The sequence below is a fragment of the Sciurus vulgaris genome, assembly GCF_902686455.1.
Source record: "Sciurus vulgaris genome assembly, chromosome: 6".
Classification (NCBI taxonomy): Eukaryota; Metazoa; Chordata; class Mammalia; order Rodentia; family Sciuridae; genus Sciurus; species Sciurus vulgaris.
In genome coordinates, this window is record NC_136466.1 from 125,976,251 (window position 1) to 126,120,429 (window position 144,179).

General features: G+C 37.7%; 1 protein-coding gene across 3 annotated transcripts; it reads right to left on the reverse strand.

The window, feature by feature from the left end:
• Positions 1-36,647: 36,647 nt before the first annotated feature.
• Positions 36,648-98,629, reverse strand: GPBP1 (GC-rich promoter binding protein 1). 3 transcript variants are annotated; one of them, XM_079145281.1, is made up of 14 exons: positions 98,471-98,629; positions 96,285-97,235; positions 94,057-94,133; positions 77,175-77,294; positions 60,276-60,399; positions 59,931-60,154; positions 56,423-56,489; positions 55,326-55,385; positions 48,074-48,258; positions 47,357-47,497; positions 45,588-45,755; positions 44,705-44,892; positions 42,154-42,256; positions 36,648-37,235 (listed from the first exon to the last, which is right to left on the reverse strand). In XM_079145281.1, exons 4-14 carry the CDS (start codon positions 77,235-77,237, stop codon positions 37,077-37,079), a joined length of 1,482 nt encoding a protein of 493 aa, XP_079001407.1. In that variant the 5' UTR covers positions 77,238-77,294; positions 94,057-94,133; positions 96,285-97,235; positions 98,471-98,629; the 3' UTR covers positions 36,648-37,076. The 3 variants fall into 3 exon arrangements, with proteins under 3 accessions (XP_079001407.1, XP_079001406.1, XP_079001408.1); XM_079145280.1 differs by lacking the exon at positions 94,057-94,133; XM_079145282.1 differs by lacking the exons at positions 55,326-55,385; positions 94,057-94,133 and having other exon boundaries at positions 98,471-98,628.
• Between the last annotated feature and the right edge of the window lie 45,550 nt (positions 98,630-144,179).

Sequence of the window (144,179 nt, forward strand, 5' to 3'; positions counted from 1 at the left end):
TAAACAAAACTTAAAAGAATTTACAAATAGAAAGCCTGCACTACAGAATGTTCTCAACAAAATATTCCATGAGGAGGAAATGAAAAACAACAAGGGAGGTCAGCAAAGGGAGGAACTACCTTAGAGAAAAACCACTCAAAGGAGAAACCAAGCCAACTTAAAAACCAAAAATAAGCCAAATGACTGGGAATACAAATCATTTCTCAATAATAACCCTGAACGTTAATGGCCTAAACTCATCAATCAAAAGACATACACTGGCAGAATGGATTAAAAAGAAAGACCCAACAATATGCTGCCTGCAAGAGACTCATCTCATAGAAAAAGACATCCACAGACTAAAGGTGAAAGGATGGGAAAAAACCTACCACGCACATGGACCCAGTAAAAAAGCGGGGGTTTCCATCCTTATATCAGATAAAGTGGACTTCAAGCCAAAGTTAGTCAGAAGGGATACAGAAGGACATTTCATACTGCTTAAGGGAACCATAAATCAGGAAGACATAACGATAGTAAATATTTATGCCCCAAACAATGGTGCATCCCTGTACATCAAACAAATCCTTCTCAATTTCAAGAATCACATAGACCACAACACAATAATTCTGGGCGACTTTAACGCACCGCTGTCACCACTACATAGATGCTCCAAACAGAATCCAACCAAAGAAACCATAGAACTCAATAACACAATCAATAACCTAGACTTAATGGACATATATAGAATATTCTGTCCATCAACGAGCGGATACACTTTCTTCTCAGCAACACATGGAACCGTCTCGAAAATAGACCATATGTTATGCCACAAAGCAGCCCTTAGGAAATGCAAAAAAATAGAGATACTGCCTTGTGTTCTATCAGATCATAATGGACTGAGAGTAGAAATCAATGACAAAGTAAAAAAAGGAAATCACTCCAACACTTGGAGACTAAATAATATGCTAGTGAATGAAACATGGATAACAAAAAACAACAGGGAGGAGATTAAAAAATTCTTAGAGGTCAATGAGAATGATGATACAACATATCAAAATCTCTGGGACACTCTGAAAGCGGTACTAAGAGGAAAATTCATTGCATGGAGCGCATTCCAGAAAAGAATGAAAAGTCAACAATTAAATGACCTAACATTACAGCTCAAAGCTCTAGAAAAAGAAGAACAGAATAATAGCAAAAGTAGTAGAAGACAGGAAATAATTAAAATCAGAGCTAAAATCAATGAAATTGAAACAAAAGAAACTATTCAAAAAATTGACATAACAAAAAGTTGGTTCTTTGAGAAAGTAAACAAAATAGATAAACCCTTAGCCACACTAACAAAGAGAAGGAGAGAGAAGACTCAAATTACTAAAATACATGATGCAAAAGGAAATTTCACAACAGACACCACGGAGATACAGAACATAATGAGAAGCTACTTTGAAAATCTGTATTCCAACAAAATAGAAAGTACCAAAGACATTGACAAATTTCTAGAGACATATGCTCCTCCAAAATTGAACCAGGAGGACATACATGATTTAAACAGATCAATATCAAGTAATGAAATAATAAATAATGAAGAAGCCATTAAAAATCTACCATCCAAGAAAAGCCCAGGACCAGACAGATTGTCAGCCGAGTTCTACAAGACCTTCAAAGAAGAACTCATTCCAATACTTCTCAAAGTATTCCAGGAAATAGAAAAGCAGGGTACCCTACCGAACTCATTCTATGAAGCTAATATCACCCTCATACCCAAACCAGGAAAAGACACATCAAGGAAAGAAAATTTTAGACCAATATCCTTGATGAATATAGATGCTAAGATCCTTAACAAAATATTGGCAAACCGTATCCAAAAACATATTAAGAAAATTGTGCACCACGATCAAGTGGGGTTCATTCCTGGAATGCAAGGATGGTTTAACATCCGTAAATCAATCAACGTAATCCATCATGTCAATAGACTTAAGGATAAGAATCATATGGTTATTTCAATTGATGCAGAAAAAGCATTTGACAATATACAACACCCCTTCATGCTGAAAACACTAGAAAAAATAGGGATAGTAGGAACATACCTCAACATTGTAAAGGCTATTTAAGCTAAGCCCATGGCCAACATCATTCTTAATGCAGAAAAACTGAAACCAATCCCTTTAAAAACAGGAACAAGTCAGGAATGTCCTCTTTCACCACTTCTATTCAACATTGTCCTCGAAACTCTAGCCAGAGCAATTAGGCAGACTAAAGAAATTAAAGGGATACGAATAGGAAAAGAGGAACTTAAGCTGTCACTATTTGCAGATGACATGATTCTATATTTAAAGGATCCAAAACCTCCTCCAGAAAACTTCTAGACCTCATCAATGAATTCAGCAAAATAGCAGGCTATAAAATCAACATGCATAAATCTAAAGCATTTTTATATGCAAGCAATGAAACAGCTGAAAGGGAAATGAGGAAAACAACTCCATTTGCAATAGCCTCAAAAAAAATGAAATACTTGGGTATCAATCTAACCAAAGAGGTAAAAGATCTCTACAATGAGAACTACAAAACAATGAAGAAAGAAATTAAGGAAGACCTTAGAAGATGGAAAGATCTCCCATGTTCTTGGATAGGCAGAATTAATATTGTCAAAATGGCCATACTACCAAAAGTGCTATACAGATTCAATGCAATTCCAATTAAAATCCCAATGACATACCTCACAGAAATAGAGCAAGCAATCATGAAATTCATCTGGAAGAATAAGAAACCCAGAATAGCTAAAGCAATCCTTAGCAGGAAGAATGAAACAGGGGGTATCGCAATACCAGAACTTCAACTATACTACAAAGCAATAGTAACAAAAACAGTATGGTATTGGCACCAAAATAGACAGGTAGATCAATGGTACAGAATAGAGGACACGGACACAAACCCTAATAAATACAATTTTCTAATACTAGACAAAGGTGCCAAAAATATGCAATGGAGAAAAGATAGCCTCTTCAACAAATGGTGCTGGCAAAACTGGAAATCCATATGCAACAGAATGAAACTAAACCCCTATCTCTCACCCTGCACAAAACTCAACTCACAATGGATCAAGGACCTTGAAATCAGACCAGAGACCCTGCATCTTATAGAAGAAGAAGTAGGTCCAAATCTTCACCTTGTTGGCTTAGGATCAGACTTCCTTAACAGGACTCCCATAGCACAAGAAATAAAAGCAAGAATCAATAACTGGGATAGATTCAAACTAAATAGCTTTCTCTCAGCAAAGGAAACTATCAGCAATGCGAAGAGAGAGCCTACAGAGTGGGAGAATATTTTTGCCACTCATACTTCAGATAGAGCACTAATTTCCAGAATCTACAAAGAACTCAAAAAACTCTATGCCAAGAATACAAATAACCCAATCAACAAATGGGCTAAGGAAATGAACAGACACTTCACAGAAGAAGATGTACAAGCAATCAACAGACATATGAAAAAATGTTCAACATCTTTAGTAATTAGAGAAATGCAAATCAAAACTACAGTAAGATTCCACCTCACCCCAATTAGAATGGCGATTATCAAGAACACAAGCAACAATAGGTGTTGGAGAGGATGTGGGGAAAAAGGTACACTCATACATTGCTGGTGGGACTGCAAATTAGTGCAGCCACTCTGGAAAGCAGTGTGGAGATTCCTTAGAAAACTTGGAATGGACCTACCATTTGACCCAGCTATCCCACTCCTCGGCCTATACCCAAAGGACTTAAAATCGGCACACTGCAGAGATACAACCACATCAGTGTTCATAGCGGCTCAATTCACAATAGCCAGACTATAGAACCAATCTAGATGCCCTTCAATTGATGAATGGATAAAGAAACTGTGGTGTATATATACAATGGAATATTACTCAGCTATAAAGAATAATAAAATTATGGCATTTGCAGGCAAATGGATGAAATTGGAGAATATCATGTTAAGTGAGATAAGTCAATCTCAAAAATCCAAAAGAGGAATGATCTCACTGATAAGCGGATGATGACTCTTAATGGGGGGTGGGAGTGGGACAAGAATGGAGGAAGGAAGCACTGTATAGAGGGAAAAGAGAGGTGGGAGGGGTGGGGGGAGGAAAAAAATAATGGAATGAATCAAACATCATTACTCTATGTAAATTTATGAATGTGCAAATGGTATGCTGTTACTCCATGTAGAAACAGAAACAACATGTATCCCATTTGTTTACAATAAAAATAAATTTTAAAAAAAAAGAGCTGGGGAGGGGCTGGGGTTGTGGCTCAGTGGTGGAGCACTTGCCAGGCATGTGTAGGGCACTGGGTTCCATCCTCATTACCAAATGAAAATAAATAAATAGATAAAATAATAAAAGATAATTGTGTCCATCTACAACTAAAAATATTTTTTAAGCAAAAAAGGGGGAAGCTGGGGGTGTGGCTCAGTGGTTAAGCATCCCTGGGTTCAATCCCTGGGGGCAGGGGGTGGGGAGAAGAAGCTGGAGAAAGATGTGAGGATGGAGAATGTAGGAGTCAAGCCCTCACTACCATAATATGAATATAAACCACCATCTATCACTCTATTTGTAACATAGATCATCTACCATAATAGGAAGCCAGTAGCTAAGGTCTCAGGTTGATGAGTAGACAACTATGACTTTAATATGTTTCCTCTGAGGAAAAGAAGTGGGAGGACTACCTGAATTCCCAATGGAAGCTCTTTGGATTTTGAACCATGCAAATGTATTGCTTTTTTTTAGAATTATTATATTTGCTAAAAAACTCATCACATGGAATCTCTCTGGCAGGATATTCAAACTGCCTACAGTGATTGACACTAGTGAAGGGAAATGGTAACCTGAAGAACCAAGTGGGAGAGAAATATCTTTTTCACCAAGCTCCTTTCTGTACTTTTTAAATCTGTACTTTGTTATTGTGTTATTTAAAAGATACATGTTCCCCCCCCCCCAAGGCAAAAAGAAGTAGGAGTTTTAAATAGCTGCTTCTAGGGAGTAGGATTAAAGAGAATGAAGGGGTAGAGAGGGAAAGGATCTTATGCATCATTTTGTTTTTTTATATATGCAAAATGCTGGGGTTTTTTGTTTTTGTTTTTGTTTTTGTTTTTTGGTACCAGGGATTGAACCCAGGGCCCCTTAACCAGTGAACCAAATCCCCAACCCTTTATATTTTTTATTTTGAGACAGAGACTCCCTAAGTTGCTTAGGCCTCAGTAAGTGGCTGAGGCTGGCCTTGAACTTGCAATCCTCCTGCTTCCACCTCCCAAATCTCTGGGAGTTTGTATTCATTTTTGGTATTAACAATGTGCACGTATCATTCTATATATAAATCAATTTTACTTCTTTAATAAAAACTATGTCATTTCTTCTTGGATGCCAAGTTTAAACATCATTACATGTGCTGCACCATCAGACAGGCTAAGCAATGCTGACCCTCTCTCCTAAGGTACACCTGGAGCCCTTAAGGTACACCCAAATCATGGGAGCTCTCTGGCCCCCTCTGCTGGTTAGTGGTACACTTGCAAAATATTAGAGTACTCATGTCTTCAGCTAACACACTCAGGCGAACAAATTCATCAACTGAGTAATTTTGTTTCTGTAAGAAAATCCCATTGAACTCTCCAGGTATGTTCTACATACGCCCGTCATGTCAGGGAAGATGGCACTTCCATTTTTGTGATTTCCAAAAGCCATGTTTTTCCCTCAACCAGTATAATTCACACAGTTCAGAGATGTTCTCTCCCTCTAGTATTGTAAGTAGAACCCCATATAACAAACTTATGACCTTTTCTTGCTTGTCAAGTAAGTTCCAGAGGCTGTGTGCACAAAAGCCAGCTTGCTGAAGACTCACCCATCTTTGCTGTCTGAGGCTGCTCCCCACCTCCTGCAGGCTTGGGGGGACTTCCTGCAGGAGCCAGGACACGTGAAAAAACCCACCTCGCATCTCCCACATATCTGGAGTGCCTCAGGAAATTCGTTTTATTTTATGGATTTTCCATAAAGCGGCATTTGACTACTTAAGTAATGCGCAGTTGCTTTAAAAACCGAAAGGTATTTTTTTTTAAATCTCCTTTGAATTATGAAATGTAAATTGGCCCAGCTCTTTTTAAAGACAGTTCTACAGAATCTATTTTAACATAATTTTTTTTTTAAAGTTCCACACCCCATGACCCTGCAATTTCACTACTGGTAAATTCCCTAGAGAAAGAGGAACAAATATTCAAGGAGGTGCATACAAGAGTGGCAAGGGTGGCACTTTTTGCAATGACTAAGACAAGAAAAAAATCTAACTGCCAAGGATTAGTTAAATAGATGGCATCCTATGCAGTAATGAAAAGTAAGGTAAATGTACGTGAACGAACATGGATATCCTCCACACCCCCCAACTGCTGAATGGGTTATGGCCTGATAAATCCATCGTCAGTTGAGATGCACTGAATCCACCTAACCTACTGACCAGGGCAGCATGGTTGTTTCCTCTTGATCACAGGGCTAACCGAGAGCTGCAAATCGCTTCGGCTATCGTATCACATATGGCCTGCCCAGGGAAAGAGCAAAACACCTAATTAAGTATGGTTCCTACAAAACGTGTATTGCTTTAGCATGATTTTAAGAGTCAAAGTCACAAGTCAAACAAACCATCATAACTCGGGAAACATCTGTATATCAAAAAAAAAAAAAATACTTTGGAGGGGAAAAATATGTTAAAGAAAGATCCATACAATATGGCATTAGGTATTTTTAAAAAATACTATAAATTCTTTCCATGTACTTGTATACATGTCAATGCACAGAAAATATAAGACCACAAATTAAATGGATAGCAAGGGAAGGAGTTGGAAAGACAGACTGGAGTGATATTAAAAGGGGCCAGCTTTGGAGCTAAAGTTTTAATTGTTTACTAACATAATGGACTTGTTAATTACTTGGGTAATTAAAACTTAATCTAAAGCCGGGTACGGTGGCGCACACCTGTAATCCCAGCAGCTCAGGAGACTGAGGCGTAAGGATTGCAAGTTCAAAGCCAGCCTCAGCAACTTAGCAAGACACTGTCTCTAAATAAAATATATAAAAGGGCTGGGGATGTGGCTCAGTGGTTAAGAGCCCCTGGGTTCAATCCCCGGTACCAAAAACAAAAAAAAAATGAACGCAAAGATAATTATCACTCCACCCTCATCCAGTCGCACCTCCCCAGAAGTATTCACCCTTCAGAGGCCTTTCATAACTTTCTCTGTGCTCAAAGACACACAAACACACACGCACATATACTTTTTTCTCTTGTTCTTTAAAATTTTCTAAGACAGAACCAGACTGTACATAGTATTTTACAGCTTTCTTTCTTTTAAGATTTCAAAGGTATCTCATCAGGTAATATGTAGATATATTTCAATCTTTTTAAAAGTTTTATAATAATCCATAATGTGAATGTGTCATAATTTATTCAAAATTTCCTTATTTTTTTAACATTTCAACTGTTTCTGGTGCTGTTTTGCTATTACAATATATATATATATATATAATATATATATTTGTCATTCATATATGGTGAAAAATACAGGTACATATACAGAAATATATACTTCTATGGAATATTTTTAAAACTATAACTATTTATCTTTACATCCTACCACTTTTTTCCTTGGAGTTCTGGGACAAAGAGCATACATATTTATGACATTAATAGATAATAAAAGCTAAATTCCCAAAAGATCCGCATTCCCACATTCCCACTTCCCACTGCCTGAAGGTCCCCTTTTCCCCACACATTCATGAGGTTTGAATGCTCTTCATCTATTAGCTGATACAGCTTTGGAAGGAAGTCTAAGCGAGATCACCCACTACAACCTCCTTGTTTTAGAGCCAGGGATGCTAAGACCCAAACAGATGAAGTTACTCACCCAAATCACAGAGCTACCTGAATAAGTTAGCTGAAAACAAGAACCCAAGTCCACTTGCCTGGCATCTACTTCACCTAACAACAGCTCCCTGTTGGAGGGGTGAGGAGGTGGCAGACAGAATAATACCTTCTCACAAAGTTGTCTCCATCCTAATTTCCAGAATCCATGAATATGTTATCTTTCCTAGCAAGAGAGTCTTTTCAGATGTGATTAAAATAAGCATCTTGAGAAAAGGAAATCATCTAATGTTGATCAATAATCAACATCGAGACTGTGAAGTATAAAAGAGTTTGATTTGGAGGTCCCAAAAATTGCAATTCGGGAGACACAGATGGTGTAAAATGAAAGGTGTGTTCCGAAGCTGGAACACAGGACCGGGCTTAAGAAGGAAGAGCCTGAGCTGGGGAGATAGCTCAGTTGGTAGAGTGCTTGCCTCGCAAGCACAAGGCCCTGGGTTCAATCCCTGGCATGAAGGCAGAACCTACAACGGTAGGCCCTGCTGAGTGTGGAGTCCCCGACTCCTAAGCTGTCAACAGCAGCTTCCAGGTGCAGGTCCCAGGCCAGTCCAGCAACTTGTGATTACAGGTACAGGCAGCTCCAGGAAACAACCCGGGGAAAAGTTAATTTTCCCTCCAGCCTGGCTCTGCCTTTCAGCCAGCACAGAGGCTCCATTTTGGAATGCTCTCTCTCTCTCTCTCTCTCTCTCTCTCTCTCTTTCTCTGACCAAAGTGATTCCATCCTGAAGGCAGGAGGCCTCTAGAAGCTGCAAATGGCAGGAAAACAGATTCTCCCCTAGAGCCTCCCCAAGGAACGCAGCCCTGCCCACACTTTGATTTTTGCCCACTGGATGCGGATTTCTGACCTCTGGGCTATTAAGATTCATAAATCTGTGTTGTTTTAAGTAATCTGATATATGCTGAATTGTTATAGCAGCAAGGAGAAGCCAACATGAAGGAAAAGCATCGCCTCCTACTACTCTCTACATAGTTTGGATGGGGCATATGGAAACAGTCTGGGGCATATGACTCAGCTGGGGTGATTAGACTCATTCATCCCCCAGGCCTGTGTGATTGGCAGACCTCTGATATTGGCCTGCAAAGTCAGACCCAAACTTGTATTAAAACTGAAAGACAGAATGTCTATTTTTCACTGTAGTTTACTTGCAAGGATGTAAGGTTGGAGCCACCTAAAGCCACCATGAGAGGGAAGCCTGCCTGCGGACAGAGTCGAGGACAGGCAGAAAATGAATGTGATCCATCTGAGTCTGAAGACAACTTCAGCTTGCTTTTCATCATTTGAAGCATAAAATATTTTTAATTCACCAAATTCCCAGTCATATGCTTTTGTCATTATAGTATTTTGTGAAGATCATTTTGTTATTTTCAAAGATAGTTGATAGACTAGAAAACTATAGAAACCACAGAATTATCTGAAAGTATAAGAGAAATAACTATAGTAGTTTCTCTTATTTGCAGTTTAACTTACCAGGGTCTAATGGGATCAAATTAGTCTATAAATATTACATGGAAGATTCCAGAAATTAACAATTTGTAAGTTTTAAATTGAACACCAGTCAAATTAGTGTGATGAAATCTGATGCAGCCTGCTCATCATTCCAGTGTATCCACACTGTATACGTTACCCATCCATTAGCCATTTCGTAGTCGTCTCAATTTTCAAATTGATTATGTAGGTATTGAAGTGCTATGTTCAGTTAGCCCTTACACACTAACCTAAAGTTACATCACAGTGACTATTTCATTCACTTCACTTTATTTTGTTATGTAGGGGTTGTATCATCTCACATTACCACAAGAAGAGGAGTGTGGACAGTAGAGTAAGATGTTTTGAGAGATAGAACACATTCACATAACTTTCATCATTTTATATTGCTATAATTGTTCTATATTCATTTTAGTTATTATTATTCACCTCTTACTACACCTAATTTATAAGTTAAACTTTGTCACAGATATTATTTAAAAAAACATAGCATAGATAAGCTTCAGTACTATCTGCAGTTTCAGGCATCCACTGAGGTTCTGAGAATGTATCCCTTGTGGAGAATACTGTATTTGACAAAGCAGTAGCCAAGTTCCAAGTCTAGCAGTTTCCTTTCTTTTAGTGTAATAAAGGAATCATGTTTCAGCTAAAAACAGAATGAATTTAACAAAAAAAAAAAAACTTAAATTGCAAGGTTGTAAGATGTAAATTCTAACAGTAAAGTGTTCTCTAGAAACCTTTTTAAGGGCACATGGGCCACTTGAGGACCAATACTATACTATAAAGCTGCTCCCCTGCCCTTTAGCTGCAGTCATTTCCCTGCCTCCCAACTTACAGCCTAGCTTGTCAGTGTGTGAACATCCTAGCTAGCTATTGGTTTATCAGTCAGCTTGCAAGTATCCTTCTCCATTATTGGTCCCCTGTTAGCCCACTGAATTCGAAGGATCCGCCATTTTTCTCTCTCCTCGCTTTCATGCTCTCTCCTCCTGGCTTTTCACTCTCTCTTGCACTCACTCTCTCTCTCTCTTTTCCTCTCATTTTCTCTCTTACCCTGTAAGGAGACACTCTGCCTGTTTGCTTAATAAACTATCTTATGTGAATTCCTGCATCCGGAGTGGTTTCTGTGTTCTTACAAATACCAGGATGGATAGTACCTCTGGCTTTATGCTCTGACCCCTGAGAAGAAAGTTCATGTTCTCCACAGCCAGTTGGTTGCAGTTTTGAGCTTGCTGAACTATAGCACGGGGTAGGGATGGGTACTTGCTTTGGTAAATAAAGTTTTATTGAAATATATTCATACCCACTTGTGTAGTGTGGTCTATGGCTGCCTTCCCAAAACAAAGGTAGAGTTGATTTGCTGTAAGAGAAATCGAAGACCCACATAACCAAAAATATTTACTATTTGGCCCTTTACAGAAAATGTTTGCCAGGCTTGCTCTAGATGGTTTGCCACTGGAAGTATGGTTAGACCATGCTAAGGGCCATACAGAGAACATTGCATCAAACCACATACTCCATGATGCTTGTATGGGGTAGATTTCCCTAATATGTAAACAGGGCTTGAGTTCCTTACTATACACAGGTACTTTGCTGGGATATAAAGATGAAGAGCATCTAAACCCTAACCAGTGTCTACCAGGAAAGACAGACATAAGCAAACAGCACAGCATAAGAAGGGATCAAAGAGTTGCACATTTAAATGAGACAATAAATAAGAACGTTGGGCACCGTGCCTAACACGAGGTAGCAACCAATAAATTGTAGCTCTTAGCTATTTTTATATAATCCTCCAAATGCCTTGAGAGCCACCTAACCCAAGCTGAAGAAGTCAGAGTCTTCACAAAGCTTGGTACAGAAGTAAGCTTAAATAATAACTGTCCAAGCAAGAAGGAACAGGATGCTCTGGCTTGGGGGTTTCGGGATGCAGCTAGGGGACACACACACACACACACACACACACACACACACACAAACACACACACACACATATACAAGGTCAGGAAGCAGTGACTAATTTGGGGGGTCTCAGGCTTAGCAATCACAGAGGAGAAGACTCTCCTAAAGCATCTGAGACCCAATTGTGAAAAATTCTTCATGTTGCTGACATACAAAGAGCAAAGGAAGAAGAGGAAGAGGGTTTAAGGAAGAGTTTGTTTCTTTCGGGATTAAAAAAAAAAAAATTTTGAACAGAATGGAGAAAGGAGAAAGGCACAGTAAATATGAGATGTATGAAGCTGCTGCCAGAGTAACGTGGCATGCTGTTTTACAGTTTAACTTGTGCTTTATAATTAGGAGGACACTAAAATAAGAGTAAAAAGTATAGTATAGTAAACAATGGAAGCCAGTAACATACACTTTTTATCATCATTGTTATGGTTTAGATATGAGGTGTCCTCCAAAATCTCCTGTGAGACAAGGCAAGGCGGTTTAGAGGTGAAATGATTGGGTTATGAGAGCGTTAACCCACTCAGGGAGTTAGTCCCCCATGGGGATTAGCTGGGAGATGACTGTAGGCTAGTAAGGGTATGGCTGGAGGAGGTGGGTCATTGGGGGTGCGCCTTTGGGGATATATATTTTGTGAGCTAAGTTTAGTGTCTCTCTCTCTCTCTCTCTCTCTCTCTCTCTCTCTCTCTCTCTCTCCATTCTGGTGCCATGTCCTGAGCCACTTTTCTCCTCCACACTCTTCTGCCATGATGTTCTGCCTTACCTCAAACCCCAAGGAATGGAGTGAGCTGTCTATGGACTAAGACCTCTGAAATCATGAACCCCCAAATAAATTTTTCCTACTGTACAATTGTTCAGCAGGTTTTTTGATCATAGCAACAAAAAAGCTGACTAAAACAATCATTATCAAGTATTATCATTGTACATGACTGTATTGTCATACTCATATATATGACTGCTTCAGTCAGCTATTTTGCTGCTGTGACTAAATGATCCAATCAGCACAACAGTGGAGGAGGAAAGGTTTATTGAGGGCTCACGGTTTCAGAGGTCTTAGTCCACAGAAGGCCGGCTCCATTCCTCAGGGCTCGAGGTGAGGCTGAACATCATGGCAGAAGACAGTGGCAGAGGGAAGCGTTTCACATCATGGTGATCAGGAAGCAGAGAGAGAGAGAGAGAGAGAGAGAGAGAGAGAGAGAGAGACTCCAGTCTCTACATTCAAAATATATACCACAAAGCCATGCCACATCCTACCACTTCAATTAATCCCATCAGGGATTAATTCCCTGACTGGGTTAAGACTTACAACCTAATCATTTCTCACATGTGAGCTTTTGGGGAACACCTCACAACCAAACCATAACAATGACTCAGGAGCAAAGTTTAAACAAACTGCCATCTACTACAAACTCATGATGTATTGTGCTGTGATGTTACAATGCTCTGACATCCCTTGGTGACAGGAAGTTTTCAGCTTTGTTATACTCATATAAGGCCACCATCATATATTCTAACTGTCCTTGATTGAAATGTTACTATGCATGTGGCAGTGTTTGTTTTTTAACCTCATAACCAAGCTGCAAAATAATTTTTTTCATTTAGAAAATTAAGGAGAAGAGTGAAGTACCTTGTCCCAGGTCACCCACTAGTGCTTAAACCCACGAGTCTGTCCAATGGATATAGGCAGAATTTATACCTAAAATTTGGAACTTGACCTCTGTGAGTCTCCTCCTTCTTGAATTCCCATCTCCCAACTTTTCCAAAACTATCATTACCTCACTATTCCCCTATTTCACGCCTCATGGCCTGATTCTTCAAGTCAGAAAAACTGCGGGTTTTCTACTGGATTTTTTGTTTATTTGTTACCTTGTTTTTGCAGTTCTGGAAATGGAACCCAGGTCATCTCACAGCAAGCACTCTGCACTGAGCTACACCCCAGCCTTCAGTTGAGGTTTTAGCTGTCCCTGAGTAAGGTCTGACTGGTTAGAACCCATGAAACAGGAAACTCAACCAGTGCCTTTTTTAAATTTTTTTTTATTTTTATTTATTTATTTATTTTTGGTACTGGGGATTGAACCCAGGGGTACTTTACCACTGAGCTCCATCCCCAGCCCTTTTTTTATTCTTATTTTTATTTTGAGAAAGGATCTCACTAAGTGGCTAGGCTGTCCTTGAACTTGAGATCCTCCTTCCTCAAACTTGTGATCTTCCTGCCTCAGCTTTCCCAGACACTGGAGTTCCAGGGATGCACCACGACCCCCAGCTAGTGCCATCCATTTCTTCCAATGTCTACTACCCTCCCGATTTTGCTGGCTGGTCTCTCTCCGATGCCCCTCTTCTGATTTCCAGATCTGCATGACCAACTGCCTTCCAGACATTGCCATTCAGAAATCTCAAATTCAACATCTAAAACTGAACTACACACTCTTTTTCTGAATTTCTTACCATGGTGGACAGCACAACCATCGAAGCCACACACGGGACATTTATCCTTGACCTCTTCACTTCCTTACCAAGCTGATCCTGTTGATTTGTCCCCTTAATACCTCCATTTAATCGCCCTTGTGATTGCCTTAGTTCACTCCTTTTTCATTCCTTGCAGTCTTGCTGCAACATGCTTCACTGTTCCCCTATTTCACAGACCCCCCCACCGAGTCTTTTCTCTACACGTTCGTCAAAGTGGTGTTCCACGTGCGTGTGTACGCTCACATCACTGCCACTGCACATCCTTCACTGGTTCCTCCCGGCCTCCAGAAAAGCATCACAGACGTTCAGAGTGTCAAGATCTCTGCCTGCCCTTCTTGCTTTTCACTATTTCTACATGCATATTCCTTCGGTGCCATTCACACACCAGCCCCTTTGTTGTGCCACCTTTTCCTCCACCCTCCAGGTGAAATTCCTCAGAGCAAGACTCCGATTTTTAACTCGGCAGAGAATACTCTACTGGCCTTCATGCATGTCATGGCCTCAACGATGCTGCCCTGACAACTGCCCCATCTCCTCACTGGATGAAGGACAGATGGGCCTCCCTTTTCATCACCTGTGTTCCCAGCCCCTAGGGAACCTCTACCTCAGACATTCCTAGTCAAAGAATGCGAGTTCTTCCAACCTTCCCTTTCAATCACTTTGGTGAACCTCCAGAAAATACATACATGTCTCCACGTTCTTCACTTTGCCCTGCACCTGAGCCTGATATCCCTAAAGTAATGACCTCATTCGGCTCCTTTCCACTGTGTAGCCATCCCGTTGTGTCCATGAAGCGTCAATTCCGGGCCCTTACAGATACCCAAATCCAAGGATGCTCAAGTCCTTGTATAGTGACATAATGTTTGCATATAACCAATGCACATCCCAAACACTTTAAGTCATCTCTATGTTACTCCTGATACCTTAAATAATGTAATGCCACATGGTTTTAATAGTGTTTAAAGAACAGCAAGAAAAGTTTTTACCTTGTTACGGCTTAGATATTAGGGTGTCACCCTCAAGTTCATGTGTGAGACAATGCAAGAAAGTTCGGAGGTGAACTGGTTGGGTTATGAGCATATTAACCTAAACAGTGAATTAATTCCCTGATAGGAATTAACTAGGTGGCCACTCTAAGCAAGCAGGGTATGGCTGGAGGCATGGGGCATGTCTTTGGGATATGTATTTTGTCCATGCTGATGGGTTCGCTCTCTCTCCTTCCTGGTGTGATGTCTTGAGCTGCTTTCCTCCACCACACTCTTTCGTCATGAAATTCTGCCTCATCTTGGGGCCCAGAGCAATGCAGTAGGCTGTCTATGGACTGAGACCTCTGAAACTGTGAGGCCTAAATAAATTTTCCTCCTCTAAAATTATTCCAAATCTTTTGATCACAGCAGCAAAAGGGCTAATTAAAACATACATGCTCTGTGCAGACACAAATTTTTTTTAATATTTTCAATTCACAGTTGGTTGAATCTGTGGATTTGGAACTTGCAGAAATGGAGAGCTGACATTACTGGTCCATAGGGCAACTGAGTGATAAATCTTTAACAGTTTGGGAAATAAAAGGAACTCAGTATACTACAGCATATCATCAGATTTGCTAAATTCCTAGTAATAACTGGGACAAACACCATATATTCTCCCCATATTTAAGAGTTACTGTGAATATAGTCACCCTCACTCTTGTTTTAGAAATAAATAAACCTACAAATTCACAAAGTAAAATATTCATCTCTTTTTGAAGAATAACAAGAAAAAAAAGTTAAAATAAATGAAAGTAAAAATACAAAAAAAGCTTGACATTCCAATTATGAAATAAATATATACTCTCAAAAGAAATGCAGATCCATGCAGAGGTAAAGTAAAATAAGACTAGAATAAAAGACCAGAGGCAGCTAAAGAACACCGCCAAGTATACAACACATTCCTCTTCTTACAAAACTGTGACAGTGAAAACCACCCAACTTTTTTTGTAATGAAAGAGTAAAAAATAAGAGTTATGGTAGATTGGTCAGCTTGGGAAATTACTTCCAGTGAGAAATTACTTTATAATGAACATCATCATTTCAATATGTATCAAAATGAAATAGAAAATGGGTATTAAAATCATATAATTTGATGTGCAAAAATATTTTGGAGTGGAAGGAAAGTCCCATTAAAACTTAGAAGACGCACCAAAATCCTAATAGGGTTTGAGATTAAAATATTTTCTAAATTGCTTTGCAATATTATGCCACCTGAGGGCGCCAAAGCTTTAAAAATCTTTTCACTCTATGTTCTGAAAAGATTTTCAAATTCTTCAATGAATATTTATTGATCATTGTTATGTTTTGTGGACAGGAGCTATATTAAGGATAAAAAGGTAAATTAAACATGATCACAGTCCTTGGTCAGTGAACTCTACATCAGGCAGGCAGCAGGCAGGGATAGGAATGGGGGAATTGGAACTGCATAGAATGTCTCAGGTCATTTTTGGTTTTTTGTTTCTTGGGGTGCTTGGGGTTGAACCCAGGGTCTTACGCCTGCTAAGCAAGCATTGGATCACTAAGTTACACCCCAGCCCAAATATCATATTGAATTAATTCTTGGCATTAGATCTGAGTACATCCAATCTAAATTCAATCTCTTCTTGACAGTGGTTCCCTGAATTCAGACTCCTAGGAGTTGCTGAGACGCTTTCAGGTTGGTTAAGGTCAAAACTACTTTCACGAAAATACTAACATGTTTTTGCTTTTTGACTTTTTTTTTTTTAAACTTACTTTCATTTTCTTATGCATGTATTATTTTCCCTAAAAACTATATAACACAAGACAATAGTCTTGCTTTGCTAAGTAATGAAATCTGTGCTTGTACAGTGTGTGTGTGTGTGTGTGTGTGTTTAATTTCTATGACAGTAGGTTTAGGTGATAAATTTGTACATTTTAAGAAACTTGAAACTGGATCCAAGATGGCGGTCTAGAGGGAGGCTGCGTTTCTTGTCGCTCTGCAACGCCAGATTCAAGCAGAGGATATCTGTTTCTCTCTGCCAACACACTGACCCCAGACCGCCAGTGGAGAACCAGCTGCCTGCTGCTGCCTGGATGTTCACTGTTACAGTACCTGCAGGTTTGATTACTCGTGGCTGCCACCATTTTGAGAAAACAGCCGGGCCCTGTAGGACCCCTGGCCGGACTGACCGAGTCTGGTCTCCAGGATCCCTCAGCCCAACCAATCACTCCCTGCCTCTGGGGCCCTCACATCAACTGACTGCTCCCTGCTGCCAGGACCCCCAGACCAACTAACTGTGCCCTATCATCGGGAACCCAGACCAACTGATTGCACCCGGCCTCCTGGATCCCACAACCACACCAAACACACTGGACCTCCAGGACCACTGCCGGACCAACTGCATCCTGTCTCCAGGACCTCCAGCTGACCACGTCCACCCCTGAGCTGCAGCTCCCCATTTGCCAACACATTTGGAAGCCAGAGCAGCCATCTTGGATAATCCTGGAAGCCCTAGCTCCAATCTTCGGGTGGGGCAAATCCCATCCTGAGACGCCTGCTGGAGGCTTGAAGCTCATTGTCAGGTACCTCTCATACATCAGGCTACTGAACACTGGGAGGTTTCATTAGTATATGACTATTATACAGTAGATTTTCTTTTATCTCCTTTTAAAAAAAAATATTTAAGTTTTTATTTCTTTACGTTTCTTGCTTTCTTTTCCTTCTGTTTACCTGTTCCCTCAGAGTCGCTTTCTCCCTTATTTACATGATGTTATTGTCCCCATAGGGGCTATTTGGTCTACGATTGCATAGTGTCTGGTTTGGGCACTGCTAATATTGATCTCCCCTTAAAGAAAGTGTTTTGGAAACCTATAGGGCCACTATAAGCCTATAGGGGGAAATCTGCAATACCCCAGATCTGCACTGCTAGAGGGGAAGATACATGAACAACATGAAAAAACAAGGGAAGAAAATGATCCAAAGAAATCTAGACTCTATAGTAATAGAATCCAATGACAGTACGGTAGAAGAAATGTCAGAAAAGGACTTCAGATTATACATGATTAAGATGATTCATGAAGCAAAGGATGAGATGAGAGAACAAATGCAGGCAATGAATGATAATACCAATAAGCTGAAAGAGCACCTGCAGGAAGCAAAAGATCATTTCAACAAAGAGATGGAGATTCTCAAAAAAAAAAAAAAAAAAACGGAAATCCTTGAAATGAAGGAGACAATAAACCAAATAAAAAACTCAATGGAAAGCATCACCAACAGACTAGACCACTTGGAAGACAGAACCTCAGACAATGAAGACAAAATATTTAGTCTTGAAAATAAAGTCACCCAAACAGAGAAGATGGTAAGAAATCATGAACAGAATCTCCAAGAACTATGGGACATCATGAAAAGACCAAATTTAAGAATTATTGGGATTCAGGAAGGCACAGAGATACAAACCAAAGGAATGAACTACCTATTCAATGAAATAATATCAGAAAATTTCCCAAACCTAAAGAATGAAAGGGAAAATCAAATACAAGAGGCTTACAGAACACCAAATGCACAGAATCACAACAGATCCACACCAAGGCACATTATAATGAAAATGCCTAACATTCAAAATAAAGATAGGATTTTGAAGGCTGCGAGAGAAAAGCACCAGATTACATATAGGGGGAGACCAATACGGATAGCAGCAGACTTCTCAACCCAGACACTAAAAGCTAGAAGGGCCTGGAACAACATATTTCAAGCTCTGAAAGAACATGGTTGCCAACCAAGAAGCCTATATCCAGCAAAACTAAGCTTCAGATTTGAAGATGAAATAAAATCCTTCCATGATAAACAAAACTTAAAAGAATTTACAAATAGAAAGCCTGCACTACAGAATGTTCTCAACAAAATATTCCATGAGGAGGAAATGAAAAACAACAAGGGAGGTCAGCAAAGGGAGGAACTACCTTAGAGAAAAACCACTCAAAGGAGAAACCAAGCCAACTTAAAAACCAAAAATAAGCCAAATGACTGGGAATACAAATCATTTCTCAATAATAACCCTGAACGTTAATGGCCTAAACTCATCAATCAAAAGACATACACTGGCAGAATGGATTAAAAAGAAAGACCCAACAATATGCTGCCTGCAAGAGACTCATCTCATAGAAAAAGACATCCACAGACTAAAGGTGAAAGGATGGGAAAAAACCTACCACGCACAAGGACCCAGTAAAAAAGCAGGGGTTTCCATCCTTATATCAGATAAAGTGGACTTCAAGCCAAAGTTAGTCAGAAGGGATACAGAAGGACATTTCATACTGCTTAAGGGAACCATAAATCAGGAAGACATAACGATAGTAAATATTTATGCCCCAAAAAATGGTGCATCCCTGTACATCAAACAAATCCTTCTCAATTTCAAGAATCACATAGACCACAACACAATAATTCTGGGCAACTTTAACGCACCGCTGTCACCACTACATAGATGCTCCAAACAAAATCCAACCAAAGAAACCATAGAACTCAATAACACAATCAATAACCTAGACTTAATAGACTTATATAGAATATTCCATCCATCAATGAGCAGATAGACTTTCTTCTCAGCAGCACATGGAACCTTCTCAAAAATAGACCATATGTTATGCCACAAAGCAGCCCTTAGGAAATGCAAAAAAATAGAGATACTGCCTTGTGTTCTATCAGATCATAATGGACTGAGAGTAGAAATCAATGACAAAGTAAAAAAAAGAAATCACTCCAACACTTGGAGACTAAATAATATGCTATTGAATGAAACATGGATAACAAAAAACATCAGGGAGGAGATTAAAAAATTCTTAGAGGTCAATGAGAATGATGATACAACATATCAAAATCTCTGGGACACTATGAAACCGGTACTAAGAGGAAAACTCATTGCATGGAGCGCATTCCAGAAAAGAATGAAAAGTCAACAATTAATGACCTAACATTACAGCTCAAAGCCCTAGAAAAAGAAGAACAGAATAACAGCAAAAGTAGTAGAAGACAGGAAATAATTAAAATCAGAGCTGAAATCAATGAAATTGAAACAAAAGAAACTATTCAAAAAATTGACATAACAAAAAGTTGGTTCTTTGAGAAAGTAAACAAAACAGATAAACCCTTAGCCACACTAACAAAGAGGAGAGAGAAGACTCAAATTACTAAAATACATAATGCAAAAGTAAATTTCACAACAGACACCACTGAGATACAGAACATAATGAGAAGCTACTTTGAAAATCTGTATTCCAACAAAATAGAAAGTACCAAAGACATTGACAAATTTCTAGAGACATATGCTCCTCCAAAATTGAACCAGGAGGACATACACGATTTAAACAGATCAATATCAAGCAATGAAATAGAAGAAGCCATTAAAAATCTACCATCCAAGAAAAGCCCAGCACCAGACGGATTCTCAGCCGAGTTCTACAAGACCTTCAAAGAAGAACTCATTCCAATACTTCTCAAAGTATTCCAGGAAATAGAAAAGCAGGGTACCCTACCGAACTCATTCTATGAAGCTAATATCACCCTCATACCCAAACCAGGAAAAGACACATCAAGGAAAGAAAATTTTAGACCAATACCCTTGATGAATATAGATACTAAGATCCTTAACAAAATATTGGCAAATCGTATCCAAAAACATATTAAGAAAATTGTGCACCACAATCAAGTGGGGTTCATTCCTGGAATGCAAGGATGGTTTAACATCCGTAAATCAATCAACGTAATCCATCATGTCAATAGACTTAAGGATAAGAATCATATGGTTATTTCAATTGATGCAGAAAAAGCATTTGACAATATACAACACCCCTTCATGCTGAAAACACTAGAAAAAATAGGGATAGTAGGAACATACCTCAACATTGTAAAGGCTATTTAAGCTAAGCCCATGGCCAACATCATTCTTAATGCAGAAAAACTGAAACCATTCCCTTTAAAAACAGGAACAAGTCAGGAATGTCCTCTTTCACCACTTCTATTCAACATTGTCCTCGAAACTCTAGCCAGAGCAATTAGGCAGACTAAAGAAATTAAAGGGATACGAATAGGAAAAGAGGAACTTAAGCTGTCACTATTTGCGGATGACATGATTCTATATTTAGAGGATCCAAAAACCTCCTCCAGAAAACTTCTAGACCTCATCAATGAATTCAGCAAAATAGCAGGCTATAAAATCAACACGCATAAATCTACAGCATTTTTATATGCAAGCAATGAAACAGCTGAAAGGGAAATGAGGAAAACAACTCCATTTGCAATAGCCTCAAAAAAAATGAAATACTTGGGTATCAATCTAACCAAAGAGGTAAAAGATCTCTACAATGAGAACTACAAAACAATGAAGAAAGAAATTAAGGAAGACCTTAGAAGATGGAAAGATCTCCCATGTTCTTGGATAGGCAGAATTAATATTGTCAAAATGGCCATACTACCAAAAGTGCTATACAGATTCAATGCAATTCCAATTAAAATCCCAATGACATACCTCACAGAAATAGAGCAAGCAATCATGAAATTCATCTGGAAGAATAAGAAACCCAGAATAGCTAAAGCAATCCTTAGCAGGAAGAATGAAACAGGGGGTATCACAATACCAGAACTTCAACTATACTACAAAGCAATAGTAACAAAAACAGCATGGTATTGGCACCAAAATAGACAGGTAGATCAATGGTACAGAATAGAGGACACAGACACAACCCCAAAAAATACAATTTTCTAATATTAGACAAAGGTGCCAAAAATATGCAATGGAGAAAAGATAACCTCTTCAACAAATGGTGCTGGCAAAACTGGAAATCCATATGCAACAGAATGAAACTAAACCCCTATCTCTCACCCTGCACAAAAATTAACTCACAATGGATCAAGGACCTTGAAATCAGACCAGAGACCCTGCATCTTATAGAAGTAGGTCCAAATCTTCACCTTGTTGGCTTAGGATCAGACTTCCTTAACAGGACTCCCATAGCACAAGAAATAAAAGCAAGAATCAATAACTGGGATAGATTCAAACTAAATAGCTTTCTCTCAGCAAAGGAAACTATCAGCAATGCGAAGAGAGAGCCTACAGAATGGGAGAATATCTTTGCCACTCATACTTCAGATAGAGCACTAATTTCCAGAATCTATAAAGAACTCAAAAAACTCTACACCAAGAATACAAATAACCCAATCAACAAATGGGCTAAGGAAATGAACAGACACTTCACAGAAGAAGATGTACAAGCAATCAACAGACATATGAAAAAATGTTCAACATCTTTAGTAATAAGAGAAATGCAAATCAAAACTACACTAAGATTCCATCTCACCCCAATTAGAATGGCGATTATCAAGAACACAAGCAACAATAGGTGTTGGAGAGGATGTGGGGAAAAAGGTACACTCATACATTGCTGGTGGGACTGCAAATTAGTGCAGCCACTCTGGAAAGCAGTGTGGAGATTCCTTAGAAAACTTGGAATGGACCTACCATTTGACCCAGCTATCCCACTCCTCAGCCTATACCCAAAGGACTTAAAATCAGCACACTACAGAGATACAGCCACATCAGTGTTCATAGTAGCTCAATTCACAATAGCCAGACTATGGAACCAACCTAGATGCCCTTCAATTGATGAATGGATAAAGAAACTGTGGTATATATATATATACAATGGAATATTACTCAGCTATAAAGAATAATAAAATTATGGCATTTGCAGGCAAATGGATGAAATTGGAGAATATCAAGTTAAGTGAGATAAGCCAATCTCAAAAATCCAAAAGAGGAATGATCTCACTGATAAGCGGATGATGACTCTTAATGGGGGGTGGGAGTGGGACAAGAATGGAGGAAGGAGGGACTGTATAGAGGGAAAAGAGAGGTGGGAGGGGTGGGGGGAAGGAAAAAAAATAATGGAATGAATCAAACATCATTACTCTATGTAAATTTATGAATATGCAAATGGTATGCTGTTACTCCATGTAGAAACAGAAACAACATGTATCCCATTTGTTTACAATAAAAATAAATTAAAAAAAAAAAACTTAGTTTGTTGTCTGTACTGTCAAGGGTCTCTTGCAAGCTGTCTTTAATTATACCTACTATGATCTCTATAATCTCATTATGCAAGGGATTAGTATTTTAAAACTCAGATATTTTTCTTGTATCTCTGTAGAAACAGTAATAATACATATTTTAACATATTATTATAATATTATTTTTATTTATTTTGTAATATTTTAAAATTCTCAGGAACTTTTCCAAATTTTAATTTTTTTTTTTTTTTAATTTAAAGTACGGAGAGCTGACAAAGCATCACCTCTGGGAGTGTATGAGGGGTTTCTAGAAGAGACTGGTATTCAAATCAGTGGTCAGGAAGAAAGATTCCCCCCTCACCCAATGTGGTAGGGTACCACACAGTCAGCTGAGGGCCTGGAAAGAACAAAAAGGTAGAGAAAAGATGAATCCTCTCTTCTGGAACTGGAATACCTGTCTTCTCCTACCTTTGAGCACCAGAGTTCCAAGTTCTCTCAGCACCCCCTCCACCCACCCAGTTTATTAGGCCTTCAGCCTCAGACTGAGAGTTAAGCCCCATCAGTTTCCCTGTTCACAGGTCTCTGGAACCTACACTGAGCCATACTACCAGCTTCCCTGGTTCCCAAGCTTGTAGGCAACCTACTGTGGGTCTTCTCTGCTTCCTTTGATTTCTTAACTGAATGTTCAGGCATTCGGCAGTGACAATTGAATCAGGGCTTTAAATATAAAATCTTAGCTAAAGTATGGGCTTCTGTAGTCTGTGCAATGTAATAACGTATAAGATGTTTTGGTGGTTATTTCATTTCTAATTTGGAGAAAATGCAACAAATTTTTCTTGGTGTTTAAAGATCTCATCACTTCTGTTTAAATTTTTGTGCTAATTTCCAAAAGCTCATTTAGATTTGTCCACTGTGATCACCTGCAGTCTGGCAGTATATCAACTACTTTTTGAGTGCAGATTGCTCACTGATGGTGCCTATCATCTGTCATTTGCCTGTCTCTTACCTACCCATCACCCACAGCCGAAGGTTCACCTGTCAATCATTCACCGAGAGCCAGCAGACCAACCACAGACCACCAGTGGATGGCCAACTGCCCACTGTTGCCTGGAAGTCCACTATCACAGTACCTGCAGGATCCCCAGACCAACTGACCATGGCCCGCCTCCAGGACCCCTCAACCAGACCAACCACACCCCACCTCCAGGGCCCCCAGCCAACCACGCCCACACACTGAGCTGCAGCTCCCCATTTGCCAACACATTTGGAAGCCAGAGCAGCCATCTTGGATTATCCTGGAAGCGGTAGATGAGAATCTTAAGGTGGGGCAAATCCCATCCTGAGACAACTGCTGGAAACTGGAAGCTCATGGTCAGGTACATCTCATGCATCAGACTACTGAAGACTGGGAGGTTTGAATACTATATGACTGTTACAGTGTAGATTTTCTTTTCTTTTCTCCTTTTTGAAAATTTTTTAAGTTTTTATTTCTTTACTTTTCTTGCTCTACTTTCCTTTTGTTTACCTGCTTCCTCAGAATCTTTCTCCCTTTTCTCATGCTAACAACCAACTTCTTTTGATTACTTTCATTCTTTCTATGATCTAGAACTTCTATGTACTTTTTTTTTATTCCATTAACAGTTACATCCTACACCCCCCCATCCTCATTGTCCTCCATTAGAAACTGCCAAACTTATTGCAAATTTATTTGTTATACTGTAGATAAAAACTGAACTCATTTTGTTTATTATGACTATATTGTTAATGTTTTCATAGGGGCTATTTGGTTTAGGGTTGCATATTGTCTGTACTGGGCACTGCTAATATTGATCTTCCCCTTAAAGAAGAGGTTTTGGAAACCTATAGGGTCACTATAAGCCTACAGGGGGAAAACTGCAATACCCCAGATCTGCACTGCTAGAGGGGAAAATATATGAACAACATGAAAAAACAAGGGAAGAAAATGATCCAAATGAACCTAGATTCTATATTAATAGAATCCAGTGAGAGTATGGTAGAAGAAATGTCAGAAAAGGAGTTCAGAATATACATAATTAAAATGATTCGTGAAGCAAAGGATGAGATAAAAGTGAAAATGCAGGCAATGAATGATCACTCCAATAAGCATTTGAAAGAACAACTGCAGGAAGCAAAAGATCATTTCAACAAAGAGATTGAGATTCTCAAAAACAAAAAAAGAAAAGAAACCAAACAGAAATCCTTGAAATGAAGGAAACAATAAATCAAATTAAAAACTCAATGGAAAGCATCACTAACAGAATAGATCACTTGGAAGACAGAACCTCAGACAATAAAGACAAAAGATTTAATCTTGAAAATAAAGTTGCCCAAACAGAGAAGATGGTAAGAAATCATGAACAGAACCTCCAAGAACTATGGGACATCATGAAAAGACCAAATTTAAGAATTATCGGGATTGAGGAAGGCACACAGATACAAACCAAAGGAATGAACTACCTATTCAATGAAATAATATCTGAAAAATTCCCAAACCTGATGAAATGGAAAATCAAATACAAGAGGCTTACAGAACACCAAATGCACAAATGCACAGATCACCAAATGTGATCTGTTGTGGATCACAACAGATCCACACCAAGGCACATTATAATGAAAATGTCTAACATACAAAATAAAGATAGGATTTTGAAGGCTGCGAGAGAAAAGTATCAGATTACATATAGGGGGAATTCAATACAGAGATCCGCAGATTTCTCAGACCAGGCTCTAAAAGCTAGAAGGGCCTGGAACAACATATTTCAAGCTCTGAAACAACATGAATGCCAACCAAGAATCCTATACCCATCAAAACTAACCTTCAGATTTGAAGATGAAATAAAATCCTTCCATGATCAACAAAAGTTAAAAGAATTTACAAATAGGAAGCCTATGCTACAGAACATTCTCAGCAAAATATTCCATGAGAAGGAAATGAAAAACAACAATGTAGGTCAGCAAAGGGAGGAACTACCTTAAAGGAAAAACCAACCAAAGGAAAAATAAGTCAAGTTAAAAACCAAAAATAAGCCCAAATGACTGGGAATACAAATCATATCTCAATAATAACCCTGAATATTAATGGCCTAAACTCATCAATCAAAAGACATAGACTGACACAATGGATTAAAAAGAAGGACCCAAGAATATGCTGCCTTCAAGAGACTCATTTCATAGAAAAGGACATCCACAGACTAAAGGTGAAAAAATGGGAAAACACCTACCATGCACACATACTCAATAAAAAAGCCGGGGGTTTCCATCCTTATATCAGATAAAGTGGACTTCAAGCCAAAGTTAGTCAGAAGGGATAAAGAAGGACACTTCATACTGCTTAAGGGAAACATAAATCAGGAAGACAAAACAATCATAAATATTTATGCCCCAAACAATGGTGTATCCATGTACATCAAACAAATCCTTCTCAATTCCAGGAATCAAATAGACCACAACACAATAATTCTGGGTGATTTTAACACACCACTGTCACCACTGGATAGATCTTCCAAACAAAAACTAAACAAAGAAACCATAAAACTCAATAACACAATCAATAACTTAGACTTAACAGACATATATAGAATATTCCATCCATCAACAAGCAAATTCACTTTCTTCTCAGCAGTACATGGAACCTTCTTGAAAATAGACCATATGTTATGCCATAAAGAAGCCCTTAGTAAATGCAAAAAATAGACTACCTTGTGTTCTATCAGATCATAATGGAATGAAATTAGAAAGCAATGACAAAATAAGACAGAAATTACTCTAACACCTGGAGACTAAATGATATACTATTGAATGAAACATGGATAACAGAAAACATCAAGGAGGAGATAAAAAAAAATGCTTAGAGGTAAATGAGAATGATGATACAACATATCAAAAGCTCATTTAACCAAGTGCCACACACTGTATAGTACTTGGTCACATAAGCCAATTCCCCTCATAAATTAATCATAAATTAATCATTCCCATCAATCCATCATACTGGTTCTGTCTCCCTGGAGAACCCTAATACAGATATCTTCCCCTTGGCTTTAATTACTTATTTTATTGTGTCTTATGTGGCAGAACATTTTCAAATAGTTATAGTGCTAGTAAACTGCTGCATTATTTTTAGACCACAGTAAAGAGTATCCTCCCAAAATTCACATCCCCCTGGAACCTCAAAATGTAACCTTATGTAAGGTTGAGCCCTACCCCAATGACTGGCATCGTTATAAGAGAAAACAGAGTCACACAGGGAAAGCATTCATGTGAAAATGGAGGGAGAGACTCGGAACACTACCGCCACAAGCCAAGGGAATGCCAAGGATTGCAGGCAGTCAGCAGATACTAGAAAGAGGCAATAATCCTCTCCTAGCATCCTTCCAACAGTTGATCTACTTCCTATTCCAGAATGAATCAACAAACTTCTAGTATTTAAAGTCACCCAATGCGTGGGTCTTTGCCCTAGGAAACTAATAGCAAATATTTTAAACATAAATGGAATGCACTCTTTAAAAGACGAGATATACAGACAGAAGCATCTTCTAGGTTTTTGCTCTGCACTGACTTAGAGAAACATTAGCTTAGAGGTTATATTTAAAGACATTCGATTGACACTGCTGAATGCCTGAAAATTCAGCAGAAATCACACATGTGCTGCTTCTCAATGACACAGCAACTCATAAAATTAAAAACTTAGTTGCAAATACGAAGACTGAATCGATAGATCATCTGCAAAATTGTACTTGCCTTACAAATGGACAAATCTAGAGATGTGGTTGGATGTGCTGTCTTGCTCAACTTCATTTTGTATCAGTACCAACTAATTATGGAATAATACCTTCTTTTATGTGAACACTTGCCAGTAGCCTCAAGTGATGCTGAAATAGTCAAAGCATTGAGTACCTTTTTTGAATCACGAGGTTTTTACTGGAACAAATGTTTTGAATACTTGCAATGATGGTGCAAAAGAAATGGATAAATTGATGGTGCTTTAGCCCAAATCAAGCTAGTGGTATCAAAGAGTACAGTATTAGTAATCATTGCATTCTTCACTCTGAGATACTTAATAGTAAAGGGGTGAAATGCCAGCCTCTTATTAACTCTTACTACATTTCAAACCTTGAGTATACATCTTTTAAATTGTCTGTTTGATGCAATAGGACATGCACTGAATGCTAAATGTTCCAGGTTACTTATTCAGATTTTGCTGTTTGGAAAGCAAGAGGCAAATAAATTATACCAGTATATCTAAAGAAGTAGCTTGTGATTTTTGATGAGTCACAATGAAAACTAACAATTTTTAAAGTATGAGTTAAATTTTTTATCTATAGAATTTTTTCAGTAAAATCACCTTATAAAACAAAGATATGTAATTTCATTTTTTAATACACCGACACTGAACCATCCAAGTGACTATTGCTATCTTCAGAGTAGTCCTGTTGCACACTTCTGCACTTTGACACTCGACAGAACATCAGTCACAGAGAAAGTGTTTTAGTGTGTAAATGATTCTGGTGATATTCCTTAGAACATTTTTGGAAATTTGAGGCAGAGGGGGGTTCCCTGAAGTCAGGACATATTTTAAATATTTTGATAGCGGCACTTTTTAGCCTCGGAGGACCCTGTTTAGCAAGCTGTAGGATTCTTTCTTCCTCTCATTGTGAAACAAACCACAGAATAGTACACAAATAACATATGCACTTTGGATGTCTGAACTAATTTGTTATATTTTTAGAAATGCCAAACACACCTATTCAAAGTATTGGAGGTCTTACAGAAACAAGCACATTTTCAAATATTGAAAATGTACTTAGCTACACTGAGGATCCAAGATACATATTCCCTGGATTTAATGATATCTAAAGGTATAGATTTTTATATCTCATCTCCTCATTCATTAGAACATTTTCTTTACAGTAATTGCTCAATAATTATTAATTACTTGATTTTAATGAGTCACTTTGGAAAGAAAAAATGGAATTATTAAGAGAAAAAATGCTCTTCTGGCCCTGTAATGCTTAATAAAAACAGAGGTGATGGAATGAGAAGAGTAACTCTGCTGCATAGAGGCAGGTCTGAGGCAAATCTCTAGGAGTGTCCATGCCAGAGCTTGACAGAAACTGCAGTGGTCCGGGCTCTTTCCAGTGACCTGTTCCTGCCCCTGCTCTGCACCAGAGGCTGATGGCAATGTAGTATTGAGTGACTCCACTAAAGGCAATGTAACCTTACAGGATGAGGCCATGTACTTCATCTGGGAAGATGGAGTCTCCTTGGTGAGGCTGACATCTGTATCAGTTTGATGCTGGAGCACTTTGCACTTATGTCTTTGCTGGGTTGTTGTTGGCCAGAGAATACTGAGGACGTGACTTCAGAGTAGGGTGTGTCTATGAGAAGAATATCACAAAATCTGGACTCTAAAGCCAGATCCATCAACCCAGAAGGCTCATTTCTGTGAGATGTGTGTCCTCATAAAGATATTTCGTACCTGACTGAGTGCCAAAGAAATTGTGCAGAAGTGGGGCATGTGGGAAACAATTGTTTCAGTACAAATTTTCACTAATACCAGAAAAGAGCAGTGGAGAGAAACCCCACAGCAAGGACATGGGCCAGGCCTCCTCTGTGAAAAGCTTCAGCATTTGTGCATGAGGGAAGCCCTTCACCTGTGGGAAGACTGGGAATGACTTCCTGGTCAATGTGGGACTTCTTCAGTACCAGATTGTTCACAAGGCATGAAGCTACATGGTGTGACCAAGTTTGAGGAGGTCTTCCAGCATGGAAAAAGTCACAAATGTGGTGAATGCAGGAAGGCCTTCTATTACAAACACATTTGTTCAGCACCAGAGAATCCACACTGGATAAGGACTGAGTTCAGTGGATACATTCAGCTACAAGGACCATTGTTGTCTCTAGGTTAGTCAGCTTTTCATCACTGTGACCAAAATACTTAACACAAACAACTTTAAGAAGGAGAAGCTTATTTTGGCTCACAGTTTCAGAGGTTTAGTTCATGGTTGGTTGGGTCCATTACTTTAGACCCGAGGTGAGGCAGAACATCATGGCAGAAGTGCATGGCAGACAGGAAGCAGAGAGGGAGACCACAGGAGAATGCAAAGATGAGGTAGTGTCTCCAAGGGAACACCCACAGTGACCTACTTCCAGATACCCCACCTGGTTACCATCCAGTAGTCCTTTCAAAATTATTAGTGGTGGATTGGTGCATTAATGGTGCAATAACTAGTGGTAGATTAATGCACCAATGAGGCTAGAGCCTTCACGATCCAGTCATTTCCTAGAAGTCCCACCTCTGAACATTGCTGCATTGCCTTTAACACATGAGCTTTAGGAGGACATTCCAGATGCAAGTCTTAAGTCACAGGCCTGGCAACCGTCTGCCTCACATTGTTAAGGTATAGGCAATAATAAAACCTGTTGTTTAAAAGAGGCAAAAATTATTACAACAAATATGACCTCATATCTGTGAGGTTATTTTAGGATAGGTATTACTGATTAGACTGCAATAGGCAACTTCAAACAAGATTTCTATTCAACCTCTCCATCCCAATGTGCCAGGAACAGTTTGCTTTTCATTGCCAACATGTACCCCTGTGTGCCTTTCCCCAGTCACACCTGAAAGAGGCATTCATGTTTTCCTTCCTGCCTCACCCTGCAGTTACTTTTCGGTCTTTGTTTTTGCAGTGCTGGGGATTGAACCTAGGACATTCTACCACTGAACTACACACCCAACCCTTTTTCATGCAGGGTCTCACTAAGTTGCTGAGGCTGGCCTTTAAATTATCAACCTCCTCCCTCAGCCTGCCAAGTAGCTAGAATTACAGGTGTGCACCACCATACCCAGCTTCATCCTGAAGTTTTAAGCAATCATAATATGGACCTTAATCTTATTTAAGGACATTAAACAGAAGAACATTAAGCCTGACATTCCATTTTTAGTTATCTTTGATGGCTCCCACTGCATGAAAGGTAAGTCCAGTTAAAACAGTAAAAATTCTTCATGATTTGGTCCTGCTGCCTCACCAGGCTCATTTCCCTCTAATCTATACTGAGATTCTAAGCTTCCTGAACTCAAAAAGATGTAACATGCCTTTTGTACATGTCAGTTCCTTTGCCTAAAATCCTTCTGCCCTATTGTTGCTTATTCCTTAAAACCAAGTGATACCCTCTGGAAGCCTGCCTGAGCTGTTATCCTATGCTAACTCTGAACATTATGCACCTGAAAACTTATTTGCATGGGTCTATTCAACAAGTCTGGAATCAGTTTCGACAGTTATTATCTTTGTACTCAACACAAGATCTGGCCTAGACAGCTTTAGTTTTACTGACTTAAGTTGTTTTAAATGGGGAAGTTGCAGTTACAAGAAATATTCACTACCAAAGTAGTTCACTGGTCATAACAAAAAACTAGGGAAGAATTTCACTCTGCACTTTCCATTCCTCTCAGGTCAGATCCTTTTTTGTGTAGGTTAGGCAGAGTAGATTGAACCTGGGCACCAGCTGGACTGATTACACCTGACTCTAGCTAAGTCTGGTAGGGTTCTGTCCTTGCAACTTACTTTTCCATGGATTTAGACCCCATGGGTTACCTCTAGAATGGCTTCATTGTTGCAGAAGATGCTCCCATTCTCTAACTCTTGGGTTTTGGGTCCAATACATAGATTTCACTTGCTTCCATCACAGATTTTCCTATTCATCTCTACCCCAGGAAGAATTTTTCAGTACTGCCCTCTTCATTGTGCCTAGTTTTGTTTGCCAGTAGACCATGTAAAATATTAGTTTAATCATGAACATCTGCCAGTCCTCACAGAAACCAAAATCCTAGAAACCAATACCTAGTAAATCAATGCCAAACACTGAACCCTCATTCGTTTCAAAACTGTCCTATTTATATGCTTTTGCTGGTAGAGATATTTCTGGTTCTCATCATATTCATAATAAAGCAAACACATTCTCCTCACCAAAAACCTCCCAAATGAGGACAAAAATAAGCTGTAATTTCCAAATATAAAGGTTTTCTTTTAAAATAAATGGTCCAGGTCATTACTGGCATTATCCAGTTGGGACAGTTTTATCTTAAATACTCAAAAATAGAGAATGCTGGAAAGCCAAGAAAAAAAAAAAAAAAAAATCACCTCGCTTTTGGTTATCCATCCTTTGAAAACTGCCTCTATGGGGCTGGAGTTGTGGCTCAGTGGTAAAGCACTTAACTGGCACGTGTGAGGTACTGGGTTCAATACTCAGCACCACATTAAAATAAAGGTATTGTGTCCATCTGCAACTAAAAAATATTTTTTTTAAACTGCCTCTGTTTCATCAAGTTTTTCCATTTTCTCAGAAAATTTGCATTACATTGATAAATTTACCTTTCATTGTGATTTGGGACACACATAGACTTTATCTTCTGTGGACACATTACAATCAGGCTTTACAAATGGGGTGGAACTGGGCATGATGGAACATACCTGTAATCCCAGCAACTTGGAAGGCTAAGGCAGGAGGATTAAAAATTTAAAGCCAGCCTCAGCATCTTAGCGATACCCTGTCTTAAAAAGGGCTGGGGGATGTAGTCCAGGGGTTAAGTGTCTTTGGGTTCAATTTCTGGTATCCAAATACATGCAAACATGCGTTTTCAAAAGCCTAGGCATTAAGATTTAGAACAGAGAACAGCCAATTACTGTCCCTAGCCAGTCAGTTTTTATTGGAACACAAATGCAAGAGAGATCACTGTCTATGCTGGCCCTTAAAACAAGAAGTCTGCCAACACCCAATTGAGAAAATAATTTTCAAAATTGAAACTGCAGACATCTTAATAGACAGAATAAGGTCTCACCATCTAGAAATAGAGGAGTTTCCTACACTCACTTCTCATTAACCAGGTTTCATCTATCCTGCCAAAGACTTTACTACTAAATCGATCAAAATTATTTCTTAAAAACTAAACACTGCCAGAATATTAAGTTCAGACTTAAGGAGAAAAATACTAACCCCAAATAAAATTAACACCCTGTGACCTCACCAAATCAAATTCTTATAATGACTACAATCAATATCATTCTTTAAACTAATTAAAGGTAAATTTCATTGGGTTAATCAAATTGTTTTCCCTTCTCTCTGGTCATTAAGGAAACCATATTAAAATGACACTAAAGATATAATCAAAGTATATGCACTAAAATACTGAGTATCAAAAAAAGACATTACAGAATAAACCTATCACATGAGCTAATACCTATAATTTTTCCAAGATAACAATTTCACTACTTAGCTTATTTTCAAATACCATGTCCACTAAAAGTGAGTAAATGAAATGATAGAAGTATTATCTTCATCTTGTCAAAATTCTCCAGTTCATTATCTTTGTTCACTGATAGCATTTCTGAAAACAGGACCTTAGGAGTAAGAGCAGAGGTAGCAAGTCAAAACCATTTTACCTTTTTTGGAGTGCTTATTTCCACAAAAAGCATGAAATGATGACTGTTTTTAAAGACTTGAAACCTTAGAAGTCCATCCCTGTAATTACTCACACAAATATGACTTATGATGGGTACATTTCAGAAAACTGATCTTATTTTAAGGGATGAATAAAATCAGATTATCATGCTTAGTTCATAACTGAGCATAATGCTAAATGAAGGAAGGAAAGATCACACAGCTCAGTTTTAATTTACTGAAAACTCAGAGAGTCCAAACTATTTACAACCATTTAGAGTAATACCTAGTTAAAATTAATTTCAAAAATAGGTAGAGGGAATGGGGTTTTAGCTCAATGGTAGAGTGCTTGCCTCACACATGTGAGACACTGGGTTCAATCCTCAGCACCACATAAAAATAAAAGGTATTGGGTCCATCTACAATTAAAACATTTTTTTGAAATATAGGTAGGTACTACATGATACATATTCCTAGTGAATAACATGGTGTCAACAGTGAAATAAGATTTATGAAATATCTTTTACGGGTCAGGATTTACACAAGGTGCTTTCAATAACGCCTTTCATCTTCATAATAACCCAGAGGAATAGATGCCTGGAGAGGTTAAGCATCTGAATTAAGGTCACAGCTAATAAGGAACAAAGTCAAACCAGGTGCCACTATTTCTACCATACTGCATGTCAATTAATTTAAGATAACTGTATATGGCCATATTCAATACATTACAATCACCAGAATTTTAAAAATAGTCTGCAGCTCAGGTCACTCAAGTATGCACATTATAGCCATGTAGCATGACCTCACAGCCTTGTCTAGAGAAATGTAGTATTAAAAGCAGAAAAATAATAATCCCAACTTCTCTGCAGCACTGGAGGCTTTTAGGGATTTTGCTATTGCTTGAAATGCCCTCTGCCCATGCCTTCCACAACAGCCAAGTAACCATTAACTTCAGGAAACTAAACTGTCCAAAAGAAAACATCGCAACACCCTGCTCTCAACTAGTGATATTTAAAAATTTCAAAGCCGTAGTGATATATCCCCTCCCTATCACATACCAAAATTAAAAATTTTTTCAAAAAAATTTTTTAAATCTCCCCCCCCAAAGGGACCTAAATTCTTAAAACAACTTTTATAAAGTTTCTAAGAGATTATCAAGCACAGTAGTAGAATCTGATGTTATGTTAGGGTAATTTTTAGGTGAAAAAGTCATTTAACATATCCCTAAATTTCTTATGACTATTTTATAGACCATATTCTAACAAAAGGAATTATAAGCACTAGCAAAAAAGACTAAAAATGTTTAAAACCAGATCCTTCACCATACTTATAAATCAATTGTTATCATTGTTCACTTCAATTTAATTAAAAATAAGGAAATCGGTTATTCTGATCCTTATTGTAAAATTAAATGAAAAATGTACAATTCTTGAAATACTAATTTAAATAACATGATTTTTGCTAATTAAAATTTTTATAAAAAAATGTGATGAGGGGATTAGTGTTAAGAGGAAATTTACAAAGGAAGCACCAAGAAATTGGGGAAGTGATGTTTACAACCTTGGCTGTGGTAACTTTATAGGTCAAAACATGAAATTTTATGCTTTACATATTTATGCTAACCCATAAAGGGGGAGGGGAAGAAACTCACTGAGTTTAAAGTGGTCAAAAAAAAAAAATTTTTTTTTTTTTTTTTTGCCTAATCACTATGGCCCAATTTTAAGTTCAACAAGTCCACACCAGGTTTATAATTTAACTAGTTTCTGTACTTCTGGGTTCCCTTTCCAACAATAGAGTCTAAACAGCTGTCCATTATTTGCACATAAAATTAAAACCATGTTAACGTAAGTCACTCTCAAATTATATGTATGGTTTTGTCCCCTTAGTAACCTTAAACTTGTTAATATCATCCCTTACTAGACAGAACTATGCCAGTGCATTTAACAATATTTACAGAAAGTAAACTCTCAAACACAGTCCATATCACAATTTGTGAAAGCACAATAAACAATAGTTAATTGTTTGTAGATGGGAATTATAGAAGAACTGTCTAAAGAAAATGCCAGAAAACTAAAATTACCAAAAAGTTTTTAAAAACATAAACCATATGTCTCCATATACTTGTTTTAGCAAACATTAGTTTACATCTAACAGATTTCATTATCCTATTAAATAGTGCAATCGAGAGTCCCAAGTGGAAAGCTTTAGTGGATTAGATTTAATTGTGACAAACTGCAAGACAAAAGCCTGTAAAAAGGCACGAAGGGTGGGGATGGATTTTAAAAGTTGATATATTTACTACCTTCTGTTACCATTAACTCATCCTCAAAATTTTTACTCGGGTGCAACTGTGTGTCTATTTTAATTTCCTCATAACTATCAATCTCAGGGGAACAACAAAAATAAGAACATACAAGGGAGAAAAAAAAAAACAGCTTCTGGTACAAGTTGGGAAGCCTGGAGAACCATGTGGAAACAGAACATTTGCATCCTTCTTAAAATGTTTAAAAAAAAAAAAAAAAAAAAAAAAACAATCCTATGAGATCAATGTGACATCAAAACCTCACATTTTCACTCTAAGGTAACACTCTTAACAATTGGAATAGATTTATACATGGGATGGGATGGAGGAAGATTAAAATCAAGTATAAGGATAAACAAAGAAAAATCAAAATACAATTATACAGAACTAAAATACTCTTTCAATCAGTCATAAAACAAATTGATTCCAAAATCGATGTGCAAATGGAAAGTCAACATTCAATAAGCCTATGCATACAATATTGCAAGACTTACTTTGATTTTCTGACCTCAAAAAATAACCACCATCTTTAAAAAAGAAAGTATAACTGTGAGACGTGAACAAAGCACATTGTGTATATAGACCAATACCTTGAACACTACAGAGAACAATATTCTGAAAATCCAGTTTATTTTCCATGTTTTGGACAGATCCAGTCAGTATGATCAGTTTTTCTGCATGTGTAATAATTTATCAAAATAAGTTTTCCCACAAGACTCTTTTCATCAACTCTGAAAATCCTGATCTGACAATATAACCCAAATAACACTCTTGAAAAACATCTCTTAAAATTTGGAAGAAAATGTGGCAAGTCTCTCCTGTAACATTTACTGCACTACAAATGACTAAAGAGCAATTTGTTTTTAAAGATGACTAGTACAACAGCTCTGAAAGTTAAATGTTTTAGTGCACTTTGCTCCAGTTTTAGCCAACATGCTACATTTTCCTTTTTGCTTTTTTGTTTTGTTTTGTTTGGGGGCAGGGTAGGCAGTGGAGTGGGGAGGCGCACAAAGTGGACTTGAAGATTTCCACTGTATGAAAAAGATATGCTCTGCAAGCAAAACAGTGTAAGCTGCCCTTTTTTTCCCCCTTAAAACCTGGACATTTTAAGACAGAAGCTTTGCAAAACATTACACAATTTTTTATTATTAAATGAGAAAATCTCATTTGTTACATCGTCACATTGCTAGTCAGAGAAATGCTGCAGTGATGAAGAAAGTCAATGTTGGATCAACCAAAGTCCTCATTTCTACAACATTCATTTACAAAGAAATAATGTTCAACATAGCCCAACACAACATTCTTGGTTTTCTTCATATTGAAGTCCCCCAAAAAAATCATCTTCTAATGGGGTATTTCACTACATAAATTATAGTTCTTCATTTTTACAATTCACCCCAAACTGCATGAGAGATGTATCACACTAAAAATTCTAAAGCTGTTAGGAAATCCTTCACACATCATCATCATCTGATGTGTCACTGCTACTTGTCTCTGTGTCATCATTCTCAATTGTGGGTTTGAAAGTGCTGTTTTTCCAGGGTCCAAACTTGAAGTCACAGATCAGGCCATTTTTCAAAATACCATTTTTTCTCAGACCATTCTTCTGCAACTAAAATGTGAAAAATAAATTAATTAATTAATTTCCCCAAAATATTACTTATATAAAAGTATAACCACAAATACAATTTTTAAAAAATTTAACCTCTATTCCATCCTGAGCATTCCACAGGCAATGACATGTCCAGAAAATATGCTATTTAAATAGATAACAGGTAAATGATCCAACTGATGTAACAAAATATTCCCTACTAGAAACAATCTATTTCTTTTGAAGAACCACCAATACATACCTTCTACCACACTAATAACCAAAAAAAAAAAAAAAGTATGTATTATAGTATAAAGAGCACAGATTTTTTTAATCCATACAGGGTAGATGAGAACCAGTGTCATACTTTATATACCTGAAGTTATTATGACCTAAATTAACATAATTCACAATCTGCTTTATTCCTACTTTGTAGAGTAAGTAGAATGAAGTACACAAAGTAACAAAATCAAAAACAGTCCTTTGCTTAGCCACAAAAGTTAAGATACTAGAAAAATAATAGTTTTCTATTTCTGAAAATGAGAAATTGGAACTAAAGTCTTTGGCAATAAATAAGAAATGAGTCAGAAGATCGTTTATCAGAGGATAATCAGTTCAACTTAGAAATAAAAAAAAGATATGTTATATATATGAACATAAATAAAAGCAGGCCTTTTGACTTTCACTAAAAAATGTAAGACAGGTAGTTTTCAAGTAATATCTAAATGCAATTTTCTGTAAGACCAAATTTACCCAAATAAGTTAATATTTGGAAATGTCTAATATTTTATATACCAAAGAGAATTCTATAATCACGAGGTTTACAAATGATATGGAGAAAGTTCAATTCCAATGCCACTTCCACCATGGCTAATACTGTCATAATCAACTCACCAATGCTACCTGTCCTTTCAAACTGAATAAATGACTTCATCTTTAAAGGGAAAAATAAAAAGCCACCACACAGGTACCGCCAATGTTCTCATTGGAGATGCTTAAAAACACATCTGGACCCTCTTAAAGGTATCTCTTTCAAAGTTTCATCCTCGCCTCACATGATTTATCAGTCGATGCCAGCTGATCTTGCATAGCTTGCAATCAACTGAAGAGAACTTTAATGAAAACCAAATCTATGGTCTATTTCTCAATTTTCTAAATGCTTGAATTAACTACTTCAAAGATCTAACATCTTTTAAAGCCTCCTAAAACTACTCCTTCTCCTGCATATCACCTGTTCAGACCTGAATTTCAAAATTCTGCTGGTTCTACTTCAGATCTATTCTGTTCATCAAGAACATTTTTACTATCATTTCCCTAGTTTAGGTCCTCCATTTATTCCTCCTCTGATTTCTGCAATACATTCACAACTGATCACCCTGACTCTACTCTTACAAATTACACTTCCAAAATATACTTCACACTACAACTGCACCTTCCTCATATATTAAAAAATATACAAATATTATTTCATATTTAAAAAAAAAAACCCACACCTCAAAGATGAACCTATACACACACTGTTATGGCTTGAATGTTAAATGCCCTCCAAAAGCTCACGAGTTAAAAACATGATCCCCAATGTAGCAATCCTGAGTAAAATGATTAGACTGTGAGTGATATAGCCCAATACATGGATCTATTTGATGGGTAAACAATCTGAATGGATTATTAGGTAGTGACTAAGCAGGTGGGGTGGGGATGAAGAAAGATCATCACTGAGAATGTGATCTTGAGCTGTATCTTGTCCCTGGCTCCTCAATCTCTCTTCTGCTGCCTGACTGCCATAAATTGAGTGGTTTCCCTCTGCCATGCATTCCCCCATGAACTTCTGCCATACCTCTGGTTCAGAGAAATGGAATCAGTCAACCATGGATAGAGCCTTTGAACCATGAGACCAAAATAAGTCTTTCTTCCTCTAATTTATTCTCATCAGGTGTCTCTGTCACAGGGATGAAATACTGACTAGCACAGGCATGCTGCATACCCCTAATCTAACATTTAAAGTCCTTTATAATCTGACCCCAACAAATGATTCTTCTTCAATACAATATTTTATCATGGCCTAGCCTCAAATTAAGAAATCAGCCCAGTTTGGGTTCAAATTCCAGCTCTACTACTTAACTGTATAAGCCTCCTAATTCCAGAACTTTTCACAAAGCTATAGTAATCAAAATAGTGTAGTCATAACAGACACAGACCAATGAAATGGAAAGCCAAGAAATAAACGCTTGTATACACAGTCAAGGTATCTGGCAGCCATGTCAAAACATAACGGAGAAAGGACAATTTCTTCAACAAATGGTATTGGAGAGAGAAAATCCACACACAAAAGAATGATGCTGAATCTTTGCTGTATACTATTACAAATCGAAGGCAGAAGATATAAACATAAGGGCTAAAAACTATAAGACCTTTCAAAAACATAAGGGAAAAACATGACACTAAATACAGCAATGATTTCTTGGATATGACACCTAAAGTTTAAAAAAAAAAAAAATTAGATTGTATCAAAATTAAATACTTTTGTGTATCAAAAGATAATTGCGGGGGGTGGGTGGCGCCTGGGGATATAGCTCAGTTGGTAGAGTGACTGCCTCCCATGCACAGGCCATGGGTTCAATCCCCAGCAGCACATGAAAATAAATAAAGCAAAGGCATTGTGTCCATCTACAACAACAACAACAACAACAACAACAAAGATAATTAGGGTGGGCATAGTAGTCCATGCCAGTACTTTCAGCAACCCAGGCGTTTGTAGTCAGTCTGGATAACTAGCCATACCCTGCCTCAAAAAAAGACTAGGTACATAGCTCAGTGGTAGAACACAACTACGTCCAACACCTAGAACTCTCAAAAAAAGGTGGGGGTGAGAGGAGATAATGACAACAGAAGTGAAGAAGCAATCCACAAAATCACTGATAGTGTAATATCAAATTTTGGTGATAGTGTAATACCAAAAAATAAATCAACTTTACAACAATTTGATTACAACATGGGAAAATATGTGCTAGTGCTATGGGTATAAGCTCAGTGGCAGAGCACTTTGCCTAGCATGTGTGTTTGTTTTGATCTCTAGTACCAATAACGAGAGGGAGCACAAAGGAGCTGAATGAACATTTCTCCAAAGTAATGTACTAATTAATGTTCAACACCATCAATCATTAGGAAAATGCAAATCCAAACCACATTAAGTTATCAACTAGGATGATTTTTATTTTCAAAACACAGAAAATGAGCATTAGCAAGGATGCAGAGAACGTAGAACTCTTGTACACTGTTCAGTCGTACAATGATCTCCTGTACATCACTGTAAAACAGTGCAGCCACTATGGAAAGGAAGAAAGGCAGTTTCTTTACAAAAAAAAAAAAAAAAATTTTCAGTTACCATTAAATCCAACAATTCTGCTGGATACACACCCAAAATACTTGAAAGTAAGGAGCTGTACTCTTATTTTCATGGAAAAATTTTATTCAATAGCAAAAAATTTATAAGTAACCCAAGTGGCTATTATAGATGAATGGATAAACAAAATGTAATATATATATACACGATACTATTCAGCCTTAAAAAAAGGAAGATCATTCTAACATATGCTACATATGTGAACCCTGAGAATTTAATGCTAATTGAAATAAGATCATCACAAAAAGACAAATACTCTAATTCTACTTATATGAGGTATGGAACACTTAAATTTCATAGAGACAGAAAGTTGAAGAATAGCAGTTTCTGGGACAAAAGGAACAGGGAATGGAGAGTTCTTGTTTAAAGGGTATGGGACTTCTGGAAAAGATGATAAACATTCTGGAGGTAGGTGATAGATGCGAAACAAGGTAGATGTACTTAAGGTCATTGAACTGTGGAAGCAAAAAATTATTAAAACTGTAAATTTTATGTTTTTAAACACAATTTTCAAAAGTACAATGGGGGGCAACATATTAAATTTACTCTTTAAAAAAAAAAAAAAAAGGTAAAACTGCCAGATTCAGTGATGCATGCTTACAATCCCAAGTACTTGGAAAGCTAAGGCAGGAGGAATCCCAAGTTCAAAGATAACATGAGTAACTTAGCAAGAACTGTCTCAAAATAAAATTTAAGAAGAGCTAAGGGTATAGATCAGTGGTAGAACACTTTCTAGTATTGTATGAAGCCCTGGGTTTAACCTCTATAGAGAAAGGAATGGAGATCAAGTCTCTTGTATTATTAAATTAGAATGTCTAATTTACTCAAAAACTCCATTTGAAGTGGCTCCGAAAATATTATCTCCATATAGAAAAGTAGCTCTGCAGGACCCCCACCACCCCCAGGGGGTGGGGGGGGGGGCCTCTTTAATGGATTTAGAACAACATCTTAATTTTTTCATACTCCAAACCAACCAAACATTTCCTAATACTCTTTTTCAAAAAGGAAAACTATTCAAACATATAAGATCGTTTTTAGAGTTTGAAATATTCTTGGGCAAGGAAAAGGATCAAAGGTGAAGTTACTTAGGAAGCCACAAAGACTTAACCACCCTGAAACAAACCAAATCCACCACCAAATTAAAAAGCCTGGAATATGATGAATCATAGATAATATCGTTTCTATTCATTTCTAACTATTTGAAGATTGGTTTAAAGCAAAGATAATTCTGACCTAAATGTGGTATCTTAATCAATTTATAAACAAAACTGTTATCCAGCACCCCAATGCTTACTCAAAAATTATGCAATCCTAATTTTAAAAAGGCCATTTTAAAAGTGAACTTAAAAGCCAGACATGGTAGGTGTAATCCCAGAGGCTGAGGTAACACCCTGGTCTCTAAATAAAAATGTTAAAAGGTCCAGTCCCACCCAGCACTAGGGGGTTTGTCTCAACAGTAAAGTACCCCTGGGCTCAATCCCTAGTACCAAAAACAAAACAAAAAACCAACAACTTGAATGATTTGGTTTTTCTTACCTGTTCACTAATAACTTGGAATTCTCTCATTTCATCCTCAGTTAAGGGAGCACACGTTTCATCATTTTCACTGTCTTCCTGCCAGCCCATCTCTTTTAACAACCTAAAAGGAAGGAAGATAATTAAGTTTCTAGATCTATAATAGGTACAAATACACATGATCCATTATCCATTATATAAAACACCCAAGATTCCCTGAAAGAGCATTTGTGTTTCACTTTGAGTATCTTTCTGAAAATTAAGAAATAGATCAGATAAACTATTTATAAACTATCTTGGACAGTAAAATAAGAACGAACTCTTTGTTTAACCTTTGGTGTCAAAGGTTCTGTAGGCTAGAAACTTGCAAAAGGGGAGACCTGAAGAAAATTTTCCTAATTACACCACTAAAAATAAAGATAGTCTTCCCCCTTTTTCCAATTCCACCATAATCGAATGTCTTGTGGCCTACTCATTAGTTTTTCTACTTTGAAAACAAAGTGTGAAACAGTTTGACCTGTCTTGGATTTTATGATTTATACTTCTATTGATATCACCTCTTAGGTGTATGCCAATCATTCCCCAACACACAAAGAGTCATTAAGTCCTACAATAATGTAAGTTCTAAACCAGGATCTAAATAAGTTAAAAAAAAAAAGAAAGACCATAAGGTTATACTCTTTTCTACTTTTTAAAGAAAATACTTCCACCTTAGGCAAATGGAGCTAAGAAAACAATGACAGGAAACACCATTTTTCTCTAGCTGGACAAACGTAAACAACAAGTTTCTCCTTCATACAAGGTCACTGGTCTTATACTGGTCTGATGATTTGTTTTTTAAATTGTATTCCTTATGTATTTCTGTTAATATCATTTATACTTACTCATCTTTCAACTTGCACCTGTCATGTGTTAGCTGCTTATGGACTTTCGTACCTTTTTCCCCCCACTTCAAACATAAAAAGGGCTAGGGATGTAGCTCAGTTGTAGAGTTTGATTCCAAGTGCCAAAAAATGAGGTGAGAGGAAGAACTGAAGAAGAACTGAGCAGAGTTCCACAAATCCTTCATGTTTTAATGCTGAACCATGTGGTTGTTGTTTCATTAAAATAGTAAAGGTACAATGCCTCTGTAAAATATTTGCTCTTAATTATATAAAATTATGAAGGGGGGATGAAAATTCTTTTTTGAATACCCTTCAATTCTAACAATAAACCATTTTAAGCAGTTACTATTTTAAAATGTTAAAATGATAAAAATGGAAACAAAGCACCTAGGAGTTGGCAATAAAAAGTAAATCACCTATTGGGGCAAATGGATATCCACATGGAAAATAAATCTGGCCTTCACCTGCCTTGACCACACCAACATTTGCATAAAAGATACAAGAAAAATGCATAAACTGAACTTTAATCAAACCTCAAAAAAGGCACCATTAATAAAGTGAAAAGACAACTCAGAATGGGAGAAGATACTGTCAAGTCATATATGTAAGAGGCTCATGCACATAACACATAAAGAGCTCTCAAAACTTAGTAAAAGAACACAATTTAAAACAGGCAAGGGCTGTGAGATAGCTCAGTTGGTAGAGTGCTCGCCTCACAAGCCCAAGGCCCTGGGTTCAATCCCCAGCACCGCAAAAAGAAAAAAAGAAAGAAAAAAAAGATAAGAAAAAAAAACAGGCAAGGTATTTGAATAAGTGTTTCACACAAAGACAACACGTAAGAAGCAAACACATCAAAAGTTGCTCAATACTGTTACTGTGCATCAAGAAAATGCACAGTAAAAATCACAAAAAGATAACCACTTCAAACCCACTAGAACTTTTATAAATGAAGACGATGGTATCAATTGTTGGAGAAACTGGAACTTCGTGTATTGTCGATGAGGATACAAAATGACACAGTTACCTTATGTCAAGAACGCAACTCCTAAGTATATACTCAAAAGAAATAAAGGAATATTCACACAAAAACTTGTACATGAATGTTCAGAGCAACACTATCCATGACAGTCAAAGCAGACACTGATATCCATTAACTGATGGACAAAAACTGGTACATTCACAGTGTACTACTCAACAATAAGAAGGTAACATGCTGAAATACAAATGAACCTTGAAAACAATATGCTTAGTCCGAGAAGTCAGATGCAGCAGACCACATATTTTGAGTCCACTTATACAAAATATTCATGAAAGGAATATACTGTTAGAAAAAAATTACTGATTATGAAGGACAGAGTATAAAAACGAGGAATAAATACAAATGGGCATGGCTTTCAGGGATAATGGAAATGTTCTAAGATTGGATCATATTAGCGGTCGCACAGCTCCAAACAGACCAAATTTATCTGTACAATTAGAAGGGGAAATTTACCATATATAAATCACATATAATAAACATGTTAAAAAATAAATTAGGGACTGGAGTTTGGCTCAGTGATAAAGTGCCCAGTATGTACAACAACCAGTGTTCAATCGTTAGCATCACAAAAAATCAATTACACAAAAGTTCTGTATATCAAAACCTTATATTAAAAATGCCAGAGAAAAAAGTAAAAATAAAAACTAACCTGTGTTCTGCCTCAAGTGAACTGGAAAGAACATCAGTTTGTGGAAAGGTTGAAGACCGAATGATCTGTTGGGAAATCACTGAGGCATTGCCATTCTCTTGTGGAATTTCATTTTCATCAAAATTTCTGTTTATATCCCTTTCTTGGTGAGTACTATTGCTGTTATGCAAATTAAATGAGTCTTCATCCTAATTTGGGAGGATCAAAAAAATAATTCTAAAGAATATAGTTACTAAGAACTTTTTAACAGATCCTGGGTCGATTCCCATTTAGAATACATAAATGTGGTACTTAGAATCATTAAATTTAGAAGACATCCTCGTATGATTGGAAAACTAAAATGAAAGGATACTAAAACTTTCTGGCCCTAAGTATTCATATTTATTCAACAAAAGCAAAACCAAAAGAATGAGGGAGAGAGCAGAGAAGAAGAAAAATACCTAAACAGGAATTAAAATTTTTTTGCTTAGAAAATGAAAAATACACAATGAGAAAAACCTACTTTAGAAGCCATTTCTTGTGCAAATGGTTAGGTAGGCCTTCATTTTCTAAGTTGAAAATCTATTAGAATTTATTCCAAGTTCCTAAATATTGGCCCACATATTTTAACATTTTTTTAAGCATACTAAGCAGGTTTTATTTAAAGGTAATAATACAGACTTCTCCTGGCAGGAAGAAGGGGGCCATGGCTGATGTTCTAAAAGTCCCAAGAAGTGAGCACACCCTACATCTTTTATAGGTTAAATTCTCTTTTGTTCTCCAGTTCTCTCCCCCCTTATCTCTCCTTCCTGCCTACGTGACTAGGCCTGGTTTTGCATTAAGTGAGAAGCCATGGGCAGGGTTAACATGTTAACATAAAATCGAGTTTTGCAAATTCAAGTACCTTCTCTGAGCCAGCATGGCTTTCATCTTCATGTTCTTCTTCTACTCTGTCCCTTTTCAATGCTTTCAAAAATTCACTCTTCTTATCAGTGCGCATTCGTGTCAGTTTGGTTAGACGAGGCTGCTGATTAAGTTTGTCAACAGGTGAAGAGGAATTTGAACGATTACACTAAGAGGAAATTCAGAAACACTGATAAATATATAACCAGAGAACTAATGCCAATATAAAATTCACAAATATCATAGTGTTTTTACCTTTATTCACAATGCAGAACTGGTTTAACATCTTTCAACATCTACTTTTCTTAGTCCCTACAGAATTTTTCTTTCCCATTTGGTAAGTCAACAAAAGAATTTTCTTACCCAAAGATAATGAAGGCCTGGAATATGCACAACTATGATACTAAATAAGGAGTTTAAATATTATTTTATAAATGTATCCTGGAATTGTTTAAATATTTCTATAATACACAGAAGAGTAGTTTTTTAAGCTATGTTCCAGAATTCTAAGGTTTGAATAACAGCTTCAAAAGGACCTACTTAATGATCACACACAAAATTTATCAGGTTAGATTTAACAAACTTTTGTGAGAGAACAGGGAGGAAAAATGAAAAATGGATATTAACTTGAGTCCTTCTGTTTCTGGTTTTTTGGTTTTCATAGAATACAACAGAGAAAGTAAAATATTAGAACTGCAAGTGACAGACTTTTTTTAGCCATGAAAATAGACCATAAAATGCTAACTGTTGGCATTCTTGTATATATATCATAATTAATCTAAGTACAATAAGCTAGTTAGGCATGCTAGTCCTTACAGCTCAAAAATTCTATGAGAACACAAAAAAGAAACGATATGTGGGATCTATGACTTTCCAATATGGCACCCAAAGCAATTTCAGGTATAACAATGTATGTCAAGTATCCTTGGGTTCTTGAGGGAACTCCCTGGTCTAGAAGTTTCAAAAACCTAGTCAAATGGAAGCTGGGGGTGGGGGAGATATACTTGAGCTACCAGATACTCAATTTCAGTGCAAGAAAAATTACCACCTTTACCTCTTTCTTTCTCCCTGCCTTGGTGTTAATACAAATAAAATGTCTATCATTCCTAAACAGGATGATGGCACAAATTCTCATTATCAATCAAGGTTAAACCCTATAACTATTACAAACACCAAATAAATTTACAATCTTCATTATTATTTTCTTTAAAAAAGCTTTTTCTAGCAAATGGATATACAGAGACTTCACTATATTATTTTCTCAACTGCCAAGGATGTTTGGAATTTTTCATTTAACTTTTTTCTTCTTTTTGGTACTGGGATTGAATTTGGGGTACTTAACCACTGAGCAACATTCCCAGCCCTTGTTTGTATTTTATTTACAGACAGGGTCTCACTGAGTTGCTTAGGGCCTCACAATGTGCTGAAGTTGGCTGTGAACTCGAGATTCTCCTGCTTCAGCCTCCCGAACCACTGGTATTACAGGAATGTGCTGACACATCCAGTGGGTTTATTATATTCCTACCTTTTCAGACTACAAAGTAGTTAGCAAGAAGAGGAAGTATCTGAATAATCTGTGCATTTTACTCAGTATTATTATAATAATTGAGCAGCTGGGCATGATAGCAAATGCCTGTAGTCTGAGAGGCTGAAACATAAGGATCACCTTAGCCCAGGAGTTTCAGACCAGACTTGGCAACACAAGGAAAACGCATCTCAACAACAAAAAAAGAAATTTACATTCCTCGTAATGATTTTTAATGACATTACCTCTTTCACTGAATTTGTCGATGGACTAAAATTCTTGGCAGTTGATTTAAAAGCATTAAAGTTGCCAACACCATATGTAGATTCATGAGGAAAAGAAGTTCCAACCTTATTTTCTTTAGTTTGGCTTTTCCATTGTGTAGGCTATAAAACAACAAACATTAATGGTTATCAAAAACAGGATACAGAAAATAAAGGAAAATAGAATGAACACAATAAAGATAATTACATTTGGCTCTTAGAAATTTTTTTGTGTATTACTTTATCATTCCTACATAGTTCTCTGTTCCTTTTTCTACAACTAAATTCAAATTGATATTTAGATTAAAAACATCTAATTAATTCACTTTTTCAAAGTTTAATCCAAAAACAGAGAATTTTTCAAATCATGAGGTTCAAAAACCTAAAACTGAGAAACCAAGTAAATATATACATACACGCACAAACTTACATATATATTATAAGCAAATATATCAAAAGTACCACAAGCATAACAAAACTCATAAATGTCCTTCACTACTAAAAATAACAAAAACACAAGGAGACACACACACAAGACATTAAAATTTATAGTAAACAGTGGGCCAATCCTTTCCATGCAGAAGTCTGTTAGCAGCCTATGAACACCCCACACTGTAATATAATGCTTCTAATATTTCCCCCAAAATAATTAAACTGATAACAACTCAAAATTTGCATGTGTAACAATTTTGAACTTACTTTTGTAGGTGGAGCAGCAGGTTTAGGGACTAAGCCTTTATAAACACTTGGACCAGTTCCATTCTTAACTGGCTGTGACTGAAGATTTCCTACTACAGGGAATCCAGATAGCTGTAAGTCTTTTGAATTACCTTTCTTAATGACCAGCATCCTTGGAGCTCTAGACTTAGGATTCGGAGGATACTCTGCATAAATAAAGCACAAACAAGAGTTACACACAGTTTCAAATTTAGATTAAAATAAATCCACCTAAGAATAGTATATTCCAAGGCTTGATTATATTTTTAAAACAATACTAACAGCAGATGCTTCCTGGGTAAAATTATTATGCTAAATAAATATATACCAGTTTAAGAAATAAGCTAAAACAATCCCACAGAATACAGCAAGAATTGATCAATGTCAAATAATACAGATGAATTAAGCTACACAGAACTGGAAAACAAGATGAAATTCTAACATTTTTATTAACTTATTAAAAATGCAAATTTCATCCTAATGACTGTTAACATGTAGAATATAAAATACATTTTTCCCCTTATTCATTTTGAAGAGATTGAAATTTAATTCCTTTTTCATTCATTTCACTTATAAAATTATCAGTAAGCAAGGACTAACACGCCCTGTACTTCTAAATATTGGATTAAATTAGTTAAAATAAGTATTAAAAAAAATAATTCTATTTTCATAATACTAATTCGTTCAAATATTTACTAACCATCTAACTAAACACAAGGCACCATGTGACTTCAAGGGCAATCAACTCAACCATGTTTTCTGAAGATACTAAAAGGAGTAACTGCTAACTGTAGGCTCTTTTCAAGACTTCCACTGGTTTAGAAGCATGAAACACTATTCCTAGAGTTCATGAAACACTATTCCTAGAGTTTAATCAATTTGTATGTGTAGTCAAACAGGTGTTACATATATACATGTTCACATTTATTGTGTAAAGTATGTCTTTCTTCCCTCAGAAAATTCTGAAAGTCATCAGTTTCATAGTTGGAAAATTTAGAAGAATCAACTTAGATGGAAATCACAGAAAATCTAAATTAAAAGTAGCTCCACATATTAAATAAGGATATCGTATGAACTGTTGAGCTAGGTAGACACCTGTGGTACTAATGTCCCCTAAAACTATACCAAACATCCTACTAGATCATCTCACCATAACTATACAAGAACACCTTGAGGGAATCTCATTTTCATGTGATGTTTCCAGCTCTCTAAAAGAAAAGGTTAGTATCATTCTTCACCTATTGCCATTCTGAAGAGAATAAGAGCTTAGAATAAACTGACGAAAGGTTCGTTTTTCCAAAAACTTAGTTCTTGCTGATATACTAGGGCAATCAGTCTAACTCCTTGGCTACCTACTAAAGAGTTTAAAAAAAAAAAAACTCTTCAAGCACACAAAGACTCAGAAAAGTATTACCACCAATGTGTATAACTTTTCTGAAGATTTACACAATGAAGTAATAAAACAAAAACAAACAAAAAAAGGTATCAAACAGAACAATGAACACTAGTAACATACGAAATCTAAATTTTCCAATGATCAACTTATGGTAAATTCATGATGACAGCATGAATAGAGTATTTTTTAAAAGGCTCTTGGCTCGGCACAGTGGCACACACTTGGTAAAACTGCCATTTGGGAGACTAAGGCAAGAGGATCATAAGTTCGAGGCCCACCTGAACAACTTAGCAAGACCTTGACTCAAAACTTAAAATAATAAATAAAAAGGAGTGGGGAGCAATCAATGGTAATTCACCCCTGGGTTCAATCCTGAGTACAACCCTTCAAAAAAAAAAAAAAAAAAAAAAAACTGTCTTGAAATTAATTAACAATAAAATACGAAAAAAAAATCTTAGAACATAAAATCTCAATTAGATAAAGCCCAAGAATCTGAGGAACAACTGATGCTTAGAAAACACCACAAGTAATGTGTTTGCAAGGTCCCATCTCAGAGGAATCCAGGTGCTGAAACACAGGCTATTCTTTTCATACACTACAATTAAATAAATTTAAACATTATAGATTTCTATTTCAATGTGGCAAAGCACACAAGTATATCTTCCTTCCCTTATAAAGGGGAAGGAAGTCAAATAGAACAGTATAGAATAGGACTGGGATCATTTCTAGAAGGAGATATAAAGGGAAAGCTTCAGCCTAGAATGCGCACAAAGGAATTAACAGATAAGCAATTCATTCTTCCCTGCAGATTCTCAATGATTGACTGTTTGATATGCCAAATATGGTAGAGAGCAGAAAAGAAATTTTCAGATAAATAAAATCAAATAATGCACCAAGAGAAGATCCTATTCCAAAGAATGTTTTACACAGAAAGAAAATGATCCCAAGTGGAAGGTTAAAGATAGAAGAAATAAAAAATCTTATCTTTATACATATGCAATCAATGATTTAAACTAGGGAGACAGAAGAGATGGAAGGTAGATAAGCAAACAAATATTACTGTCAAGCCTCAAATCATTTCTGACTAGAGACTTCACCTTTCCTAAAATTGGATTCCTTGGAGCAAGAAATAGTCTTACTGTTTCTTCATTGAAGTCCTCAGTGCAAAGAATGATGGAATGTCCTATAAAGAAGAAAGGTGAAGCCTAAGAAATCACTCACAGAAGAGTAGGTGGCAAAGTAAGAGATGAAAGAGGTACCTGAAGGAAGATAGTGATTGAGAGGTAAGAGAAGCAAACACTAAACTGTTGAGCTTATTAAGCATTCATATTTAAACATCATAGCTCAGGTTATTATGCTTTTTGCAAATGATTCATCCAAATTTGAATACTATAGTTCCAACCTTATTAGCTGAACAACTTTGCATGTTACTTAATCATTCATCTATAAAATGGTAATAATAGTTCAAGAGTCACTGCATAATGTTTAATATTTAAATAATTACAAAGAAATAGAAGCCATATACTTTTTTCAATATAGTTACAATTCAAATTTTTTTTTCCCAAAAGTTTTAGGCTAACATTTAAGAGTAAAGAAAAATGAAAGGGGGGGGGGGGGATCAATCTATGTTGTAAATTAACTACTGTGAATAACCTAACACCTCACATAAAAATAAGTGTTCTTAATAGTAATAATTGCCTATAACTAATGGAAGGGAGAAAATATTTTTTAATTTGCATTTTATGATTTATTATTTTCTATCTATTCAGAGATTATCTCCATAAGCTGTTTTTGGAACAGAATTTCAAGGTGTTAAAGGTTTATTTTATTTTTATTTTTGTTAATATTGGGTATTGAACTCAAGGGCTCTCTACTACTGAGCTACATATCTAGCCTTCTGTTTAAATTTTATTTTGAGACAAGATCTGGATAGGTGCTCAAGGCTGGCCTTGAACTTCGTTTCTCCTGCCATGCCTCCCAAGCAGTTAAGAATTACAGATGTGTGCCATTCACACCCAGCAGGACTTAACCTTTTCAATTCAAATATTATCCAAAGTCTGCTTTGTCAAATGATAAACATAAGAGGACTTAAAGTGCTTTAGTCTTTTATTATTGAAAAGACCTTAACACTTACACAAAAAATTAGAAAATAAATGACCTTGTAAGCAAGTATTGAGTATTGTCATACTCAATTTTAAGTTAAAAAAAAACTTGAAGGTGGTGGGGGAGAAGGGGAAAAAATAACAAAATGAGTCAAAAACTATTACCCTACGTAAATGTATGATTACACAAATGGTATGCCTCTACTTCATTACAGAGGAACAAGATGTATCCCATTTGTTTTTAATAAAAATAAAAAAAATTTGAAGGTAAATTTAAGTGTTGGATTTTCAAATCATTATTTTCCTCTAGCCTCAAAAATAACTTTTATCTGATAATGAGTGACTTTTTGTCTTCTTATTCATGCTCTCCCCATATCTACAAATAGAAGCATTAATTTTATTCCTTAAAGGACATCAAAGGGAAGAAAAGTGATCCCATTCTTCAGAAAACAATTAGAATACTGCTACATATAATAAAAAGCAAATTGGTCACAGATAATTGAAAGCTGATTTCTCAATTCTTCAACTTCTTTTCTTTCTTTATACTCTCTGCAAGCTACCTACTATGTACACAAAGATTCTGATTCAATCACTACATTAAGTACTTCTTTCTTTGGCTGAAAATCCAAAAATTTCATTTTTGCCTTTTAATAATCCCATTTAGAATCTCCTTCCATTTACTGCACTTGAACAAAATAATTAGCTGACATTTACTAAACACTTGTAACCTGAAAACGGTATTAAATAGTAGACAAATTAATTTTAACAATATTTTTTCTCATTACTGTAATCATCATCTCACAGAAATTTAATTATATATCCAAAATCTAAATAACCAATAAGTAAAACATCTAACATTAGAACTTTATCTACCTGATTCCAAACCAGTGTTCTTAACCACTACATTACTGGTGAAAATGCAAACTAAGACATTACCATGCCACATATTTAACGATGTTTACCATTCTCAACCAAAAATACTATACTGAATAGTCTGGATAAGAGACTTCTAAGTGTGCACTACCAAGTAAAGTCAGGGTCACCACTATCACATTGAAGACAGTTATTATTTTAGACTTCTCTCTTAACACAAGAGGTAAATTTAATCTGTAAACAAATGCACACAAGCAAGTGAAAGGTAAATAATTATTCTGAATTAGTAATATTTCAAATTAATTTGAAGAAAACGGTTGTATAAGACAATCTCCATCTATCAGATTCAGAGGATCTGTACCAAGCAATTAAACTCCTAATGTGAATACAAATTTTAGTATAGAAAAATTACGTGCTTAACAATCTTTTTCCCGGGTGGGGGATGGGGGGTGCAGGTGCAGTACTGGGAATTGAACCGAATGGTACTATGTCACAGAGCTACTTTCCCTGCCATTTTCATTTTGTTATGAGACAGGTTCTCATGCTGGTCTCCAGAGTAGCCACAATGCCCAGGTATAAGATTATTTGGTTTTTGTTTGCTTATAGTTGTAGATGGACACAATGCCTTTATTTTATTTTTATGAGGTGCTAAGGATCAAACCCAGCGCCTCACACATGTGCTAGGCAAGCACATTACCACTGAGTCACAACCCCAGCCAAGATTATTTTAAAAGATACTTAAAAATACTGAAGCTCCTAGTTCTTTTAATTAATTAATCTGTTTTGGTTCACAGGACTATGAAAGTTTTAATCAAAGAAATTTCACTAATTGTGTCAATAGCAACCAACACAGTAACTTTTCCTTTAAAAAAGGTTCCCAACAGTACTCAAAGAACAGGCTTAGGAAAATATGCCATGAAAATGTAAACAAGATAAACAAGTGATATTTCTAACTTGAGCAAGTAAAACGTATGTGAATTGTCTACTTTCACCCTATTCTTTTCTTTCTCAACCTCTGAACATGTACTGTATTACCTTTTCCTTCTTCCAATGTTATAATTTTAACTGTTTGCATGAGAAAGACATGGAAAATGGGATCATTTCAATATATAAACAAAATGATCCATCAGCACAATACCTTCAAAGAGTATTCCTTTTTTTTTTTTTTTTTTTTTCCTTTTCTTTTTTCTTTTTGCAGTGCTGAGGATTGTACCCAGGGCCTTGTGCTTGCAAGGCAAGCGCTCTACCAACTAAGCTATCTCCCCAGCCACACCCCCCTTGTTTAGCTCTATTATTGAACTTCTTAAAAACAACCTCACTGTTTTTCATGACTATCTACCTTGTTTAATGCAAGGTACTCACTCTACTTGAGTGAGTCTGGCTAGTATTATTTACAATTTGGGGGATGGGGGGGACAACCACCAATCCATCTTTATGAACTGGTCAACAATTTGCTTTGAATAGAAGCAACAACAACAAAATAGGGAACTTTTATGCTCCTAAGTAGTATGTCAAATAAAAGCAACATTCAAGCAAGTTTATCAAATTATCAAGGAATACACATTATGAACTGAATCAAGACTATGTTCATTACTAAGTTAATTACTAGTGACTGAAATTTTTCATTACTTTAATATCTTAAGCAAATATCTTAAAATTCTGCCAAAGATATATTGCTGAATACTGGGTCACTCTGACATAAAAACAGCCAATAAAATTAGGAAAATTTACAAGTCAAAAGTCACTAATTGCATTTCAAATTGCATACAAATAATTAAACACACATCACACTTTCTCTTTCTCACTCCCCAAATAAGTGAACAACACAATCATTTTTAAATTCTGAGGAACACACTAAGGAATCCTGAATTCCTGTTTTAGTCTTAAATTATTAAAATCATGGAGACAGATTATTTTTAATAACTATTATTCTATGTACCAAACAGTTGTGGTCCTGGTTTTAAGACAAAACACTACAAAGTCACAAGTATAAGCTGCATGAAGATATTTCCAATAAAACCAACTGAGTTCTAAATATAATTAAAATTAATGTTAATTTTATTTTAAGTGACTTACTTTCCCTCGAGGTTTTTTGTTTGTTTTTAAATTGTGATACTATGTTCAGAATCTACCAATTTTTGCTATATATAAATCATAGTTTCAGGAATAAATCATTTTTTCTTTTTATATAGATTACATTTTCATTAGTAAATTTTTACTTACCTGGAAGGAAGTGGCACTAGAATAGTTCTATTGAAGTCTTTCCTAAAATTCTCTCGTCTTCCTCAGGAACATAGCTATTCTAAATGTTGCAATGAGGAAAACAATACTTGGGAACCCAGGGGGAAAGTGAGAGAGGAATAGTGAAGTGTGATACAATGAAAAGTTTCATTGTATTCTTATGGGAATTACTGGGAATTTAACAATTAACCATGCCATAATTAACCATTTTTCTTTTTCTTTTTATAAATGCAGACACATTTTTTAGTTTACCTAAACACATATAAAGTACACCTTCCATTTAAACATCTTTTCAACTAGTACTTAAAATTCTTAGATCAACCCTGAAACAGAACCAAAATCCTTATATTAATACAGTTTAGTTTCGTTATTTTCCAAAGATTTCTTTGCCTTTAAATCATTTCTAAAATTAAGTCAATCAAGGATCAGAACCAATAGTATCTACAGGTAGTTTTATATGACAAATGCTCTCTGACATTCTTGACTTTTTAATTTACTTTCAGTCTAATAAAATCCAAATTATTCCTAATTTCTTAGAGATTCTATTTAACACCTTTCAGGTGGTTCTATATTCTTAAGCAATCATCTGTTCCCAGAAAAACTGAATAATAAGGAAACATACCTAAGAGAGGAGCTTGGGAGATTTTTTTGGTTGGGTATGTGTGTGTCTGGGCGTGTAGGCCTGGGGAGAGTGGTAGAAATACTAATTTGCAATACAGAAAAAACAATGCCATTCACATGGTTCTAACAAAAGTGGCTGACCACCCCCACCCCCACCCTCAAAAAGCCCTTAAGTAAAGAGGGAGATAAAAGAAAACAAAATAATTCCTCAGAATTTCACCCCATAAATACAATTAAGAACAGCACAGGAAGTGGCAAAGTTTAAAATAATGCCTTTATTGTTAGGAGGAGTATGCTATCATAAGCCACAATCCTTTTGTTTTAATAAGTTATTAATATTCAATAGAAAAATACAAAGAACATGTGCACAAGTTCCAAAGTGGACACAGCACTTGGAATTTGTATCAAATAATTAAATTTATTTTTCAGATGTCAAATCTGATAAAAATTTTTATTATAAAATTTTCCATTATTTTAAACTTCACTTGAATTTTTTAAAAGCTGTCTAATTTGTACTATGAGTGCAGTTTACTCTTCTGTAAGATGCTATCAAATTAAACTCTGTAGTTTTAAAGAAAAGGGAATTACTACCAGAAACTCTCATTAAACTTTGAAAATCAAAAAGGCAAATAATTTCAAAGAGAAAAGTTACACAAATTTAGATTTTTTAATACTATGTATAAACCATTTTCATAAAGATTAATTTCATGACAAACTATAATCACAAGTACTTATCTTTCCAGTTAACTAAGTTTTCAACTATGATAAACTAAAAGCTTAAACTAACTTTTTTTGTTTATCATTATTACACTGTGCTCAAAATTAGATTAACTCAACAATTATATCCAAAACCTTAATCGAACTGAGTATACTTACTGGTGCTAAGTGCAAATCAACTATTTCAAATCAAACTTTTCTTCTACCCAAAATCTCTTTTTAAAAGTGTTGCCTTTTTGTAGTTAGCCCATCAAAAACAAGTATTTAAAACAAAGTTTTATTCTAATCTGTTAATTTTTTTAAAAAAGGAAAGAAAAGAAAGGGAAACCCAAAAATACCAACATTCTGTACCCCTCAAAAGATAGATCAAAAGGCACTTACCCCATACACCTGCAGCTAAAGATTTATTCTGATTTGGTTCTCTCTCGTATTCAGGATTTAAAGATGGCTAGAAGAAAATTTAAATTAAAAAAAAAATTTTAAGTAATCAAACATCTCCCATTTAAAAAAGAAATCCTTCTCAAAAGCAATTTCATAACTCTTAACCATTAATGGCTAATAACTGGTAAGTCTTACTTTGAAATTACCATTAACAAAAGAATATGGTCACTGCAATCTCAGATTTAATTACTACTCAACATAAAATTGAGATCACATAAGAGAAAAATCAGATTATTTCCCAATTCCATTTTTATCACGGGATTGTTTTAGTGAATACAGTCATCCTCAAAAGAAGATGTAAATTTTTATTTCAACAAGTGGTGCTCTGGATCCTTAACAAGAAAAGAGATGAGCACTGAATGGGTACTCTAAAGCTAATCTTTTATTTATTTACTTACTTACTTATTTATTTGGTACTGGGGACTGAACTCAGGGGCACTTTACCACTGAGTTCCATCCCCAGTCCTTTTTCTATTTTTAGAAAGGATCTCAATAAGGTGCTGATAGTCTTGTTAAACTGCTAAGGTTGGCCTCAAACTTTAGATTCTCCTGCCTCAGCCTCCTCAGCCACTAGGATTACAGGTGTACTCCACTGAGCCCAGTTTTAACACTAATCTTAGACATCTAGAATTTAAAACTTTCAGTATTGTGATCTTCATATTACCTAGCAACACAGCCTACCTTATTTAAAGAAAACACTTAATACATAAGTAAGATTAATCCAACTATAATCACTGTAATCACCCAAATTAAATAATTAGCACTGAACTAACATTACTGTGAAGCCTCAAGAGAATATATCAAATAAATAAATAAGAGAATATATCACAGCAGTAAGATTCATTCCTCCATAGATACAAACAATACAGTTAAGACTTTATTGGTGGATCGATGTGTTTGTCTTAAGTATACTATTAAATACATAATTAGAAATTACACTATCTATATTAAAAGTCTAGGATTATAATAACAAATAACCACCTTGGGGGTGAAAGTGGAGGGGTAATAACAATAGCAACAACTAGTTTTTATCAAGTGTTTACTATGTGTTGTTCTCTTTGATTCATCTACTCACTCATTTAACCCTCACAAAACTAACAGAGTACCACTTGCCAGTTTGTCTATAAAAATTCAGTTTTATGGTGATTATCGGAAAAAATAACTACTCAAATGGAGAGACATGGATTTCATATTAAAAGTGATCTTTCAGTCTTCTTTTCCCTTATCACTCCCCTGCCCTAGATCCAATCTACCAAATTCCTTCCTTGTTTAAAGCCCTCTGTCTAAACTACTTCCAATGACAACCCTCAAATCATTTGCATTCATTTATCTCAGCTGGCTAGCTGAAGTCTTCATTTTTTAAACTCTCTCTTTTATTTATTTATTTATTTATTTTTGGGGGGTGGGGGTGCTGGGGATCAAACCCAGGGCCTTGTGCTTACAAGGCAAGCACTCTACCAACTGAGGTATCTCCCCAGCCCCTAACCTCTTTTTAGTCTTCCTTCTACCACTAAAATCCATTCAAGATCTAATAACTGGAATCGTTTTTTTGTTTTTTTTTTTACAAACTAAAATCCTTTGTTCTAGCTCTTCCCTTATTCCCTCAGTCTCTATTTATTTATTATTGGGGTTGGGGTACGCTTGTGTTTAAACCGAGAGTCTCATACGTTCCATCACTGAGCTACAACCCCCCTTCTCCTACTTACAAAGTTTATTCCTTTCCCCATCAAGTTCCAGATTAAAATACAAATTCCTTAAAGAAGACCCTCTCAACTTCCCAAAGTACTCACATACTTATTTCCTCTCTAAAATATGAATTACTTTTACTTTTTATGTTGAAAGTGGGGACTCTGCTTGTCTTATTATATATTTTTTGTATCAAGACAAGCAACTCAAAAGACTGGTGGGAGGAAGGAAAAAATAACAATGAATCAAACAATATTACCCTATGTAAATTTATGATTACACAAATGGTACGCCTTTACTCCATGTACAGAGAAACAACATGTATCCCACTTGTTTACAATAAAAAAAAAAAAGACCAGCAACTGCCTCATAGAGTCAAATATATAATGAATAAGAATTAACAACAAATATATAAAAAATATAAAGGGCATGTCTCTACTAATAGAAAATATTTAAATTATTAGGAATGAATTATAAGAACAAGATAAGCAGAACTGCACACTAGATCATTCTTTTCTGTAACCTGAGGACACTGGAGGTGCCAAGTGGTTAGATTTAGGAATGGGGGGGGGAGACTATGATGGAGTCAACATTCTCATTCTTTTTTTTTTTTTTTTGTGGTACTGGGGATCAAACTCAGGGCCTTGTGCTTGCGAGGCAAGCACTCTACCAGCAGAGCTATCTCCCCAGCCCCGGAGTCAACATTCTTAATCACATCTGACCTAGAAAAACAATGTCTTCCCTCCCTTACCACAAACAAACAAAAAAAAAAAAAAACAAAAAAAACCTTGAACTCAGGAAGAAATAGCTCCAAAACATGAAAGCTCTCCTGGGATTAGCTTAAGAGTTGTATTTAAATAATCAAGTGTTTAAAAGCCAAACCCTAGGGCTGGAGATGTAGCTCAATGGTAGATTGCTTGCCTGATAAGGGGAAGGTTCTAGGTTTGAGCCCCAACACTGCAAAGAAACTTTCAAAAATATTTGTTAAAAATAAATAGATAAGCCAGGTGTGGTGGTTCCTGCTTGTAATCCAGTGACTCCGGGCTGAGGCAAGAGGATTGCAAATTTAAAGCTAGCCTCAGCAATTTGGCCAGGTCTTGAGCAACTTGTGAGACCTGTCCCAAAATAAAAAATAAAAGCTGGGAATGTGGTTTAGTGGTTAAGCAAGAGGCTCTGGGTTCAATGCCCGGCATCAAAAACAAACAAACAAAGCAATAAAAATCAAAAGCAAAAATCTAAATAAATGTACTGCAGTCAGTCACAGTAGCTCTTTTAGGCCCAGCCACTCAAGAGGCTGAGGCAGAAGGATCACTCGAGCCCACTTACTGGAGACCAGACTGATATGGGTAGCAAGTCCTAGTTCTCAGTCAATAAATAAAAAGTACTGGTTACATTTGGTTTCCAAAAGTTTGATAAGCTTCTTAAATATAATGTTACATTGCACTTGCAAGAAATTCATTAAGCTCAGCTACTATTCTAAGGGAAATTGTTCAACCTTCTACAAGGAATAAAAGCTGACATAAATACACCAAATGCTTTTAAAAGCCACATGAAAGGGCTGGGGAGAACAGTAATTGTTTGGGAATGGGGGGTTAACAAAAAACCCATTGCAAAATGTTATGGCTTACAAAGTAATTGGACAAATGCTTGTCAAGTGTGATCCCTACAGAAAATGACTTATACTACTAAAACATAAGCGTGTCTTGATGCTAAAAAGACACTTGCAGAAACTTCCTTTATATTAAAATAACAAGAAACTTACAAAATCCTCAGCCTCAAACTGTTTGCGTTCTCTTTTATCTTCCTTCCTTCCGGTTTCATTGTCAGGTATGTTGTTTTCATGTAGTCCTTGGCTTTTTCCAGAATGGAAAATACTGCTACGAGAACGGGAATTTCCACCATGGTATCCTCCTCGATGATTTATGTTTTCAGTACCATTTCTGCCATGCGTACGCCATCCATTTTTTTCTTTCCTTCCAAAATTACCTTCATTTGGTAACAGTAAAGTAATATAAATTCAAACATAGTTATGCTTAAAAGAATAGCAATCAAAGCATCCTTTAAAAACTATGAAAATTATCCTTATTTTTTTCTCAGCAAATTTTACCTCCATTAGAACGTCCAATACCAGAATCAAAGCCATCCGAAGAGTTGTGTCTTCGACGATTCACATCATAACGATTTTCCGTCCATGAAAAATTTTCAGAATGTTTCTCAAAATTCAATGATGACTAAAAGAAATTACAAACATGAAGATAAAAATGCTTATAAGAGTTAAGTGTAATTCGAGAACGTTGTAATACTCCAACTTAACATTTCCAAAAACTTTAAATGTTTAACTCAAGGTTTCCTACTGCATCAGAGAAGAACTAAGGTGAAATTTCAATTGTAAGTTCCCTAGATTTATTTCTGGGCTCTTCACACAAAACAAAAATGTTTTTTAAAAAAAGGACTAAAAGGAAAAAATGTGCAATAACTATTACAAAAAATTGGCAACACATAGATGACCCAGTTATTTAAAATGGTTGTTATTTAGTACCAATATCCCAATTATCTACTAATCTGATAATCACAATCAAAACACCCAATAATTTATTAAATTTTGACCCTCACGTAGGAAAAATTTGTAAGAATTGCCCCCAAAATGAGGCAAGGTGGCACTTGTCTGTAATCCCAAAAGCTCTCAAAGCTGAGGCAGGAGAATCACAGGTTCAAAGCCATCCTCAGCACAACTTAGGCCCCCTAAACAACTTAGGGAGACCCTATCTCAAAATTTAAAAAATATATATAGGGGCTGGGGAGATAACTCAGTCGGTAGAGTGCTTGCCTTGCATGCACAAGGCCCTGGGTTCGATCATCAGCACCGAAAAAAAAAAAAAAAAAAAATATATATATATATATATATATATATATAAAAAAAAAAGGAGTGGGATAAGGCTCAACAGTTAAGCACCCTTGGATTCAATCCTCAGTATGGATTGGCAGGGGGAGGGTTCCCCAAAAAATTTTTTGAAGAAAAAAAAGGTGCATGAGGTGATGGACAATTTGCCAGATAAAATATATTGCTAGGGGATGCAGCTCAATGGTAGAGCACTCATCTAACATCACAAAAAAAAAAAAAAAAAAAAAAAAAAATTTAAAATGAAATCAAAAGAAATAATATGTACTACTTGTAGGAATATATAACCAGAAATTTACTTATTGTGATAACAATAGCATTTTAAATCGATGGGGGGAAATGAGATCATATACCAGAAAGAAGAAAAGTAAAACTGGAACTCTCTTTCATATATGTCCATTAAAGTAAATTCTATGAAATAAAGAACATCAGGAGGAGGGTACAAAAGTAGCTCAGTAGTGAATATGTGCTGAGAACTCACAAGACCTGGAGTTCAACCCCAGCGTTTAAAAAAAAAAGTCTGAAACAACACTGTTATAGCAAGGAAAATACAGAATATTTTCATAGTCCTGAGGAAGGTCTTCTTAAACAAGATCTAAAATGCAGAAACTATTAAAAACGCGACTTGAAAAACCTTGATAAGATATAAAAATAAAGCTGATGTACATTATTTTGAGAAAAATATTCTCAACACAAAATTTTGAAACAAAATAAACATACATGAGCTGTATAAGTCAAACAAATAAGGACAACCAAAGAGGAAAAAAAAATGAATAATACAAAAAGCAATTCTCAAATAACATAAAAATCAAATGAAAACATACCTAGTTTCTTTAGTAATAAAGAAAATGCAGATTGGAAAAAAAGTGAAAAAATTAGAAAAAAGAAAATGCAAATTAGAACAAGTAGTATTTCCTGTCCATCAAACAAGCAAAAATGAAAAAGACACAATCTAATGATATAATCTTTGTCTATTGCTATTAGGAGCATAAACAGATAAGTTTTATCTATAAAACCATAAGGAACCACCCACTTGCCCAAACTCCTTAAGTGAAGTAGTCAAATAACCATCTCTGCAACTCAACTTTTGTCAATTCAGACAACAGATTACCTATAAATCTAATTTTAAAGTACTCATAAAGGTAGAGAGTAGAGGAGCTAACTGCTTGGCCAATCAAATTTACTTGACTATCAATCAGGTAATGCCAAGGATGTTGGGGAATAACAAGCGTTTTGAAACTGTTCTTCTCCGTTCTCTTCTTTTCCTAAACCTACTTCTGAATTAATTCCATAAAGAATCTGGGCTGAGTACCTGAAGTTTTAAATGACAAAAAGATTTCTGTTAATATATTAGTTACAGACAATGCTATGAAGGCCTACTCTTAACTTGAAAATCTGAATTTGGAAATATTTAGGTATACAAGCTAAGCCTTTCTCTTACTGAATAATAAATTCCACTTCTTTTTTCTTTTTCTTTCTTTCTGAGACAAGTTATGAAATTGCCCAGGTTAACCTAGTACTAAACAATGCTGTAAGTCCCAAGCAAGCTAGTTTAGAAAATCTACATGGCCACAATCCTACAGTCTTCCAATACCATCATCATCTAATTTCAACTTAGCAGGTCACCAATAAATATTAACATTCCTCCAAACTGGAATAACCATGTATTTACACAGAAATATTCAAAATAAAAAAGTTAAAAGTTAAAAATAAACTTCTACCTCCTTTCTCATTGATAGAAGAAAATAAAAGGAATAAAGAAGAAATAATTCATGCTATCTGTATCTCTGGATCCTACAAAATATAAATATCCCAATGTTTTGTATGACTTCACTCAGATTCTAAAACAAATTGGTATGACAGGATAATTTTTTCATGTTCATACATCTTTGAACAAAATATAATGGGTTGGGTTAGTATGACTACTAATAATACTTCAATAAAAAAATAAAAATTCCAGGTCTTAGTCATTACTTCACATAATTCAACCTTGCTGATTCTCAGTCTTAGATATACTAGTAAGTAGCCAGTGAATTTCAGCTATTATAAAGTTAAGATGATGCAAACAATAATCCTTGTTTTTGTGTGCAAGAACAATAATCAACAAGAGTCCTCCAACTGCTAGAACCTTCAGGCCCAACATGAGTTATATACTCAAATTTCTGCCTATATTTGCACAGTTATTTTAAGATTACCATCACCCTCTTAGTTATCCAGCTCTAACCCAGGATCAACCACCGTACAACTTGTTCTCTTTATTCTGTCGCTTCATTTACTGCTCAGTTGGCCCAAGAGAATGGTATAAAATCTCTTTTATCTTAGTTAAGCCATCTTGCATAACATTTACATCTCTTAAAACTGTGACCAAATACTACTCTTTCTAACCCTTTCCACCACAAACTAGATTAAATAAAGGAAGCCCTAATATTACTCTGAACAGCTTATTACTTCATACATATCCTCCCAATTCCATTCCCCATACTTTCATAGCCATTAACTAGCTGAAATCTGTTCTATAGTATAAAATTTTAACTTCCCATCAGCTTCCTCTGCTCAGGTTGAAAACTTTGAAAGGACTGAGCCACTCTTGTATTCTCTCCCCATGCCAAATTATGATCTGAATCAGTTAAGCATTATTATAAAATGAGACAAATCCTTTCCATCTATGGACAACATGCTTTGAACATTGGGGGAGGGGGGACACTAAACAAACAAAAAAGAGGCAACACTACACTGTCCACCAATAACAAAATTTAAATAGATCCTCGAGACGGACAGTTAAATTAATTTCCCATCAGGACTACACTTAATCCACCAGAAAACTGATCCAATAATTCAACTTTTCTACTATTTATTTGTATTAAGCTTTATAGGTTAAGGTCCTAAATCCTGAAGTTGACATAAATTTAAAACTATAAAGACTATCACTACTTAAGATAAGAGAAAATGGGTTGTTTGCATTGAGAGGAAAATTCACATCAAATATTTTAAACCACAAATTATTACTCTCCAAAATAATGGCTTAGCAGTTATTTTACCCCAACAATATTATCAACAGGAAGAAGCGAAGGTATACCTTACTTGTCTTCTAGGGAGGCCAGGGGTAGAAAGACATTATTATACCTTCCATTTCTATTACCTTACTTCTCCCATTACATTTCCAACAGTCTCTCATTTACACTCTTCAACACCCCACAACTGCACTTTGAAAACTGTGTGCCTCCCCAATCAAATCAACAATGCAGTCTTTCTCATCTTTTACACTAAATCATGGACTTTTTGTGTGTGGGGGTACTGGGGACTGAAACAAGGGGCATGGTACCACTGAGTCACACCCCCAGCCCTATTTTGTGGTACTGGGGATTGAACCCATGGCCTCATGCATACTAGGTAAACACTCTACCACTAAGCCACATCCACAACCCAGTCCTTTTTGAGACAGGGTTGCTAGCTAAACTGCTGATGCTGTTCTATTTGCAATCTTCCTGCCTCAACCTCCTGAGTGGCTGGGATTATAGGTATGTGCCACCATACCTGGCTTTGTGGTCCTCTTTTAGTCTTTAACCCATCTGTCCTTTCTGTAACATTAAATGCTGAACCAAGGGTCTTTCCTTTTTAAAATGCTTTTTTCCTTATATTTTTGGACATCTGGTTTTTCTGTTATCCAAAAAGGAGTGAAAAGCATCTCTTTTTGTGACCTGTTCTTGTACTCTTTCATTGTATAATCTCACTGGATGCATTTATCTACTCCCAACATTTAAAGTACATCTTGAATAATCCAAATTCTCTCTCCAGTCCAGATCTTTCTCCTGAAATCTAAGAGGTCTGCTGATTTCAGATGTCTCCTGAACATCTCAAATTTAAACATGTTCAAAACTCCATCAACTTCATATGTTTCTATGTCTTAGTAAAAAATTACCATCGCCTGGGTCACCTGAGCCTATATTCTGGAAAACAATTTCATCAGAAATACAGGTAAAGATATTTCCAGGTAAACAAAAACCAAGATAACTAGTAACTAGCAGACCTACCTTATAATATGCTGAAAGTCTTTTTGGCTACAAGAAAATGACACAAAAATAAAACTTAAATACATAATAACAGGAAAAGTATTATGGGAGTAAGACGTGTGTGTGTGTGTGTGTGTGTGTGTGTGTGTGTGTAATCTCTCACATTCCTTCTCATTCCTTCTCTCCCTTTCTGGCTTTTAAAAAGTTCTCTCCCAATTTCTTTAAAATATAATACCCACTAGTGGTAAGATGGGACAAAACTGGAGCCCTCATACATTACTAACAGGAATATAAAATGATATAGCTACTTTACGTATCAGTTTGGCAACTCAAAGAAGCAAAACGTAAATTCATTACTGTTTTTTAATGAAAAACAGTAGGGATTGAACTTAGGCTTTTATGCATGATAGACAAACATTCTACCACTGAGTTACCTCCCCAGTACTTATAAAGAGAATGGGGGCTAAATTTCCCAGGCTGTCTTTGAATTTGTAATCCTACTGACTCAACCTCTCAAATAGCCTGGATTAAGAGTAGACTACCATGCTCAAGTAGACTACCATGCTCGGCATATATTTGTTCACTATTCTAACCAGTCATTCAACATCCAGATAAACTACACAGACTCATACTAGTAGTCTCAACAGCATTATTCATAACAGTGAAAAACAGAAATTTCAATGCCACTCAATTGGTAAATGGGTAAAGTCACTGTGGTAAAACCATATGATAAAAATAAGTACTAAATGTAAATGAATTTTTTAAATCATGTTATGTGAACCTTTTTATTATTTTTTATTTTGAGACTGGGTCTTGCTAAGTTGCTTACTTAGGGCCTCACTAAGTTCTAACTCTGGCTTTGATCTATCTTGGGATCTTCCTGCCCCAGCTTCCCAGGAGGCTGAGATTTTAGGTGTGCCACCACACCCAGCTCTATGATTAAATTCTGTGAAATTTTCAGAAACGACAAATCAGTAGAAAGATTTATTTTCGCCTGGGTCTGAAGAAATGAGTAGAAATTGACTGCAAAGAGATATTGCAACAGAAAATTTAAATAAACCCTCTAGCTTTAAATTGACTTTAGAAATCCAAATCACTAATTTTGGAGGTCACAAAGCTGAGCAATTTGTCTCCCACTATTTTGCTGTGGTTACTCCACCTCCACTTTGTGAATTATAATGGTAAGGTGGCCTACATTATTTTTCAAGGACTTGGCCACTTTTGCTGAAAACAATGACTCTTCACTTGAGCCTATAGATGTCCAATGGGTAATTAAAACAGGGTAAAAAATGTTTAGCATCTATGCCTTCATATCCTATCAGTCTCCTTTACTACCCCTTAAACTCTTAGTCAGATTTCTGCTCAACTCTGCAGGCAAACATGTTCTTAGTCATTTAAGGAATGTTTTTCCAGTACCTGAAGTGCAAACTGATGCACTGAAACTCTCCTAATTTCCTTTTTCCTCCTCCTCAGAAAGATGACAAGACAAAGGTAACAAATATTTTCCAATATTCACACATTCCAGGACTCCATATGCACATGCAATCCAGCTGCCAGTTTTCACAACACCCTCTCTTTCAGACTGCCAGAGTGATACCTCAAAGTCTCCAATCATCAATCCATTCTCCACCTTAGCCCTTCTTAAGTCCTCTTTATCAAAGGATAAGAAGGTACTTCATACTAATGCTGAATTAAGATGGTCTTTATCAATAACAGCTTGCCATCTTTATGATTATGGGCTTTCCAAATCATTTTCCTTGTCCCAACAATTTGTCTCCGAGTCAAGGGCCCTCTGGAGCAGCAATAAATGAACTTGGGGTTGATAACACAGAGGAACTCTGGGTGGTGGGTACATGTTTTAAAAACTAGATTATGGCCAGGAGTGGTGGTGCACACCTGTAATCCCAGGGGCTCAGAGGCTGAGGCCTCAAAGTCAGCCTCTGCAAAAGTGAGGTGCTAAGCAACGCAGCAAAATTCTGTCTCTAAGTAAAATACAAAATAGGGGTGGGGATGTGGCTCAGTGGTCCAGCGCCTTGAGTTCAATCCCTGGTGCCCCCAAACAAAACAAAAAGTAAAAATAAAAAAAAGATTTTTAAAAGGCTGGGGATGTGACTCAGTGGGTAGGCCCCTCTGGGTTCAATCCCTGGTGGGGGGGGGGGGGGGGGGGACCACCCTAGATTATGGGGCTTGGGATGTAGCAGAGGCTTCAGCACACAAAAGGCCCTGAGTTCAATCAATTCCAAGCACCACACACACACAAAAATAAGATTGTGATTATGGTTGCACTGTGGTATATATTTATAAAAAATAAAACTCGATGCAGTAATTAATTACATCTTAATAGATGTAAAAAATAGTGCAAAGTCAAGGTTTTAGGGCTGCTTCAAAAACAAGAGTAAAATGGAAGCTGAATTTCATAATGAAAAACAAATAACACCAAGGAGCAGGAGACCAGGGATGTACAGAAATAGAATTTAAAAAACAAAGAACCACTTCAGAATTCTGGCAAAGAATATCATGAAAAATGTGAATCTTCCCACTAACCAGAAAGCCTGACATCACAGATACTAATTCCTCCCTAAATTTGATTACAAAATCAATGTCATCCTAACTAACACACTAATAAGTTACCATCCTCTGAAGAGCCAAATAAATTAAAGTTTATCTATAAATGCAAACATGGAAAGAATCATAGAAAAAAATAATGCAAAATAAGAATTCACATCATACTAAATATTAAAATGAATCACATGAATACACCATAATTAAGGCTTAGTTCTGACATAGGAACAAACCATTCAACAATAGTATTTCTAACAATGGATCCAAATAAAGCTAGGAGAAAGAGTATCTGTTGATTCGTCACCTAAAACTCCTAAGAATTTCACAGATCTTAGAAATGTAATATGATTAAATACCCCATAATCAAATATGTACCTCTTGACAGTAAACATGAATAGTCACACCAAATAGAATTTCATAAAGGGGAGTGGACAATGTGAAGCCTCACATTTTAAAGAAAAAAAAATTATGAAAAGTTTTCTTTTTCCCAGATCTAGATTTTGGAACTATAGATAATGGTAGAGAAAAACTTAGGACTAAATAGTGCTGACATTCTGAAGAATTTATAATAGAGAAAAGGTTCTATAATGAATGCTGTGTTCAAAATCTTGAAAATACCACGAACTATCTAGTTTTCCAAACTAAATTTCTCAAATGTTTGGTTTCTTCTGTTTACATAAATCAAAATACCTTCCTTCTCTTATGAAGTGCTGAAGTATTTAATGAGACAATGATGAATCAAAACAGGGCATTGCCTGACATAAAGAAGTACGTCAATACATGTTTCCATTTGTTACCACCACCACCATTATTATTATTATTGTTGTTGTTGTTGTTATTTGTTGTTGTTACTAGGATTGAACCCAAAGGTACTTACCACTGAGCTATGTACCCAGCCACCTTTTTTTATTTTGAGACAGAGTTTAAAGCTGGATAATAAATGTTATAAACTGAAACTTTATGTTACAAAGCCTAAAAATTAATAAACGTGGGCAGACAAATGGACATGTAGTATTCACAAGGCCTTGGGGACAGGAGGGCAGGGAAGGTTAAGATTATATTATATACCATGTCCTCTGAGATAAAGAAGGAAGACAACAGTTCTAGTCCAAGGGTGATATGGCTTTGGATGTTAAATCAAGAGATCTCCAAAGTTTCAAATAAACAGAGTGGGCCGTGAGGACAGTTCTGGAAAGACAAAGATCATCAGAAGTAAATTTGTTAAGACACAGGCAATGATACATGCCTGTAATCCCAGTGGCTCCAGAGACTAAAACGAAAAGATTTCAAGTTCAAGGCCATGCTCAACAACTTAACGAGGTCCTAAGCAACCCAGTGAGAACCTGTCCCAAAATAAAAAATAGAGAAGTGGGTACAGCTCAATGGTAAATTGTCCATGGGTTAGACCAATATCACCTCCCCACAAAGAAGCAAATTTGTGAAGCCTGAGCTCTGCTCTGGCCTGCTGGAAACTGCAGAGCCTTGATTCCTACCATAGAGCATTCTATCTCTATGTAGTTATCATAGAAAAATTTTGATTCTGTCTTGAGGTTCCTTGGGACAAAGTTCCTAAAACCCTTGGAATTTCCCAAATGTTCCAATGAGGGTATGGGAACTGTTCAACACCTGGACTAGGCTTGGGACTTTCTATCCCACTCCTAATAACCTGTGAGAGGAGTTGGAAAGTTAATCACCAAAAGCCAATGATCTGACCAATACTGCTTTAAAAGGAAACTTCCCTAAAAACTCCCAACTGGGTTCAAATAGTTTCCAGACTACTGAACACACTCACATGCCAGGAACATTGTATAACCCCAACTCCACAGGACTGTACTAGACTTCACCCTATGAACTTCTTCATTTGGATGTTCATTTGCACCATTATAATAAACTGGTAAACAGGTTTCACTAAGTTTTGTGAGCTGTTCTAGAAAAACTAGCAAATCTATAGAAGTAGTTGTGGAAACCACTGACTTTGTAGCAAAATCAGATAGAAATATGGGTATTGTAAAGAGCCAACACTGGTTTCTCAAGTAAGGGTAATTCTGCAAGACTAACCCCTTAAATTGATGGGGTTTAATGATACTCTGAAGAGCATCAAAATTGAATTTGATAGTTTTTAAGACACCCAAATGGTGTCAGAATTAGTGGCTGCCCAGAGGACACCAACCTTAGCCCATCTGCTTTGATAAGTAAGATTTGTAAGAGAACTTAAAAGAAAAGGGAAAGACTTAAACTTTCACAGCTCTGTTGGGCATAAGTACCTAACTCACTCTCCTACAAACTTCCATAGGAGACAGGGCTAAGCACAGGAATAAATGAAAATACTGATTAACGTAGGCAAAAGCCATGGCAGTACGGGAAATTAGCAGAGGCCTAAATCTAGGCTGTTAGCTGAAGCCAGAGAAGAAAAGGTAACCATAATCTTAGAATGAGGAGTCAGAAACGGAACAAAAAAATTCCAAGCCATCCATCTAATCCCCTAGTGGCTAGTCTACATGAAATGAACAAATACCTTGCATAACCAATATTAAACATATCCAATGAACATTCTATAGTCCCTACCATCCAATGGCATCCAGTATTGTCAAGCACTGGAACAACCTTCTCAAAATTCAACTCGAAGTTAAAACTCTTCCTTCACCTCTTCACATAACTTATCTAGTTTAAACAGTGAATGCAGTATAACCAAGGGATTTTATCTTCATAACCATTTCCTAAGTACAATCAGCATAAAAGGAAAAGGGAATCATAAGATTACATAGACATTAATTTTGTCCTGATCACCTACAGACATAATGGTTTCTTTCCTCCCCCTAAAAGTAATCTGAATTCAGCTCATTCCTATGTGTGATACCTTGGTCGAGTAAATCTAAGGAATTCAAATTTATTCTGGTTTGGTCACAAGATTCTCTTGAACTGACATCGTTCTAAATCATGAAGACACTCACCATCTGATTAAGTATATTGGACACCAAATTCCCCTGTAACCGTGTCTAATGTGAATTAAGGGAGAAGACATAACGAATACCTGTGCATTATGTAAAAATACCCTCCGTGCCACTCATTACAGATAGAGTGTAGGTGTGAGAGGGGACGATTTTTTCTAAAGCAAAGTCATAGCTATTAGAGTGGAATATAAAAATTTCACAGCTGTACAAGGACAGCAACCGCCCCAGTACCCAGAAAGAGAATGGCTTACCCCGAAAAGTGCGGAGAGGAAAGTGAACAATTAATGTTCTCTCCATCCCCTAGAAGTAACAGACAATCTGAGTCACAGAACAGCTGGGGATGACACTGACACAATGATGGATTCATCACCCCTACCCACATGCTTTCAATTCAGAAAAATTCATGTAGGCATAGCTAGTGTTTAACTATCCTGTTAGGTCTGATGACATCAACAATCTACATTTAAACACTAGAACAGCATAAACCTGTTTCATTCCAGCTGATAAAATGTCACATGCTTCTCCCAACACCTGAACAATGTTAGGCTATGGTATATGGCAAGCAGGGCTGCAAATGCTTTGTGACACTGTTGATTCTTAACCAAACTCATGTTAATATTAATCTAAATTAAGTTTAACAATAAATCCCTAACTGGAGTGACCTAGGCTGTGTCCCTTTGAATGCTAAGTTTGTCTGTGGGGGAAAATGAGCTAATGTCTGTCTCTGAAAAATATGGGTTATTCTGTGACCCAACTTAGCTCTGTAACTGTACATAACAACATCAAAAACCAAGTCAATTTAAACTCTCTTGAAGAGGTTCTAATGGCTAATACAGTGACCAGACCCTATCCTGGCTGTCTGAAAAATAAATCTACTGGTCTCTACCCATAAAAACTTTTTCACAGTTGGCTAAATCCTGGCCTCCCCTTGTTTGGGCTTATTGACAGTAACCTTAATTAAATTCTGTGCAATCAAATCATACAGATTTGGTTCTAATATCTGTCAATTCATCAGTGTCTGATAAGAGTGGAACATCATGTGAAAAATTCAAATTAGGCCAAGAACATGTATAGCTGATAAAGAGATGCTGGGACAGTCTATCTATCATAAGATCTGAACATCCCTGTACATTCTTCTTCATATACCAAAAATGCAAACTTTGACCACTCGTGTTAGCCATTTCTTAAGGCTGTTTGCAGAAAGCAACACTGAAGTATAGATAACAGACTATTACAAAATATGACTCAATCAAGGTTGCTAGGTATCAGACTAACATGAGATACATTCTATCTACAATAAAATCTTAAGAAAACATTTAAAATAGCAACAATAGTGGACAAGGTGGCACACACATGCCTATAATCCTTAGGACTTGGGGAGCCTGAAGCAGGAGGATGACAAGTTCAAGGACAGCCTCAGCATTTAGCAAGACCCTAAGCAACTCATTGAGATACCATATCAAAATAAAAAAGTTTAAAAAAGGGTTGGGGATGTGGCTCAGTGACTAAGCATCCCTGGGTTCAAACCCCACTAAAAACTAAAATAGTATAAGTCCTAGAAAGTCATAAATTCTATTCAAATACATACAAAACTGAAAAAAATATTCTAATTTTAAAGACATTAAAGATTATATGTACCTAAGTATATATAAATCTGTGTGTCCCTAAACAGTAGTAAAAGAAAAGTAACCCAAAAGAAAAAATACAAAGGATATGAACAGGCAATCACAGAAATTTCATAACAGAAATTAGCAAATGTTAATTCTGATAATCTGACAAAGTTTCAGCAAGAGTATAAAGAGAACAGTTACACACAGACGTATAAATCATCACATGGGAAAACAATCTGGCAATGTCTAATAAAGTCCCGGCAATTTCACTTCTATTACTAGGAACTTTGGTACTCAAAATGTGGTCTACACAGGCAGAAATTAGGATCACTTTGATAGTACATTAGAATCTAGGGTTCCACCACCATTTGACCCAGCTATCCCACTCCTTGGCCAATACCCAAACGACTTAAAATCAGCATACTACAGAGATACAGCCACATCAATGTTCATAGCTGCTCAATTCACCATAGCCAGATTATGGAACCAACCTAGATGCCCTTCAGTTGATGAATGGATAAAGAAACTGTGGCATATATATACAATGGAATATTATTCTGCCATGAAGAATGATAAAATGATGGCATTTGCAGGCAAATGGATGAAATTGGAGAATATCAGGCTAAGTGAGATAAGACAAACTCAAAAACTAAAGGACGAATGATCTTGCTGATAAGCAGATGAGGACATATAATGGGGGGTAGGAGGGGTTAGCGTTAGGGTTAGGGTTAGGCATAAGGAGGGTGGTAAGAATGGAGGAAGGAAGGACTGTAAAGAGGGAAAAAGGGGTGGGAGGGGTGGGGGGAAGGGAAAAAAATAACAGAATGAATCAAACAACATTGCCCTATGTAAATTTATGATTTTTAATTAAAAAAAAGGCACAAGACTATCTCATAACCTGTATCTTAATTTGTAAAATGAGAAAAAAGTATTCATTTTATTATATCTTAAACTGAACACTGACATTAAGTACATCTATAGGTAGCTATATCTATTGTTTAAAAAAAATCAGGAAGAAAAATAAAAAGGTGTAGAATGTAAACATAAAGGTGACAAATATTCTGGAGTCAGCTGGTTAAAACTCCAAGATTGGTACAGTCTGCCTCAACATTACCATCTCTGTTGAGGGACTATGGTCATTTAGAAAGGGCACTGATTCTAGTCTTTCCTTTAACAAAAGCATGAGGTTCTATGACATGAACCTGAACATCACTTTTAGCTACCACTAATTAAGATAGCAAAAAGTCATTTATCTATTCAACTACAAAACATGCACTTGGAAACAGTTCAGATTGGAGACGCTGATCTCTAAAACCCTTGACACAAATTTGCCATTCAGAGGCAATTTCAACCTCACATTAAAAAATGACTTGAGGTAACACACAACAGAGTTTTGGCCATGGTCAGAAATTCTCCTCACCAATATCCTACTGATTAAAATAGGAAGACACAGAATGGGGGAGAAAAAAGTTTGTTTCTGTGAAACTATTCAGTTAATGAAAAAAATAATACATTTGAGCACATATTCAAATTTCTCTAAGTTGAGCAATTATAAGATTTAATAATTAAAATAATAAAGTTTAAAGTCTGTCTTCTCATAATTCTAATACCACTACTCTGTGGAATTCTTTCATATATTAAACCATAAAAAAAAAAACAATCTAGGGTTCCAGAGATCTAATTAATCAAAATTTGCATTTTAACAAAATCTCCAGGTAATTTTCTTGTTCACTGAAGTTTTTTGTGTTTTGCTTTTGTTTTTTTTTTTTTTTTTTTTTTTCCCACATCCATTAAAGGTTGGGAAGCAGTGGAATAAGAAAATTGTATGCATATATTTGCAAGAATATTCAATGCAGTATTATCTACAGTAGCCAAAAGTTATAAACAATTTAAACCTGAATTAAGAAATAAAAGTGGCATACAGACAGAAAATAGAATACTACACAAAGTTCAAAATGATTAACAGTAAATCTTCAGATATTAACCTGGTAAAAAGATCAAAGATATAACAATTAAAAAACAAAATGAAAACACATAATCATTTATACAAATTTCTAAAATATAAACTATAAACAATATTATTTATATTGATATTCAACACATAATAAGATCATGCACTGATAATATATCTGGGGAAAACAATAAAAATGGAAAAAGGACTATGAAGAAGTAAACACTACATTTTGACTCTATATGTTTTACTTCCAGTAGAGATACAAAGCAAATATGGGAAAATGTTTAGGATATGACTATGCAAATAGTTAATAAGTGTGTAATTAGTCTCTATACTTCCTTGTTTTTCAAAATTTTTTTTGGTATCAGGGATTGAATTCAGGGATACCTACCCACTGAGCCACATTCCCAGCCTTTTTTTGTATTTTATCTAGAGACAAGGTCTCCTCAAATTGCTTAGGGCCTTGCTAAGGCTGGCTTTGAACTCGAAGTCCTCCTGCATCAGCCTCTGCAGCCACTGGGATTACAGACATGCACCACCACCCAGTTATATTTAAATTTTTCATTAAAACTTTCTACATAGCCAGGCATGATGGTGCACACCTCTAATCCTAGAAAACTGAGAGACTGGGGTAAGAGGATCACAAGCTCAAGGCCAGCCTCAGCAATTTAGCAAAACACCATCTCAAAATAAAAAATTAAAAAGAACTGGGCTGGAGTTAGAGTTCAGTGGTGAGTGTGCTCACCCTTCATGCATGAGGCTGAGTTGAATTCTCAACACAGCATATAAATAAATAAATAAAGATCCATAGACAACTAAAAAAAATTTTTTTAAAGGACTGGAGATGCTGCTCAGTGATAAGGCACACTTGGTTCAATCCCTCCCCACCCCCCAGCCATGGGGGGGGTGCACGGTCCACATACGCATGCGCGCGCACACGCTGGAGCTATAGAAAAGTATTTGCAATATAAATGGCAAACAAGTCACTTAATATAAAAAGTTATTAAAAATCACCAAGAAACAGTTCCACACATATGAATATTTGACCATAATTAAACAAAACAGATCAAAACAAAGTAGTACCATTTTTCATACTCTTTGGGTGGGGGGGAACCAGTAAAAAATATAATCAATTGTATGCATAAAAACATCCTGGCACTTCACTTTTGAAAATGAGTCTACTTCCTAATAAGAAAGTTATTAAACTGATGAATTTTGGGACTCAGGGGTGTGGCTTACTGGGTAGAATGATTCCTAGCAGGTATCAGGCCGTGGGCACAGATGGGCAACTATTCCAGCTCTAATACTTTCAAGCAAGTTATTTGGCCACTCTCAACCTCAATTCCCTTGTTTGTAAATGGGGTGGATAAACAACTGCCTACCATTATATGACTTTTGTTATTTTCATATGTAGTATTTTTCACAGTGACTGGCATGTAGTAATATTTAAAGGAACATTACTCTAAGGAACAAGGCAGAGATCATCTTCACCCATTCATTCTCTTACTCTATCATATTCTGGATTTTTTTTTTAATATTTTTTTTTAACCAATTTTCTTTGATGACCAGAATACCTAAACAATTAAAAAAAAAAAAAAAAGAAAGAAAGAAAAGAAAAACCTACATAGCATAGTACACTTTTCCTACCTAAAGGTTTCAATGAACTCAACTACCAGGCTGATTGAATTTTCTAATTTTCTTAAGTCTAAAAATAAAAATAGAACACATTTTCAGTGCATGCTGCCATTGCTTACATTGTTAAAAGTGTTAGTACAGTATTATTGATCATTACTTTATAAACGCTGTTATAAATCAATAAAATGCTACTGCTACTCTGTCTAGACACAGAAATAACTACAGAATATTAAAATACAAATATGAAAATGAAGTCACTATAGGAATATCCTAATATGTTTATTTTGTGTTTAAAAAGAAGAAAACTTTCCCTACTTTGTTTTTACTTCTTACCATCGTTTATTGTTTTTACTTCTTACCATCGTGTATTTAATACAAACAACACTTCTGGTATCTTCTTTCTTCATATAATAACTATTATGAAAAGGTTAATCAGCCTGTTTGCACAAGGTTTATTTTAGCATCTCTCCTAAGGTAAGCTGATGGGAATGAGAACCATCTAAAACAAGGGAATTTCCAGTTATCTAAATGTTTCAGTATCTATAATTACCAATAGTAAAAATGTTACTTTTCAAACTGCAGGCCAAGAAGATTAAATCAATTTAATGGAAGATTAAATCAACTGTAGGAATAGAGTCACAATATTTCAAAAGCCACTACCCTGAGTCACAGATAAAATCAGTCACATGCAGTTTAACATTTCACCACATGATGGGGCTAAAATTTCACACATCTCAGAAAACTATACAAGTGTAGCTCTGAAAACATTTTTACTCTTACTTCAAGTCTTTACATCTCCATTTCAAACAAAAAAAATCAGACTACCAATACACTAAAACAGAGAATGCAATAGTAATTACTATCTGTTCCATTTACTCAGGACAAGATTAAAAGGGGAGAAATGATACAGGCAAGTAAAAGTCTCCAGCAGAGGGCAAGTAGGTAATTACAAATGGAAATCCATGACTAGCGATTTTGAAAGATCAAAGGAGAGAGCTGGGAGAAGACATAATAAAAGAAGTATCAGAGGCTGGGGGATGTAGGTTGGTGGTAAAGCTCTTGCCTAACGTGCATGAGGCCCTGGGTTCAACCCTCAACACCGCCAGGAAAAAAAAAAAGGCTTGTTTGTCAGAACCACATTGGTAAGGAGAAAAAAAAAAATCTCAAATACTCAAAATTAAGAGTTGAGATTAATAACCAGGAGATAATATGCAATTAGGAGAATTCAAGAGTTTAAAAGTCACTTTTAAATTCTCAGAATCAAAATCATCAGCATGAAAGCCTATACAAACGTCACACCCCCAGCCCATGCCTTCACATTCTGAATATATTTGAGTACGACATGAGCAAAAGAGAAGCAGACAGAGAGAAGCAGGAAAGAGTACCTTTGTTGATGATGGTGGAGTAGGAAAATTAAGCCAGGCTGGAGCAAAGTCATGCTGCGCCATTTAGGTCCAGTCTCTCCAACTCAGTGAAACAAGGCTTCAACACCTCATGGCAAGTCCCTGTCATATAAAAATGGAAGGAATTAGAACTTAGCTCCTGGCCAAAATCATCTCCTAATACTATACCTCCTTTAAATTACAGTGATCCTATTATAAGATTCCACCTAATTGTTGAATAGTGATTATAAGAAGCCACTGTTTTGGACTAAGCTCCTGCCCTAACAGACCAAAAGAGGAATCAAAAGGGAGTCATTCATAAAAAAATAAAAATAAAAATCAGTCATTCATACTTAAAACTTTCACATCACCAAACTAAAACTATTATTATCAAGACTTCCAAATAACCAGGAAAGAGAGGTAATAGACAAATCCCCCCCCCCCCAAAAAAAGTTTCAAATTGGCAGGATATTGATGTTCTACTTTAAAAACCTGAAGTAACCTATTTTGTCCCCTGCCCCCACCTTACAATATCAACTTTGAAATAACCTTTTCTCCTTCAACCCTTTTCTGTCTATAAAACCTACACTCAGCCCCTCAGAACATTTATTCTGTTTTATAGAAATGTTGCCCAATTCTAGAATAGCAAATAAAGTCAATTAAGATTTTAAATTTTATAAATTTGTCTTTTCACATAAAAATGTAGAAGAGGTAAAAGTACAGTGATAAAAATTAGATCAGCTGCAGAGGGTAAAGAGAATCACTGTAAAAGGCAAAAAAAAGAATTTTGGGGGCAACAGGGCAATACCATGATTGTGGTAATGGGTATGCAACTGTACACATTTGTCAAACTTGATCAACTGTACACTTAAAACAGGATAATTTTTTTGTAAAATACATGTCAATAAAGCTCATTTTTAAAGATCAAATAGACATCTAGAATCAAGTGCCTCCTGATGTCACACATTATGAAGTACACAGTATCACCTATGATGTATTCTTGCTCACACTCCAATTGGAACTTGAATATGTTCTTAACTTCAATTACAGGAAATTCAAGGAAAAAAAAAAAAAAAGGACACAGGGACAGGGGGAGTAACCCAACATATCCAGACAACAGATATTCTAAAGTTCATAAAATTGAAGGAAAAAACTAAATAAACCCTCTTGATTTGCTTTGATGGTCAATTTTAGCTGGGAGTGATTTTGCATGCCTGTAGTCCCAAAACCTCAGGATAATGAGGTTCTAAGAAACTTACCAAGACCCTATCTCAAAATTTTAAAAAATAACAAGGGCTGGGGATGTGACTCAGTGGTGAAGTACCCAGGCTTCAATTCCCAGTACCCTCCCCTCTCCCTGCACAAAAAAAAAAAAAAAAAAGTCAGAAAGTCACCAAAAGAACCTCTCTTTGAGTTCTATTTTATGAATTTATAAAATTTGTGCTGTAATATATCCACATATTAATTTTAAAAGTAATGAGCCCCACACAGTGATACACACCTGTAATCCCACTGGTTCCAGAAGCTGAGGCAGGAGGATCATGAGTACAAAGCTAACCTCAGCAATGTAACTCTAGGCAATTTATTTTGTCTCAAACACACACACACAAAAAAAAAAAAATTAAAAGGGGGGGGCTGGGGCTGAAGCTCAGGGGCAGAACGCTTGCCTAGCATGTGTGAGGCACTGGGTTCGATCCTTAGCACCACATTAAAAAAAAAAAAAAAAAAAAAAAGAGGACATTCTGTTCATCTACAACTACAAGAATGTTTTTCAAAAAATAAAATACAATAAAAGGGCTGGGAATGTGACTTAGTGTAAGTGCCCCTGGGTTCGATCCCTGGTACCAAAAAAAATTTAAAAACACTATTAACTACAGTAATACAACATAAAGTAAGAGGTGCATGGTTTATTCTATGGGTTTCTTCCACCGTGGGAAAGCACTACTAGACCATGTAAATCCCATAAATGGCTTAATTCAACTGGATCATCAACAAGTACAAAAACAACTATAAGTCTATATGGCTATGGTATGACCAAAAAGAACTGATGACTAACATGTAGATTCTAACTTTTTAAAAAACAAGGTTGGAGAGGTGGGGGGAAGGGGAAAAATAACAATGAATCAAACAACATTACTCTATGTAAATTTATGATTACACAAATGGTATGCCTTTACGCCATGTACAAACATACAACATGTATTCCATTTGTTTACAATAAAAAAATACATTAAAAAAATAAAAAATAAAAAACAAGGTTTATACACTAGATTCAATAATTAGCATTGAGCTTCTAATGAACCATCTTTTAAGATAAAAAGAGGGGTGCTCATTGTTACTTAGAATATTCTAGCTTTTTAACTCAAAACTATATTTTGTTTTAATCAAGCAGAAAATAAAATACAGAAAGGCAATGGAATTAACCAATGTTCCTCTCTGACAGAGGGAGGGATGAAAAGAGAGGAAAGCAAGCAAGCAAACTTTTTTAAGAACTTAAAGCAGGCATGGTTGCAATGTCTATAAACTCAAGGACTCAAGAGGCTGAGGCAGGAGGATCACAAATTCAAAGCCTGTGATTTAGTGAGACCCTGTCTCATAAATAAATAAATAAATAAATAAATAGGCTGGGGATGTGTAGTTCAATGGTTAAGAGAGCTTGATTCAATCCCCAGTTATCAGCCACCCACAAAAAAGTAATTTAAAAAGCCGGGCACAGTGGGGCATGCCTATAATCCCAGCAAATTGGAAAGATGAGGGAGGAAGATCCCATGTTAGAGGCCATCCTCAGCAACTTAGCAAGACACTGTCCAAAAATAAAATTTAAAAAAGGAATGGAGGGGCTGGGGATATAGCTCAGTTAGTAGAGTGCTTGCCTAGCATGCACAAGGCCCTGGGTTCAATCCCCAGCACCACGACCCAAAAAAAAAAAAAAAGGAATGGAGATGTAGCTCAGAGGTAGAGCACTTGCCTAGCATGTGCATGGCTCTGGGTTCAAAACTCAGTACTGCCAAAATTATAGGAAACTATGGTAATTATCATAATAAAAATACAAAAACTCAGATATTAGACTTTAGTCTCTTCATTAGTATCATTCACAAATACATTTGGAGTTTCATGACGACATCCAGTTCCATTAAAAATGAAAGGAGAGCCTGTCATGGTGGTGAATGCCTGTAACCATAGTGACTATAGAGAGGCTGAAGCAGTAGAGTGGCAAGTTCAAGGCCTACATTGGCAACTTAGTGAGATCATCTTAAAAAATAAACAGAGATGGGGTTGTAGAGCTCAGTGGTGGAGCACCCCTGGGTTCAATATGCAATGCCCCAAAAAATAAAAAGAAAAAAACAGCTGGGGTGCAGCTCAGGGGTAACATGCTTACCCATGTTACTCATGTTCAAGGCCCTGGGTTCAATCCCTACAACCAAAAGGTGAAAAGTAAAAAAGAATAAAGAAATTCAATCATTATAAAGATTAATAAAACTGTGATAATGAAAAGGAGGCCATTAGTCACTTCATAAAATGGAAGCACAATAACTGATGAAATAATACAATGGACCCTTAGCCTAAATACATGTGTGGAAGGCAAAATACATATAGAAAGTTGATCTGCTCTGTAGAAAACAGATATTTAGGACTGAGAAACTCTAGGTATAGCTGATAAAAGGAAGCAGAGTGGGACAAACTGAAAAGAAATTACATGTACAAGCTCAACATATAATAGTGTAAATGAATATGAGCAAACAGAGAAGCATAGCAACCACACAAAAAAAGAAAAGTAGATTCTCTCTTAATGTAAATAACAAGCTAACACAGGCACTGGCACCACAAAGAGCTGTGGCTTTTCAGGGTGCTACAACCTAGCAGCCATTCAGTAAGCTAACATACACACAACTCCCAGATTTTTATCACCTTGTTCTTCCACAGGCATGATCATCTAAAGTCTTAAGGAAAGCAGCAACATGGAAGATATCATTAAAAACCAGTAACACACCAGGCAGTGTGGCACATGCCTGTAATCCCAGCAGCTTGGGAGGAGCCTGAGGCAGGAGTATAGTTAAGTTCAAAGCCAGCCTCAGCAATTTAGTGAGGCCCTAAGCAACTGGGTGTGGCACTGTCTTTAAATAAAATACAAAAAAGGGTTGGGAATGTGGCTCAGTAGTTAAAATGCCCCCCAAGTTCAATCCCTACTACCAAAGTAAATAAAGTAACACAAACTAGTCATGGTGGCATACACCTGTAATTTCAGTTAACTCTGGAGGCTGAGGAAGGAGGATCAGAAGTTCAGGGCCAGTCTCAGCAATACTTTTTTTACCTTTTATTTTGAACAACTGTATTCAAAATAAAGAAGACTCAGTGGTAGAGTACCTCTGGTTCAATCCCCAGTATCACAATAAATACAAATATAATTGGAACAAAACAAATAAAGAAATACCTAGCAAGATACATAAATTTTGCAAAATTCCAAAGATAACGAATAATTTCTAAAAAAGGAGAGTATTCTCCTAAAAAGGAGGGAAAAAGAAGATGTCAAGCAAAAAAATAAAATGTTTTACAAAGCAAAAATAATGAAATGCCAAGCAAAAAAATTCTTTCAGGGCTGTGGTTGTAACTCAGTGGTACAGTGTTTGCCTAACACATGTGAGGCACTGGATTCGATCCTCAGCACCACACAAAAAAATACAGATATAAAAAAAATACGATAACATTATTTAAAAAAAATTATTCTCTTAATTTCTCCTCACTGGGAGATCTAGACACCTTCAAGAAACAAGATACTCACTGGGTGCAGTGGGACACACCTGTAAATCCCCACAGCTGGGGAGGCTGAGGCAAGAGAATCACGCGAGACCACATCTCTAAATAAAAATATAGAAAAGGGGTTGGGGTGTGGTTCAGTGGACAGGGGCCACAGGATTCAAACTCCAGTACAAAAGAAACAACAACAACAACAAAAAAAAAAAAACAGGATCCTCGCTGGTCTGCTTCAGTAAACTAAAGTTCCTGGTCAGGGTCTGCAAATTAAAACCAACTATTACTCTTCTCAAATGAAGATAACATGGAAGAACATGTTACAAGTTGTAATCTAACAAAAAAAAAAAAAAAAACTTTTTTTTTTTTCCTCACCCTGGAGATTCGATCCAGGGTTGCTCAATCACTGATGTACATCTCAAGCCCTTTTATTTTTTTATTTTGGGAGAGAGTCTCACTTAAATTGCTCAAACTGGCTTTGTACTTTGCAATCCTCCTGTCTCAGCTTCCCTAATGGCTGGAATTACAATCATATGCCACCACGCCAGGCTAACAAATGCTGTGTGATGGCTTATTTTATTATTACTATTAGCCCTCTCTAAATTCAGAAAACTGAAGAAAGATATAAAAAATTCAAATCAAGACTTGGGGATAATCTGCAGTAAAGCAGTCAGTCATTACTTTTTTAAACTATCAAGTTATTTACTGGTGAAACATGAATCCAGATGGATGGTGGCTCTGCAGCAATACTGTGAGGATGATGACCTAATATGCAATCTTGTTTAAAGTTGTTTTAGAGCTGGGTGTGATGTCACATGCCTGTAATCACATTAACTTGGAGGCTGAGGCATATTAACATCTTACATATATCAATTGATCCTCATAAGATAAAAATTAGGATATTCCATTCCTTGTTACAAAAAAATTTTTAAATGGGTTTTGTATCCATTTACAGAAGATGTACCCATTTTCTGTGGTGCTAGGAATCAAACCCAGAGTCTCCTGCATAATAAACATGCACTCTACCACTGAGCAACACCCTCATACCCTGCTCCCCACAGAATTTATGAAAATATAACTTTTTACAACAAAATGGGCTTTAATTTGCATGTCAAAAGCTAATCAACTTTTTAGAATTACAAAATCTTTAAATAGAATACTAATAAGTTTCCTTTCATATTAAATGATTTTTTAAATCCATCTTCTTTAATATTTCTTGATTTTAAAGATGAAGTGATTTAAAAACCAGAGTTATTGCATAAGACAAGAAGAGAATGAAAAGTCCACACACCAGGTATTTTAAGTACAACTGCTACATAAATCAGTATGGAGCTTTCTTTTCAAAAGACAAGAAATGGAGGTAGCCAGGTATGGTGGTGTATATCTGTAATCTGAGTCAGTCAGGAGGATTCCAAATTCAAGGTCAGCCTTAGTAATTTAGTAATGCCTTAAGTTTCTTACAGAGACCCAGCCTCAAAATAAAAAAAGGGATAGGAATGTGGCTCAGTGGTTAAAAACCCCTGGGCTCAATCCCTGCCCCCCCCCCCCCCCCCAAAAAAAAAGACACTGGGAATGACAACACTGTTATGTCCCAGTTACACCACACCTTGAAATGTATCCTAAAGAATTAAATAAAGTCAGCATACTGTAACAATACATCACACCCATATTTATAAACACAATTCACAACAGCCAAACTATGGAATCAGCCTAGGTGTCCCTCAATGGATGAATGGATAAAGACAATGTGGTATATACATACAATACACTTTTATTAAGACATAAAGAATGAAATTATGTCATTTGCAGTAAAATGGATGGAACTTGAGAATATCATGTTAAGCAATATAAGCCTAATTCAGAGAGTCAAGGGTCATATTTTCTTTCTTATGTCGAAGCTAGAATGGAAAAAAGGAAAAGAGAGGAGGAGGATCTCATGAAAACTGGAAGTAAATCAGCAGAGTAGAGGAAAGGGAAGAGGGAAAGGGAGGAGGGCAGGTAAAGAGGAAATGATGAGGAAAGATTATAGTGCTGTGCCCGGCGCGGTGGCACACACCTACAATCCCAGCAACTCAGAAGGATGAAGCAGGAGAATCCCAAGTTCAAAGCCAGCTTCAGCAACTTTGCAAAGCCCTAAACAACCTGGCAAGACACTGTTCAAAAATAAACAAGAGCTGGGAATATAGCTCAATTGTAACAGGACCCTGGGTTCAATCCTCAGTAAACCCTTCCCCTCAAAAAAGGTGGTGGGGATGGGAGGAAGGAAGGCACGCATATGTAGGTATGACACAAAACCTAACCAGCAAGTAATAAAAATTTACATATTCAAGTAAATTTGCACAAACACAAAAAATGACAAAATACACCAAAAACAAGTCAAAGGGAGCAAAATACTATGAGAAAAATAATCATCACATCTAATACATATAAAGAGCTGACTTTCATTCAGACTTAAAATGTTTCTATAAATGAACAAAATAAGAACAGAATAATGGGTAAAGGATATAAATGAAGTCCACAGAAAAATATCTTACAGATAAAAAATCTTCATTCTCATTTGAAAGAAAAAGGCAAAATACCAAAGGAAAAACATCTGACACCCCATTAGTGCTATAAACTTAAGGTGGCATACCTCTAATGGAGAATAGTTTTGCATATCATTCAAAATCAAAGAAATTTATTTATAGGCATTCACCCCATATTCATAAGCATATTCCCTACCACTGTTCCTAAATGCAAAAACAAAACGAATATTAATAAGAAATAACCGTAAGTACATAAATAAAAGTATGGTTAAATAGAGCACCATGCAATCAATAAAAACAATGAGGTAGAGGTGTAGCTCAATGGTACAACAGACACCTAACATTGAAAAACTCTGCATTCTACTTCAGCATGCAAATGGGGGGGGATATGATTAGTATATGTGTATATATAATATATATAAATAAAATATCCTTGGGTCTCTAGAAAAATACATAAGAAAACAACAGCAGTTTCCTCAAAGGCAAACAGTTGGGGGTGATTTTTCTCTTAAAAACTTTTGCATCAGGGCTGGGGAGATAGCTCAGTCGGTAAAGTGCTTGCCTTGCAAGCACAAGGCCCTGGGTTCGGTCCCCAGCACCACAAAAAAAAAAAAAAAAAAACTTTTGCATCTTTTCTTTGAACTGTATACATGAATTCAAAATAATTTTAAATCCTTTAGGTATGACTCAACTTTACCATTTCCTGAACAGAAAATTGAACTCCACATAATCCATATTTTTGTGAAGCTAAATTAGCCTGAAGATTCCAAGAGCAGTGAACAATTCTGAACAAATGAATTTTTTTAAATGATTCTAACCCGATGAAGAATTCAGTCCCAACAAATGCTAATAGAAACAGGACAAGTAAAAGACATCAAAATTAAAGTTCCTTACTTTAAGGACATAAATGGTCATGAACATAACTAAAAATATATACTGAATACACTATTTCCTATGCATGTGCTTAGATCTCATTATCTCATTTAGTTCTCATCGCATTCCCCAGAAGGCTGATATACTTTTTAAAACAAGAAAAACAGGTTTTTATACAGATGCAAAGCACATTTTAAGTTCCCAAGGTCCCAATACTAGTCAGTAGTAGCTGAAAATCTTAAATCACTGTGTATACATATACATATAAATAATCCAGTACACATTAAGTAGAGGTTTAACCTAAGCATGTAAAACACCGGCCTAATTAACTGAAATTTTAAGGTTTAGTCTTACTTGTCAAGTATTGTCTTGGCCTACAGCTATATTGAATCACACAAAATAGAAGTACCAATTTATACGAATAAAAAATGAGTAGAGAGTCATGCACATCTGTAATCCCAGTGACTGGGAAGGCTAAGGCAGGAAGATCTCAACTTCAGGGCCAGCCTCAGCAACTTTGTGAGGCCCTAAGAAGCAACTCGGTGAGACTGTCTCCAAAAGTATTTAAAAAAAAAAAAGGTCAGGGGTCTCAGTGGTTAAGTGCCCCTGTGTTCAATCCCAATCACCAAAAAGAGCAGAGTATGAGTTGCCACTGCAGTCAGTTGCCACTAACCAACTAACCCAGTCACCTACACCTTCAAAATAGCCTAATGTCCTCCCCTGAAAATTAACTACCTGGAAGATTCCAATTTAACAGGACTAAGGTAAACACATTTTCAATTAAATTTAGGCATTCCCATATTTTTCCCGTAATTCATTTAAATGGTAGAGCAACTAAATAAATCATGAAAAATCTGAAACAACCAATTGAATTCAGGGGAAAAAAAACAAAGGTACCTATATTGCATAAGGAAAATCCTTTAAAACATCTTGGTTATCACGTGAATCCACTTTTGAAGTAGATTTCAACCTAGAGAGTGTTCCAAGACTAAAAATTTCATCACTATGAAACTTTAAGAGCTTCACATTTACGGTCTTTGTAGAAAGCCTCTTGCTTGCAAGGAATCTGTAAACATGTTTTTCTCATACAAACCAGAACAAAATCACACTGAGAAATTCTTTAACACCAAGAAAGTAAAACTCTGTGAGCATAAATCTCCCTCATGTTTCTTATGAGTATAAAGTCATGGTCTTTCTGATTCTGAAAATGAGGAACTGAAAATTCTGTTCGCCTATATATTTCAATGTCATTTCTTGAAACCTAAAGGTAAATGCTTTTGTTTTTTAAACTGGAGACAATTTACCTGTTTCTATCCCTGATTCAACAGTTGAAAACTGGGGAAATTTTCCAAAATGGTCATACTAAAAAAGTCTATCAGGCAGTACCTTCAAAAGATAATAGCAAACCCGAGACCAGTCTTAAATTCAGCAAACTAAAAGCTTATGCAACAAATTATTGAAATCTAAGTAAATAAATAGCTTGTAAATTATCTAACCAAAAAAAAAAAAAAAAAAAAAACAAACCAATCTGTCTATAAATAATCCATTGAGAACAAATTTCACCTAGTCCCCAAGCAGTTAAACAATAGTTCTATGATAAAATACCAACTTCATTTACTCAGTTCAAAAAGACTAAATTATCTAAGAGTAATTCTTTTACTCTGCAAATACCTGCACTGAGAATACAACAGTAAACAAATGAGACAGGCCCCTGCCCTCAGAGAGTATGTGTTTATATAATGAAGATAAGCAGAAGAGAATAAACAAGGTAATTATTGGCTAGGCTCCGGAAAAAATAGGATGTAACAGAATAAAAGGAATCAAAGGATATATACAGGGGGTTGCCCACTTTACATACAGTAACCAGAAAAGTCTATCAAAGTGGTTACCAATGAGCCAAAACTGAGCTAGTCATATGTGGTAACAGGCACCCACAGTCCCCTCTATTTGAAAGTTTGAGATAGTGCTTGAGCACAATGGTGCATTGCCTGTAATTCCAGAAACTCAGGAGGCTGTGGCAGGAGGATCACAAGTTCAAGGTCAGTCTCAGGGACATATCAGTCCCTAAGCAACTTAGATCCTGTTTCCAAATAAAAAGGGTTTGAGATGTGGTTCAGTGGCGCACGCGCGCGCGCGCACACACACACACACCAAAAAAAGGTGGGGGAAGGAAGGTTGAGGTAGGAGGATCTCTTGAGCCCAGGAGTTCTAGATCAATCAGGACAACATAGTTAAGACCCCTATGTCAAAAATGAAGGAAAGTACCAGGCACAGTGGCACATGCCTGTAATCCCCAGTAGCTAGGGAGGCTGAGGCAGGAGGTTCTCGAGTTCAAAGCCGGTCTCAGAAAAAGCAAGGTGCTAAGCAACTCAGTGAGACCCTATCTCTAAATAAAATACAAAACAGGACTGGGGATGTGGTTCAGAGGTCGAGTGCCCCTCAGTTCAATCCCCAGTACCCACACCTCCACACCAAAAAAAGAATGAAAGAGGCCAATGGAGCAGCACAGCCTATAATCCCAGTAAATTGGAAGGCTGAGGCAGGAGAATTGCAGGTTCAAAGTCTGCCTCAGCAACTTAGCAAAGCTGTAAGCAACCTAGTGAGACCACCTCAAAATAAAAAGGGCTACGAGGGGTGGGGCTGTGGCTCAGTGGTAGAGTGCTTGCCCAGCACGTGTGTGTGAGGTCCTGGGTTCAATCCTCAGCGCCACATAAAAATAAACCCAGATTAAAAAAAAGGAATTATAAAAAAAAAAAAAAAAAAAAAAATGGAACAGGGCACAGTGAGGCATGCCTATAATTCCATTTGCTCAGGAAGCAGGAAGCTGAACCAGAGTCCCCAAATTCAAAGTCAGCCTCAGGAACTAAGCAGGACCCTGCCTCTAAATAAAATATGAAAAAGGGCTGGGAATATGGCTCGGTGGTCAAGCACCCCTGGGTTCAATCCCTGGTACCAAGAAATAAATAAATAATAAATAAAATAGGGCTGGAGATGTGGCTCAGTAGTTAAGCACCGTTGGTTCAATCCCTGATCCTAAAAAAAGAAAAGAAAAAAATGAATGAAAGAAAGAACAAAAGAAATATTCACACCTGAGCTAAAAAGGAAAAAAATAATAGAAAGGCCCTGACAGTAAGGAAAATGCAAGGTATGTTCAAGGAAGAGAAAAGCCACAGGTTCAATGGACCAGTAAGACTGTAATGCAAACAGAACTGTAGAAAAAGTGAGAGAATAAAGATCCTTGCAGGGTAACATGCATTTTACTTTCAGGGCCAATGGAAGACAAGTGTTTTAAGCAGAAAAATGACATGATCTAATTATCATTTTTGAATTTTTATTCTGATGTAAATAATAAACTAGGGCTGGGGAGATAGCTCAGTCGGTAGAGTGCTTGCCTTGCAAGCACCAGGCTCTGGGTTCGATCCCCGGCACCGCAAAAAAAAAATAGTAATAATAATAATAAACAATACAGTGCAAATGGTCAGGAAAAAGAGGTTACTGCAGTAATTCAGATAAGAGATGGTGTCCTGGACAAATCTAGTGGTAGTGGGATAGAAATGGACATATATATATTTTTTAAGATCACAGTCATAATTGTTCTGGCTGTTATTATTTCCTTTACATGTACTTGCACCAAATGGAAAATAAAGTCTTGAGATGTCTACAAGTGAAGAAGAAAAAAAAAAAAGAAATGGACATATTTGAGAGATTTTGGAAACAGAGCAAATAGATTTGCTAATGGATTAGATGGGGGAAAGGACTATGAAGATGGTTCCCAAGTGTTTTAGTTTGACTACATCTAGGATGATAGAGCCAATTACTAAGAATGGAATAGGTAACAGCCTAGGAAAGAGGAGCATTGCTTTGGAAGCTAAAGTGGATATGGAGAGCATTCAAGATAGTAGTTTGTCTAGATTATGGGGCAAAAATTGATGATTTAAGACTATCTGTATAAAGGTGGCCATTTTAAAGCTATGACACCACATCACAAATTACACTAATATGATCCCAGAAAACTATAATGCATATGTTTTAACAATTTTAAATATGTCACAAAATGCAAATCTAAATTCTGATCAATTCTGTCCATTTTGTTTTTATTTATGTTCCAAATTCACAAACCCTCCCTCCCGGTTCATCATGTAGTCCTCAACCACTATCATCTGTTCAGTCAACTATATGACTGTTATCATTTTACAATTGTAATGTTTTTAGCATTCATTATTTTACTTGATTCTAATGATAAAACTTTATGAAGTACTATTCTAGCGAACAAGAATAGTTTCACTTTAAAAAACCTGTACCAGGCATGGTGGTGCAAACCTGTAATCCCAGTGGCTCAGGAGGCTAAGGCAGGGGGATCTTGAATTCAAAGCCAGCCTCAGCAACTTAGCAAGGCCCTAAGCAACTCAGTGAGACCCTGTCTCCAAATAAAATGCAAAAAAGGGCTGGGGATGTGCCTCAGTGGTTAAGTGCTCTTCAGTTCAATTCTCAGTACGAAACAATAAAATTAAAAAAAAAAAAAAAACTGGCTTGGCCAACATCAAATAGTTATTACTTAATCAATGGGATGGAATGATGATTCAAGTTCAATGATTCTTATTATATATGCACATGTCAGAGAAATCTTAACATTTTTGCTATGTTTACTAATAAGTAACAGTACACCACAAAGTTGACACTCATTTACTGAGGCAAGGAACATCTTCTCTAGCTGCTGCACCCCCATGACTCTAATCAATGGTAAAGTACCCAGGAAACAACTGATTGCAAACACCACTCACAAGAGTAAGCCCTCTCCTGGAGTGGTGAAGAAACCTTATTGTTACAAGCCTGGTACTGTGGCACTGTGAAATTACAGGTTACCAGCAGTCCACTGAACTTCTGATTCACAACCTCCCCTTTCAGCGTGTGGTGCATCAAATTGCTCAGGACTTCAAAACAGACCTGCACTTCCAGAGCACAGCTACTGGTGCTTTGAAAGGAGGCAAGTGAGACCTATCTGGTTAGTCTTTTTGAAGACACCAACCTGTGCGCTGTACATGCCAAACATGTAACAATTATGCCAAAAGACGGTGCATACACAGAGAACATGCTTAAGATTCACTATGATGGGAAACATTTCATTCTCAAAGAAAAAAGAAAAAAAAATTTTTTTCCCTCTTATTAGTTCTTAACATCAGACACTTTCCCCCACAGGGAACAGTACCTATGTATATGATTATTAAGTGGAAAAATAGGATACAGAAATCAGCTACTCGCCATTTTCCTATTTTCATTTGTGTGAATTTTTAATAGAAATGTGAGATGTAAAACATTAATTCAAGTCAAAATGTTTCAGTGAACATGCTTCAGCAGTTCAACTTCATAACAATTATAAATAAAACTGTTAAAATTTTCTGGGGAAAAAATATATATAAGAATTCCAGATTCACCGCTGAAATAAGGCAGGCAGGCATGGTGGTGGAAGCCTGTAATCCCAGCTACTTGGGAGGCTGAGGCAGGAGGATGGAAAGTTTGAGGACAGCTTCAACCACTTGGTGAAACCAAGTTTCAAAATAAAAAAGGGCTGGGGTATACAGCCTAGTGGTGGAATTCTCCTTCATTCAATTCCCACTATCACACACACAAAAATAATAAAGAATGGGAAACCCTGTACAACAATTACTTCAAGGGACAAATAACACCTGTTAACTATTCTGATGGGTAGGGCAACTGACAAAAAAGGAAAAAGCAGGTAAAATTTAAGAGATCCAACTACAAAAAGGGTTACCTGTAAACATTTTCATGAGGGTCTGGTCTGAAAGTAATAGAACTACTTCCCCAAAACTACATACAAATTTCACAGAATTATCAATTTGAAATAATTCTCAGCAGACATGGTGGCACAGGTCTATAATACCAAAAACTCATAGGCTGAGGCAGGAAGATAACAAGTTCCAGGTCAGCCTCAGCAATTTAGTAAGGGTCTGAGCAACTTAGGGAGATCTTGTGCAAAATAAAAAAATATAAAAATGGTGGGGATGTAGCCCCTGGGTTCAATCCCAAGTACAGAAAAAAAGAAAAAGAATTCTCAGAAATCACTGTCTTCTATTCCCATTCATGTCCCCAAAAGGAATTCATGATAATAACCTCTGGTGCATGAGGGAGGAGGTGGGATAAAGAATACATCTCTTTCCAACCTGCTCTTTCTACATATCCCACAAATAAAGTTGCTGAAGTAACAAAATCAAGAGCTATGTTTTAAGTAGGTTTCTCTGGCCACAGCAGAGACTTTAGGAAGGGAAAGAATAGAATGAAAAAAAAAAATTAGTTGACTATTTCTTTAATAGAGAATCAAAATTGAATAGTAAATGAAAACTAGAGAAGCAAAGCTGTGTATCATAAACACAAGAAAAAATGTCAAAGATTCAACTTCAAGTTAGCATGAATGGTATGCAGGCAAAGCCAGTAACAGGAGATAACAGCTCAATGGGGTGGCGCATGCCTGCAGTCCCAGGGATTTGGGAGGCTGAGACAGAAGGATCACAAGTTCCAGGCCAATCTAAGCAAGGCACTGAATGACCTAGGAAGGCCCTGAACAACTTGGCCTGTCTTGGGGTTAAAAAAAAAGAAAAAAAAAAAAAAAAGGAGATAAATAATTTGAGGGGATATGATAAATACTGGTTTGAGACATAAACTATACTAAGTAGAATATTAGAATATGAAGATAATAAACCTTTACATCTGCATTACATTCTGCAATTAACAAAACACTCCATATCATTATTACTATCAGTTTAATGAGAAAGCCAAAAGGTTAGGTAAACATAAAAGACCAAACATGCCTAACATGGCACTGTGGCACAAACCTGAAATCCCAGCTGTATCAGGCAGAAAAAAAAGCCATATATGCCTTTTTCAAGATATTCTGTATACTAAACCAAGTCTCTATTCCATACTTTTTCTATATCCAGCCATTACCCTTTTTCTATATAACTACCTTACCTGTACCTAAACTGCTAACAAAAAATTTTATCAAAAATAAACCAGAGCAGGTGGTGCATGCCTAGCAACTCAGGAGGCTGAGGCAGGAGTATCAAAAGTTCAAGGCCAGCCTCAACAACTTAGAGAGAACCTGCCTCAAAATAAAAAATAAAAAGGGATGGGGACATGGCTTGGTCATAAAAGGTCCCTGTGAAACCCCCAGTACCAAAAGAATAAAAAATAAAAGACAAGTTGGGTAAGTCAAAAGATCATCTGAGCTGGGTTCAGAATCTATCCTTCACTTGCTTTCTTTACTTTTGGACTATATGTTCCTATTCATATTCTTTTTCCCTGTAACTCTCCCCCAAATCTTTGTTTTGCACATTTCTGTCCTTTCCCTATTATTCCCCTTTTCTCAATTTTGACAAATCTGTGCAAAGAGGCTATGAGTGAGATCCAAATATACTCTAAAGACACATTTTAATTTTTAGCCACTCAAAGTTATCACCAAAATAGCCATCAACAAATAGCAGGCTGGGTAGGTACAGTGGTGCATGCCTGTAATCCCAGTGACTCAAGTGTGAGGCAGTAGGATCACAGGTTTCAAAGCCAGCCTTCAGCAATTTAGCAAGACCCTATCTCAAAATAAAAAAATCTTAAAAAAAAAAAAAAAAAAAAAAAAAAAGGCTGGGGATGTAGATCAGTGAGCGACCCTGGGTTCAATCTTACATGTACATAGGGTAATGATGTTTGTCACATTCCACCATCTTTCCTTTCCCACCCCCACACCTTCCCTCATTTCCCTCTATGCAATCCAACATTTCTCCATTCTTCACTTAAGCTCCCCTTATCCCAACTCCCCCGCCCCCACCCCTACTATGTATCAGCATCTACCTATCAGAGAAAACATTCAGTCTTTGGTTTTTTGGGACTGGTTTATTTCACTTAGCATGATATTCACCAGCTCCATCCATTTACCTGCAAATGCCATAATTTTATTCTTTTTTATTGCTGAGTAATGTTCCATTGTGTATATATATCAGTTTCTTTATCCATTCATCTACTGAAGGGCATCTGGGTTGGTTCCACTCGATGCCATTTCTTTTTGTTGTTTTTGGGTTTTTTTGTGGTGCTAGGATTGAACCCAAAGCCTTGTGAATGCAAGGCAAGCACTCTACTCAATGCCATTTCTAACCGAGTACCTTTTCCAGTTCTAGCCTCCCTAGATCTTAATTTTCTCATGCTTGCATAATAGCACTTTCCTTATAATACTGCTTTTAAGAATAGAATTAAGATATACCAGCCATGCATGGTGCCACCTGCCTGAATTCCAGCAGCACTGAAGGCTGAAGCAGGAAGATCTAAGATCAAAGTGAGCCTCAGCAACTTAGTGAGACCCTAAAGAACTCTGCAAGACCCTGTCTCTAAATAGAAATATTTTTTAAAAGGCTGGGATATCGTTCAGTGATTAAGCTCCCCTAGATCCAATCCCAAGTACCAGAAAAAAAGATATAACATATAAAGCCCACTGGAAAACACATGACACCATAATCATCCATAATTGGTAGCTCCTGTAATTACTTAGACCTATAGTTTATACATCAGAGGTAAGGAGGGGGACTGAATAAGAGACATAAACAGAAAAGAGGAATGGGGGGGGAAGGGAAGCAGACCAGCAATTGCTCCAATTACTAGTGATACTAGTATTTTAATCTCCAGAAAATAAAATATTAAAGACATTTATCAAAGCATTCAAGTAGCACAGTGGAACACACCTGTAATCCCAGCGACTAGGGAGGCTGAGGCGGGAGGGTCACAAGTTCAAGGCCAGCCTCAGCAACTCAGCAAGACCCTGTCACAAAATAATAAAAAGGGCTGGGGATGTAGCTCAGTGGTGAAGCACCCTGGCTTCAAATCACAGTACCCGAAAACAAACAAAAATTCAAGTAAATGTGTTCTTAAACAACTATTATAAGCAAAAAGTTTGTAAATGTCAGACTACACAAAGATTAAAGTGTTTTAAAAAAAAAAAAAACCTTGCCTATGGAGTATTCTATTCTGCCTGGGAGAAACAATAAGGAAATTTAAAGAAAAACCATCACAAACAACAAATGCTATATACTTCTTTGTAAATAAAGATCATTTGATTCCAGTCCAACTTCTTAATCACATTAAAGCTGCATATTCTTGGACTGTCTTGGACTGTCATTAAAGTCATTAAGTTGGAATGCATAAAATATAAGCTCCCCCAAGTGAAGGGGAGTAGAATGTTATCACCAATTTTATATAAATTGAAACAGAAACTCAATTACTCAATCTACACAGAGACCTAACGAAGAAAACACATACAACCCAGTCTATTATGACAAAGAGAATTGTCACACTAATCTCAATTTTAGAAGACAAAACAAATTCTACAATCATTATTTGACTACCAACATTCTTTTAGACTCTACCTCTTTTGCTCTAGGAGAGCTAACAGGATTCAACAGGTTAGCAAAAAAGTTTAGAAATAAACGAGCAAATGGGCATGGTGGCACAGGTATGTAATCCCAGCAACTCAGGAGGCTGAGGCAAGAGGAACACAAGTTTGAGGCCAATCTCAGCTATTTAGCAAGGCCCTGAGCAACTCAGTTGACTGTCTCAAAATAAAAAAAATTAAGAGAGCCTGGGAAATGTAAATGTAGTTCAATGGTAAAGTGCCCCTGGGTTCAATTTCCTGTACCAAAAAAAAAGAAATGAGCAACCAACAAGTTATCTTGAGAAAAGTGCTCAAAAATTATCATCTTTTATGTCAGAAAAATAATTAGATGAAATAAACTCCAATTTATTTTAGCTACAATGATCTGTTCACTAATATTAATTGCCTGAAAACAAAGTTCAGTGAATTTCTTTGAAAACAACCCCCAGTGCCCACAATTCCCTAAAAAATTAAATGTAGTAACTGTCACTGAAAACATTCATTGCTGAAAAACACAAATATCATTAAAACATAATTAGCCAAAGAATTTCTACTATAGCAATTAAGTCACAACTTTTTAAAAAGCACTATAAACCTAAGCCAATATAACATTCCTGGGAGGGAAAATAATACATAATGGTCATGTTACTTTAAAGGTTCTTAATTCAGCTTGCTCAGTTGCTTTCTCTTTCTTTCCTGGTCATTAGTTTTCTTTTTGAAACTAAAATTCTAGCTCCATTTGAAATACAAAACGGCTTCGCTTCAACAAATTGTTTCAAAAAATTAATTCTGGCCTGGCATGGTGGTGAACACCTGTAGTCCCAGCTACTCCGGAGGCTAAGGCAGGAGGATTGCAAGTTCAAAGCCAGCATCAGCAACTTAGTGAAGCTCTAGTTAACTTAGCAAGATCCGGTCTCAAAATTTAAAAAGGGTGGGGAATGTGGCTCAGTGGTAAAGCACCCCTCAGTTAAATCCCCAGTACCAAAAAGAAAAAAAAAAAAAAAAAGTTAACTCAAATAATGGGTTAAAATGTTAGGGTTTGACTTAAAATAAGCTATTTCATGAAATAGATTAAAAACCAAGAACTGTGCACTATAATTTGTTTTAAACAACAAATGTGAACACTAAACTTCATCTGCAATATAGTCTAAACCCACATTTAGAAAGTAAACTGCCTATCAAAACATACATTTAATGTAAAACAGCTAACTCACAGAAACGTGAAATAATTTTTCCCTACCTTTCTACTATTTTATGAATCCACAGCCCAAAGTGAACACTGACCATATGGATTTAGCTTTTTAAGAGCACAAAAACCTGTAACGTAGAACTTTATCTGAAATATTTCTAATCTTTAAATAATCTCTATTTTCTGCATTTCAATTTACTCAATGGTTAATGGTTGTTTTTCAGACTGTCCAGGAAACTGAAACCAAGCAATACTACTGCAAGAAAATGAAAGGTTTCCAAGAATAACACAGGATAAATTTGACTCTCATTAGTTTACAAATGAACATTTGATTTGCTCACCACAATACTTACAAATTCCAACAGGACTGGCCACGAAGGTGTTGGTTTTTTCTCTGTAATCTTTATGTTTTCCAGTTTGTTTTTTTATTTTGTATCCTCTGAAATAATACCCAAGTTCTTTGAAGATGCTTAACCTATGACTATTTGACATAGAGTTATTTCAAGTCAGCTACCCATACTTCTGTTTTAAAGTTTTCATATGGCTATCTCCAGAATGAGCCAAGTTCCTCGGATTTAAGATCAAAGTCTTCTTTATTATTCCATGTACTTGTCACTGTTGTACTTATCCACTCCAGATGAAATATCCAATTTATGAGCCAAAAAGCAGAAACAAACAGAAAATTTCACATCTGAAGAGTATTCCTAAACATCAGCACATAAAAAGACACAAATAGCTATCTCAATACTACCATGCTGGTGGAAAACTGCAACATCTTAAATTTCCACGTAAGTAAAAGATAAAAAGAAAAAAGCTCTGTATTCTTTCAATGTCTTCATTTAGAAAAGCTGTCCCATTGTGACATGAAAAGGGCTGAGGTCAAAAATTCCTAAAAGTTTTAATAAAGGTAAAAATAAACTGCCATGAAACTTTAACAATACTCAAACAGTAATTTGAAGCTGCTGAAACTACTCAGTACACAAATCAAACATATCTTAAACAGTTTTGGCTGAAGAACAACAACAGGATGGGGGGGGCAAAAATATCACCAGCTGAAATACTTTAACCAGTTATATAATCCGTTTGAACCAAAATACTGAAGAAATGCCTGGGTCTCTTTAAGTAGCTTGTTGAATCGGTTCACTACTATCAAGTCACTTCAGAGATGATTCTTGCCAATTTTAATAAACTTCTGGGGCAAAATTATCCAAAAACATTGTAATTCCAAAATGGCCACTTGAAATATCCGGGGCCTTTTACAGAAAACCTAGAAGATGATCTTCATATCTGAATAATTCAATCACCTGTAAAAGTTATTTGAAAAATTAAATTACAGAGGGTTTTGGCTTTGAGCTTAAAAAAGAAAAATCTACCCCATGTTAAAAGGTCAACCTTTAGAGCAAAATCCACTTCTGTGTAATCTACAGGGGCCTGGATAAGGGTCGTACCAAAGCACGCACTCTTCAAAGTCTACTGAATGAGAAGGACGTGGGGGGCGGGGGAGGGGGACACCAGTGGGTAATGGTAGCCAAGAGGACAAGTACTGATGTGAACCAGGAACAACATGCGGATAAAATACTAGGGAACTGGGGAATCATATGAGCAAAACAAACCTTTTTGAGAAATATTAGAACCATGAAATTGACAATCTTACAAAATATCGTCCCCAATCCTACTCAATGTTCCAAAGGAAAACGAATAGTTGTGCTACCATGGAGCATTAGTAAACGTAACTTGGGAGAAAGAGGAACCCAGAGAGACGCTCCCTCCAATTAGAATGCTTAAAAGAGGCACATTTTCTCCACCAAGCTAGCGAGGTGGATGAGGAGCGGACCAAGGTGCTTCCTTAGATTCGCCTGAGGGTCAGACTTCCCCGCTCCGGAGGGCAGCAGGGGGATAAAGGTGTAGCTGCCTATTTCCTTAAGATAGGAAAACAGGTTCTTCCCTAAACTGAGGGGGTGCGAGGTACCAGGCCCTACTCGCAAACCCGAGAAAAAAGGGTCTCTCTCTCTCTCTCCAAACAAGAACTCTCCAGTCCCCACAGGACTCAAGAGGACCAAGGAAGCACTCGCCTCGGTCCCCGGCAAGTGCCAAGGACCCGAGAGGCGGGGAGCGCGGAAGCGCGGCTGAAGAAAACAGCCGAAGGCCACAAGTCGGCCTCGACTCCCTCAGCCTCGGAGAAGGGTAGTGGTGCACAGCAGGCGGGCGCGTGCGAGGCCTGAGGAGACCGAGCACCGAGGGCGCCGGACTCGCTCCAGCCTCCGCCACACACTCCCCCCCGCCCGCAGCCGCCGAGGCAAAGCACCCACCCCCTCCCACAACCGCCACCTCCGCTCCACCGGGGCTGAGTCAACACCCAGGCGAGGCCTCCCCGCGCCTCCCTCCCCTCGCCCCTTTTGCTCCTCACCGCCCCCCCGGCCGCGGGCAGCCTCACACCTCGCGCCGCCAACGCCGCTCCCGACCCCTCAAACCCCAACGCCGACACGGGCAGCCCCCTCCTCCCCCGGACTCCCGCGTGGAGCACAGAGGACGGTATTACCTTCTGCCCCACCAGAGGTGTCCCTGGCCTGGGGGTGCCGCTGCGCTCGATCCCGGGAGGAGGTTTTCGGTACTTTGAATAATCCCCTTTTGCCGCTTTTCCCTCCCCCACAACCAGTCTCAGTCCCAAAATGGCGCCGACCCGATCCGCAATGTTCTGGGCCAAGTCTCGCGAGATCGTGGAAGGTGGTGAGGCGGGGAAAGAACTTTAGGGGCTGAGGAGAAGAGGGAAGGCGGGGCGAGGAGGAGGAGGAGGGAGAAAGGGTGTGCAAGAAGCGGTGCGAACGAACCTACTGGGCGGGGCAGCAGGAGGAGCGCCTGCACCAGAGAACCTTCTGGCCGAAGCAACCGCTCACGCCCCGGTCAAAGAAGCTCCGCCCTCTACGTCCGGCGACTGGGGGAGGGGAGGGCGTGGCTACGACTGGGGGCGGGGCTTCGAGGAGGCCCCGGAGGCAGGGACGCGGTAGGGGGGGCGGTGGCTCCGCGCGGTGACGTCAGGAGCAGCTGGAGTCGGGGATTACCCCCTGCTGCTGACGTGAGGACGGTGAACAATCGGGAACGTTCGGTGGAAGGGGGAATTCCCCGCCGCTCCCAGATGAGCCGCACCTCCCGCCCCTCCCCTCACCCGCGGCTGCCCGAGCCGAGTTGGTGGGGCCGCCGAGAGGGCGAGAGGGGATCGCCGGCGCCAGGCAGCCGCCGCGCGGGTTCGGGCGGCGCACTGTGCGGCGTCTTCCCTGGAGCGGAACTCGCCAGAGCCGCTACGCTCGTCTCTCGCCGGCCGCAGCGCTAGCGCCCCGAAGAATCGCAGAGCGCACGTCGCCTCTTCTGGTACAGCGCAGGCGGAGCGCTGCAGTGATGCGGCGCCCTGGAGCAGTCAGTCCACCTTGGTCTACAAATTAGGAGTGTGTCGAACATCAGTAATAAGCGTAGGAGGCGGGTGGCTGATGAAAGGAAACATGCTGGGAACGAAGCCCAGGTTCCCGGAGGGTTAAAAGCACTACCAAATGTGATAGTGGTAATTGTCATTCTTCATTCTGAACTACAGTAGATGAATTATTTAGAAAATACAGCCCCTGTTGTTAAAAATGAATGTTAACGATAGTCACGGTTTCTCTAATTGGAATAATTGAAGACTCACTTTAAAACCTGTGAAGTTGGCATTCCGAGAGAAAGAAGAACCGTACGTGCTTAAAGGGAAGGTGGGGGCAGGGTGTCTTAAACAGGAAAAATCCGGAAAAAGTATCTGGCTCTTTGCCCTCCCCCAAACCACAAGAGCTTCATACACAGAAACTATGGTCCTTTTATATGCATTATGGGGTTTGTAGTTTAATGGAGTACTTCTAAAAAGCTCCCAGAAAGACGTCTGCAATGTAAACTCGCCAAAATTTACACCTCAACCTTTTAGTCTTTATCAGGGATATGGCCATTTTTGACAATATATGCCTCGCTGGGTGCAGTTTACTGGATACTAAGCATTTCAATCCTTTTACCAACCTCTGAGGTGGGTCTTATTTTCCTGTTTTGCAGGTGAGGAAAATGGGTCAAATTATTATTGTTAATATTTAACATTGCACAATATGGAAGTTGGGCACCACAACTTGGTTATACCAGATATAAGCGTAAGTTTGTTTACCTTTTATCCACATTCTTTTCCCCACACTACATAGTCTCCGTAGAAGTAATTTCTGTAATGGGAAAGACCAGCTTGTGCTATTTTTAAGCAAGATGTCCAACCAAGAAACAAGGAAAAAATTGCTAACTCTAACTCAACAAATTGTGATTTTTCATGTGCCCAAAGACACATGCGGTTGAAAAACAGGGAAGTGGCCAAATAATTGTAACATGTACAACAAACAAATTAATATTTAATTACATATACTTGGCTACTATCCTTATATCTAGTTTTGATTTATATATATATCTTGTATATCAAGAGGTCTTACAAATGATTAGGAATATAACCACACCATCTTTTATTTTTTCTTCCCAGGGTGCAGGGATGTATTGGGGAGGCTCTCTCTACCACTCTGCTACATTTGCAGCACTTTTTATTTTTTATTTTGAGACAGGGTCAGGATTAGTTGCACAGGTTGCCTAAAATGTGCGCTCTTCCTGCCTCAACTCCAGAGCTTCTGGGATTACAGGCCTGTGCCACTGAAGGAGATATAGAAGGCCAAAGTGGCAATTGAGGAGGTCAGTGGCAGTGTTAAAGAAGAAAGTTTGGTCCTTGTCCCCAGGACCAACCCAATAGCGAGGATGTGGTTTTACCTGGAATCTTTTTTTTTTTTTTTTTGCAGTGCTGGGGATTGGACCCAGGGCCTTGTGCTTGTGTGGCAAGCACACTATCAACTGAGCTATATTCCCAGCCCTAGAATCTTTTTAATAGGTGATTCAAAGGCTACATTCCTCGTGTGCTCAGTTGGAGTTGTAATTCACTTGTTAATTTGGGAGATAGTCGTTTCTGAGATCTTCTGGTACCATCCCCAACATCTAGATCACATTTTTCCTATGGTGGGTGTGTGCTCAGGGACAGATAACTCTGCTTAGGATGGTGAAGAAAGATAATCCTGTTTCCCCTGAGATTTGGGAGGGGGAGAGGAAGAGAAAGAAACATGTCTGTTTTAAATAAATTGCAGTGGCAGAGCAGCAAAGGCTATCTATGTTCAAGGCATAAAGTGAATCACTTTTGCAGTAGGGCCAGAACATAGGAGCATGAAGAGGGTCTTCTAAGGAAGTCAGCTTCTTCGTTGACAGAGAGACACTTACATTCTCAGACTCCCAAGCTGGGGATCCAACAGAAAAACTAAAACATTCAAATGGAGTCACCAATCAGTAATAGTGAGGAGAGCATGGACAGGGGAGGAGATAAGAAGGAAATTCCAGAGACCATAAAAAGAACAAGCCAAAACCCTCCTCCCGGATTCCCAGCTCTTGGTGAAGTTGAACTCTTGCTTTTGCAATAAACCTATTTCTTGCTTGCTATCTCTACGTCCTGTTCTTCAAAGACAACAAACCCTGTACCCCTGAGTAGTAACACCACCATACCTGGCTCATGCCAATTCTTTTCTAAAGCCAAAGGGGCAGCCTAATGCCATGGCGCTCACCTGTGACCTCAGTGACTCAGAAAGGTGAGGCAGGAGAATTTCCAATTTGAAGCCTGTGTCATCTATTTGCTGAGACCCATCTCAAAAAAGGAAAAAAATATTAGGGATATGGGTCAGTGGTAGACAACCCTGAGTTCACTCCCCAGTTCAAAAAAAAAAAAAAAAAGTAATTAAAAAAACTATTACCCAATTTTTTTGTGATTTTTCATTATGGAGACAAGATGGCAATGAGACATGAGTCAAATGAAGGATGATGCAGAAGATCATGGGTGGCAGCTAAAACTCTATCTCTACGGTGATGATATCAAGATAATGAGTGCCTGCCTACCCTCTAGATGCCGTAAAAGCTGTATACTTTTGTCCTTTGTTTGAGTCAACCTGGGTTGTCTGTCCCCCATGTCCTACCTCCCTGTGTTCAACCATAAGAATGAAGAGTCTTGGGGCTGGTGATGTGTCTCAGTGGAAGAGCCACTGGGTTCTTGCCTGACGGAGTTAAATTCCCAGTAACAGTAAAAAGAAGTCTTGTTCCCAACTTAATTGTGCTTTTATCTGATTCTTCTGATACCACAAGAATCCAGGAGTTGGAGATATTGCCACCCAGTACTAAGTTATCTGAAAGCTAAACAAAGGACTTAGAATAATTATTAATTAGAATAATTATGTTAATTGTGTTAATCTTTATGTTAATTATGTTAATCCACTTTATGCCTTGAATATATCCCTTGCTGCTCTAAAATTGACGTGTTTTTTTTTTTCTCCTTCCTGACCTTCTCCCTGATGTTCTCCTCCCTGATCTCCTCTCTGATCTTCTTCCTGGTCTTCTCCTTCCTAATCTCTCCTTCCTTATCTCAGGAAATTGAATTCCTCTGACTCACCTGTTTTAAAACCCCCTGTTCCTCTGATGGGCAGAATCACAGCCTCTGGGACAAGTCCCTGTGTTTCTCCTTTGCTAGCAAAACAATAAAACTTATTTTTTCTTTTTCTCAAAAATATGTCCTCATTATTGGATTGGCATCAGGGACAAGGACCAAGCTTTTGGTAACATAAATGAGTATATTATTATGTATTTTGAGTGATGAGAACTAATATTTCTTTACCCAAGGTCTCTGCAAGAAATTTTAAATGCATTAGTTGAACTAACTAAAAACTCTACAGAGATTAGCCACAAAGAGGTTAATTAACTTGATCCAAATTATATTAGCTAGAATATACAATGATGTGTAAACAAAGGTGTTTATTTCAGACTTACTTGTAGTAGTGTAAACCAGAAAACTGATTTTTACCAACTGAACTAGTTTAAAAAATTATGATATATCTATATTATAGATTATTATCTGTTTTAAAAAATAAGGTAAAGCTGGGCCTATAATCCCAGCAACTCTGGAGACTGAGGCAGAAAGATTGTAAATTCAAGGCTGTTATGAACCAGGCTATATGGGCAATGACCAGACTCCATTTTACCCTGAGACTCCATGTCATGTAGGAAATACTTCTCCCATGGGAACATCCCACCTGTGTACCCACCAATAGTTACTTAGCATAGCACTTTTGGCAACACAAAATGGCAATTCTTACATAATGTAAAAATACATAATAATTCTTACATAATGTAAAATTTACATAATAAAAATTTGTTCTCTTTTTGCTTCCTATTTTTCTTGGACAGTATACCCTGTCAGAGAACAATTGTCTAGATGTCAGCAACCATTCTTTAACTTGTACCTGACTAAGGTCATTTTGACCCATTTCCCCTTTTGCTTATGATTTTAGATCTCATGATGTTAGTTTGTAGTTTTGAATCACAGCAATAGCCACTCACAATTAATGTACCGACATGTTTTACTTATAGTAGAAAAACCTCCCCAACCCTACACTCCGGGCTGTTCTCCCAATAGCAGCCATTTTGGGCGTTGTGTAAGACAGCTTGTTGGCTAATAAAGACTCTCAAATTTGAACTTCTCAGTGGTGGTGGGTCTGTTTTTAAGTTGTGCCCCACAACAAAAGCCAGTCTCAGCAATTTAGGGAGGCCCTAAGCAACTTAGCAAGACCCTGTCTCAAAATAAAAAATAAAAAGACCTAGGGATATAATTAGTGGTAAAGCACCTCTGGGTTCAATTCCCAGTACCAAAAAATTCATTCATTCGTTAAAAATTTTAAAATAAGGAACTGGGAATGTGCCTCAGTAATGAGAGTACTGGTCAAGAAAGATGGGAGAGGCCCTGGATTCAATCTCCAGCACTGAGCAGGGGGGATAGAGGAAGAGTGGGGAGACCACCAGTCTTTATGGTTTGGATCGAAACGTCCCCAAAAAACTCAGGTGTGGGGAAGACTTGGTTCCTAACGCAATAGTATTCAGAAGTAGGGCCTTGAGAGGTGATTGCATCATGAGGACTATAACCTTATCAGTGACTTCATCCATTCATACTGAATGGGCTATTGGGAAGTGGTGGAAACCGTAGGAGGTGCGGCATAGTTGAATGTGGGTCCTTGAGGACATGCCCTTGCTCACTCAAGTGCTCTCTGTTTCTGTCTCTCCGAGTTTTAAAATTAGGGTCATCACAGATCACTTAAGCTTTCCTGAGCCTGGGAGCCATGTTCATACTAGTTTAATAAGAATTGGCCAGGCACAGTAGCACACCCTGTAATCCCAGCAGCCCAGGAGGCCAAGATAAGAGGACTGTGAGTTCAAAGCCAGCCTCAGCAAAAGCAAGGCTCTAAGCAACTCAGTGAGACCCTATCTCTAAATAAAATACAAAATAGGACTGGGGATGTGGTTCAGTGGTCAAATGCCCCTGTTCGGTGCCTGATACCCCCCAAAAAAACTTAATAAGAATTACCCAGACTTCATGATGCACTCTAATCCCAGCCCTTAGGAAGGCTGAAGCAGGAAAACATTAAGTCTGTGGCCAACCTGGGCAAATTTGGTGAGACGCTCTCTCAAAAAAAATAAGTGTTGGGTTGTAGCAGTGGTTACACCCCTGAGTTCAATCCCCTGTACCAAAAAAGGAAGATGTAAGTGCAAATATAATCAAAGTTGCTCTCACATCTAAAACTATTATTTTATTAATCCCCATGTAACAGGGGTTTGCTTAATGCTTTTATTATAGCTCTTGTTGCTTTGAAACTTACATGGTTTTTCTTTTTCCCAACCTTTTCCCTGATCTTCTTTTCCCTAACCTTCTCCTCCCTGATCTACTTTTCTCTAAACTCCTCCCTGATCTTTTCCTTGCTCTTTATCTGTTCTCCTTAATCTTTTTCTCTCCGAATCACCTCTATAAAAGATCAGGGAGGAGAAGTTGTAGGGAAAAGATTGGGGAGGAGAAGTTTAGGGAAGAGAAGATCAGGGAGGAGAAAGGGAAAAGTTTGGGAAAAAGAAAAAACCATGTAAGTGTCAAAGCAGCAAGGAATATAGTCAAAGCATCGAGTGAACACCTGTTATGTGCCGTGTGATATTTAAATCACATTAAGAATACCTCTCCTGGGTTGGAGTCATGGCTCAGTTGTAGCGCACTTGCCTGGCACATGTGATGTACTGAGTTCAATTCTTGGCACCACATATAAATAAATTAAATAAAGGTCCATAGACAACTGAAAAATATTTTTTAAAAAGAATATCCTCGTTTATGATTTCTTTATGACGAAAACATTCAGAATCCTTCTAGGTTTTTGAAGTACACCATACATAATTATTATCAATGGTCACCCTATTGTGCAATAGAACACCAAATTTATTCCTATCTACCTGGAACTTAGTGCCCATGGATCAGCCTTTCCCTGTTTTTTCCCTCCATTCCCACATTTTAAGTTTTTGATATTTACCTTCATATTCTCAACCCCTATAAGATCAGTGTATTTGGATCTCACATGAAAGAGATCATACGGTACTTGTGTTTCTGTGCCTGGTTTATTTTGCTTAGCATAATGATCTCCAGTTCTATCCATGCTGTCACAAATGACAGGATTTTACTCTTTATGACTGAATAGTATTTCATTGTGTATAGGTACTACATTTTCCTTATCCATTCATTATTTGATAAACATTTAGGTTGTATCCATTTTTTGTGGATCATTCTTCAATAAACATGGGTAGCTGAGTGTTGTGGTACATGCCTGTAATCCCAGCATCTCTTGAGACTGAGGCAGGAAGAGCACAAATTTGAGGCCAGCCTCAGCAATTTAACGAAGACCCTAAGCAACTTAGTGAGGTCCTTCTCAAAATAAAATATAAAAAAAACTAGGAATATAGCACAGTGGTAACATCACTCTGAGTTCAATCCCCAGTGCCAAAAACAAACATGAGCATATAAATAAATAAATAAGCAAACATGGGCAGGCAGATGTTTCCTCAATATATTCCTTGTATTTCCTTTGGACGTATACCTAATAGTGTTGGATCCTTTGGCTATTCTAGTTTTTTACAGAAGTTCCATGCTGTTTTCCATAATGGCTGTACTAATTTATATTCCCACCAACGATATATGAGAGTTCACCTTTCCCTCCGGGCTCTCTCCTTCCCTTCCGGCTCTCTCCTTCCCTTCCACCGACTTCCTTTTCTTCTTCTTTCTTCTTCTTTCTTCTTCTTTCTTCTTCCTTCTTCTTTCTTCTTCCTTCTTCTTCCTTCTTCTTTCTTCTTCCTCCTTCTTCTTCCTTCTTCCTTCTTCTTCTTCCTTCCCTCCCCCTCCTCCCCCTCCTCCCCCTCCTCCTCCCCTTCCACCTCCTCCTCCTCCTTCTCCTCCCCTTCCACCTCCTCCTCTTCTTCTCTCTCTCTCTCTCTCTCTCTCTCTCCCCTCTCCTCACTTTCTACCCCCATCCGCCGCCCCTCCCCACCCTCTTTCTCTCTTCTTTTTTGTGGTACTGGGGGTTGAACCCGGGGGCACTTAACCAACTGAGCCACATCCCCAGCCCTTTTATGTATTTTATTTAGAGACAGGATCTCTCTGAATTGCTTAGGGCCTTGCTAAATTGTTGAGGGAGGCTAGCTTTGAATTCAAGATCCTCCTGCTTCAGCCTCCTAAGCCTTTGGGATTACAGGTGTGTGCCACCGTACCTGGCTCCTCTTCAATTTTTCATTTTAAGACAAGTGTTTCTCTAAGTTGCTGAGGCTAACTTCAAACTCGTGATCTTCCTACCTCAGTCTTCCAAGTAGCTGGTATTACTAGTGTAATGTATAAAGCTGCTCTCCCCGCCCTTTCCATTGCAGCCATTTCCCGGCCTCCCAACTACTGTCAGTCTGTGAACATCTTAGCTAGCTATTGGTTCATCAGTCAGCTTGCAAGTAACCTTCTCTGCTATTGGTCCCCTGTTAGCCCAGCGGAATTCAACTGCTTCACGGTAGCTACCCACCATCTTTTCTCTCTTGCTTTTCCCTCCCCCTGATTCACTCTCTTTCTCCTCCTCGCTTTTCACACTCTTTCTTGTGTGCACCCTTTCTCTTTTCCCTTTCTTTTCCTCTCATTTTCTCTCTTACCCTGCAGGGAGACACTCTGCTTAATAAACCCTCTTATGTGATTTCCCATGTCCGTCGTGGTTTTAGTGGGATTCCTTACAACTAACACATGCCACCATACCTGGCTAATTATTTTTAAGAATTGTGTTATAATCCATTAGAAGAATTTACCTTATTTTACTTTACCTGTGTCTTACAGAAGGACATTAAGATTGTATCTATTTTTTTTTTTTTCTCTTATAAACAGTGTAGTAACAAAAGTTTCTGATTTTTTTCTTCACTGGGTATTGAACCCAGAATTATTCCACTTTTAAACTTCATCCCCAGCTCTTTTATTTTATCTTGAAGCAGGGTCTCACTAAGTTGCCCACATGCACATCAAATTTGGAATCCTTTTGCCTCGGTCTCCTGAGTAGCTGGTATTACAGGAGTATTCCAGTGGGGCAGGAGAATGTTTCTGAATTTATTTATTTGGTACTTGGGATTGAACCCACAGGTGCTTAACCACTAAGCCACATCCCCAGCCCTTTTTATTTCTTATTTTGAGTAAGGATCTCGCTAAGTTACTTAGGGCCTTGCTAAATTTGTGAGACTGGCCTTGAATTTGCCATCCTCCTGCCTCAGCCTCCCAAATTTCTGGGATTACAGGCATGCACCACTATACCCAGATAATGTTTCTGAATTTATTTATTTATTTATTTATTTACATATTTTTTAGTTGTAGAAGGACACATTTATTTTTATGTGGTGCTGAGAAACAAACCCAGGGCCTCACATGTGCTAGGCAAGTGCTCTACCACTGAGCTACAACCCCAGCCCATGTTTCTGAATTTATAAAGTATGTTTGGAAAGTAAGGAGAGGGAAGTAATGGGGAAATTATCATAATATGCCCGTGGGTGAGTCATTGAGCAAAGGATGGTAGTTCAAAAGTAAAATGTAGTGGGGCATTGTGGCTCATGCCTGTAATCCCAGAAACTCAAGAGGCTGAGGCAGGAAGATGACAAGTTCAAGGCTAGCCTCAGCAATTTAGCAAGGCCCTAAGCAACTTAGTGAGACCCTTTCTTCAAATAAAAATAAAAAAGGCCCGGGCGCCAGGCACCTGGCACAATAGTGCATGCTCGTAATCCCAGCAACTCAGGAGCTGAGGCAGGAGGATAGTGAGTTCAAAGCCAGCCTCAGCCGATTCCAAAACTGATAGGTGACTTGAAACCCTGTCCTTCCCTGAATCCTTAGCACTTCATAAACTTTCTATTTTTAAATGAGATGCAACTGTTGGCAAGTGGGGGGACCCCTAACTGGATTGAGGTTTATATCAGTTTATAGGACTTATTGCATAAATTTAGCTAAGTCTTGCTCCCCTTGAATGGTGGTATGAGATTGATGCCCACATGTGCCCCAAATTGAACTCTTGATTTTCATCTTCCACCTAACCTGTTTCTCGGCCTAGCTTTCCTCACTCAGGGAATGCCACCAACATCGACCCAAGTGCTCAAATTTAGAAACCAGGCATTATCACTATTTTCTCTGCCTTATCTTTTTTGTTGTTGTTATTTTCTCTGCCTTATCTTCACAAACATTTAAGCATATCATTCTTGGAATTCTATATCCTACTCATAAATCTATTCACAGTGCTCCACCTCTCCTTCTCCATTCATTTGTTTTTTCACTCATTCAATTCCCATGATATCTGGAGTTCAGTGGGTGAGGCGAATAACATGCAAATAACTTATTTTTTACTTATGATCAATGCTATAGGGGAGTAGAAGGAACCCAGCGGGTCAGGGCTGCCACCTGTGAAAGTGGAAGTTTCAAACAAAACTTGAAAGCTTGTAAGAGTTGGTGGCAGAAGATGGGAGAGCACATAAGTTCTAGGCAGAAGAAACCATTTGTGTGATAACTTTCATTGGGGTAAATTGTGATATGCAGAGAAACCTGAAGGTGACCAGTACAGTCCCAATCCCCATCATCTTTCACCTGGATTACTGCAATAGCCCCTTTCCTTCTTTCCCTTCCTGGAATCTAATTTTCCTTATCTCTTTTCCAGAGAATCACATAAAGATTCTTTCTAAAGTATGAATCCAGTCATGTGTCTCTTGCTCAAAACACGTCTCCAAAGCCTTAAGGCTAAATATCTGACAGTGTCCAAACCCCTGTGATGTGGTATCTGTGTTGTTGTCCAACCCTTTCTTATGGTTGCCAAAAACCTGGGTGGTAGCAGACACTTCTCTTTGCATTTTTGGAAATACCTCACTCTGGCTTATTTCCATCCTTGTGTCTTTGGTTGTGCAATAGCTTCTAACCAGAAAGACCATTCCTCCTTGAATTCTGTTCAACTTTTCAGACTTAACTTTTTAGTCTTCATGGAAAGTCCCCTTATATCTCCCTGTACATGCCTCTACCATAGCACTTTGCACAAAACCTTGAAATTCATTCACTCAACAAATACAGTATTCACTCAGAGGCCACTATTGGGAGGTGCTAGAGGATACAGCACTAAACAAAACATGTTACCCCTCAGGCAGTAATAATGTGGACGGTGGGAATTGTGGCTTTATCATTTCCATATCCTCAGTGGATAGTATAGAAGCAATACCTAATAAATGATAAATGTGAAGCTGGCATGGCGGTGCACACCTGTAATCCCACGAAATTGGGAGACTGAGACAGGTGAATGGCAAGTTTGAGGCCAGCCTGGGCAATTTAGTGAGACCCTGTGTCAAAATATAATTTTAAAAGGGCTGGGGAAGTAGCTCAGTGTTAGGGCAACCTGGGTTCAATTATCAGTAACTAAAAATAAATAAATAAATACATAAATCTACAATGAACTTGTGCAGTGTGGAGTCAGGTGGGTTCTTTATCTTATGAATTCAGAGCACAAGATTCATGAACAGAGCTTAAGAAAGCAAAATGTTGGATAGATAGAATTAATAGTATCAAAATGGCCATACTCCCAAAGGCGCTATACAGATTTAATTCCAATTAAAATCCCTATGATATTTCTCATAGAAACAGAAAAAGCAATCATGAAATTCATCTGGAAGAACAAAAGACCCAGAATAGCCAAAGCAATCCTGGGTAGGAAGAGTGATGCAGGTGGTATCACTATACCAGACCTCAAACTCTACTATAGAACAATAGTAACAAAAACAGCATGATATTGGTACCAAAACAGACAGATAGATCAATGGTTCAGGATAGACGACATGAGACATACCCACATAATACAGTAACCTCATATTAGACAAGAGTGCCAAAAACTTACAATGGAGAAAAGATAGCCTGTTCAACAAATGGTGCTAGGAAAACTGGAAATCCATTATGTAGTAAAATGAAACTAAACCCCTATCCCTCACACTGTACAAAACTCAACTCAAAATGGATCAAGGATCTAGGCATTAGACCTGAGACCTTTCACCAAATAGAAGAAAAAGTAGTCCCAAATCTCCATCACGTTGGATTAGAACCAGACTTCCTTAACAAGACCCCAATAGCGCAAGAAATAAAAGCAAGAATCAATAAATGGGGTAGATTCAAACTAAAATGTTTTTTGTTTTTTTTTTTTCTCAGCACAGGAAACAATAATGTGAAAAGAGTGCCTACATAGTGGGAGAAAATCTTTTCCACACACACTTCAGACAGAGCACTCATCTCCAAAGTTTATAAAGAACTTAAAAAACTTTACACCCAGGGCTGGGGAGATAGCTCAGATGGTAGAGTAAGCACAAGGCCCTGGGTTCGATCCTCAGCACACCCCCCCCCAAAAAAAAAAAAAACCTTTACACCCAAAATACAAAGAACCCAATCAATAAATGGGCTAAGGAAATGGGCAGACCCTTCACAGAAGAACATACACAGGTGATCAACAAATATATAAAAAAGTGTTCATTATCTCTAGTAATTAGAGAAATGCAAATTAAAACCACCCTAAGATTTCATCTAACTCCAAGTAGAATGACTAGTATCAAGAACACAAGCAATGATAAGTGTTGGCATGAATGTGGAGAAAAAGGCACACTCATACATTGCTGGTGGAGTTGCAAATTGGTGCAGCCACTCTGGAAAGCAGTATGGAGATTCTTCAGAAAACTTGGAATGGACCCACCATTTGATCTAGCTATCCCACTCCTCAGTTTATACCCAAAGGACTTAAAATCAGCATACTACAGTGATGCTGCCACATCAATACTCATAGCAGCTCAATTCACAATAGCTAGATTGTGGAACCAACCTAGATGCCCTTCAATTGACGAATGGATAAAGAAACTATGGTTTGTATACACAAGGGAATATTACTCAGTCATAAAGAAGAATAAAATTATGGCATTTGCTGGTATATGGATGAAGTTGGAAAATATCATATCATGCCAAGCCCAAAAAACCAAAGGCCGAATGTTTTCTCTGATAAGTACATGACAATATATAATGGGGGGGGGGGGTGATGGGGGAAGAGAAGAACAAGGAACTTTGGATGGTGTAGAGGAAAAAGGGATGGGAGGGGGTGGGGATGGAAAAACAGTAGAATGAGACAGTATTACCCTGTGTATATGTATGAATGGTGTGAATCTACATTGTGTACAACCACAGAAATGAAAAGTTGTACCCCATTTGTGTACAATGAATCAAAATGTGTCAGTAAAAATAAATATTTTAATTAAAAAAAGTAAATTAAAAAAAGAAAAGAAAATGTAAGAATTTATTAAAGCAAAGTGAAGTAAATCTCCTGCACCTGGGGGGTGGGAGACCCAAGAATGTTGCCAGAAAATGGCTCTTGTCTAGGGGTTTATATGGGCCTATAGGTTTAAGGAAGTCAAACCCTGGCCCAATCCTGGGTAGGGCACTCAATGTTTATGAGGCATTCATGAAGTCTTTCGTCCAAAATATTGGTCAGGTATTTTTCCTTCTTTGAAAAGAATGTGGACTCCAGGTCACATATGTCCTGATTTAAAAACATTCTTGCAAGCTTCTCAGCAAAAATCCTGCAATTGTTGTTTGTGCTCTGATACCCAGGAAGTTCCCCCAGGCCCATTCCCCTATCTGCCTATCCTTATCTCTTCCTCCTAACCTCAAACCCAGGTAGGATTCAGGCTCAGGTCTGTCTGGTTTCAAAGTCTATGCTCTTCCCATAACTATGTGGAATCCATATTAATCTGAGTCATTTAAAGTAAAAATAGTGACATTGTTAAGGAAAATGGGAGGCAGGTCATACATACCTGGGATCTGGGTCATCATAAATGCTCAACAAGTCATGCAATTTTGCTTTTTTTTTTTTTTTTTTTTTGGTTTGTTTTTGTTACCAGGGATTGAACCCAGGGATGGTTAACCACTGAGTCATATCCCCAGCCATTTTTTATATTTTATTTAGAGACAGAGGCTAGCTGAGTTGCTCAGGGCCTTGCTAAATTGCTTAGACTGGCTTTGAACTTGCAACCCTCCCATCTCAGCCTCCTGAGCCCCTGGGATTACATTTACAGAAGTGCACCACTGCGCCTAGCCACAAATTAGTTTTTAAAACATGTAACCACATGTAACCTGCCCCACTTGTTGCGTTTTAGCATCCAGATATCAGAGAGAACATTCGCCCTTTGGGTTTTGGGGGCTTGGCTTACTTTGCCACCACCTAATTATATATCAAATAATCCATAGATTGTTAAATCCCCACTTTATTTAAAGCATTTTGTAATCACCTCACCCTCCCCTTATTATATATGCTTAACTTTTTTCAGCAGTGAGCCACTTGGTGAACAATAAAAGTTCTTGACTTTTATTTGTTTTGTCTTATACTACCATATTTTCAGACATTTCAACTTTTAATAACATCTTTGTTTCAAAATTGACAGGTAAAGGAAGAGGAATTGAAACTCAAATGAATGGCTTTAGTGCTTATCAACAAAGTTAATTAAAGGCTTGGGAAAGGAGGTGGAAGTATGATGAAAACGAAATGCTTGGATTATCTGTGGATTTCCAATACCTGGTTTCTTGTTCCAGCAGTAATTAAGGATTGCTTCATTGCTCATCAGTATTACTTAGTGTCACCGTGGAAGTCTTTGTCCACATTGCCAGTGCTCACCCCAGAGATAATACTTCTGATAATCTCAGTCAGAATCACACTTCTCATTTTGAAAAGATTTGTGTGTGTGTGTTGGGGATGGAACCCAGAGCTTCACATGTTAGGCAAATGTCTTATCACTGAGCCACATCCCCAGTTCTTTTAATTTTTAAAAATTTTTTTTGTTTTAAGACAAGTACTCATTAGATTGCTCAGGGCCTTGCTAAATTACTGAGGCTAGCCTCAAACTTGCAATTCTCCTGCCTCCTAGGATTATAGACCTGCATCACCACACTTGACTTAATTTTATTTTGAGACAAATTCTCACTAAATTGCTGAGGTGGGCCTTGAATTCATAATTCTCCTTCCTCAGCCTTCGGAGTAGCTGGGATTACAGGAGTGTGCCACCATGCCTGGCTCAAACTCCTCATTTGACATCACACATACAACTACTTTGTATCCAATTTATGTCTTTTTTAAATAGATATGGAAAATGAAAAAATCCCCAGGATAATGTGACCTGAGAAAAGGGAGTGAAAAAGAAGACCATACGCTGACAGCCTTCATCTCCCAAATGTTTTCCAGGTGCTGGCTGCACACAGGGAGGAGGTGTTTTATCACCCCTAAAGTAACAGTCTTTAGGAGTTGTTAATTTCCTTCAAAGTAAATCCTCTCCAGACACTGCCCACAGACCCCCCGCCACCCAAAAAGTTCAAATTCCTGAGTGCCAAGAAAACTGATATGCTCACTAGACCACCCCTCAAAATAACTTACATAAATCCAGTCCCTTTCTTTGTTCAGTGGTTCATTTTCCACCAGGAAAGTGGGTCCACCAGCACCATTTCATCCCTACATCCCCTGTTCCGGTGTGAAACTTGTTCCTGAATAAACAGCTGAGATGATTCATGAGATTTGCATCCTACCCGGTCTTTTTATGCTAACATTTTTCCTCTTGGTTTTCTTTTCTTTTTTTCTTTCTAATTTTCTCATTTTCAAAGACATAGTTATTAAAGCAAAGTTTAATATCTCCACCAAGAGAAAGTTTGACATCTGTATCTAGATTCCAATGGGGGGGGGGGGTGGAATCCTTGTAAATCAGAACATAGAAATCAGATTCTTATTAGAAATAAAGAGATTTTTTCCTTTCCTTTCCTTTCCTTTCCCTCCCTTCCTTCCTCCTCTCTTTTTCTTTTCTGTTGCTGGTGATCTGCATATTAGGGAAGTTTCCTATTCTTGAGCTACACTTCTATCCCCTAGAGATGATTTCTGATATAAAGGAATTTATTAAATATTAGAATGGATAACGAAATAGTATGAGGAATTGCTATCATCAAATATCCTCAAACTTGGAAGGAGTTTAAAGTGGAGACTTTTTAAAAATTTTTAAACATTTGGGGGCTGATCAACACTTCTTTACCTCTTCTGATAACAAATGTTCACTTCTTGAGGGAGCCCGTTTTGTTTAGTGTTAGTGAAACTGATTCCACCTGACTACCTGGTCCCCCATGTCCACTCCAGTTCCAGGTGTAGGCTTGGGCACTTGACCCCTGCTAATGGAAACCTCCTATCTCTGTGGTCACAAGTGGTAATTTGGAGGTGCATGACTTAAACTAGACCATCAGAACATTCTCTAGGACTTTATCATATGAGCTATCAAGAGGTCATTTTCTTTCTGTGGGGTTACTAAGATGGACATAATACAAATATGAAATTTCCATTGGAAAAAAATCTGGATTTCCCATTCTTCCTATCATATAACTCTCAGACACAAACATAATCAGAGCCCTGAAATCCTCTTACTTCTTATATCTAGTCCTTCTTGAAGCAGTTACCATCTCTGGACTTCACAATGATACAAGCAAATGAATTCCCTTTACAGTGTTTTGGGTTTCTGTCATTTTCATTCTAAGTAGTGTCTATGAATGCAGGGCCTTTGTCCTGTAAGGTGACTGATACTATGCAGTGTTTTCATTGATCTGTGATATCCAAAGTCAATTGAAAGACCTCAGCTTCTGGGAAAGGAACTGGCCATCTGAAACAACTCATGAGGTAAGTGTAACAGGTCTAATGATTTTCTCTCCTTTTGTGCCAACAGTATGGCTCACCAAAAGAAGAATCAAATTCACTCATTCTGCCCTATAAATACGTTTCCCTTTAAAGCAGGATCCCTTTTGTAGAAAGTAAATTGAAAAAGCAGCAATTTTCCTCTGTCATCCAGGGAAGAAGCTCTTTTCACTTTAGCAGATTGAAAGGGAATCTCAGAAAGACTTGAAGAAGTCTCCTCGTTGTTCACATTCTTTTCTGAAGCGGAGGATGAATTCAGCTGAACTTCCAGAAGTATGAAATGAATAGGTGAAAGAAGGCAATCACTCTGAGGAAAAAGAAATTGAAAAAGAATCAAAGGTTGAAAGAAAAGTAGAATTGGAATAAAAATATAAAATTGGAGGATTAGAAAGAAAGAAAATTAAAACCATAAAATAACCTTAGTTTGGATTTTTTGTGTTGGTCTTTCCTCTAAATTACATGCAGAAAATGTTTTCACCAAAGGAGTAGTCATCCATCCCTTGAATAGAGCCAGCTATAGCCCACGCTGACCCAGGAACTAGGCTAAATGCTGAGAGTTCAACAGGGAGAAAGATACCTATGGCTCCATCTGTAGCTACAAAAACCAAAATTTGATTCTAGGAAGCAAAGACATCCACTATATCATTGTGGTGACAGACACTCACTAACCTTGGTGACCCACTTTTCTGACAGCAGAGTTCAGTGAGGGACTCTTTTGGAAATGGCCTGCACCCAAAGGTTATTTTTTTTCTAAGTTTTTTTTTATACCTTTGTTTTTATGTGGTGCTAAGGATCAAACCCAGTGCCTCACACATGCTAAGCAAGCACTCTACCACTGAGCCACAACCACAGGCCCCCAAAGGTTATTGGGGTAGAAGATACAGTAGTTACTGATGAGCCAGGTGTGAACTCAGTGAAGAGAGTCGGATGTGGCCCAAGACCACTTGGAAGGATGTGGTGGTGCCAGTATAGATGTGGGACATTGGGAACCAGGAACCAAGAGAAGACCACATGTGACCAGCTAGAGGAGCCATCAGCATAGAAAACATTTTGTTCTTGTTGTTGTTGTTGTTTTGTTTTTTGAAACGTCAGAAATTCTCCAAGACAGCTCGCCACAGGAGAGAATCAGCATTTGGACTCTGTCTAATCTGGAGGGCACCAAAACCAGATTACAACTGTGTAAATTCTCCTGTCCCTTATCTTGAATTGGTGACAGCTTGGAATATAGATTATTTGACTGAATTAGACTTATTACCTGACATGCCCCCAAAGTAAAAATACCATAGAATATACCCAAGAATTTTTCCTGGGACAGACAAGAATTCACAGGACTGGAAGGAATAAAGTTGGTTTGTTTGTACTCTGTGAACTTTAGCTTATTAAACTATTCAGATGCCCTTCTTGTGACCCTATCTTCCTATGTTCCAAACATCCCTCCTAAGTGTGAGATTACTTTCAGGCTGGGGATGTAGCTCACTGTTAGATTATTTGCCTAGCATGCATGAAGCCCTAAATTTAATCACCAGCACCAAAAAAAAGAAAAAAAAAGTACATGTATTTTTATATAATACAGCACAAACTGCGCATGCAAATGTTTATGCTTCTGGGTAAATGAATGGGTTCCTGATTTTCATACTATCTCAAAATGGGCCTGCGTAGCCAGGTGTGGTGGCATATGCATCTAATCCCAAGGGCTCCGGAGGCTAAGGCAGGAGGATCTCAAGTTCAAAGCCAGTCTTAGCAATTTAGCAAGGCCCCAAGCAACTCAGTGAGTTCCTGTCTCTAAATAAAATATAAAAAAGGGCTGGAGATGTGACAAGAAATGGCTGTGGATGTGACTCAGAGGTTAAGTGCCCCTGAGTTCAATACCCAGCACTAAAAAAAAAAAAAAAAAAAATGGGGCTACGATCCCAAAGTGAACCGGTCTTACGCTAACACCTCCCCCTCTTTATATTTTATCATAAATATATATATATGATGTATATATATTTTACCCTTCTATTTTCATAAGAGATGTGCATGTATGTTTATTTTTGTACTGATTGAATCAGGGGTGCTTTACCACAGTTACATGCCCCTCTCTTCTCATTTTGAGACAGTTTTTCACTAAATTGCCAAACTGGCCTTGAATTTGCCATCCTTTTGCCTCAACCTCCAGATTAGCTGGAATTATAGGCACGTGCCCCCACACCTAGCTCATAAGATATTTTACGTTGTTTTTGAAAGAACCCAGAAACCACTCCAGCCACAGGAACTACTCAAGAGATTTTATTAAGGGGACAGGCAGAGTACCCACGGGGTGAGAGAGAGAGAGAGAAAATGAGAGAGAGAGAGAGGAGGGAGAGAGAAAAAGTGAGAGGGTGACTGAGAGTAAGAGTGAGTGAGAGCGAGAAATGACAGGGGAGCTTCTCTTAAGTATTGGAATTTCGTGGGCTAATAACGAGGTTCGCAGGCTAACCATCTGGACCAATGACTGCTGAGAATGTTCGCAGGCTGATGAATGGACCAATGGCTGCCTAGGATGTTTGCAGACTGACCATCTGGGCTGTAAAATGGTGGGGGGGGGGGGCAGAATACTGGGGGCAGCAAAATGGCTGATGCCAATAGTTCACTTTATCTTAATAAATAAACTGGAAGTAATGGATAAGAGAGCACACAATTCAACAGGTGTTTAGGCGTGGTCACAGTTTTACTCAAATGCGTAATGGGGATAGTCATCCATCTGTACTGATTCTTGGAATCATTGACTGAAAAGCAACAAATGCAGAAAAATAGTTTATTCTATTGAGTTAAATTAAACTAGCTGACTTGTTATTAGTGGAATAATTTTCTGAAGTTCTGAATGTTTCTTGGTAAAGTTTCCCATAAAAGGAAGCACATGGGGGTGGAAAGGATGATGGAATGAGAAAGACATTATTACCCTATATACATGTATGATTTTACAGCCGGTGTGACTGCACCACATATAGTTAAGAGAATTTGTTGCCGAAAGCTCAGTCCTTGTCCTGATGTCAATGCAATAACAAGGACAAGGTTTTGAGAAAAAGGAAAAAGCTTTATTGCTTTGCTAGCAAAGGTGAAACACAAGGTACTCCTGTCCCAAAGGCTGTGATTCTGCCCATCAGCAGGAATAGGGGGCTTTCAAAGGGGTGACTTAAAGGTTACATTCCACACATTCTCGGTTGGAGTTGTAATTCTCCTGTTAACTTGGGAGATATTCATTTCTGAGAACTTCTGGTACCATCCCTAAAGTCTGGATCACTTTGTTCCTAAGGCGAGTGTGTACTCAGGGACAGATAACTCTGCCTAGGATGGGGAAGAAAGGTAATCCTATTTTCCCTGAGGTTAGGGATGGGGAGAAATTCGGGAGGAGCAGGGAGAGAAGAGAAAGAAACAAGTCCTTTTTAAAAATAAGTTGCAGTGGCAGAGCAGCAAGGGCTACATTCAAAGTAAAAAGTGGGCCACTGTTACAGAACGGGAAGTTGTGCTCCATCTGTGTACAAAATGCATTCTACCGTCAGGTATAACTACTTAGAACAAATTTTAAAAAATGCATTACTGCCTTGAGGAAATGCATGTGTAAAGGAGTTGTTGGAAATCATGAAAGTATTTTTGGAAATTAAGAATTATAAAATTGTGATGTTATGACATAAATATCTGTATAAAGTACTTAACCTAGAACTCAGGAATCTCCCACAATACAGAGATGTTAGTCACAAGTAGAAAATATGAGAGAGAAAAAAAAATAGCAGACCAAGCATAACAGGGACATACAGGCTGATTTTGCTAAAAAAGCACTGGCCCTTTCCTTGGATTTGCAAATACCTTTTGGGTAAATAAAAGAAGGTAAAAGTTTGAATAAAAAAATAAAAGGAAGCACGTTCTCTTCAGTTTATTCAGTAGTTACATTCTTAGAAAATTCAGTGTACGTTAAAGTCATGTAAGAAATACTCACTGTTCAGTTTAGGTTCACTAAATGCTATTTTTGTAATGATTGAAAACACACTCATAAATTTCCAGATCACCCTCAGGGGACGATCCAGTCACCAAGCTCTGGGTGGGTCTGTGGAGGACAGGCAATCCCACTTCTCCTTCAGGCTCCTCAGTCCTGCCTACCTCTCCCTCCTACCTTTCCTCATTCTGAGGAATGCCTTGGGCTGAGGAGAACTCTACATTTTTTAAAATGCTAATGAGTTAAGATCACTAGATCTAATTATCTCATAAAACCAAATCTTGATTGAATTTTGGATGTTGTAAAACTCTCCAGTCACACACTCACTCACTCACTCACTCAGTTTCATCCTTATAAGTGATTGTTCTCAACCATTTCTTGATCTGGGGAATTTTTTGTAGAAAAATCCCAGAACCATGCCAACTGTCCCTATTACAAATTTCCAGGCTCTGATTTCAGTTCTCCTGGCTCTGTGTTCTTTTCTTGAGTCATTTTCTTCCATTTTCCTCACCCTTACCCCGGTTTTCAGACCTTGTAGCTAATCCATCATACCAACAGAAAAACTCAATACCTACTTCACTGAGATAATCCATTTCCTTGTCTCACCAAAACAACTTTCTGTATCAACATGTATCCTTGTACTCTGTGAAGGAAGAAAATTAAGAGACCAAAGATAGAATACAAAATGAAAAAGATTTCATGAAAAGCAGGGAAATCCTAATCTAGCTGAGTCTGGTCTATGGGGAATGAGGTTTGGGGAGAAAGAAAATGACCTTGTATTTTAAGGCCAAAAAAACCCCCCAAAACCCAAAACCATAAACTGTCTCTAATTGTGTATTAGGACAGTGTTGCTGATGGACACCCAATATCTGGAACTTGGAAGTTGTACAAGCGCTGGTTAGGGGTCGGGGTGGAGAATGGGTTTGGAGGTGGTCTGCCCCATCTGTGTGGGCCCTGACTCAGGAGACTATCTTCCTGCTGCCTCTGCTGCAAGCTAGGTGACTATTTGAAACCCTCTTTCAGTGAAATCTCCACACCCTTGTTCCCATCTACAAAGAAACAAAATTATAATGTTAATTACCCAAGAGGTCCACTTGGGTTGGAGGAAATAAACTGATAGAAATACCTGTAACTTTATTACTAATAGGGTAAGTAAAGAAACAAATTTACAAAAAAAATTCTGCCTACAGACTCAAAGAAAAAGTGAAAAATTGTATTATGAGAGTGGATATATCGTAAAGTGAATGGTTCTGCTAATTAGAATGGCAAAATTCTGGACAGATATGGTGGCAGGTACCTGTAATCCCAGCTACTTATGAGGCTGATTGCAAATTTGAGGCCAGCCTCAGCAACTTAGTGAAACCCTGTCTCACTAAATGAAAGGAGTGGGAATGTCCCTCAATGGTAGCACACCCCTGAATTCCATCCCCAGTAACAACAGCAAAGAAATGATTGATCTCTTTTTGTTCTGTTTCTGCTTTCTTCATCACTTTTCTGCATACACCACCAGCATCCTGTGCTCAGCTGATTACAACTTTTATTCTCTTTTATGTAGAAAAGTATTTCCTGATTCTAGAATTGCAAATAAAAACCAACTAGATATTTAAACTAAATTTGTTACAATTTTATGTTTTGATAAATGTTTTCCTTTACTTTCTTTTAGCCGTGCTAGGGTTTGAATCTAGGGCCCTGTGTACCATGGAGCCACATTGCCAGACTCTTTTAAATATTACTAAATGTGTGCAAGGAAACCGGTATTTTCTTAAGCCTACCTACTCTATAGAGAGTAAATCACAGATAAGTGATAATTTTAAGAGCTGATGAAGATATCTTTGCTCTGAAAAAAATAATATAAAATCTCCTATACACCATTTGTAATCCCAGCAGCTCAGGAGGCTGAGGCAGGAGGATTGCAAGTTCAAAGGCAACCTCAGCAACTTACTGAGACCCTAAGTATCTTAGTGAGACCCTGTCTCAAAATAAAAAATAAAAAGGACTGGGGATTTAGTTCAGTGATAAAGTACCTCTAGGTTTAATCCCCAGTACCTACCAACCAACCAACCAACCAACAAAAGCAACAACAAAAAATTCCCAAATCCTACTGTATGCCAAATACTATCCTAATTACTTTATATATTTTAACATTTAACAACAATAATGTGGAAGGGATGTTATCATCATTATTTCTGCACACACACACCCTTTTTTGTTTTTTGCTTTTTTTTTTTTTTTTTTTTTTCTGGTATGGGGAATTGAACCCAGATGTGCCACATCCCCAACCCCTTTTCAAAAATCTTTGAAAATTTGAGACAGGGTCTCATTAAGTTGCTTAGGGCCTCGCTAAATTGCTGAGGCTGGCTTTGAAATTGCAATCCTCCTGTTTCAGCCTCCCAAGTTCCTGGGAGCACCACTGTGCCCAGCCTTCTTATTTTTTAGATGAGAAAACTCAGGTACAGAGAGGATTAGTGACTTGCCAACAATCATGTAACAGGTAGGTAGTAGAGCAGGGGTCATTAACCAGAGCAGCTTAGCTGCAGAGACCGTGTATTTAACCATTGTATTCTATGATCTCACGCATAGAATTTCTCCTCCCCAGCTCCATTTAAGTCTGCCTTTTCCCAGTAGAATTCCTTCATGGTAATTCAGAGTCTATCAGTTATCTATTTCCTCATAACAAACCATGCCAAAACTTGGTGGCTTTAAGCAAAAAAAAAAAAAAAAAAAAAAAAAAAAAACACAGGTATGAGCATATCTTTCTGTCTTTTTCAGAACCATAAAACTCCCTTGGAGTTTTCTTGGTCTCTTTCCCAGTAGTAGAAACTTCCCTGAAGAGGAGATTGATAGCAGTTCTCATTTCTCAGAAATTTCTGCCTTTAGTCAGATAAGGCAAGCTCGAGGAAAACTTCTTTCTGCATTTTTTGAGTCTCAAATATCTCTAGTTCAAAATAATCTGAGGTACTGAGTGGGTTCCTGCCCGTGATAGAGAATATTTTAATCTTCTCAGAAAATTCTTATCTGCCTGTTCCCATCAGTAACTATCAACTCCCCACCAAAGTTTGCCACTATACCCTAGAATAGTTTTGCCTATTCACCTTTTCTAGAACATTATATTGAATAGTGTCAAACAGTGTATATCCTTTTATGCTGTGGCACTGGGGATTGAACCCAAGTCTCATATGTTCACATATGGTAAGAAAGTGCTTTACCACAACCTACATCCCCCAGGCCCCTTCCCTCTCCTTTAAAAAAAAAAAAAAAAAAAAAAAGAGACAAGGTCTGGCTAATTTGCTGAGGCTGGCCTTGAACTTGCAATCCTCCTGCCTCAGCCTTATGAGTGGCTGAGATTACAGGTCTGTACCACCATGCCTAGCTACTCTTATTGTTACTGTATTCCACTCTATGAGTGTATCAGAATTTGTTTATTTGTTCCAGGGCTAGTAGACTTGGAGTTATTTCTAGCTTGGGGCTATATATATTTAGTGGTCATCAACATTGTTTTACAGGTTTTTATGTGAAACTTTCATTTCTCTTTAGTAAACACTGAGGAGTGTACATGCTGAGTTATAGAGTAGCAAACATGGCACTGTAGTGGAAACTGCCATAGAGTTTTCCAAAGTAGTTATGTAATTTACACTCTCACCAACAATAAAGAGAATCTTTTTTCTTTTTGTTTTGCTCTTGTACTTCTCAGACCTCAAAATAGCTTCGATATAACCAAGAAGAGAGCTCTTCATTTAGGAGTAAACTATGTCCTTAAGAATAGATGGAATTAAAAGTTTAAAGATGCTATGCAATTTAATTATTAATTATATCTCAAAGTGTGTGTGTGTGTGTGTGTGTGTAGAAGGAATATGTGTGCCTTTTATGTTCTTAGATGATTAGTTGGGCCCACTTAAAAACTGGAAACTTTTAAACAATTTTTATTTATTTATTTATAATATTTTTGTTAATTGTTGATGGCCCTTTATTTTATTTACTTATATATATGTGGTGCTGAGAATCGAACCCAGTGCCTCACACATGCTAGGCAAGCGCTCTACCACTGAGTCACAACCCCAGCCTCCCAAAAAACTGGAAACTTTAAGAAGCATATTCTTATTTCAATTTCATCTTTAAAAATTAGCCATCCCAGATTAATGTGAGAAGTTATTAAAAAAAAAAAAAAAAAACTTACAAGAATCTGGGAATGTAGCTCAGTGATAGAATGCTTGCCTAGCAGATGTGAGGCTCTGGGTTGAATCCCCAGCACCACACACACACAAACACACACACACACACACACACAGAATTTTAAAAATGACTTAACTAGGAGAGATGACACACACCTGTAATCTTCCTTGTTGGTAAAATAACTATGGTGTTTTAGAAATGAAAAGGTAGATACATATATGTAAAATACCATTGCTCAGATCCTATGACAGCAGCAGAAGGAAAATCAAAATGTACAGCAGTGACTGTCACCTGTCCCATCTATCTCTTAGGGAACATGGTATTTAAAGGTTTACTGGTCAACAGGAATGGGTGGCTTGGGGACCTGATCCCAGAAGAGGGCAGCCAAGAGCTGCCTTGACTATTGAGGAAATTATCAGTGAAGTCCCTGAAGGATGATTATGAAATGGTTTCTTGTCCATTGTGGGAAGTCCTAGAGAGATGTAAGTCCAATTTTGGGGATTGATAAGCTCAAACTTGCAAAGACTATAAATGAAAGTTAGTGAGGAAGCTAGATAACAACCCAGGTACTATAGTGTGAGATTAAGGAAAAGAAGAATGTTGCTGGCAAGTGTCAAAGTCAGGAACAAGAAAGAGATGATACAAGATCTAGGGTCACAGAAGAAACATATTGACAGGTAAGCCTTTTGAATATTTTTTAAAAAATATTTTTAGCTGTAAATGGACATAATATCTTTATTTTTTTTTAATGTGGTGCTGAGAATCCAACCCAGTGCCTCAGGCATGCTAGGCAAGTGCTCTACCACTGAGCCACAACCCCAGCCCTGAATATTTTTTAAACCTTATTTTTCCTTTTAAAATATTCACAATCATTATGATATTCATTAAAAAGACCATGAAAGTATGGTCTCATGATGAGTTTGAAGGCACTTTTAGGACAAGAAACTGGAAGGAAGTTAAGATACCATAATATAACATAAAGCTGCTCTCTGCCCTTTACGCTGCAATCATTTCTCCACCTCCCAACTTCTTGTCAGTCTGTGAACCTGTCCTAGCTAGCTATTGGTTCATCAGTCAGCTTGCAAGTATCCTTCTCCATTATTGGTCCCGTTAGCCCCCGGAATTTGACTGCTTAAGGATAGCTCCCCGCCATCTTTTTTCATGCTTCCTCTCTCCTCCTTGCTTTCATGCTCTCTCCTCCATTTCACTCTCTCTTGCATGTGCTCTCTCTCTTTTCCTCTCATTTTCTCTCTTACCCTTCAGGGAGACACTCTGCTTGCTTAATAAACCCTCTTATGTGAGTTCCCGTGTCTGGAGTGGTTTCTGGGTTCTTACAGATACACTATTGTACCATGGCCTATCCTCCTTTGGACTACTTTGGGAGTAAGGGTTAATGATTATTGGGAGAACACTTGACTATATGAACACATATTAAAAAGAAAACAAGAATGTTTAGTTGTCCTTCACATTTTAATAACTATGCAGTATTTGCAGTTAGACTTTGGTTCTTTTCTGGTGACCATAGCAGCAGTTTGATTAACTAGTGCACAATAAAAACCTTTTTCCAGGTTTCAAATATGTAAGTATTCTGTTTACATATTTTAATGTTAATAGCAAGAAAACTGTAAAACATGAAACTTGACAAGAAAATGCAATATGTTAATGTTTAAATTTGGCTGCAAATAAAGGAACATAAAACACCTCTTTCTCTTTCTAAAAAATAACATAAAAGCTATCCACATGTTGGCTTAGGTCTCCTATGTTATGAGCTCTAGAAAGGATTGCGTTGGAGGCAGACTGCTTACGGTGGGAAGTCCAAAGCCCTCCCTAAGATTTTTGTGAGTCTCTATTGGGCGGTGGGGGGGTGCATTCTCTGAGATAGGTATGGTCTTCTCATAGGCACCCTTAAATATAGAAAAGAAATCCTGGATGTCTTATATCATCTATTTCCCTGTCTTTTTTCTTCCCTTTCCTCCTTTATTTCCTCCTTCTCTTCCTTGTCTTAGTTATGGCCTCTGACTCTGAGTCCTGCTTCCACTGGACGTGGTCAGTTAATGGATTATCTCACTGTGTTTTCCGCAGGCAGTCTCATTCTGCACCACTGAATCCATTAGTCAAGTCCACGCCACCTCTCGATTGATACATATGCATAACACGCACCACCCCCTCCAAGCCCCTGTACAGGACTATCTGTAAACACAGATTTTTTTTTAAACCTTACTTTAGTGAAAAATGAGGAAGATGAATGGGGTATGGATATTTACAGCTCAAGAATATGAACCCTTTAAATATCGGGAATCTGTTACAAGTCCTGTTTCCAGGAATTACTCTATTGGCTTGTTATGTGTATAGGGACTCAGCAACACAGTAGCTCGCTTATTTCTCTTCCTCTTTTCTGGATTCCATATCAGCATCCTTTCCTTCCTGTATTGCAGACCCTAAATTCAAATTCTTATTGTTTATATGGAACACAGAAGTTCTCACTGGCATCTAATTCCAAGCTAAAGTCCAGACCCATTTTTGTATATTCAAATCCATCCAAATGTTCAAGAGGACAAAAAGGCTTTTACTTACAAGGCTCTACCCTTCTTTGAAGAACGTTATGATAGAAAAATTTCATTTTTACCCCTTCTTTGCACAAGGCATGTAGAGAAAGAAAGATTTGGCAGGAAGCTACAAGGAAGAAGATAAACTGGGAGATTAAATAGAGGGAAGGGGTTAACATTTGGGGACCAAGTATCTACAATTAAGTGGCAGTTTCAGGCTGGAGACCTAAAACTTGGGGGAATCCAGTTTAAAGGGAATGAGACATTAAGATTCTATCCGAAACAAATCAAAGGAAAGGAAGAGTTTTTTATTCAACTTTCCATCACTGGTGAAATACCTGAGATATAACACTTATAGAGAGAAAAAGTTTATTTTGGCTCACAGGTTCAGAGGTTTCAGTTCATGGTCACTTGGCTCCTTTGTGTTTGGGCCTTTGGTAGAACAGTGTTTCATGACAGGATTACCTGGTGGAAGAGGTCTTTTCACCTCATGGAAGCTGGGAAGCAAAAAAAGGAGAGATGAAGCAGCCAAGGTCCTAATATTCCCTTCAAGGACACGATCCCAATGAGCTTATTTCCTTTCTCTGGTCCCTACTTCTTTTTTTTTTCAACATAAGGGAGTTTATTAAGCAAACAGAGTGTCTCCCTGCAGGGTAAGAGAAAAATGAGAGGAAAAGAAAGGGAAAGAAAGGGCGCGCGCTAAAGAGAGTGGAAAAGTGAGGAGGAGAAAGAAAGTGAGTCGGGGGGAGAGAAAGGCAAGAGAGGTGGTCCCTACTTCTTAAAGGTTCTACCACCTAGTGCCACAGGCTGGTGACCAAGCCCTTAGCATATGGGCCTTTGGGAATATTTAAGATTTAAATTGTAACAAAGAGTAAAGGCAAGTTGCTCCAAAATGAGCCAGGTAAGATAATTAACCTACTCCATAAAATAATTAAATCGTCTTGTCAAAATTTCGATGGGCTCCTGGCTCCTGTATTGCTAGGGCTGAAGAAAAGATGAGGAAGAAATTCCTAACCTAAAAAATTCATGTGGAAAGGATTTCATAAGTCATCTAGCTGCTCGATGGATCTGAAGACCTAATGACACTCAGAATGTAATTCATGATTTTTCTATTCTTAGGGAAAATAATTGTGACTAAATAAAACTTATTTGCTGTCTACTATTCTTTTTTTTTGGCACTGGGGATTGAATCCATGGGTACTTTACCATTGAGCTACATCCACAGACTTTATTAATAATTTTTTATTTTGAGACAGGGCCTCGCTAAGTTGTTGAGGTTGGCCTTGAACCTGAAATTTGTGTGCCTCAGACTCCCCAGTCACTAGGACTACAGCTTTGGGCCATTTGCTGTCTACCATTCTTAAAGAAGTCTCACTAAGGATTGTGTGCCCCTCTCCATAAGATAAATTGTACCTATTGCAAAAAGGAAGAAGAAATATAATGTTCATAGACTTTCACTGAAAAATCTATAAAAATAATTGACCAAGGACAACAGAAATGTAAAATTAGTCACATTTACACATAGTCATAATAAAAATGATGACATAGAGCTTAGGTAGGAAGACAGACAGACCAGTAGAACAGAATGGAGAACTCAGAAATGTATGGAAACTAGACATTTGATAAAAGTAGCAGCACCACCAAACAATGCAGAATTACAAATAAATAAGTTGTTGTTTTGAGTCACTAGGTTTTGGGGTAACTTGTCTCATAGCCATAGACAGTTAAAATTTCATTCATGATTTGATGAGTGGAATGATTTGATTTGTTAAAAGATTGTAGAGGAAGAACCAAATTTCACACTGGTTAAGCAACATGCCCAAAGTCATTTGAGCTATCAATAACTGAGCCAGGATTTGAAACCAGGCAAGTCTGACTCAAGTGCCAGTTGTTAGCCAGGCACAATGGTGCATTCCTATAATCCCAGTGACTCAGGAGGCTGAAGCAGGAGGACTGCAAGTTTAAGGCTAGCTTCAGCAACTTAGGGAGGCCCTAAGCAACTAAGTGAGACCCCATTTTAAAATAAAATATAAAAAGGGCTGGGGGGGTGTGGCTCAGTGGTAGAACACCCCTGGGTTCAATCCCATGTAACAAAAAACAAAACAAAAAATGAGTACCAGTCCACAGTCTCATGACATCCTGTTTTCCACCTAGAACTAATTAGTCTGTAGAAAAAAAAATCCATGCTGCTTCTAGAAGATTCAGGTCTCCAATTGAAACTGTAGAACATATAGAAATCTGTGGTCATATTGGTCAACAGAATTTCAAAAGAAGAGGTATGCAAGGTGTGAAGGAGGCGTGTTTCAGTCACAGATGTAAATGATCCCAGTTCTACTTTTCATCATAGGCAGGTCCTGACCTGAAAAGGCAACATCAGCATCTCCAGTGTGGAATTATGTCCCCCATAGACATCTGCGTGAAGCATTGCTTTATTTTCTTTTTTTTTTTTTTGCGGTGCTGGGGATCGAACTCAGAGCCTTGTACTTGCAAAGCAAGCACTCTACCAACTGAGCTATCTCCCCAGCCCGCTTTATTTTCTAATGGAGAGGGTCACTGGCCAGTCTAAAATTAGAATTCTGAAGGGGTTTTTGTTATTTGGGTTGGTGGAAATTAAAGCAGTCTCTCTCAAGTTTCCTCTTTTTGTGCACAACTTGTCCATGGAATTGATTTCAGCTATCCATCAGGGCAGCAATAATGACTATATGGATTGGCCTGATCTCTGGGAGAACTGTCTGGATCCAAATAAGATCTTTGGGGTCCCCAAAGCCTTCATTTGAATTCAGTGTTCAATGCAAAGGATGCAATGGTGCCTAGAACGTTTCTCAATGTTGTTCCACACCCCGCCCCCACCCAGCCCCCACCAAGGGAGAAGAGATCTTGAGGTTCTAAACATGAAATTAGTTCTGAAGATTAATTTTTGGCAACTGAAAAAATTTGTGTGTTTTTGTTATAGCAATTAAAAAAATAACTCTTCTCTCTCATGAGACCAGAGGCAATATTCTTTTTGTTTTATTGCTTCTTTCTATTATTCTCGGTTATACTATTGTGCTTTAAATCTCTCTGGTTTGGTGCTACCTGGATTCTATTTGTGGCTTCCACAGAATAGGTAACACAGGAATGTTTACTCAGAAGAGAAATGATAATATCAAAAGTATATCACATCTCTATTAGCTCCTGGCCTCTATTTCCCATTATACATTTAATTTTGCTTCCAGAAGAAGCAACTATTTATAATTTTAAAATATAGAAAAGTAATACACTTAACCAAGCAGATATCACTGAAATTGCAGAACTTGAGTATGGCTTTGAAAATTCTCTCTCCCTCTCTTTTCTGATACAAAGATCAAAATGAAAGTATGTGGTTAAAATTCAAAATAAAATAAAAATAACTGAACACACTTCTTAGTAATCCCAGCTACTAGGGAGACTGAAGCTGGAGGATCACAAATTTGAGACAAGCCTCAGCAAATATGTGAGACCCTGTTTCTAAATAAAAAATAAAAAGGGTTGGGGACATTGCTATGTTCGATCCTCAATACCAAAAATAAATACACAAATAAAATAAAACCAACTAGTAGATTAAGATCAATGAAGCTAAAAATCACATATGCCTAAGGATTACAACAAGGTGCTTCCAAAATTAAAGTTAAAGGGAAAAGAAATAAGGTAGATTTAAAATGTAATAGATGAAGTCAGTCACTTGTATAAATGACACAACAAAAGAAATTGTCTTCAAATATTAACTGAAGAATTTGGAAATTATTCAAAATTTAATGAAAGTAACATGTATTCTTTGGTGAGGTATGTTAAATGTTGCAATGAGAAAATTTCAGCCAGTTTAAGAAATTCAAATTCCCAAAGGGACCACACAGATAAATATTTACATCAAGCTGAACTTTAAAAAAATTATCAACTTATGGAATGTGAGAAATATTTGTAAATCACGTATCTGATAGGGATCTAATATTCAGAATATATAAAGAACTTCTTTGGTTAAATACAAAAAAACAAAAACTCAGATTAAGAAATGGGTAAAAGACTTGAATAAATATTTCTTTCTCTTTTTTTAATCTAAGTTTTTAATTTGTTTTGTTTTAGGTATACATAAAACAGTAGGGTTTTTGTGTTTTGTTTTGTTTTGTTTTGTTTTTTGGTACTAGGAATTGAATTAAGCTACATTCCAAGCCCTTTTTATTTTAATTTTTTTTTTATTTGGAGACAGGGTCTCACTTAGTTGCTTAGTTGCTTAGGGCCTTGTTAATGAGGCTCGCCTTAAACCTGGGATCCTTCTGTCTCAGCCTCTCAAGCTTCTGGGACTACAGGCATGTGCCTCCAAAATAGACATTTCTTTAAAGGAAATATATAGATGACTGGTATATGTACATGTGTGTGTGTGTGTGTGTGTGTGTGTATACATTTATCACCAGTCATTAGCAAAAGAAAAACCACATTGAGATACCACTTTATACTTAGGAGGACAGTAACCATTTATAAAAACAACAATCACTTTTATTTTTTATTTATTTATTTATTTATTTATTTATTTATTTATTTATTTATTTATTTTTATTTGCGGTGCTGGGGATTGAACCCAGGGTCTTGTGCTTGCAAGGCAAGCACTCTACCAACTGAGCTATATCCCCAGCCCCAATCACTTTTATTTTTTTTGCCAGAGGAGCAAAAGCCATATTCAAAACATAAAGTGGACCACTGTTACTGTTCCCCACTGCCAATTATACATTCAATTTCTTTTTTTTATTATTGAAATTTTTTTAGTTGTACAGACTGCATTTTGTACACAAATGGGGTACAACTTTTCATTTCTATGGTTGTACACAATGTAGAGTCACACCATTCATGTAATCATACATATACATAGGGTAATACTGTCTATTTCATTCTTCTATCTTTCTGTCCTCCACCCACTTCCACCCCATTTTCCTCTACACCATCCAAAGTTCCTTCATTCTTCTTCCCCCCCCCCCCCCCATCATCTCCCCTCATTATATATTGTCATGCACTTATCAGAGAAAACATTAGGCCTTTGGTTTTTTGGACTTGGTCTATTTCACTTAGTATGATATTTTCTAACTTGATCCATTTACCAGCAAATGCCTTAATTTTATTCTTCTTTTATGGCTGAGTAATATTCCATTGTGTAATTTTTTTTTCCTTTTTCTTTTTAGATATGCATGACAGTAGAATGTATTTTGACCTATCATACATGCATGGAGTATAATTTCCCATACTCATGGTTGTACATGATGTGGAGTTTCACTGGTCATGTATTCATGTATGAACATAGGAAATACCATTCCATTTCTATGGAAAAATGGGCAATGACATCTCCAAGCTGCTTCCTGGTAGAAGAGGAGAAAGTTGGGGAAGTGACCCGAAGTCCTCTTTTCTTTATAAAGTACCAATCTGGGTGTTTTTTTATAGTAACAGAAAACAGACCAAAATACACTGGCCAAATAAAATACACCATTAGGCCCTGAGCTATAAACTATAAACTCTGACTTATGTGCTAAGTGCTGAGAATGCAGCATGGGGGCAGGGGTCTCTTGCCAGCTCCTAGAATGTGGTAGGCACACAAGTATTAGGGTGGAATTAAAGAAGAAGGGAAAATGTATCTTTGGAGCATTCACATAGACGTTGTGTTAGGCACTTAAGATTACTGCTGTACAATTGTGTGGCATTTTTTTTTCTGAAGGAAGATATACAGAGTGGTCAATGTTGCTTGCATAAAAGGTGAGTTCAGAAAGACTGTCACTTTTCTACTGCTCTTGTAACAAATGACCATAACTTAGTGGCTTTAAACAACACAGATTTGTCACAGCAAACTCTGGAATTCAGAGTCCAAAATGGGTCTCACTAGGTAAAATCAAGGGGCTCAGGAAGGTTGTGTTCCCTCTGGAGGATCCAGGGAGAGGCCATTGCCTTGCCTTTCCCAGCTTCTAGAGGCCACATGCATTCCTTGGATCCATGGCTTCTTCCTGGCTGGAGGAGTCTATCTCCCATGGCATCACGCAGACAGGGACTCTTCTCCAGTTCTGGAAAAATAAATAAATAAATAAAAGACTTTGAACAGCAATATTCAAAGATCTTCCAGATTGGGGAACATATCAGCTTCCTGGGAGGGTTAGTGTCACACCTGAAAAGGGCATGGGGGTGCCATACCATGCCCCTGCCTCCCAAACCTTACCCTGTGACTGTTCCTGAGTTGTATACTTTATGATAAATTGAATAATAAAGGCAAGGTGTTTTTCTGAGTTCTCTGAACTGTTCAACAAATTATCAAAGCTAAGGAGGGAGTAGTGGGAACGCTCAAGTTTTACCCATCAGTCAGAACTCCTGGGATGGCAGATGTAGGATTTACAGGTGGAGTCTGAGCAGGAACAGTCTTGTGGGACTGAACTCCAGGTATTTAGTATCAGAATGGAATGGAAATGTTTGATGTTGGAGAATTGGTTGGTGTGAGAAAAACACCCTGACACAGAAGCTAACTTATTTATAGGTTTGGGGCTTAGCATGTGCATTTTTTTTGCTCTCCCAGGAACTAAACTTGGTATCATACCTTATCTGAGCAGCAAAAGGGGCACACACTAACTATCCACAGAAGGATCTGTAAATTCCAGATAGGTGCGTGTGCCTTTTATAGATACATGAGACTTTCTCTCATAGATAGGTGTGTCTGTTTTATTTTTTTAGCTCAATGACAGTAGATATTAAAACCACCTAACCTCTCATTCTAATTCCACATTCGTCCAGTTGATTTCTTCTTTTACTCATGTAACATTTTGCCAAAATGTAGGATACTCTGGCCAGACAATATGCATGACTTCTCCATTTGGCACATGTATTTCTCATCACAAATGAATACCTGGGGAGGCTGCAATGAACTGAAGCTCTGTGAAGAAGCCACATCTGTGTTAAAGACCCTGCAGACTGTTGACCCTTGATTGACAAGAACATCATGATAATGGAGGCATGGCATATTGTAGGTGGAGGGCTCAAATTGTCTTAGGCTAGCTTAGGCCCCTTTGTAATAACCTTTTACCTTAATTTCTTTTTATCCTATCTAATGTTCTCATGACTATTAGGTTAACATCTCAGAATATATTGCTAAGCTTTGCAGACTTGAGGTCTTCATCAACCCTAAAGCTGAGAATGCTATAACATCTGAAACCTATGAACTCCCCCTGCTTTGCTGTAGACCACCTATCTGAGCTCCAGCAACGTACTTGATTCATGATTTTGCTTTTTCATTGATGGGGAACAAACCCAGGGTCTTGTGCATGCTAGTCAAGCGTTCTACACTCCTGTCCCTTATGACTTTTTTTGTTCTTTGACTATAAAAGTTCATGTAACCTCTTCCACAGTGGAACACATTATTCTGGAATAACGAAATCCATGTTCCTAGGCTATGGTTGCTCAGAAGAAACTATTTTCTTATTTGCTTTAAAATAGAGTTGTTACTTTATGTCAACACTGCATTTAGTCTTTTGTTTATTTCACGAACAATGGGAAGTTGTTTCTCTGAGTTTATCAAAAAAGGTGGAATTTTTCGACCTGAGGACTTAGCTCAAAATTGTGTGGTCTCTCCCCAGGCAACACCTCTCTGCCTTCCTGTGTGTTTTTCACAAACACAGCAAGGATCTTGGACTCATCATAAATGAATCATGACCTTTATACAACTTGACACTAAATACGACTTGACACTAAAGCAAGGAGGGAGACCCTGCCTGTCACAAAATTGAAGTAAGTGCAGAGGCTTTGAAGGCCAAGAAAGCCACACCAAAGGGCAGTGGCCTCCATAGAAGGCCACCCACCAGAGGTATAGCATAGTATAAGACTACAATAGCCTAGTAGGGCAGAGATTGCAAACTCAGATATCTACAGGGGTAGGCAGGTAAGACTAATCAGTGAAGGGGCTCTGAGGTGTGAAACTGTCACTTACTTCTAACTTAATGTTGCCAAAAAGAATGTAGAACCAGAGTTACCATATTTTCCTGTTAAACGTAGAACTGGGCTTGGCATGTGTTTGTAATTCTTGCTACTAGGGAGGTTTAGGCAGGAGGATCACAAGTTCAACTTAGCAAGTCCTTATCTCAAAAAAAAAAAAAAACAACAAAAATAAATAGGGACGTTTTAAGACAAGTCTGATTTTTATATGTTGCAATTAATTCAAATGTGTAAATTCCACTAGGTCAATCAGGAGAAAATCATCTGTAGGCCACAACCAATCCCTAGCCACTAGCTTATAACTTGGTAATCTGACCAATAGTCCCATGTCCCAAGCATGTATGATCACACAGAGTGGCTAGACTGGGAGAAGCCGTATGGACAGGAACAAGGGCTGACTCCTGTGTAGCCTGTGTGCAGAGATGGCCAATGACCAGGGATCCCTTCTGACCCCTGTTGCTTCTATTTTATCAGAACTTCCTTTGATGGCATGCCCCTAGATGGGACTCAGAGTGGGACTGCAGTTCAGTTCTTATTAGCCCAGAAGGATGGGGCTTGAAGAAGAAATTAAAACCATTTATAAAAAATAACGCATCGAACTGGGCATGGTGGCACACACCTTTAATCCCAGTGACTCAGGAGGCTGAGGTAGGAGGATTTCAAGTGTGAGGCAAACCTCAGAAACTTAGTGAGGCCCTAAGCAGCTTGGTGAGACCCTGTCTCAAAATAAAAATTACAAAGGCCTGGAAATGTAGCTCAGTAGTAAAGCATTCCTGGGTTCAAACCCCAGTACCCAAAACAAAACAAAAATAATGAACTCTTGGACTGGGGGTGTATCTCAGTGGGAGAACGAGCTGAGCTTAGCATGTGTGAGGCCTGAGATCAATCCCCAGCACCAAATAATAATAATGATAATTAAATAATAATAATAGTGCTGGAGTTGTAGCTCAATGGTAGAATGCTTTCCTAGTATGTGTGAGGCACTGGGTTTGATTCTCAGTGCTGCATATAAATAAATAAAATACAGGTCCATCAATGACTAAAAACAAAAATAAGAGAGTCACAAGATAAAATAATAATTAATAATAATAATAATAATAATAATGGATTGTGACGTATCTTTTAGGTATGAGTTTATGGACCGAGAATCTTGCCCGTTGCATAACTAAAAGCACCCAAAACTTCCATAATCAGGCCCATGTCCTACCTTGCCATCTTTTCTTCAGTCAATCCACACGCCAACTGAACTTGACCACTCCAAAAAGGCCAGACTGGAATCTAGCCCCACTATTTATCCTCCAAGAGTTTTGCTTACTGTTTTCCCTTCTCTGCATTGCCCTTTCCCATCCTTGATTCTGCTATAGGGGCAAAGGAGAAAACCTTCCCTGTGAACGAACACCAGACAGTTTAATAAGAGAAAAATACAAATGTTTATTGACATGTGTGTCAGAGAATGACAGGAGCACGGTCACTCGCTGACCCCACAGCGTTTAGATGCTTTTCTACCCTTCATGGTGGGAAAGAGGACGGGCGGAATGTGGCAATTTTAGGATTTGTAAGTTATTATGCGGGGGATAGACCTTGAGGACAGACAGTAGTTTGTAAATGATAGTTATTGGAATTTGAATGAGCCTGAGACACAGAAGACATCTGTGACAGTCTCTCCAGGTGTCGTTAGTTTTCTGTCTTCTTTTCTGGGGTAGATGATGGCTGTATGTTCTTTGGCAGGTCCAGTCTTAGATATACAAGGGAATATTGGAGTAAGAGCTTTCCTGCAGGAATGTGAAAGAGAAAGAAGATCAAGAGGGGTGGGACAGGGAAAGGTCAGTGTGGCCCTGATTCTAAGGCTACTTCCTCTGTTCAGCATATCAAAGTGCTTCCTTTTGGTGTAGGGATTTCTGAGCTCTACCAAAATCCCATCGCCTTTGAAGAAGCCCAGGTCAAAGCCACTGCTATAGGTTAAATTGTGTTCCTATAAAATTCACACGCTGAAGTCCTAGCCTCTAGTGCCTCAGAACATGACTGGAGATAGGATTTTTAAAGAGGTAATTAAGAGAAAATGAGGCCATTAGGTTGGGCCTTAATCTAAAATGACTGGTGTCCTAACAAGAAGAGGACATTTGGATACAGATAAAGATGGGTACGTCTCAGTGATAGTGCACTTGCCTAGCATGTGTGAGGCACTGAGTTAAATTCTCAGCACCAAATATAAATAAATGAATAAAGATTCATCAACAACTAAAAAAGTATTTTATTAAAAAAAGTTAAAAAGATGTGAAGACACAGGGAGAAGAGGGCCATCTACGACCTAAGGAGAGAGACCTCAGAAGAAAACAACCCTACCAACCCCTTAATCTCAGACCTCTGGCATCCGGAATTGTGAGAAGTAAACTGTTGTTCAAGCCACCCAGTCTGGGTACTTTGCATTGATGTAAAATAACAACCCCAGGCTGTGGCAGCAAGAGCTCTTGACGCAGTGACCCATCCTGAACTTCTCCACAGGAAGCTGTGGCCACCCATTGGTGCTGTGTTCCTGAGGAGCTATAAACTTAGTCACTCATGAGCATGACATGATCTACCACTGGAGATGTGGGAAAGTAAGAAAAGTTCTTAAAGTTTGAAGTAAAATAAAATAACAGCTCTGTTTTAAAGGAAATTAAAAAAAATCACTTATTTTGAATCAATTATGAGTGACTATGGACCAGGAACATGAATTCAGAGGGAAGAGGTTACATGAGGTTTTTTGGGGGGTGGGGGTAGGGAGGGCGGTGTACCAGGGATTGAACTCAGGGGCACTCAACCACTGAACCACATCCGCAGCCCTATCTTTTATTTTATTCAGAGACGGGGTCCTACTGAGTTGTTTAACGTCTCACCCTTGCTGAGGTTGGCTTTGAACTAGCTATCTTCCTGCCTCAGTCTCCCGAGCTGCTGGGATTATAGGCGTGAGCCATTACTCCCAGCTACGTGAGCTTTTGATACCCCCTGTGGTACTGGAGATCGAACACAGGGGTACTTAACCACTGAGCTACGTCCTCAATCCTTTTTTATTTTTATTTTGAGGAAAGGTCTTTTTAAGTTGCCTGGGCCGACCTTGAACTGCCTCGGCCTCCTGAATTGCTGGGATTCTAGGACTGTGCCACTGTGCCTGGTTCAAATGAGGCCTTTGGTAGGCCTTCATCACTGCTACATATCTCCTTCCTACTCTGGGTCTCCATCCCTGTCTTCCTCAGGTGCCAATTCTAAGAGCACACCCTAATAGAGACCTTGAACGCCACTTTCTGTCAGAGAGTCTATTTCTGAGAAACCCAACCTTGAAAGGGTTTCACATCAGTTAACTTATTTTCTTATAAATTTATGAATGTTCACACAGATATTGTAAGAGAAGTGTCAAATCCACATTAATTACATATATTTATTTATTTATTTTAATTATTTATTTATTATTATTATTTATTTATTATTTTTTTGGTGTTGCTGGGAATCAAACCCAGGGCCTTTTGCATGTGAGGCATACACTCTACCAACTGAGGTGTATCCCCAGCTGAATATTTATTTTTTAAAGTAGAAATAGTGAAAGAATAAAGAAAGAAAGCATGGTTGCATAGGGTGCGAAAAGAAGTAGAAATTATTGAATTGTGAAAGAACATAAATGAGTGCCATGCATTTGAAACTGAGTTTATTACTATTTGATTATACTATCTAACTTGGTGTGCTAATGATCATTTCCATAAACTAACAATGTGCCCGGAAAAGACTTGCAGATTGACGTAGTCTTTGTGCTGTTTGCTTTACATCTCTCACTCAACTGTGTGTGTGTGTGTGTGTGTGTGTGTGTGTGTGTGTGTACACTCGCATGTGTTAGGGGACAGAACCCAGGGCCTCATGCATGCTCAGCACGAGCTCTACCACTGAGTTGTACCCCAGCCCCTCTCACCTCAATTTTCTTCAGCAGCTCTTTGCCAAGACATTGAGTCAGGTCAAACATCTGGGAAGGGGAATAAAAGCTTAAGTAAATTCCCTTTCAGCAGCTTTATCTCCAAATGTGCTTGACAAAGATAAAGTAAGACCCATCTATGTGTGACAAGTGGACAGCAAGATACTGGCGGGATACTTTCATTTTACTTTGCTTTTAACGGTGAGCAGTAAGTACCATCCCAGATAAGGTAAAGGTGGCCCCAGGGGCTGATGGCGAGCAGAGAAGGTCAGGAATGGAACGTTGCAAAGGCTCAGGAGGTCAAGAACACAGAAAAAATAAGGGTAGCTAGTTGGAACAGTGTAAATTCTTTATTAGCATTCAAGAGTACTAGTTCTGGAGTAGACTGCCTGAATTCAAAATACAGGCTTCCTTTCTAGCTGTGTGACCTTCAGCAAGTTCACTTAACTGTTCTGCACTTCAGTTTCCTCAAGTACTTGGCACCCAGTAAATTTGGCATCTTTTATTTATTTATTTTTATTTTTTTATTTCAAGACAGGGTCTTCTTAAGTCGCTAACGCTGACCTTGAATTTGTGATCCTCCTGCTTCAGCCTCCTGAGACACTAGGAATACAAGTTTGTGCCATTGTGCCTGGCTTAAATTGGGTATCTTATGGAGACACAAAGATGATTCAGGAACCTTATTCCCCAAGAACTTATGATCATGTAAGGAGTGTATGGTCACCTGGCTGTTGGTGAATGGAGCTGCATCCTTTGAGATTCATAGTGAAGTGCCAGGGTGATGCTCCACTGGCCAGGGCCACACTATGCAGAAGGCCTTCACTCAAGAGACCTCTGGTATAGGGCAAAGAATGCAGGTTTTAGAATGAGACAGGCCTGACTTTAAGACTTGTTCTGCTTTCAGAAACTCATTGAGCCTTGCTGAACCTCAACTAGCCTCATTTCTAAAATAGGAATATTTGCTTTATAGGGTTGCTATAATGCTGTAGTAACTTGAGTTGAGGCAGATTAAAACACCAAGTATAGATACACTGAAAAAATAGTATTGAATACCAAACAATGTTTCAGGTACTATGCGAGTAATGGAGGTGTCAATCAAAGCAAACAAAACAAAAAGAAGACCTAGTTTCTGGTGTATTTGGAAAGGAAAAAAAATTCAGAAAGAGAACTGCTATGTACAGAAAGATTTGTTGACAACAACAACAAATATATATGTACCTACATGTACATATACATTATGTGTGTGTATGTGTGTGTGTGTGTGTGTGTGGTACTAGGGATCAAACCAGGGCCTTGGGTACACTAGGCAAGCACTCTACCACGGAGCTACACAACCAGACTATAATAATATTTTTGAGTGCTTACTGTGTCAAGCACTTTGTCATATTAAATGCTTTGCACAGGTTAACTTGCTTCACCCTCACAAGATTAGCAGTTATGACTTAGACACTATTAACTCCTATCACCACTATTTTACAGGGAAGTGGATGGAGAAGAAGTGAGCAGTGTTTAGACCACAATGAACTTCACATCATAAGGGTCATGCAAAAAATTTGACGCCTGTGCTGGATAGCTTGTTTGGCTCTCTCAATCCCCTCTCCATCCTGCTTTGCTCTGTTCAAGGGCTCAAGACCAGGAAGGACTCAAATGCTGCCATGTCCTGTCTTCCACTGATCACCTCCGTGAGGTCAGAGGGAGAAGTATGAGGTCAGGGTATTGATTCTCCTGGTTGCCTCCTTGTCTGGTTGCTTTGAGTTGGCTGTGTCTCTCAACTGAAAGACACTTCTTCTTTAAAGGAGGCCAGTACCCATGACAGTTCCCTCTCTTTTTCCAGTTAATGCTCCCTCCTGGCGAGTTTCTACATTTGAGAGAGCTACATCCAGCTGCTACTGGCAGTGAATTGCTGCATTATTTCCTGTGGGCTTCTCTACACTTATAACTTTATAGATAGTAACTTTACAAATAAATCTCTGTCTTTATAATCCATCTCTACTACCAGTCCAAGCTGCCTCTGGACAAGATGACTGTACAACACTTGTGTGTGGCAGGCGAAACCGGGGCCCAGGGTTACGCCACGTGCATCTAAAGATGGCGACTGGCAGAGAGTAAACGGCGTCCTGATTATGCATGGAGAACGGGCAGGAAGCGTTTACAATTGGCTGTATGATAATCAATTCTGCCGCCTAGCATGTGGACAGATATACTTTACATGTATGCTCCAGCGAGTGATCGCTTGACCTTTAACAGGATTAGATGGACAAATCTGGTTACAGTTGCTTATGCATGAGACTGCTTATATATTGAGAGTGCTATTTGAATAAACAGGAAGCTGCTTCATGAACCTCTGAAGTGTATGTGTCTTCTGTCCCGCTGGTGGGGCCGTAAGATCGAGAAGCGACGTGGAGCCGCTTGGAGCAAGCCAGGCAAAGAAGTCGCGGTTTTCCGTAAGCGGAGCCGCTTGGAGCAGCCCCTGCGGCAAGCAGCGGTTGTCTGTATTCATGTTGGTTAGCTTTCTGTTTCTATAACAGATTCCTGAGATATTCAATTTAGAGGCTTGAGAAAAGGTTCATTTCGGTTCACAGCTTTCAAGGTTTCAATTCACAGTCAGTTGATCGCATTGTTTTTTGGGTCCCAGAGGTTTCAGTCCATGACCACTTGGCCCTGATGCTTTGGGCCTGTGGTGGCACAGGAAATCATGGTGAGGAGCATGTAGCAAAGGAGGCCTATTCATATTGTAATGGTTCATTTGAATTGTCAACTTGATTGGGTTAAGAGATGCTGATGATTAAGAGGCTTCTGGGTGTGTCAATGAGGAATGATTGGAATATGGGATAGTGAACTTAAGTGGAGACCCTCCCTAAGTGTGGACAGCACCACTCCATAGGATGGTGACTTGGATGGAATGAAAGCTGGAAGAACAAGGAAGCAGATGCAAGCTCAACCCTTTTTCAATGGGTTCTTGATTGCTGCTTGGATCCTCTGAGGATATCAGACTCTCACTTCTTCATTGTTCCAAAGTAGACTCTGCCAGTGATTCTAGAGGGAGATCCCAGAAGTCTTGGTCTCTGACTAGGTTAACACTGTTGATCCCTCTTGTTCTGGGGCTTCCGCCTCTTTGACTGTGCAGCTGCTGGTTCTTCCAGCTCTCCAGCCTGCAGACGGCCATTGTGGACTATCCAGCTTCTGGTTGTGTAAGCCAATCTAATAAATCCCCTTTTTTATAATCATACTTCCTGTTGATTGTGTTTCTCTAAAGAACCTTGACTAATACACATGTCATGGTGGCAAGGAAGCAAAAAGAGAAAGGAAGAAACCAGGGTCTCAGCATCATCTTCAAAGGCATCTTCCATCACCAATGGCACAATGCCCTTCCACGAGACTGTACCTTCCAGAGGTACATCTTCAATAGTGCCATAGGCTGGGGACCAAGCCTTTAACGTGTGGGACTTTGGGGGGTATTTCAGATCCAAACTATAGCAGCATACTAAATTATTTTACTACATGTACTCTTTTTTGTGGGGTGGGGAGTGAGGATAAAGGGTAGGGCATAAAAATGAAGTGGTTTTATTTTGCTCCAATTATTATTTTGTTGTTGGTGGTGGTAGGTGATGGTGGTGTTAAATATTGCTTTTCTGTCCCTCAATGACATCTATTTATTTGTAAATACTGAGGATTTTTACAGGGTCTCACATGTGCCAGGCAAGTCTTCTACCACTGAGCTACATTTCTAGCCCTTTTAAAATTTTATTTCAAGACAGGGTCTTGCTAAATTGCCAAGGTTGGCCTCAAACTTATGATTTTCCTGCCTCATCCTCCAGAGTCGCTGGGATTATAGGCATGAGTCACCATGCCCACTTCTCAAAATCACAGCTTTATGGTTACTTTCAGTTATTGAAATTCAGCCAGCTTTAATCTCAAACTTATCTATTTGTCTTTAAAAAATCTTTTTATAATGAAATGTAAATACTGTATACAAAAGTAAAAACATAATAACTCCCAATCACCAGTTAATATTTTACCAGATTGTACACTTTTTCTTTCTCTGTAATATTTTAAATCAAATCTCAAGCATATAATTTCACTTGTAAATTCTTCAAAGTATGTATCTAACAAAGTTAGCTGTTTTTCCTCCAGAAAAAATCAAGCTCCAATGCCATTGACACACTTAACAAAACAATTTTTCTTAATAACTAACACTTAATACATCCTCAAATTTGCCCAGTTGCCTCATACATCCTTTACATTGGTTTGTTTCAATAGGGATTCAAATGATACCTTGTCCCTTCCCTCCTTTTCCTCCTCCTTAATTTCATCCTGTATAGTATCCTATTTTCTGGACCTGGCTGACTGCACCCTTGTGGCATTATTTAAAATGTTCCTCTAGTTCCCATATTTCCTGTAAATTCATAGTTAATTCTTTCAACTTAATTAGATTCAAGATAATTTTTTTTTTTTTTTTTGGCACAGATGGGGCTGTGTGGCACAGTACCTCATGGTGAGAAGCATATAGCAAAGGTGATCTATTTTGGAGAAGGTTCCTTGATCTGCCAAGAAAAAGGTGAATTTGGCTGTCAAAAGATGAATGAAGTAGTTGTTAGATTTCGCTTTAGTTTTTTTGATTTATAATATTTTTTAGACCTGAGGATCTTTACTGAATTCATAACTGGATGACTTGTCTTATGATGAGAGAGGTGTATTGAAATCACTTAGTGTTATTGTACTGGGGTCTTTCTGAGGCTTTAATTCAAGTTGTATTTCTTTTATGTAATGAGTTACACCCACATTTGGGGCATATTTATTATTGTTATATTTTGGGGTTGGATTCTTCCTTTACCAGTCTGAAGTGACCTTCTTTGTTTCTTCTGATTGATTTGGCTTTGTGGGATAAGAGAGTATCTACTCTTTCTGTTAGTTTTCAGGCCCTATTTGTATGCTATATCAATTTCTAATCTTTTTATTTCAGCCCGTGGTTATCTTTACCTGTAAAGTGAATTTTTTGCAAACAACATATAAATAGGTCTTGTTTTTTAAAATCCATTCTGCCAGTTTATGACTTTTAATTTGAGAGCTGGGACCATTTACATTCAATGTTGTTGTAAAAGGGATGTTTATTAATTCCTACCATTTTGATTTATATCTCATGTTTAGTTTGATCCTGTTTCTCATTTGCTTAGCTACCTTCAAATGAGATTTGTCTATTTGTGAGTGCTGGGGTTTATTTCTAATTTCTTCTGTGTGGAATATTTCTTTTAGGTCTATTAGTGCTGTCTTAGTAGTCAAAAATTCTTTTAGTTTCTGCTAAAGATTTTTTTTTTCCTTCTTTGATTCTAAGGATAGCTTTTCTATACTTTTTTTTGCACTTCTTTTTTTTCTTTGATCCTTCAAGATAGATTTTCTGCATTTAGCAATCTTGGTTAACAATTATTTTCTTTCAGGGCTTGGAACACATCATTCCAAGACCTCTTGGGTTTTTAGAGTTAGTGCTGAGAAATTGGAATGAGTTTTGTTTGGTTTGTCTCTTAATGTGACCTGACTTTTTTCTTTTTAAAAATTTAAAAAAATTTTTTACAGACTACATTTTGAATCATTGTACACAAATGGGGTACAAATTTTAATTTCTATGGTCGTACATGATGTAGATCCACACTATTCGTGTAATCATACATATACATAGGGTAATGATGTCTGTCTCATTCTACCAGCTTTCCTACCCCCCACCCCCTCCCCCTCTCATTTTCCTCTGCATAATTTACCTGACTTTTTTTTGTTGAGGTTTGAAAAATTCTATCCTTCTCTTTATTTTAGGCATTTTAGTTATAATGTGCTCTGGAGAGGGTCTTTTTTGATCTTGTCTATTGGGGGTTCTGAATGCATCCTGTATCTGAAAGTCCATCTCATTCTCAAGGTTTGGAAATTTTTCTGTTATTTCCCTGAAGAGGTTATTCAAGCTATTAGCCTGCATCTCACAACCCTCTTCAGTTCCAATGATTCTTAATTTGGTCTCATAATGTGCCAGACTTCTTGTATATTCTGGTCATGGTTACTTACTTTATTTTCTTTAATAGTGTCTGAATGTTCAAGGATGGCTACTTTGTCTTTCAGCTCTGAGAGTCTGTCTTCAGCATAGTCTACTCACTTAGAGTAGGACATTTTCTTTGATTTATTTTGTCTTTCATTTCCAAAATTTGTTTGGTTCTTTTTTAATATCTCTATCTCCTTATTGAATTTCTCATTTGGATCCTGTACTTCCTTAACTCATTTCATTGTTGTTCTGTATTTTCTTGGAATTCATTGATATTTTTTATAATCATTCTTTTTTAAATCTTTTTTTCGTATTTAATTCATGTTAACATATTTGGAGTCAGTTGCTGGTGAATTATGAACTTTAGGAGGCATCATGTCACCTTGTTTTTTCATGTTTTTTGTATTCCTGTATTGGGTTTTATGCATCTGCTGTTATGAATTTCTCTTCCATTCAC

What these genes read in the sequence shown, in the direction of transcription:
- GPBP1 (XM_079145280.1), bottom strand. Translation starts at nt 77,237, where the DNA reads ATGGCGCAGCATGACTTTGCTCCAGCCTGGCTTAATTTTCCTACTCCA. An exon ending in GCCATGCTGGCTCAGAGAAG is followed by an intron (nt 44,893 to 45,587) that starts GTACTTGAATTT and finishes CTCCCAAATTAG; the next exon opens with GATGAAGACTCATTTAATTT. An exon ending in TCACTTGAGGCAGAACACAG is followed by an intron (nt 42,257 to 44,704) that starts GTTAGTTTTTAT and finishes CCTTCCTTTTAG; the next exon opens with GTTGTTAAAAGAGATGGGCT.